At 44.3% G+C, this 143301-nt stretch overlaps 8 protein-coding genes across 24 annotated transcripts in view; 3 read left to right on the top strand and 5 right to left on the bottom strand.

The window, feature by feature from the left end:
* Nucleotides 1-43902, bottom strand: part of tiam1a (TIAM Rac1 associated GEF 1a) — an 81742-nt gene extending 37840 nt beyond the window's left edge. Inside the window, exons 1-5 of one of the 2 annotated variants that reach the window (XM_048235153.1) lie at nucleotides 43841-43902; nucleotides 9627-9710; nucleotides 8060-8993; nucleotides 1065-1572; nucleotides 1-29 (exon numbers count right to left, since the gene is read on the bottom strand). The exon at nucleotides 1-29 is cut by the window's left edge and continues 144 nt beyond it. In XM_048235153.1, the coding sequence (XP_048091110.1) occupies nucleotides 1-29; nucleotides 1065-1572; nucleotides 8060-8983 (1461 nt within the window). In that variant the 5' untranslated portion in view covers nucleotides 8984-8993; nucleotides 9627-9710; nucleotides 43841-43902. Of the gene's footprint in view, nucleotides 30-1064; nucleotides 1573-8059; nucleotides 8994-9626; nucleotides 9711-25960; nucleotides 26334-43840 lie in introns of those variants that run through there. The other variant, XM_048235145.1, reaches the window with a different exon arrangement.
* Nucleotides 43903-48577: 4675 nt separating this feature from the next.
* sod1 (superoxide dismutase 1, soluble) lies at nucleotides 48578-55338 on the bottom strand. Its single transcript, XM_048237744.1, has 5 exons — nucleotides 55179-55338; nucleotides 52972-53068; nucleotides 52696-52765; nucleotides 52378-52495; nucleotides 48578-48992 (listed from the first exon to the last, which is right to left on the bottom strand). Exons 1-5 carry the CDS (start codon nucleotides 55248-55250, stop codon nucleotides 48885-48887), a joined length of 465 nt encoding a protein of 154 aa, XP_048093701.1. The 5' UTR covers nucleotides 55251-55338; the 3' UTR covers nucleotides 48578-48884.
* A 2170-nt stretch (nucleotides 55339-57508) lies between these two features.
* On the bottom strand, nucleotides 57509-73896 carry scaf4a (SR-related CTD-associated factor 4a). Of its 2 annotated transcripts, none has more exons than XM_048237783.1 (20): nucleotides 73728-73896; nucleotides 71991-72074; nucleotides 71799-71843; nucleotides 70613-70774; nucleotides 69913-70054; nucleotides 68895-69061; nucleotides 68390-68566; nucleotides 66819-66907; nucleotides 66026-66176; nucleotides 65565-65759; nucleotides 65234-65325; nucleotides 64009-64193; nucleotides 63747-63847; nucleotides 62044-62157; nucleotides 61786-61942; nucleotides 61169-61275; nucleotides 60770-60935; nucleotides 60346-60426; nucleotides 59836-59916; nucleotides 57509-59688 (listed from the first exon to the last, which is right to left on the bottom strand). In XM_048237783.1, exons 1-20 carry the CDS (start codon nucleotides 73755-73757, stop codon nucleotides 58322-58324), a joined length of 3693 nt encoding a protein of 1230 aa, XP_048093740.1. In that variant the 5' UTR covers nucleotides 73758-73896; the 3' UTR covers nucleotides 57509-58321. The 2 variants fall into 2 exon arrangements, with proteins under 2 accessions (XP_048093740.1, XP_048093741.1); XM_048237784.1 differs by having other exon boundaries at nucleotides 65234-65322.
* A 1274-nt stretch (nucleotides 73897-75170) lies between these two features.
* Nucleotides 75171-85371, top strand: hunk (hormonally up-regulated Neu-associated kinase). Its single transcript, XM_048237979.1, has 9 exons — nucleotides 75171-75844; nucleotides 78174-78466; nucleotides 78943-78998; nucleotides 79446-79581; nucleotides 79709-79836; nucleotides 81359-81485; nucleotides 81728-81896; nucleotides 82144-82297; nucleotides 83118-85371. Exons 1-9 carry the CDS (start codon nucleotides 75629-75631, stop codon nucleotides 83861-83863), a joined length of 2025 nt encoding a protein of 674 aa, XP_048093936.1. The 5' UTR covers nucleotides 75171-75628; the 3' UTR covers nucleotides 83864-85371.
* An 8572-nt stretch (nucleotides 85372-93943) lies between these two features.
* Nucleotides 93944-97926, top strand: eva1c (eva-1 homolog C (C. elegans)). 2 transcript variants are annotated; one of them, XM_048237861.1, is made up of 8 exons: nucleotides 93944-95359; nucleotides 95442-95647; nucleotides 95789-95912; nucleotides 96024-96170; nucleotides 96371-96514; nucleotides 96869-96946; nucleotides 97058-97147; nucleotides 97338-97926. In XM_048237861.1, the coding sequence occupies exons 1-8, from the start codon at nucleotides 95245-95247 to the stop codon at nucleotides 97730-97732; spliced, it is 1299 nt and encodes a 432-aa protein (XP_048093818.1). In that variant the 5' UTR covers nucleotides 93944-95244; the 3' UTR covers nucleotides 97733-97926. The 2 variants fall into 2 exon arrangements, with proteins under 2 accessions (XP_048093818.1, XP_048093817.1); XM_048237860.1 differs by having other exon boundaries at nucleotides 96021-96170.
* Nucleotides 97927-98399: 473 nt separating this feature from the next.
* cfap298 (cilia and flagella associated protein 298) lies at nucleotides 98400-101555 on the bottom strand. Its single transcript, XM_048237862.1, has 8 exons — nucleotides 101473-101555; nucleotides 101014-101189; nucleotides 100753-100920; nucleotides 100589-100656; nucleotides 99710-99868; nucleotides 99030-99161; nucleotides 98849-98944; nucleotides 98400-98731 (listed from the first exon to the last, which is right to left on the bottom strand). The coding sequence occupies exons 2-8, from the start codon at nucleotides 101150-101152 to the stop codon at nucleotides 98621-98623; spliced, it is 873 nt and encodes a 290-aa protein (XP_048093819.1). The 5' UTR covers nucleotides 101153-101189; nucleotides 101473-101555; the 3' UTR covers nucleotides 98400-98620.
* A 550-nt stretch (nucleotides 101556-102105) lies between these two features.
* On the bottom strand, nucleotides 102106-129377 carry synj1 (synaptojanin 1). Of its 14 annotated transcripts, none has more exons than XM_048228828.1 (34): nucleotides 129278-129347; nucleotides 127648-127804; nucleotides 127332-127418; nucleotides 126587-126854; nucleotides 126098-126323; nucleotides 125655-125738; nucleotides 123764-123825; nucleotides 122006-122102; nucleotides 121527-121702; nucleotides 121294-121375; nucleotides 120921-121073; nucleotides 120325-120490; nucleotides 119722-119745; nucleotides 119280-119471; nucleotides 118985-119069; nucleotides 118397-118537; nucleotides 117853-118045; nucleotides 116618-116776; nucleotides 116102-116258; nucleotides 115772-115892; nucleotides 115425-115637; nucleotides 115201-115279; nucleotides 114677-114842; nucleotides 114272-114457; nucleotides 114070-114108; nucleotides 113653-113781; nucleotides 113483-113521; nucleotides 110771-110809; nucleotides 109870-109908; nucleotides 108753-108790; nucleotides 108210-108399; nucleotides 107374-107813; nucleotides 106822-106835; nucleotides 105882-106023 (listed from the first exon to the last, which is right to left on the bottom strand). In XM_048228828.1, the coding sequence occupies exons 2-34, from the start codon at nucleotides 127769-127771 to the stop codon at nucleotides 106011-106013; spliced, it is 4221 nt and encodes a 1406-aa protein (XP_048084785.1). In that variant the 5' UTR covers nucleotides 127772-127804; nucleotides 129278-129347; the 3' UTR covers nucleotides 105882-106010. The 14 variants fall into 14 exon arrangements, with proteins under 14 accessions (XP_048084692.1, XP_048084684.1, XP_048084717.1 ...); XM_048228838.1 differs by having other exon boundaries at nucleotides 105888-106023; nucleotides 106815-106835; XM_048228735.1 differs by lacking the exon at nucleotides 106822-106835 and having other exon boundaries at nucleotides 102106-106023; nucleotides 129294-129377.
* Nucleotides 129378-130492: 1115 nt separating this feature from the next.
* On the top strand, nucleotides 130493-135890 carry LOC125290935 (solute carrier family 46 member 3). The gene is made up of 6 exons (XM_048237384.1): nucleotides 130493-130596; nucleotides 130947-131161; nucleotides 131914-132781; nucleotides 133980-134063; nucleotides 134824-134980; nucleotides 135680-135890. Exons 2-6 carry the CDS (start codon nucleotides 130973-130975, stop codon nucleotides 135774-135776), a joined length of 1395 nt encoding a protein of 464 aa, XP_048093341.1. The 5' UTR covers nucleotides 130493-130596; nucleotides 130947-130972; the 3' UTR covers nucleotides 135777-135890.
* The last annotated feature ends 7411 nt before the right edge of the window (nucleotides 135891-143301 follow it).

Raw genomic sequence — 143301 nt, 5'->3', positions numbered from 1 at the left:
GTCTGTCTCATAGAAGAAGAGAGTGCAACCTGGAAAACAGAAATGGTGGTATTAGGTATCAAGTCAAAAAAAAAAATACTAAGACACCTACTCAATGCTTCCACAGAAAAACAGTCATGCAAATAGCGTTGTGAGTTTGAATATTACATCACACAAGCTTGTCTGACCCCAGGAAGAATAGCTAGGACTTATGCCCCAGCTAATGGGGATCCTATAAACAATAATCAATAAACACCAGACTTCCTTTTGTTTACCAAACATGAGGCAAGAAAACACCCTGATAGGTCGCACAAAATTACAGATAGAGGTGAATTTTTGAAAGCGTGTCAATTCATCTCGGCCCTCCTGTGACAGATGAAATGACCACTCAAGGAGTAGAACAGAGCGGACTGAGTGGTGCCAATGATTTGATTTGAAGCAGAGGGGTCAAGTCAGATTAGCTGAAATAGACAGCACAAGGTCTGCAGATATGCACAGAGAATAATTTGATTATAGATTTGGCATGAAAGCATAAGCAGGAATGCCATAGATGTTGTCCCTTTCTTTGCCCCTCCACGAGTGGTAGTCGTAGTCCATTACAGTTTAAGTAGCTGAGATGTGATTTAATTGGGAGTTGGAGATAAAATTAGATTTCAACCGAACAGAGTTGAGGAAGTGCATGAACCACTAAGGGACGGTGAATCAAAGGCTCTCGAGCTGAGAGGACTGCGGCCATGTTGATGTGATTAGAGTGTGTTAAGGGAGAAGGGAAGTGGACACAGGTGCATGAAGCTTGTGAAGTTTGTTTCTACGTCTGGCAGTGCGGCGTGAACATTTTCATTTTTAGACCACAACTTGACCTTCAGGTCCAGCAAGACAAATCTAATTTGTTCTGAGCTATGTAGTCTTTTTTTGGCAGTTTAAAACAGAAATGATATACACGCTGAGGAAACACAATGAGGGATTGTTTTACAAAGACAAAATACAATAGAAAAAAGTATGAGTATGGTGGAAATATATACATTTCACACACACACACAAACACACACACACACACACACACACACAAACACACACACACACACCTTTCAAGGAGACCCAGTAGCGCTTCCACTTGCGTCGTGCCGCCAGCTCCACCTTCTTGTTCTTCTTGTGCACCAGGAAGTTCTTTACGGAGAGCGCGCCGGCCTTGCGGACCGTGCCCTGGGCAGCGTTGAGGAGCGCAGCGTCCGACTGGTAGATGGAACTGAGCGTGCCGCTGCTCCGCTCGTCGCTCCCCGCCGAGCCGGCCTCCTCCAGGATGTCGCGCGTCTGACGCGAGCTCATGTCCAGCTCCTGGCGGAAGTTCTCGTAGACGCCCAGGAGGGTGTCGGCGCCGTGCGATCGCCCACTCCCGCCGCTGCCCCCTCCGCCTCCGCCACCGCCGCTGCTGCTCCCGCTGTCGCTGCCGGCGAACATGGAGCTGCTGGCCGCTGAGTAGACGGAGAAGGAGGCCGACATGGTCTTGCAGCGGCGCGACTGCAGGTCCACGTCGGCCGCCACGCCATCGATGCCGCTGTCGCCGTACTCGCTCCCGTCCTGTGCAGCGATATTCTGGACGGAGAGAGGAGGAAATGCTTAGAGTGGACACCCTATTCATCCTGACAAGGATGCGACACAAGGCAATAGTGAACACGTGTCAGGTTTCTATTCTTGACCTTTGCTCAAAATTAGAACAGCTTTGGTGTTGTAGTATTTTAGTGGTCCTTCTTTGCTTATCTACCGCCAAACAGGGGAATGTAGAAATAATCATAAAGATAAGTTGGAGAAAGTCAAAAGAGGCAAAAGTTACAATGTGTTGAAAGAGTGCTGGCAACACACACACTCAAACACCACACCAACTCTAGGATATCCCTAAAGTAGAACAAATCTGCCCAGAAAGTTTTTGGAGTGGAGTTAATTTTAGTTTTTGGTCTGTGTTTGACCTAGCTGGCTCTGCTGGGATGAACACAGCAGAAAGTTGTGTGAGACAATGAGCTCAACTCTCCATGGTGCATCTCAGCATTTGGGATCGCACTAGGATACTCCACTCATTTCCACTACAAAGGCAGCACTGCAACAACGGGGGGGAGCACTGATTTCTTTTGCAGACATTAAAAACCCATGAGGGAACAGTGTGACAGGATGCAAGAGAACACAGTACTGGTCAAAGCCTGGGAGAGCAGGTTCTTTTTGTTGTGGTGGGCAATCTGAATGGGTAGCTTTATTTCCCTGGATCAGACTGAAAGGACAGGCAGCCAATTGTCTAGACATCATGAAACAGGTAGTTTTAGTTAGGTTATTTTCTTCCTCTCACAGACAGTGTTCTATTGTGTGGAACTATGTCCATAGTCTACATTAGGGATTTGCACGGACGTCACGTTCTGGCCGGTAACCATGGTAACCCAGCACGCGCGGCCATATTGGTGAGACTCAGTGTATGAAGTACAATGGAGTATTATGCACTTTGGATATCTTACGTGATTGTAGCCGTGTCTAAACAACAGAAAAGCTCATCAAAATGCGTCTAAGATGCAAAGGCATATAGGGCAGGACTTGGACCACAAGAAAATGTGCGATATTTCGAGAAATGACTAATCTACATTAGTTGGGTGAGGGAGACGCAGTACCAAGTTCAACCACAAGCGCCCCCTTCATCTGATAACTTCTGACATTATTCTCCTTTCTCCCTGTTTTTTTAATAACTTTTGGAAGTCAATACCTACACCAGATGTTTTTCTCAGTCGGATAGGTCAGGGCCTTTACCATTAAACACATATACCCCGTTTAAATTGTTTAACTAAATGGCAGGTTACCTTGCTACACAGAACACATTAGGCCTATAGGATGCCATTGCCAATATGACACAATGGCTTGCTACAATTGCTTAGATTATAGCAGCACTATGCAAACTTTGGTCTAACACAGGCGAGCTCGCAAACTAAAAGTCATGCAAAACCTTGCACCCACCACTCAGAGACTTTATTGCACTGCTAGCTAGAAGCCTGAACTCTGAACTCACACTATACTGACTTTGCACACATTCACTCCTCAGCACTCTCAAACATTTCCCAACTCTGAACTCACTCATGACCCCCACACACACACACCCTACATGACTTTTTAGCACTTTTACATCCCTCTCCCTATGCTACAGACCTTTTATTTATTTTCTTATTTCATCACACGTCAAAACACACACACACACACACACACACACATATCTGACTTTCTCCAACTTTTGCACATCTCCATAAAACTTTTTATTTATTATTTTTGATTTCTCCTCCATCTATCTACCCATGTCCTTGATTGCCTAGCCTTCTGCCCACCAGCCTTCTGCCCACCTTCTGACACCAGACATAATTTCACTGCATTTCTTACTTCCAGTAACTATATGCATGTGACAATAAACTTCCTTGTAACTTGTAACTTGTAAGCCTGCTGACATGCTAACTAACTAGTGTCTCTGATGATACTCCTGTTACCCAGAACACAGCTGCATTTTGGATTGAAGGTGAGAATGACACGTGTTTATCTGTCAATTGACCCCTTGCAAGTGACGTCACGTTTTGTTCGCGCCACAGCAAAATAGCCTAGTGGATGGCAAGAACACGAATCAAATCAATGGGTTGTAATGGGACATATCGCACAGCTAGGAGATTATAGTGAGATTTAAGCGTAGTAATGACCTTCCACGACTGTTGGCTTATTGTTTGGAGTACAACAACATCCCATGTTCTTGCATAGATCTATTTTGGTTTGTTTTCTTTGTGTTTCGGGAGTATTTCAACCACAATTGCATGCTTATCTCCTCAGTGTATGAAGCACAGCAGCGGTTGCTATAGCAACCATAGACTCTGAACAGGACGGCAGATAGCACTTAGGCAAAGTCTTTGGCAAGATCTGAATGTAAACAGATAATACCGTTCAAGTTTTTTTATTTCCTATTTCTTTCAATTCTTTAACTTAAGACATGTAGGCCTAAGAAGTAAGTTTATTAAGCTGGGCAACGTACAAACTGACGAGTTACATTAGCCCTAGCACTATGAGCTACGATAAACGTTAGCTAGAATAGCTAGCTTCTAAGTGTGGCAGCTAAGTTATTATTTCATGTTCTGTTATGACATTCTTAACGTTTTGACTATGTTACAACTGATAAAAGCAAGACAAATAAAGTAACCAAATCGCTTTGCAATATTTTAGTCTAGAAATACTAATGGGTGTTCATTTACCACAATGTTATTTACAGTAGCCTAACGTTATGACCTAACGTTATCTCCACTTGCTGTTACCACCAGTTTTAATAACTTTACATTTGCGATCATGACCCATTTCATCTAACAACACCACTGGCATCTTTCCTTGACTATCAGACCCCAAACAGCAATACATTGAACTACAAAGATGTTATAGTAATGGTGTTCAGTTCATCATACTCGTTATGACATAATGTAATTTGCCGTCCGTCTCCTATCTTTTTGCCGTCCAGCATGGAGCCTTCACGTGACTTAAGTCACGTGTCTGCAAGGGGTGAATACAACCCTATACTATACCATAGAAATTAATTAGAACTAAGAATACTAAAACTAGTTAGGGATACTTCAAAAAGCAGCAAAGTGTTGCATACTGTTGCTTTAACATTTAACCAGCTAGCATTTTGCAACATCTGCTTCTGGTCAAGTAATTTAGCATCTCGACTAGCAGCTTAATAGATCTAAATTTTACATGTAGGGCTGGCTTCCCTGTGTGAACAACCTACTCGGGCAAGTGAGTGAATACTGAATGCTGTCGTTATCCCACTGAGTGTGCAAGGAATGGCTCTGAATGCTTCAGAGAAGAAATCGGCAAAATGGTAAGCTGCATAATTTACTAGACACCACAATTAGTTGTCAGTGAGCTATGTGGTCGCCAGTCATAACGAAATAAAGATATAATTTTTCAATTACTCGAGGTGACCCTTTAGGTGAACAAATTCTTTAGAAACTTGTCTTTGACTCACCTGAGAGAATAATAAGTAATATTCACTGACTAGGCTACCTGTTGCCCCACATCTGCTTTCACTGGGAAAAGCTGACATTTAGGCTACATTGCTAAACTACAAAAGTTGACATTGTCCCATCAGATGAGCTAAGAGACGGCTTACCTGATTGTTTATGCAAGCTCAGGGAAGGTAAATTGGACCTGACCCATTCCAAATCACTTTCTTTGGACTAGTCATGCATACTTGCTATTGCTACTGCAATTGGATGTAGGCTTCTCTCTGCAGTCGGCACCATCACACATGTTAGCCTGAGCACATTACTTTCTTTGTAGAACTGGAATGGATCAGGACTTTTCCCTGAACTTGCTAAACAATCAGTGATTAGATAGGCCTATTCATAATTCATTTTAGAGAATTATTTAATTTTATTAAGTAGAGCCAAGAGTAGGCTACAATCTAAAAAACTTCACTTCATATAAAAAGTAAAATAATACCGTAACAATGTATCCTACTGCAGCATTATATTCTCTCCTGCAAGTCAAGCTACCATCCAAGTCCTCTCCATCCCCATCTCCTGTAATTCTTTGTCTGATATGCTCTCTGCTTTGTTATTTAATCAATGTTTAACAATTCAAGACTACAATACATCTTCTGTACTGCTTGAAGTGCTTGAAGTTCAAGTGTATGTTTGTGTGTGTGTGTGTGTGTGTGTGTGTGTTTGCGGCTACACTTGTGTGCACTGATTCTATAAGAGAAATATGCAACAAGAGAGAAAGGATATGGTACTTTTGTGACACCCTAATGTATGTTTCTTTGTATATGTCCAGCTGTGTGTGTGTACTCTGTTTTGGGACCGTCGTCAACCACAAATTGCTGGAGAGAAAAGTGCAGGGGGACACTGGGAAAAAACACCCCTCCAAAATGGCAAAACCTATATCACTGCACTAGCAGCAGTCATAATAATACCACAATGTTAGTGTTAATCAGAAGCGCTTACATTTAGCAATGTTGCACACTATAAACAAAAACAAATTGAGCATAAAAAGTTGGACCTGTCAATGTTTTTTCAGAGCCAAGGTTATTTAAGGGGGCATTATGAAGTCTGTGCTTTTCCTCTACCCAGAAAATCACTTCAAAATGTAACATCCCAAAACATGTGAATGCACTTCAGATCCCATCAACTATTCAGAATGGGCTAAAAATGTGAGTCAGAATTCCAGCTGACTAACATCCCTCTCATATTTGAGTAATGAGCCAAAAAGAGAAGTAGAACTGAAACCTGAACCTGAGGCTGAAGTTGTTGTACTCGCAAAGAGTTCAGACTATAGTTTGCAGAACTAGATGTACCGCAGAGCGGTACAAAATATGACCGCCGCCCAGTCCAGCACATTTTTTCCACAAAAAGAAATCACGCTGAAAGGCCTATATGATTCTAACTGTTTCACTAAATTGCATTATCCACACTCAATTCTCACTGGTATCTGCTAGACAACAAGTACCAAAACATGATTAGTTCATAGATTCCACATGTAAAATTCATTTTATACAACCCCACCTCCATCTTGCCTGTTCATAATTCTGAGAAATTCTTGATTGTTTGTGTTATGTTTATGTTGTGTGTGTGTGTGAGTGTGTGTGTGTGTGTTTGTGCGTGCTTGTGTGTGTGCTTGCGTATGTGCCTGTGCATGCAAGTGTACATATGTCTACTGTGTGAGTATGTGTCATACGTATGTTTACTGTGAATGTATGTGTGTGTGTGTGTGTGTGTGTGTGTGTGTGTGTGTGTGTATCTGTTTGTGCACATGTGTGCACATGAAATGGGTTAACATGACCCCTGGAGGCAAACATACGGAAAAAAATGGTCATCCTAGGCCCTACAATTCTCAAGATATTCACAGAGAACTGTGTCTGCCCTACCCTCCTTTCGGGGGGTCCAGTCCAGCGGGGGGGCTACAGATCAAAATGAAAAATGACGGTTCCATGCTATCCATGTGGGGGTACATGCCCACCAAGTTTTGTGTACCCCGGTCTTTCAGTATCCCGGGAATCCTTGTTGGTGTACGTCACTAAATGTACACATAAATTATTTTATTGTAAGGCCCCCCATGAACGAAAGTACACAAAACTTGGCATGCATTCGGAGGGTGTCATAATTATCCTACACTTTTAATTTCGTGCAGTTTTGACCTTGTCAGCCAGAGATATTGTGATGAAAACACCTAATTTTTGCTTTTCATTTTTTAACTAGGTGGCGCTATACATGAAATAAGTGGTAATGGGATGGGTTGACATGCCCCCTTAAGACCAACATACATAAAAAAGGTGGACCTCCTAGGCCCTACGGTTTTCGAGATATTCACAGAAAACTGTCTCCGGCCACCTACAGGCCAGTTGGTGTATAGTAACATAAATTAATTTATTGTGTGGCCCCCCATGAACGGAATTCCACAAAACTTGGCGTGCATACAGAGGGTGTCATAATGATCCTACACTTCCAATTTCGTGCAGTTTTGACTATGTTAGGTCACAGATGCCTTCAATTACAACACCTCATTTTTACTTTTTTGTGTTTAACTAGGTGGCGCTATACATGAAATGAGTGGTTATGGAATGGGTTGACATGGCCCCTTGAGATCAACATACAAAAAAAAATGGTCCTGCTAAACCCTACGGTTTTCGAGATATTCACAGAAAACTGTGTCTGCCCTACCCTCCTTTTGGGGGGTCCAGTCCAGCGGGGGGGCTACAGATCAAAACGAAAAACGATGGTTCCATGCTATCCATGTGGGGTTACATGCCCACCAAGTTTCGTGTACCCCGGTCTTTCAGTGTCCCGGGAATCATTGACGGAAATTTGGGCATGCGAAAAAGAAAAAACATACAACAGACATATCTGACTTCTGGTCATTACAACACAACAGTCCACTCCATCCAGACTGTGTCAGCTGACAGCAACACCACCATAAAGAAACAAACTAACAGTGGACCTAAGTCTCACTACAAATACAGACCTTGACATCCCATCCCCACCTGTTCTAAGGACAGAGTTTAAGCATAATGAGATTTCTGAAGACTTACGTGTGTAGTCTGTGCCCTTCTCCCCTGCATTCTGGAGCAGATGGTTGCCTGTTGGCTGGGCAGCCCTTCTGATAGGCAGTGTGAGCGTCGGCAGGGCAGCGTGTACGCTCCATACCCATTCCCATCGTCCTCTGTGGGGGACAGCATCTGGTCAGGTGTCTCCATTCCTGGCACTCGTTCGCTGTTCCGCCCGTGCTTGTAGCGGTTGCGCTTGCCCCTCAGTACGGGGGTCTTCTGCGTGCACAGCTCGTCCAGAGAGTTGGCCCTCTCGGCGGCATCTCGCCCTTGCTTCGCGTCAGGGAAGTCCTCCAGCCCATCGATGATCTCCTCAGTGCTGGTCAGGTGCTCCTGGCTGAGGTCGGACAGGGAGAACTCCAGGCTGTCCTCGCGCCACATGTCGGCCGACTTGCTTCTCTTCTTCTTGAAGCTTCCGCCCTCCCGGGGCACGTCGTTCATCCGCTGCAGGTAGGTGGCCTCCCTGGTGTAGAGCCCCCCGTGGCTGTCTTCATCCTCCTCGTCCTCATCCTCCTGCACCACCGTGTCCGCTTCCACGCTGTCCTCGGAGGCGGGCGTGGCCACGGCGTCGCCCAGGTGGTCGTGGAAGGAGACGGGTCTCAGGTTCAGGGCTACGTGGTTGTGGCCCCCGGCCCACGTGGGGTCGGCGAGTTTGCCCAGCGCGTCCTTCTCGTTGAAGGGCTCCAGGTCGTTTTCGGCCATCGACTGCGGGATGCTGGGCGTGCTGCTGGAACGCGTGCTCGCCTCCGAGTTGCGGTGCTCGGCCTTGGCCGAGGACGAGGTGGGCCGCGATCGCCGCGACTGCTTGTTGGGGAGGCGGAGGGAGCGGGACATGTGCTTTCGGGAGAGGTGGCCCTGCTGAGTCCCGTAGTAGGCATGGTCTCCGTTCTGGCTCTCCACGTTTCCCATGATTCAATGTCTGAGAAGGGGGGGGGGCAGAAATACCACTGAGATTTTAACAGCAGCAACTGAATAAAAAACTAAACAAGCAATAGTTTATACTGTCAAGTCAACAGCGGTTTTGAGCTTCCATTAAACCTGAAGCTGTAAGACCAACAAGAGAGAGCTTGGCTCAGCGCAACAAGCCAGATTTCACATGTCGCTGGTGTCACCTCTCTCTCTCTCTCTCTCTCACTGCCACGAGAGAAGCTCTTAGCACCTCTGGGAAAAAAATATCTCAGCGGCAGAAGAAGTGAGGATTCATCATCTCCGCGCACCTCCAGCAAAAAAAAAAGTTTCAGGTTGTGTGAAGAGCTGAGAAATATCTCCCAACTGCAGAGAGAGATGCGAAATGTGTGCACTAATGCCCTTCTTGAGCAGCCAGCACTGTCATGCCATTTAAAGTTAAAGGCACATAAGTAGGAGTTCTTTCATGAAAAATTGATAGCAGAGAGTGGTGGTTGATTGCATGTGTCACATAGTATTGGTATGAATAGTAGTTGTAAATGATTGAGCTTTAAATGATACAAGATGGGTCATCGGTGTTTGATAGTTTGATGTTAAATTTTATCTTAAAGTCTGAGTGTGCATGTTTGTGTGTTAAATCAATTACCTGTTGGAGGATGTTGGAGTCATCGGTATCTCCAAACAGACTTGGGCCTCATGGCTAATCTCAATGGTAAATTGTTAGAGTACTCTGTCAGAGAAGAGAGAGAGAGAGAGATCATTATTTCAATTTCACATGTGAAGATGCAGTACATCAAAGCTCTCTTTCTTTCTCACATGAACATACATCATTAAACACGCACACAGATAACCCCCCCCCAACACACACACACACACACACACACACACACACTTCAGGGAGACCCAGAAGCATACTAATACACTATTTTCAGTCTTTCACACTTTCAACCTTAAAGTTACTTATCACCTATATCACTTTATGAAGAGAATTATGGCTCTCACCTTCTCACTAAAGCAAGACCCAGATAAGCGGATCTCTGAATCACGGTTGCTAAGGAATGATATGGAAGCTCAAGCTCAATTATATTTCTTTCAGTGCCAACCTGACCTAATTTCCTTTAATCCAGGCCTGCACGGCTCATTTCCATATGGCAATGCCGCGTAATGTGTGAATGTGTGAGGAAGGATCATGGAAGGGACACACACAGCGCACCAGGAGGATTAGCCTGGAGAATGACAGAACCGCTGTTCCACTGACCCAGTGAAAAAAGAGAGCGAGGGGATAGAGGAGGATAGGAAAGAAAGAGGGTGAATTAAGTGAGGGGTGCACGAAAGAGGAGGGGTGAGGTGGACAAGGACTCCTGTTGAAAATGATTTGCTTTTGGGATTCAGCAGGTGCTCCCATGTGAGGAGCTGGAGCATATGGTTGATGATTGTGAGGTTCTTTTTACCCCCCCCCATTATGTGGAATCACCTGTGTGCTGTTCACTGGTGAGATGCAAATCTGCACTGGCGAAATGAATATCAGCACAAAGCTGAGCAGAGCAGCCTGAGCCTCCGAAATCGTGTGTGTGTGTGTGTGTGTGTGTGTGTGTGTGTGTCTGTTTGTGTCAGAGAGGAGAGAGACAGAGAAAATGCATTGGCAGCATGATACCGTGCTCAGTAGGTGCACCTAGTAAGAGCCGAGAGAGTGCAGCTGATGCTATCTACTCCATATATGGGGAGCCTTGAGGCCACTATTGTGTGTGTGTGTGTGTGTGTGTGTGTGTGTGTGTGCGGTGTTGTAAACTGCAGTGCAGTAAAAGTAGAATAAAGCAGTACCACTATGATGAGTTATATAAACTACCACTGACCCCATTTTTCCTCTCCTGTCTTATTCAGTGGTCTCCTTCCTGTGCCTATACGCTATCCCACAACATCCTTCCCTCCACTCCTACCCCACCCCATACGCTGTGCACACCATCACTACTCCATTGGCTTGTCACTGTAACAAGCAATAACAAACTGCCCAAATCAGTTTCTCCTTTCAGCATCACCAAAACCACTGCCCAAAATGAAGTGTGCTGTCACAATTAGCAATGTTCCGTGTTAAAACTAGGGAGGGGCGTTAGCCTTGAATGACAGAGGCAATCCTCCAAAGGGTTAAACGACTGAGGGTGGACAGGGTGATGATTGACCTAGGAGAGCACTTACTGTACATTCCACACTGATGTTCCACTGAACTCCGCCACATCTTCCTTTCCTCTCCCGTGCTAATCCCCCATTTGTTCACACTGTAGTGTATGTGGCTTAGGAAGCATCCGCCACATACACAGTGGCCTAGCGAATGACCAACTACACACACTCAACCAACCAGAGTGAAATGATCCTATATCTTCTCTGTATTGTAATTTGAGTAGGGTACATGTATGCTTGACACACAGTGCCTGTACTTCCATTAATTTATGCATTAAGCATGCTAGTTTGTAGGTCGTACAGATAGAATTCATTGGAACCCCCCCCCTCCCTCCTATTCATTCATTCAGTTGGAGTTTAATAAATAGCTGTGTGTGTGTGTGTGGGAGACGTTGCTGTGGGGGTCTCCACTGGAGGAGCAGCCCGAGTCAGCACCCCTCTGTTAATAGCACACGGGAGAAAGCGCACAATGCCCCTTGGGTCATTTCATACATCAGGCTTCCGCTTTTCCTCAGGTTCAGGCTTGGCCGAGAGAGACACAATGTCTGACCTTCACACACAACAGAGCCAAGAGCAAACACACAGGACGACTGCCCGTTCACATGTGTTGTTTACCCAGAGAGCTCCTAGAGAAGCTTTAAACGTGACGTCCTTTCCTCTTTTAAGTGTGTTTTTGTCACTGAAATCCATAAAGCACATGTGCAAACTGTAAAATTGACAAGGAGGATTTACACATTATTTTTAACATCAAGGTGCAACATTGCCCAACCTCCGACGCCTCCCTGTTAGGGAAGTGGGGAGGTGTGATGAAGCTCTCTCTCTCTCTCCCTCCCCCCACCTCTTTCTCGCTCTGAGAAACAAACAGTTCTGGGCAAGGCTCCCGAGTTGTCCCCACAGAATGATCCTTTTTTTTTGGAGCCAAAGAGCAGCTCCTTTTTTTCCCATCTCTGAGTGTTTCTATAAAGACATCTCAGGATCCCTGACGATTGCTCATTTCGCATTTATGAAACCCAAGGTTTGGAGTTGGGCGCACAGAGAGTGGTTCTTCTGCAGAGTTATGGGAGCCAGGAGACGCCCTGAGGTAGAATCGCCCTGGAACCAATAACCAGAGCAGAGAATCTTCAATGCTGAGGCTAGTGGGCCTGTTCCCACCATAGGTGAAATAAATCAACTCATTTCATCCACCTCACAAAGGGCTTGCAACACACACACACCCACACACACACACAAACACACACACACACACACACACACACATACTACAAATATACACCAACTCCAACATGTACAGACTTGCCTGTAGTTTCAATTGTAGCCACCTGACACATGCAAGTACAAAAAGACATCTTTCCTGGATGTGGAGTGATACTGTTTATCTGTTCAAAGATATTCAAAGATGTTCAAAAATCTTCCATAGAAGTTGCCACCCTACTCTTTCTGAATCATGGGATCTGCCAAAGTAAAACCACTGGGCTTTTGAGTCATGCTGCGTGTTACATAATAGAGTAATACACTGCGGCAGGGCAAACGCACAGGCCATGTATTATTCAGAGGCTGAACACTGTGGCGTTTCACAGACTCTAATAAATAGCGGCCTCGTGGAGGTGAAAAGTGTGGGACCTACTAAATGCCAGAACAACAAGCATTTGGAGTGAAACAATATGCCACCCAGAAACTCTGAAACAAGACTTTCAAGACACTCCCACGATACATAGTCTTAAACAACTCTTAAACAGTACAGTTTATCAACGGATTAATAGATGACTACTGAACTCTCGTTTCAGGATGTCTGGGATCCAAATTATACATGCAGTATACACTAAGACTTTAACGATAATGATCATTCAACATGCCCCAAGATAGACACGTCTTAAGGCTTTTTGCCTCTGTCCTGAATGCACTTAGCCTATTACTGTGAGAGGCTCAGCCAAGTGAATACATACAAATGTAAATGGACAAGGAGTCAGGCTCTCTTGTATTTTCCCAAGATGTCCGCTCCCACCTTAATCTTATCCATTATTCTCCCAGATTGAGAACGAGCTCCATCCTGGCGTTCGGGTGCAGGATAATGGAAAGGACTGACTTTAGCGAGGCTAACCCCCTCCCCCCCCGCCAGGTCCCCCCATTGAGAGTGGAAAATTAGCCTGCTGTGAACCTGATCGGGAACACAGAGCTGCCTGCATGGGTGGAGGGGTGTGGTGCTGGTGGTAAGGGTGGGATGGGGGGATGTAATGGAGGGATTTAAGTGTATGTGGGTGGTTGTGTGGGTGGGTGGGGTAGGGGCACCTCGTACCCCCAACCCTCTTGATTCCACTTGGCTTCCCCCCTCTATTTTCCTCTTCACCTCACCATCCCAAAATAAATGTAGTTTTTTACACACTGGTGAAATAGGAGGGGGGTTGGGTGAGCAGGATGGGGAAAGGGTGAGAGGGACACAGGTGCTCAAAAAATACATCACTTTTCTGGAATCGATGTGCAGCACAATATGCTTGAGAAAATCACCTGCATTAATGCCCATTTTGGTGGGAGATTTTCTTTCCAAACACTGCTACTGTTTTCATCTTAAATAAAACGAAACAATCCAAGATAAAGCAAGGAAAACTGCCACTGATGGATGTCTTTCAAATCAGCATAACGTTGGAATAGCACATTGTTAAAGGGGCAGATCCAGATGTACGCTCCACTTGAGGGATACCTGCTGTAGGCAGCTCAGAGCTCAGACTTATTCTGGGCTGTTTCGCAGGTCACCGAGGTGAAGAGCCTGGGGTGCCACAGCTGGCTGGGATGGACTGGTAGCACACACACACACACACACACACACACACACACTTTATTATGGACTCATGAGGACCTGTCTGGAATATCAGTGGTGTGTGTGGGTGTGTGTGTGGTGGGGAGCCGGGGGTGGACTGAGCAGAGCAGACAAAACAAACAGAAAAAGAGAAATAAAAACTGGCCTTCTCGTCTGTGGCGTCTCTGCACCATTAGTGGAGTATTTAGTCTTTTGTCTCGGCCCTGTTTCTTTGAGCCCTGGGGCAAGGAGCCAGGCAGGAGAGCTCCCCAGAAATCCCCCAGAGCCCTTAGGGATGGGGGTGGAGGGGAGGGGGAGATTAAAACACACTCCGAGAGTATGTGTGTGCGTATGTGTGGTGTGAGTGTGTGTGTGAGAGAGAGAGAGAGAGAGAGAGAGAGAAATAGAGGGGAGGGTGATAGACCAGCTCCATTGTTCCATTTGGTTGTGATTCTCAAACCCTTCATGCACCCAGACTGCCGTGATTAGTTTAATTAAGCGAAGGGAGACAAAAGCATGCATAAAATCAGCCTGTATAATCAGCATTAGCCAGTTAAACACAGTAGGACTGGGGAACAGACCACCGAAAATGTTATCTCCCAAAGACAAATGGTGGCTGCTGTTTTTTGTTATGCATTGTCTCTTATTGTCTTTTTTATGTGTGTAGGCCTTGCCAGGGAATTATTCTCCTGTGAAGAAAAGGACCTCACTGCTGGAATGGCTTTTTCTGCAGGTTGATGAGTGAGTGAGAGTCACAGCTGCAGAAGTGAAATCAGATGAAGTCTCTTCCTTTCCTCCTATCTGCCTTTCCTCCTTTCAGTCCGTCTCTATTTCCTCCCTTCTCTGTTTCTCCGTGTCCAGAAACTGTCATTAGGCACATACCTGAGGCTTGACACTGCATTTTTCCATGTCATTAAAACTGCTCAGAAAATGCAAAACCAAATAGCTCTTTGTCCACAAACTATTAGTCAACAATAGGGAACACAAGTGGCCTTAAGCACAGGGTGGGAGGAATGTATTTAAAACCCTCTCATTCGCAGGAGATATTAGCTTCCTGGAAATGCGCCACTTGTCATTATGCATCACGATAACACAGGGGAACCTGACAGCTTTTACAACACCCTAAACGTCCCTGCACATGTTTCTGCGCCTCTCTCGCTCACACACACACACACACACACACACACACATACACACACACATACATACACACACACACATACACACACACAATGATTATTCAAATAATCCTGGATGGCTGCCTCCCTCTTACACACACACACAGAGAGCGAAACACACCCCCACATACACCTCCTTACCGAGTATCAGGTTATGGGTGCTTCCAATGCACGGCCCTGTCTCGCGCTCCTGACAGGTCTTGGCTGTAGCTTTTGTTCCCAAAGCTGTGTGTGTGTGTGTGTGTGGGGGTCCACTTGGAACAGGACCGCAGAAAACACCTTCCCTCACTCCTTCTGACCCCCGCCTCCTCACACTCAGCTGACCTCACTTCCTGTCCCGTGCACTTGTCGCCTTTCATTAACCTAACACACAACTCAAGTATGAATTACAACTGTGACTCGTTGAAAATTCATAATCATAGTCAACTCATAAAAGAAGCTCTTCTATTTGATTAGATTAGAGTAGATTAGATTCAACTTTATTGTCATTGTGCAGAGTACAAGTACAGAGACAACATTGATGCTGTTACTGGCATAATTCGTAATGCAAAACTTGGTGATCAAACCGATCCCAGTGTAAACAAACAAAGAACAGCACCACTTTCCATCTAGATGAATTGCATAAAACACAAAAAATCTGAACAAATCTGGTTCTCATCGCCTGCTGAGGGGGGAGGTGTGGTTTTCACCCATACACCTGGCTTTTTCTGTCTTGGCCTCAAGCTACCTGTGTAACCGCAATCCCATGGCAACTGCCCTGCACAATGGCTGAGACCCCAGACGTTCCGTAACCCACCCAGCCCCTGGGCACTTATCTGCACAACCCCACAGTTTTCTCCTGACATTCCTGTGGATGGCAGGTGGGTGGAGGACGAGCCCCCAGGTCACTGTAGGAGTAACAGTCTCATTCAGGATGAGTAAAAACAAGAGCCTTAAGCTGGTTTATGCTCCCTTTTTGCACGGAAATGGGTATGGTACGTCTGTTTCAAATGTTGCTCCATTTCAACTGGTCCCATAAGCTTTCAGTAAAAGTGGAAAATACAGAAGTGACGGTATCCGTCAGCATCAGTCTGTATCAGCATTTCTTTAGGGGAACGTGTTTGCCATCAAACGAACCTGGAAGGTTTTCCTTGTTTTTGTGTATTTACAACACGACACGCTGCTCTGGTAACTGGAGATGTCAGATAATGCAAGCTCAAAGAAAACAGATGGGATGCAAGATTTGCATGTATAGGGTTGAAGAAGAGAGAAGAGCTGAGCTGCACTCTATCTGCCTAGCAAAGGAACGCTAGTCCACATCAAAACGACTTATCTAGTGCTCCACTCCAGAGCCACCGTGTATGAGAGCTGGATAAAAATCTATGCGGCGAAGTCGGCAGAGATGTAGCATCCCTGTGTGGCGACTAGCCTCTGAGGAGGGGTTAATCTCACTCTGATGACACGACTCTGAAGATGGGAACATAAAACAAGACCCCCTTATTAGTCCCAGCAATATTGGCTCATCCCTATCACCCCTCGCATCTGCACTTGGGGAGGAGGCTCAGCAGAGGTCACGGGGAGCCTGTGAAATTTAGTCTCTCCACCGACAAGCTACGCTAACACTAAAACAGCAGCATGGTGGGATCAGTGTTTCAGTGTTCAGTGCTAGGATGTTATTGATAGCAGCTGCATTTTGTTTTGAAGATTGTTCATGTGATATGCCGATGGTGAATCTAAGGATAACTAGGCTTCGTTTGTAGTTCTAAGAGGTTTTCAAGCTTTGTTTTCCTTTGATTCTGAGGCTTAAGCATCTCGTCTCCACATTGTAAACAAACTCGGTAGCAGTAGGCAACAGCAGCAGCCTGTGAGGGAGCCTGTTTTTGAAACACGGTTTTCCTTGCGGCTTTCCCACAAAAGAACAGACACCATTGAGAGTGGAGGCACTGCAGGCGAGAGAGCCATGTGAATCCCAGCTACGCAAGAGAACAGAACTGAGTTACCTGACCAAGCCTCAAATGCACGGAGGGATCTCTGGAATGCAAGCGAGCAGCGAGACCTACATGTGTCAGGGCTTCACAGCCTCTTCTCTGAAGGCTCCAGGAATTACAGCTCTCCCCAGTTTTGAACTTAAGACTCATCAGTTTGGGTGTCTCTAAAAGCTGGGATTACCATACTTTTTTAAAAAGTAAAAAAAAAAACCCTCCTCTCCCCTCAATCCCTCCTGCCCCTGACTCCTCTTTGAAAACCTGCCTAACTGGTCCTCCCTCCCCAGGCTCTTGACAGCAGCAGCTCTGTCTGCAGAGAGAGGAGCTGGATCAGCGCAAGCTGGGGGAACACGTCCAATGTCCTGAAGGGCTTTCAGTACTCTTCCCTCCACGCCTGGCTTCTGACCTGAAGCTGACTACATCATTCAAGGCCATGTTTCTTTCAGTCTTGTTTTCCTTCAGTCTTTTCTTTGTTTCTGTACTTTCTTCTTCTTTTCTTTCTACCACTTCTTTTCTTTCTACCACTTCTTTTCTTTCTACCACTTCTTTTCTTTCTACCACTGTTCTGCATCTTGTTTTTTCCCCCTAAAGTAGTGTGTGCAGCTTTCTAGAAAGAGCATGAAATATTCATGGAGGCCATGTTCTTGTTGATTACTGAAAGCAGATTTTTCAAGTGAGGAGCATGCAGTACATGGCATTCCAAAGCGTGTAGCATTCCACAATTATCCAGTGAGATGAATGTGGTTTATGGAAGTGTGGATGGACTGGTAGCTCAGAAAAACCCTGAACAGTAAACCTTTAGTGCTAAAAAACAGACTATCATTGCTACAACACTGAATTTATATGGCGCCAGTCTGCAATGTCACTATGTGCACAGGCAAGGGAGGGTTCCAAGGTTCGGCACAATGTTCCTAAAGCCTAATAAACATTCCGTGGTTACCTGGTTACTCTCTGTCAACTGGACAAAATGGTATTGGAAATGGTAGTTGTTGGCTCAATCCATCTGGCTGGCCTTTGTTTTGGGTGGACGGGTGGGGACAGAGAGCGACAGGGAGCTGAAATCTGTGTGGCGCTCAGGTTTGTCACTCGGCCCCAAATCAACTGGCTGAAGAGGCCCTTTGAGAGGGAGGCAAAGAGGAGGAGTGATTTTGTGCTGCAGACAGATGGATGGATGAGTGGAGAGATGGATGGATGAGAGGAGAGATGGATGGATGGATGAGATGAGAGATGGATGGATTCATGGATAGATGGGGCTTTGTTTGGATGTTAAATTGGGTTTTCTGAAGCAAGCAAATGGATGGGGGTGTAGGCTGACAAGTTATTGCGAGGAGAACCTCCCCCTTTATTTCTCTCTCTCCTAAATACAGCGCTTACTTCTTATAAGTGCAGAAGCGTTCACATGAAGTAGGCCTCTGAACTCAATGTGCACATGCTAAAGATAGCATGACAGGGTAAGACACTGTATGCATGAGAGAAAGAGGGCAGGGAATGAGAGAGTGACACAGAGAGAAAAACATGAAACTGCCATCATTTAAGTTGTCGTCTCTGTGTCACAGAGAACTGGAGAGACTCCCACCTTTCTGGTGTCAGGCAGAAACCTCTTTTCACTGTGGTTTGGTCTCTCTAAGCATGCACACAAAAACACAAACACATTCACACACATAGAAAACAAGTGAATGGTGGTGTGTGACACTCAGCAGGCTGAGAGGGAACGTTGGGGTTTGGCTTGGAGCCGCAGGGCCGAGTGACACACTTGGGCAGGACCGGTATCGGTGGCGACAGAGAGAGTGAGAAGGGAGGAAGAGGAAGAGGAAGAGGCTTCCCAGTGATCAGCCATAGCCACACCACACTCAGCTCCTCAGCCCACCTGCTGCTAACAGATAGACACCTCCGGAGAGAGGGAGGACAAGCCCCAGCATGCCTGCAGAGAGCAGGGATATGGGCAGAAAGTTAGAGAGAGGAAAAGCGGGAAAAAGAGAGAGATATATATAACCAAACAGAAGCTGTCTGTCCAGTCAATGACAGAGATAAAAGGGGGGGGGGTAATAAACACGCTAGTAGAGAACTAGTCAGAGGTTGAGAGGTTGGTTCTCTTCCTCTCTACTAGCTGAAGGAGGGACAAGGAGGGTCATATGAGTCCCTGCACCTGGGTCAACAACCCCCAACTTGCAAACAAAGTGCTCCTTGAAGGAGAGGAAAGCAAAGGAGGGAAAAGAGTGTGGAGGGCATGTGTCTTTGTTGCTGGAATGTCACGGACAAACAGAGGGAGGGTGGTGTGGCACATCTGGGTTGTAAAGGTGGACTGTAGACGATAAACACTCCCAGTGCTTCAGCGTGGAACAATATAGACCAGAAATGTCAAAGCCAAAGTTCAAACTTAGTAATAATTCACTACAGGTGTTTTAGAACATCATAACCTCATTATGGAAAGCTGCCTGATCAAGCCAGCATTAGAATTCCTAGCATTCATGTCTCCTAATACCATTCCTGCTGTCCCCAAAAAATCCAACCCTAGTAATTAAGCAACTGAAACAGTGTATTGAGATTTGACAATTGAGATTTCCTTTTTGAGATGACCAATGAGCGGCTGCTGGTTTTGTTCTCCTCAGTAAGGGAGACTTTCCGTCTCATTGTCTGTACAGTGTGCAGAGGTCACACGCCTTTGGTGTTTGGCGGAGGGTGTGAAGGCAGCCTACGGCTAAATCATATAAGATCAATACAGCATTACCACAATGCAAACACACCATTTAGGCTCTAGCGGAGGTGTGAAATGGCATCTTCCTCTCATGTCTAGCACATAGTCAGGCTGCTGCAGAGCGCAGGATGTCACACATGATTCAAGGCACTTACATGGAAAAATAAAGATGATATTGACAAGGAGACATGTTTTTTTTTCAGCTATGATGAGCGCACAGGTATTCTCAAAGAAGAGTGGGATGGAAAAAGCCTCACTGTCATTTCTCAGTCACACACACACACACACTCTCACACACACACACACACACACACACACACACACACACACACACACACACACACACACACACACACACACACACACACTCACACACACACACACTCTCACACACACACACACACACACACACACACTCACACACACACACTCACACACACACACACACACACTCTCACACACACACACACACACACACACACACTCACACACACACACACACTCTCACACACACTCACTCACACTCACACACACACACACTCACACACACACACACACACTCACACACACACACACACACACACTCACACACACACACACACTCTCACACACACATACTCACACACTCACACACACACCTCACACACACACTCACACACACACACACACACACACACACACACACACACACACACACACACTCTCACACACACACACTCACACACACACACACACACTCACTTCAACACTCTCCCACTCAGCACCTACTCTCCTCCACAACAAGCTGTCACGTCCCACAGCAGGTGTTTAGGATGTCAACACTACTCTTGAGAGTACTCTCCCTCTCTCTCTCTCTCTCTCTCTCTCTCTCTCTCTCTCTCTCTCTCTCTCTCCCATATCTTACTTACGTAAGACATTCTCACAATACCTAAGAGTACAAATGAATATACAGTACACCCATAAGCATAAAAATGCACATGCCATTGTCTGTCCATCAAATAAAGAACATTGCTGCGAAACATTGATTTTTGCTTCCATGTTCCATGCCCCTGTGAATGGAGAAAGGTGCCTGACATGGACAGTGTCCTTAATGATTATATAGTGGTACTTTTAATACATTTTGCTCTCATGTTGAGAGGTAATGGTGTGGCTACCACTGGACTGTGTGTTTAGTGATGATTGATATGACCACCAGGTTTCACATGGATTACACACGGAGGTATCGACCGGACCTTTAATGTAGCCCACCTCCCCCACCTCAGCTACTTTGAGTTGGGTTAAACAGAGCTGTGCAGATCCACATCCCGCAACAAAAGAGGAGAGCTCAATGTGAATGCAGGGGGCCTTCAGCTTCAATCAACACAGTCTTTACCCATAGCCCAGGGCCAAGCACACACACGCACACACACACAATGCCAAAGTAGCAAAGCCACACAAGGCCAGTAGAAACAAGCGCAGACAAGCACAAAGCCAAGCACACACACACACATCTATCACATGTGCCCACTAAGTGAGTCCATGTCGTGTGACACACACACATGGCTGTCTCCAGTAGAGAGCAGATTTGTGAAAAAGGGACAGAGGAAACCCAACAGCTGAGATCACCCCCACTACCACCACCTCCCCTTTCCACTTCACAATCACATTACTTCCAGGTCAGGGGGCAGGAGTATCGGAGCGGGCCAATCGCCGGCGCTGACTCAAGGAGTTGCTTTTATGTAATGGCCGGATGGCCTGACTGATGAGCACGGGGCGACACCGGGTGTGTGTGGAGCGATAGGGCCGAGTGGCCTCGTTTCTGAGGATGAACACACACACACACACACACATATAGCCACATAGACTGGAGCAGCCAAGCATAAAGTCACTGCAACAAAGACACACGAGACATCTCTTTTTCTATCTGTCTTTCTTTCTTTCTCTCATCCTTTCTTCTTTTTCTGCCCTTCCATCTCGGTGCTTCCTCTGTCATTGACTGATCTGTAAGTGGCACTAACATGAAGCCACTCACACTCTGGCCTGCAGCTCTGATCTATGGTATGGACAGAGACAGGAGGACATTTTGTGTGACTGTGTGTATGAGTTCATGAGTGAATGTGTGTGTTTGAGAGAAAGAGGGGGTGTCTGTGTTTGATGGAGAAGCCTGGGACATTTGTTATTGGTAGCTGTGTTGTATTGCTAGAAACTCTTTATCTATTGACATAAACCACAGGTATCACTGTTAGAACGTATGCACTTCTGAAAAAGAACAAATGTACACAATGCCCCCTACCCAGCTCAGAGCTTCCCCAAAGCCAACACGCCTTTATGGCACCTTGTTGAACTGAGCCTCAAAGTGTGCATGTGTTTGACTAAGTGTGATTTTGGAGGGCAGGTGTGCAACACCAACCGATCCCTTTACATCTAAAGAGGAGAAAAGCATCCTTTGCCTCGGTGTATGTGTGTGCAGTGTGACTGTCATCTGCTGAAGTGCAAAATGTTCCGCACAGCTCCTCATTACCCTGAACAACCGGATAAGCGACATAACTAAGGTCTAAGGATGACACTTGCACAAACTTACACACGCAGAAAAGAGAGAGAGACCAAAAAGTTTAATCTGTGTTGTGATGTATTAGCACAGTATGTTCTTATGCAAACCACTCAACTGACTTCCATAGCTAATTATACACAACAACCCAGAAATCCCACGATGGAGAAACGCTACGAGCAAGTCCCCAACTGGAAGGAACACAACACGTTAGAGCAGAACTTTAAACAACATTCTTCAAGCTGTAATTTACACACACACACATACATACAGACACACGCACACACACACACCACTGTGTTCTCCACTCCACCATTCTCTGCTCAGTGGGAGGCTCTCCTACACAAGCGCTTTATTAATTGTACATCAGAGGAGAATGATTGACCAAATGTGTGCCCCCAAACCGAGCAGACAATACCACCCCCCTAAAACACACTTCACACAAATCACAAAGACCGACAGACACACACAACACACACACAGACACACACACACACACACACTTCATAGGTCATGCTCCTCCGCACGCATATCACACAAAGGCAGACAGACACACCACACACACACATACTTCATAGACATCCCCCTCCACACACAAAGTCACACATATGCAAATGACAAGACACAGGCACAATCATGGATAAACATTTAAACAGTGCGTTTGGATGGTTTTTTCGCACACCTCCACTCAAACACACATTTGTTTAAAGAGGCGCTTATTTGGACTTGGGAGAGGATGGAGAACTTGGGATGGTAAGACACTGACCACATATGGCTCCACGCACCCATCCCAATGAGAGACTGTAGACATTTCTCAACAGAACTCTGTAAGCACGGTACGATTTATGGCACCCTGATTAGAGGCTTTATATGGGGTTCATTATGGCCGCAAAAATACACTCTGCACTGTGAGATGCTCCTTATGCTTTTAATCAAGATGGGCTGAACAGAAATCTATTCATTGACATTCTAGAGTTAGCTAAATAGCGCAGTTCATGGCCTATCCAGGCTTTATGATAGTGCTCTCTCTCTCTGTGTGTGTGTGTGTGTGTGTGTCCACCTATTATGAGTGGGATGTGGGATGTGAAAGGAGAGATTTCAGTGTGATTAGGGGATATGACATGGTGACGAGCAGTCCATGTAAAATGGGTCACACCACATACACACACACACACTCGCTCATACACATGCATTTACATACATGTACACACACACTCGCTCATACACATGCATGTACATACATGTACACACACACACCCTTGGTCACCCTCAGGCTCTGACTGATTACTCTCCTTCTTAGTGTCTGCTTGAGACATGCTGCAGTGATGCTGTGACCCATTTATTCAATGCACCCCCATACACACACACACACACACACACACACATATACACTTTTTCTACTCCAGTGGAGAGGGGGGCATCAGGGGTTATGTTCCCACACGTGTGTGTGTGCATTGTACATCTACTGTGTGTGCGTGTGTGTGTGTGCATGCAAGCTGTATAAGTATTGTTTGTGAGTATTGTGTGAGTGTGTGTGCACGAGAGAGAGAAAGAAAGAAAGAAAGAAAGAAAGAAAGAAAGAGAGAGAGAACCCTGGGGTTAGGGAGAGCACTCTGCTACTCATCCCATTCACTGCAGGCAACAAATCCACTCAGCCAGTAGAGCAAATCATTCACAAGACCTCATTTAAACCACACACACACACACACACACACACACACATTCCCTTAAACACACAAGACCCCATCGAGCTCTATTAAGCAGACGCGGAACATTCAGATCTGTCACATATTAAACACACAGAGATAATAGCTGCTCTGCGTTATCACAAAAAATGTTTGATTTTAATTATAAAACCCCTTTCCAATTACTCTACCCAATGAAGCACTTCTCGGTCCTCTGTGATAATGGCCACTGTACTTCTGGATGCCCCGCAGTGGAGTGAAATTGTCTTCCAAGTTCGAGCCCCGACCACGCCGATTTGCTATCTGTGCGCAAATGCGCGTTAATTCTCTCTATCTCGCTCGGAGAAAGAGTGCAGATAGCGAGACGCGTGTTGCCCTGCAGCTGCTGCTTCCTTGGAGCCACGGAGAGCCGGAGCGCTGAGTGTGACTCAAAGCCCACGGTACCAGATGAGAGGGATTGCTCTGAGAACGCCGCTGGAGTGGCACACTTCCTTTTTCCAGGAAACAGTGTTTCCTTTTGGACCACTTCCTGAATCCTGTTGTAAGTGTGTGTGCGTGTGTGAGTGAGATACAACATAAACTCACTCAGCACCCTTGCAATCATATACATACAGACCCCCCCCCCCCACACACACACACAGACAGATCGATCAGTGGTCTAATACTAGCCCTCTTCTTTGTCCAGGACGTATATGTGGACACTACACTACCTGCTCAGTTCAGTGAGCTGAATGGTGCAACTGTTTGTACCCGGCTTCATTGTGCTCTTTCACTTCCAGTTCTATTGTTTGAAACAAAACACGGCCGACACTCCCCTTTAAACAATTCAGAGACTCTCCCAATAACGTGCCACAATCTCCACATGGCCACTCATTGACGGGAGAGTGCACTGTCAATGTGGGCAGACTGTGTGTGTGTGTGTATGAGTATAGGCTCAGGAATCTGGTCCCCCCCTGCTCTCGTCTGGAGGACAGTGAGTGACCCTCAGAGCAGCTGGGACCCTAAGACCTGACCCCTGCCCTCACAGTGACCAAAAGAAGAGGCAAGTGAATTTCTGTCCCATCTGCATTCTCTCTCTCATTCTCCCTTTCTCTCACTCTCTCTCTCTGATTCCTATCTTGGTCATGTCAACTTTCTCTCTCTCTTCTCTCTATCTATCTATCTATCTATCAATCTATCTCTCTCTCTCATTCCTGTCTTTGTCATGTCAACTTTTCTAGACGGTGTTTCTGACCGCTTCTGTCCCAGTGTCTCTGTTAGCGTCCTGTCTGGAGTTCGGTCCACTCAGCTGCTTCTCATTTCTCCCCTGTCATTTCCCCCTTACCCATATCTCTCCTTGACAATGGCCAGATTGACTTTGTGTTAGCCATTACAGTGATCTACTGTCCCCACAGCTCATCTTATGCGTTTAGACCACACACACGCTCACCCTCGCACTCACACATAACACACTCGCGTTGTGTGTTAAGTGGCTCTGCCCTCAACATATTTTACAGGTTAACTTTAAACACAAGACAAGGAAGTCATAACAACGCATGTGACTAGGGCTTAGCCAGGCATAGAAACCAGTGAGAGAAACACAGAGGGGAGTAGGAGAGTAGCACCATCAGTTTTAGTCTTTTACATGTGCTATGGGAGCCATTTATTTCAAAGAAAGTCCAAGAGACGCACAACAACACAACAGAGCTGCCCTGAAGTCAACAAGACAGATAGGAGATCTCCATTCACACACACACACACACACACACACACACACACACAGACTAATACCCCTGTCTGGGGAGCCTTTACAACCACAGTGGAATTTGTTTCAGACTTTCCAAACACACAAACACACACTCAATCTGGCAATAAAGACACTTACACACACACAAACACACACACACACACATGTACACACCATGACACAAGCTTTGCAGAGTGTGTCTAACTCTAAGAGCTCAAAAATGTTGCCAGAAATCTCACCTCTCTGTGTCTCTGTCTGTGAGTCTCTCCTAGTCCCACTGCTGCTGTGTCTGTCTCTGTTTGAGTGAACCGCTGGCATCAGAGGCTGGAGCTTTTCTGTGCGCCACTCAGGTTTATATCCACCACGACTGTCACCGCCGCTGCCGCGTTTTTAAGAAAGTCCTCTTAGACACGCCAGTATCTCCCAGTGTGTCTTTGAAGCCAGCGCCACGCACACTCACTTTCTCGCTGCGTTAGGGCTGGTGTGCACGTATCTGTGTGTGTGTGAGAGTCAGCGAGCGTGTGTGTGTGCGTGTGTATGAGTCCTTCCACTCAGACCGGTTTGAGGGGTGTGAGAGCTCCCGCGTGTGTGAGCGTGTGTACATCTGCCTTCTTTTTCTCCCTCCCTCTCAGTCTCTCTCCCCTCTCTCTCTCTCTCTCTCTCTCACTCGTCTGCTCTCGCTCTACCCTCCCCCTTTCCTCCACTCCTCCCCCTCTCTGCCTCTGCCTCTGCCTCTCCAATTTCACCTCCCCCAGATTTGCAATCGACTGCCAGCATAGATGTTGGGGCTCTGCCTTGAAGTCACAAAATGCCCCCTGTATCTTTTTTAATTGCTCGCTCCTGGGTTCACAAAGTTCACACACACACACACACACACACACACACACACACACACACACACACACACACACACACATGCAGGCAGACTCACACACAGACACACACACACACACACACACACACCAGAGAAATACACAAAGAAATCGCCTGTACTAAACAGCTTAATCCCAGTCAAAAGAGTGTTTGGAAATAAAATCTCTGAGCAGCATTAATAAGGCATGACAACATGCACATTCAGCTCTCCCCACCCTCCCCCATCTCACATCCCCCCAGTGTCCTCACCACTCACATCCTTATTTGGATGCTCTCCTATCTGGAAGTGAGGGAGCGTGGGAACCAGATCTCTGAAATCAGAGATTAAAACCACAGCAGGCTCAGGATGGAGAGAGAGGGGAAGAGAGGAAGAGACGTGGGATCACATGGCACTCTGATTCTTTGTTTGTGAGGACTATACTATAAATGCTAGTAAATGAGTAATAAAGTGTGTGTGTGTGTGTCTGTGTCTGTGTGTCTGTGTGTCTAAGGCGTGTCACTAGATTCTAGGGGACCTGTTTGAACACCTTAGTGATATAGCGTGCCTGCATTGATGAATGAGGAAGACAGACAACATGATGGGGGGATAAAGGAGGAGATGTAAGAGAGTCAAAGACAGATGGCCAGAGAGGAAGAGAGAGAGAGAGAGAGAGAAGAAAGTGAGCATCTCAGAGCTCTGGTTTCAGAGCTGAGGCATTTCAGTGTCAGTTTCACTTTGTATGTACATTGAAGTAGAGGCTGTTCCTCAGGCTTGTATGATCATCCAGATGTGTGTGTGTGAGCCTGAGCAAAGTGCATGCTGATTTCTCTCATGTTTATTTGTATGTCTGTGTGCAGATGTGCGCACAACATGAGTGGGTGTGTGTGGGAAATAAGGGTGGATTCCTGTGTCTAGACGCTGTGATTAAGACGGACAGAAGAGGAGCGTTTAAGAAAATGGCTCTGGTGGCTGATTCAGCACTTAGCCTTTGTGTGGAGGGAGCGCTATCACAGTCCCTCCTGCCCTCTATAGTATTTACCTTCTCACAGCTGACATCTCCACTGCAAAATGGAAGTTATATAGACAAAATGAAGCTGTAGGGCCATCAATACTGTAGACTAGTAGAGTATGAACTACCAGTGTGTACACTCAGGGTCTGTATTTTAGCATACTAATGCAGATGATTGGGTGGTAATATGGTAAATAGGTGTGGGAATGAGCTCATCTTACTCCCCCGAAACTAGTCAAGCCCAAACATGCCCCGGACTATGACACTATAGTTGTCCCACAGTGGCTTTAAACCCCTGAAAACGTTTCTTTTTTTTGGGCATGGGAAAGAGATCGTCTCAGCTGATGAACACACCTAACATCCCCAGGGCGTTGGTGACATTCCAGTGGCGTCCTTCCTGGCAAACTTGTACGTCATATTCTGACAAAGGAGGTGAATATCTTTTGAGATAGAGAGAGAAAGATGGGGGGGGGGGGGGGGGGGGTGGTAACTGAAAAACAACCCCCGGCAGTTTCCATGTAAAAGCCATATAAAGTGAATAAAACTGAAAAGATAATTACCATCCATCCTGAATGCACGTACTCTCTATTAGACTACAGCATATGCAAATACCTCACCAGAAAATAATAATTTCCAATTACATGTGCCAAACTGAGTAACTGTTTAATACTGCAGATAGGAAATGTGTTCAGTGGCTGATCAGATCCTTTTATTGTTTCATAAATAATTATGCTCACTTTGTCATGTTTCATTAAGGTAATAGGACAGGCAATCACATTTAATGCAGCCACATTAAAGAACAGTGGGACTGTCAGGTGCTTTCTGCTGCATCTGATGGGCAAGTTGTGCCATGAGGGGAAATGAAGTCATTTGAGAGCCTGACTCCAGCATGGTAATGTTATTGTATCGTACAGTGCCATCTACATGGATTTCACATTTTCTCAATTACTGTGTGTATCTCACCAATCAGGTGCAGTTCAATGATTTTGTGCATCGTGAGGTCGCCATAAGAAACCACTCCGAAGGACGCTAGTGATGTACAGTACAGACTAACGCTCAGAAGTCAGCCATGCATGTTGCAGATTTACAACCTCAGCAGTCTGCTTCTCTGGCTTGGTGAAGGGACAGGAGAGGAATCTTCACTCCTCAGTTAGTGCCATGTGGGGTTATGGCTGGCAAAGATGGCTGTGTCCCTTTGGCAGAAGATCTACATTCCATCAGTGCCTCATAAGAGAGATAAACTGTCCAGTATGTGTGAGCATGGACAAGGTCACTCGACCTGAACACCTCACCTTTACCTGTCCTCATGTCAACCAGTGGGGATTCCGTAATGTCACTTAACCAGAAGAACCGAGCTACGTTAGCAAGAAACTTGACAAGAACACTTCAGTCCGCCTTGCACTAGTCCCATGGAATGTGGAATAATGCGTTTTAGCTGTATCATATTTTCGCTTGGTAAGACAGCAGAGGGAATGAACAGAGCTTCTGGACGTGACAAGGGAGAAGCCTGTCAGAAGAGTCGTGCCGGCAGCCATCAAACCTAAATAAAAGAAAGCCCCCTGACACACACACACACACACGCACACACACACACACACACACACACACACGCGCACACACAGACTGACAGACACACTCATTTCAGTCACGCTAAACACAATGCCGCTGGCAAGGCTGCCATTCCTTATCTCCAAACCCCCGGCAGCTCTGATTGCATATGATCGAAAAAGAAAAGCAGACTACGACGATGGAGCAGATATGGAGAGGAGTGGAAAAGAGTGAAAGAGAGAAAGAAAGAAAGGGGGAGGGAGGGAGGGAGGGAGGGAGCAGGGGTTTGGAGTAAAGGAGTCCCGAAAGGCAATGCAGTCAAAAAAAAAAAAATGCAATGCAAGTCAAAAAAAATCCGATTGAGTTTGGAGATTTGAAGAATTCCCCCGTTCTTTATTTCCCTCTCTTCCTCAGCACCCCACCCTGGCCCTCACCCCCTCCACATCAGCCTGCGCTGCTCTCCCCCATCTCTCCCCCAGCACAGCGCTGGCGTAGCGTAGCATAGCGTAGCGTCTAAGTGCAGAGCAAAGGCAGCCTCCTCTTTGTTGTGCTGATTGACATGGTTTATTCATTTGGGGCTGGATCTCCTCTCCTCTCCCACATCTCCCATCCAGTTTGTGCCAGGCCACTTAGTGCACAGCAGCTGTGCTGCTGCTTAAAGCAGACTCCACACACACACACACACACACACACACACACACACACACACACACACACACACACACACACCACACACACACTCCACACTCTCCTCAAACCCACCAGGGTCCCCAGTTATACAGACTACAAGAAAGACCCATTGCCATAGCATCAGAGACTGCAAAACTCCTGCCTGGTATTTGTTCAGTATTTTCAAAAATCTTTTTATGTATACTCTACATCTTGCAAGACGCCTATAGCGTTTATGGCTGTAGATGTTGTGTGAACGTATGTTCACGTATGTTAAATATTACATAGCATGTGAAATCAGTTGCTCCATAATTTATGCCAACAGTTCTGTGGATGCTGTGGTTGAAGCATGTTTGTTATTTCAGCGTTTAATGTAATTAACTGCTTCACAGTTAAGAGATGGGGTTTTGCGATGCTAAAAATGGCTTGTGTTGTGCAGCACAGACGCACACGGCCCGTGTGAAGCGAGCGCTTAACGTGTGGAGCGAGGCTGCCAGTAAGAGCCATTCATCTCACAAGCGAGTGTGTCTGTCCTGCCACTGTTGCTGAATTACATTGTCATCACCACCCAGCACCCTAACGCTGTGCTCTTAAGAAAACTATTCTAGGATTACTTCTGGTTTGTTTGTGTCAGCATTATGTATTCAGTTTTTTTGTGAAAGCCTGCCTTAGTGTGCTGTTTTGCTCACGTTGTGGATGTGTGTTTAGTTTTGAGTGCCTTGGCACTCTATGCCTAGCGCACTCTGCACGGCACGCACGGTGTGTTTCAAGGCGAATTGCTGGGGCAAAGTTTGTGTACAGAGTCAAACACAATAGAACCCGCAGAGTCTCACACCTGGCCTCTGCCCCTCCTCCATCTGAGACAACCCACCTGCCGATCTTATCAGGCCCTTATCAGTGCTTATCAACGGTCAGATACACATGGAGGATGGGGACAGAGAGATGAAGGGTCACTGCGGCCATGAACAAATGTAGGCCACCGCCATTTTCGCATACACACACACACACACACACACACACACATTACGCGGTCCCATCCCCCACCACACGCACACCCCCACACACACATTCACGTGCGCGTGTTCGCACTTACATACACACACGCACATACACTTCAACTTACGCCTACCCTAATGCTATCAGATGTGATCAAGTCATCATCACCAGCAGAGCAAGCAGAGGTGATAAATAATATAGAGACTGCCAGTCTAACAATAGCACTGGAGGAAGTCACGGTGGCAACGCCAGGGAAAAGATGGAGCTTCTCTATGTCCAGCGGCTGTGTCACAGCTATCCAGGAGGCGCAGCATTTTCTGAAGGGGAAAAATCATTGAATCATGTCACTGTCAGTAGTCATCTGTTAGACGACAAGTGCTGGCAGTTTACTGACATAACCAAGGGACTGACAATAAACATACGTTCAGTATAAGTCATAGTCAATGTGCGTATTGCAATACATTCAAGATCTTTCCATGGAAGAACATTCCTGTTCATGCCAAAAAAAAAGAGGCTTTTGGTAGAGCTGAAAAGATGTGGTTTCGGTCACTGCATCTTATGACAGTAGTGAAGAGCCCACAGCTGGACTTGGAAAGCTGTGAGGCGGTTTTGAATGTGTGTTGTTGACCGTGTAACAATGCGTCCTCCATATGACATGTGCTCTATGAGCCCAACCCTCCATTGGCCCCGTGATCCTTTGTGCTTCGTGAGGAATACTACCCCTATCTTTCGGTCTATTTAATTATTCTCAGTATAATTAAATCTTCCTTTCCTTGGCTTAGCTTCCCATCTCAGAGGAGAGCTGTCATTTTTTGCCCTAACGCAGCGGATAAGAGTCAAAGATTAGGCCTGTTTACTTCTCTGAGGGTTATCGGAGTGCTTCTTTGTTTCCTTATCAACATAGCTGCAGCATCCCACTGTACCACACGGCCACTGTTACTCCAGTGAAGAGACATAAAATGGAGTCAGATTTCTCTCCCATGCTTGTGTAGAAAGGGCTTTCTGGTGAGATGGGTTCCGTGGCTGACAGGCACTGCCTCCATAAAAACAGCCCTTTTTTGGTGGTTTGATGTGAACTCTGCTTTTGCTTTTACCTGAGGTGAGCCATTTAAAAACGGCTCTAGCTTCAGGTTTCATACAGACCTCGGAGTGAGTCGGAGTGCCTTTGAAGAGCTCACAGCAGCAGGAATGGAGCAGCACAACAGCACAGTCTGTCAGACTCACCGCTCCGAGCGGCTCACAGCACAAGCAAGCCCTCCTCCGGCCACTCAAGCTCCAGACATCGTCAGGAGGACAAAAGGTGCTAACAGACTCTTCTGCATTTTGTCTAAAGTCTTTTGCCTTTTCAGACAAGATGACAAACTCCGTGGACGATTCTTGCTTGATAGCCCCTGTGAGAAGACTATAATAGCATTCTAATAGGATGGACTAAATGAAACGTTGCCTGTGTTCTGAGGTCATGTTTGGACCTCTGTGCGTTGACACCTAGCAGCGGGTCACCCAGAGCAGCGTTCGGATCTCATGATCTCACTGCCCCGCTGGACCGCCAGTCTCCTCTGACAACAGCTGCTGCAACTTTTATGGCGTAACTGATTGACCATAACAGGATGTCAGAGATTACACTCAACTGTGTCAGAAGAGAAAAAACAAAGATGGAAAAATAGAAAGAAAGAAGGAAAGAAAGAAAGAAAGAAGGAAAGAAAGAAAGGAAGGAAGTGAACTCAAAAACAAAAAGAATAGCAGAATCACCTTCCTCCAAGGGGATTATGATTAACACATCACACATCTCTCTCTCACTCTCACACAGACACACACACAGACAGACAGACACACACACACACACTCACACACACACACAGACACTGCTTGAATGTGAGTCCTAGCATCAAGGTCAAATTGGAATGCAATAATGAATATTTATATTTATATTAATGCCACATCCTCCAGGTTGTGGGCTGGTGAGGCGGGGGTGGAGGGCACAGCAGGGGTGTCATGCTGTGAATATTTGGGGCAATCGCAGAGGTCCGACCATTCACCCTCCAACCACTCCTGTGGTGTCTGCGGACGGCTCTGTCCACTGTCCAGCCAAAGAGATAACACAGGCAAGATGTGGCTGCGGTCAGGACAAAAGGGATTTCAGTGAATGCTGACAAAGACACGCTTCCACCAGGAAGACCGTTTCTCTTTGTGATGGAGGATGATGTCGTGGGGCGCACAGGATATGATGCAATTGTGTCTGTCTCCTCTATCCTCTGATAAAAATGACATTATCTTCACAGACGTAAGCAGACTTCTAAACAAACACACACACACATAAACCCAGACAGGGGAGACAAAGAGTCTGACAGAAAAGAGAGCGTAAAAGATACTTTTTTTTTTTAAAGTATTATTTTATAGTTATAATTTTATAAATTAATATTGGAGGAATCAGTCTGCATATCACCAGTTATACCAAAGTACTCTCAAATCATTTATATGGAGAGAAAGATAAATGGGGGAGTCCCAGACTGATCAGCAGTATCGTTCATCCCCGACTCCATCTACTCCACATCCGTGCTGATCCACAAGTCATGTGCTGCAGCCTGAGTAAACATGTCCATCTGCTTTGTGCCATCTCCTAACGGCTGGCGGGGTGGGGGAACCTCCGGCTCTAACAGCATTTCAAGTTATGACATCCGTATCACAACCAACCATTCAAAATGCAAATGGACCGAATGAATATGAATAACTGCGCGGAGGTTATTACACCAGCCAAGGCGCGGAGACGAAGGTCAAAGTGCAGACGACACACAAATGAGGTCCCCCCACCACATCGGCATTTGCAGCTTTTCTAATATGCATTACTAGAGGACGTCATGAATTAGACTGTGATGTGGATAAGTCGTGCGGCGGCTTTGGGAGTCCTTTGAGGATATATGTTGACTGAAGTGGCCCGTGCCGGAGGATGCTCCTGCTTGTCTGGCAGCATTAGTGGATGAGGATGTATGACTCTAGTCCAGCTCCTAAGCCCTTCTCAGGCTGATTGACAGGATCCAAGCAGCTAAATGCATGCTAATGAAACGCGTTAGCGGATTATTTCATATGACAGACACACACACACACAGAACCCATAGGATACACAAATACACACACACACACACACTGAGAGCATAGTGCGCACAGACACATACACATGCAGACAGACTCATACACACACGGAGGGCAAAGGACAGATTCTCACACACACACACACACCAACTCCAGCAGCTTGAGTAATCTGTTCAATCAGAAAATCTCATATGATGGAGAAGAATGGCGGCTACACAGTTTCGCGGATGTGAAACCAAAGAGGAGTGTATGAGAATGGAGGAGAGGGAATCTGATTAAAGGGAATCTGTTTAAAATATGAAAAGTAGTTCCCGCTCTCCGAGTGAGGCCATGCCTGTGAGGAAGATTGGGAGAAGCGTGAAACGTGTTCAGCATGAGCCTATTCAGAGAGAAAATGGCAGATAGCAGGTGAGAGAACACAAGAATGAAGGTGAGATGCAAGAAAGATGTAAGGTGGGGGGGGTGAGAACTGGAGAAACTCATAGAGGGAGAGATAATGACATCAGGCAAGGGATAATGAAACAGCGAAACAGAAAGTGGGAAAAATAGGGTGAGAGAAGGAAAGATAGAGGAGGAGAGAAGGAAAGAAAAACAAGGGATGAAAAAAGAAAGAATTGAATGAAGGAATGAAGAAAGAAAGAGAGAAACAAAGAATAAGGGAGGGACAAAGAAAAAGAGAGCGCTGAAGGGCAGATGAAAAGAGCAAGAGAGGGTTTAAGTGGTTCCCTCTAAAGTGCTGAGCAGCGCTGACCGGGGCTCCACAGGGCCTCGTTAGGCTGCGCTCCCGGTCTGTGTGTTCCAGGGCCACAAACCCTCTCCAGCCCACATCAAAGCACTTGGCCTAGGGAGCGCCGCGCCAATCAAGCAAAACGCTCAAACCATGCAGAAAAGGAGAATTGGATGGGGGCTGGGAATGGAAGTCTCTGACCGATTGCAGAAAATTAATTTGAGAATAACACACACACACGCAAACATGCGGCCGGCCCTTGCCCTGCCCGCTACACACGCACATACCACCCACCCTGACCCAAAATTAAAAGCATTCCATCAGAGCCGGATCTTATTTCAGCCCCGAAATTAGGATGCAAATCTATGCAGACAGATAGAGGCTTCGGCGGCTGCATACAAAGAAGGGATGCTGATTGGCTGGGGGGGGGGTTGCGGGGAGTGTCGTCGTCGTTGTCGGCGGCCTCCGTGTGACATTTAGACGACGCGTGTGTGCCTGCCGAGCAAGTGACATGAGTTGCCGCCGCGTCAGACAGCCTGCTGTAGGATGCAGGTTAATGTCATGCAGATGAGGACAGCCACTGGAGCAGTGACGGCTTACTAATGACTGCCAGTCCTAGATGTCTTCATGACGAGTGGGCCGATTACAGGCAGCGGCAGCCTCGTGCAGGTGCTCCAAATGAAACATGAATGTTGTGCTGTGTGTGTGTGTGTGTGTGTGTTGTGTGACAGGTTTATGATTGAGGTGATGGAGTTGATCAACTGTTTGAATAAGCCTGTTATTAGAAGCCTGTTACTCACTGCTTGTACGTGCTGGTGCTGCTTGAATTTGAATAACTTGTCTGAGTGTCAATTACAGTCATATGGAGTGTGTAACCACTAACAAATCAACAGAATAATGAAAGACATACATGAAATTAGCCAGCTCATCATTAATAACACATTTTCTTAATCTGAATGGCTTTTAGATCCAACAAAGGATTCTTTTCTGCCATGCCTTCATTGTTCAGCACATAGGACAGGTTTGAAGACCACTGTTTCAGGGCAGCAATGGCAAAGAGTTACTTCTCTGCACTTTGGGCAATAGACCGACATTCATACACTGACAGGAAGAGTAATGGCACGTGAGATTAGAGCAGTAGACAGCACAGGAGGAGAACGTCCAGGCTGGAACTGGCCTCTCGGAGGCCTCTCTTGCCAGCTCTAGGCAGCAGGACTTGACAATTGGTGTGATGCAGATGATCGGCGTTCCTGTCACACGGCAGAGAAAACATCCAGACCTCACGTGCAAGCAGCCCTCTAAGGCATCATTACAGACCTCTGGAAAACACTCCACTGTTTCTCCCTCTCTCTCTCTCTCTCTCTCTCTCTCTCTCTCTCTCTCTCTCTCTATTTACCCCTCTGTTTCCCTTCGTCCATCCATCATGGTGGAGGACAAGCATCCCTCTTGGGCACCATAGCCAGCCACTGCAGACAGCACACACAGCATCATGAGGCGTGGAGACGTGTTTTTCTGAATCTAGACTATGGGCAGTCCTAATGACCCTGACTCCACAGCCCTGTCATATCATGTCATACAAACAACCTCACCACAAATAACTCCACCATAAATAACTGTGGGTCTCGCAACCCTCGCAGGTGTGAAATAAAGAGCTGCCACACACCTAGACTCAAAATAACAGGACAGTTACAGTGTGTGAGGAAAAGGGCCATTTGCCAGTTAGGGTCAAAAGCGCTGCAATATATGCACATGGATACATGTTTACATGTGAAGTGTGTTAAACAACCTTGCTTCATATTTTACTACATCATGTAAATGCGTAAGAGTATTTAGTGAAAATATAGTGTTTTTAACATGTGTGTGTGTGTGTGTGTGTGTGTGTGTGTGTGTGTGTGTGTTTGATGGGGGTGGGGGGTAGAGTTCTGAGAGGTCATACTGAGTGGTAAAAATAGGGTCTCATCGCTGGAACACAGTCCAAGATAAGAACAGCACATGTGGACATGACAAGAGGCAGCCACTGATAGCCAGTAAACACAGAGGGGGAGAGACAAAGTCTACATTTCATAGCCACAGTAAGGACCAAGGGCCGCGTTTAAGGCGGGGATCACACAGAAAATAACGCAGCGGTAAGCGCGACGCAACACTCAGACCATAATAAGTTCTATCTCGTTCATAAGTAACACAAATGGTTCGCCTAAACTGACAATTGAATACTCTTGCGTTGCACTTTGAAAGTTGAACCAAGTTCAATGCTCAGTTTATTCAACGCTAGTGCTGCCACCGTTCTGCTGCCGAACCATAGAGAACAATAGGAAACCTGCCGCTGGCCAGTGTGATCCCGCCTTAAGCCTGAATTAAGATACATAATCAAAACAAAGATGATGTGCTACTATTGGATACAGGATAAAACAATGCTATGGCATGTATTTTTGACATATGTCCTTAGTCTTCATAATGTATATCAGTACTATGTTCTGAGGCAAAGGATGGTGTGGTGGTTTAATTAAAATTTTAATCAAAACATGAAATATCCATATATTGACACATGCTGTTGATTTCTTTTTATCCTTTGTTGTGTTTGATGCCTCATCCTACACTGAAGCTTCTGTTTGAAGTAGGCCCATTGATTTGGCTTTATTCAGCCTTAAAGCAGCCTTATCCTGCAGAACGGATACCTGGCTGGGCCCTGGGAGACTCCCTCAAGAGCCCATTCATAAGTGAGTCACGGGCCGACGCTGGGTCCAGTCCCTCACTTCTCCCTGGCTGTCTGCTCCGACGGCACGTGATGGGAGCCACTGACAGTGACAAATGTGGGTCAGAGGCACCAGGCTTGACCCTGCATGAGACCCTTCACTTTGCTGAGGGCGGGTTTTTGCTCTCCGCAAGCGACGCCCGAGTCACAACCTGACCTTTCCCTCACATACAGGCAGAGATGGGAGGATGGGGGATGCGGATGAGAAGATAAAAAAAAGGTTTTCTTGCATCACTGCCAGAGATTATGTTTGGAATCATGAGAATAATCCAAATGTTGTAGTAGTTTTGGTGCCGTATTTTGAGGTCAGTGATTCACAGTACTGTAAAACCAACATGGCTGAATGTTTATGCCCTGAATCATTCTGCATGGATGTCAGATGGAATAAGATTTAGCAGGTATTCCCTATAGCTCTCTCTCTCTTGCACACACATACCTCTCTCTCTCTCTCTCTCTCTCTCTCTCTCTCTCTCTCTCACACACATACCTCTCTCTCTCTCTCTCTCTCTCGCACACACATACCTCTCTCTCGCTCTCTCTCTCTCTCTCTTCATCTGGCTTCTTGCGACATAAACCACAAGAGTGCAAAATGAACATGGATGCACAAACACATCTAATGTCCTTTGCCATGAGCTGAAGATAAAAAAAACACGTATCTTTAATGCAGTTTAGTAAAATTCACATTCATAGCATAACATAGTTATACAAATATTAGCAGAACCCACCACCCCTTCCATTTCACCACCACAGCCAACAACAAAAAAAAGAATCCCATTAAAAATGGGTACATGCTTGTGTGCCTAACCATGCAAGAGTGTTCGCCTTCTGTTTGATGAAGCACTAAACTCGTGCCGGTAGTGGTGTGTGTGGGGGGAACCCCTGCTGTGCGGGGCCTCTCCTGTACTGACTGGAGCAGGCGCCCCCGGCCTGTGTGTTTTATCTACCCGGCGCGGAGTGGAGCGCGGCCCTCGCAAACAACAGTGCCACACGGCAGGCAGAGGAAGCAGAGTAGTGCTGGGACCGCTTTTGCACACATCCAGAGGTGAAATATATCCACGGTGAGCAAGTCGGACTCAAGTTAGGTGGTAAAAAGAACACATCAGGTGAATATTATCCGATTCCGAGCACAACATGTCATTTGTGTGACTGGAACGCGGTAACCTTTTGATAGCATGAATAGCCCAAAACTGTGTCTGGTTGGTGTGCGGAAATCAAATTTGCTTTGAGATGCGAAAAAAAAGTGTGAAATGGAGCATGTTTCTCGTCTTTCCAACAGCCATGAGAGGCTTAATGCTCACTGCCAGCAGCTTTTTACACAGAATCATTGTCAAGCCGTCCCATGAAGCTCACAGCTTGCATCACACACAGAAGCTCTCTGGATCAGCTGGCACACACACACACACAGTGGTGTGTGAGGCTCACACAGAGCCTGGTGTGTAGCCTACAGATGAGGGGTAGGAGTTCCACCTTCATAAAGGGTTTTGATATTGACAAATGGGGCCGTCTATACATATAGAGTCATCAGGAGAGTGAAATCAATCTTGGTTCAAAAACTGTATATTAAATAATTTACCCTAAAGGGGTCATTGCAAGATATTTTTTGGTATATATCCAGAAAACGTGCGCTCATTTTACTAAATTGTGTGCACATTTTACTAAATCATGCACACGTTTTACTAAATCGTGTGCTCATTTGACTAAATCAGTGGTCGCCAACCCATCGATCGCGATCGACCAGTAGATCTTTAGGACTTGCCCAGTAGATCCCGAGAATAACAGGACAATTAAAAACAGTCACCAAATTCCCACATGTTCGCCAACGTTTACAGGGCGTACATTTCAGCGTGGGATAGCGCATGATTTATTCAAGATCTAGCCATCATAATGCGAGAAATTCCTGCATACATTTACAGTGCTGCCTGATAACGTTAATCTAATAATGGAGCAGCGTGAATGGGGGACCGGACGAACCAACTTCTGACTTGAACGAACGTAACCCCATGCAGACACACACACGCGCACAGCACCACTTTGCAGGTGCTCTCTCTCTCTCTCTCTCTCTCTCTCGCAACAGGACTTGTCACCGCTGAAGTCAAATTATGCTAGGTGCTTCTACATCAACTGCTAACTGACAGAAAATAAAAAACAAAAGTTTAGCGATCAGGAATTTGTTCTCCATTTGAAGAATGTAATCGATTGCGGACGTGCACAGACACGGAGTGCATTGTAGGCCTAGGCTTAGGTTACTTTCACTTTCTAGAGTACGCATTCATTATGTGAAACATGCTTCATACCAAAACAGCGATCAAACATCAAATTTATCATGACGTATTGTCACAAACACTTACTCCATTTAGAAAATTCATGTAAGTAAAGACTATGTTAAAGTGTTGTTATCTCATTGACGCCTGTATAAGGGGGTGGAGGATGTGATATTTTTGACCTGATACATTTGCCTAAATAAAAGGCCTTAAATTGGAAGTATTTTAGCTTTGATTTTCTATTGACGCTTTAAGGTAGATCTTGCCTTTGTTCAGGGCGAGGTTAGGGATCTTGGGCTCAAAAAGGTTGGTGACACTGGACTAAATTGTGCCCTCATTTTAACTGTTGTAAATTGAGCGCACAATTTAGTAAAACATGTGCACAATATAATAAAACGTGCACACAATTTACTAAATTAGAATTGTTGTTGATTAAAAGATTTCAACTGCTTTGAAAAAATACTATCCTTTTAGCCTGGCTAACGTCAGACCTCATCACATTGAGATAGGATCTGGGAACTACACGTTCATTTTCTCGTATTTGAAACGTGGTTTATGAATGCCCAGAGCCGTTTATTGGGAATGTCTATCAAATGCATCTGTACGTAGCTCATAACCGCTTCGGTGTGTCGTCATCGTCTTGCTGTCCCCCCTCCGTTCTGTGATTGGTTCCTTCATTGAGGTGAAGGAGTGTGAGAGTGAGAGTGAGATTGAGTGAGATTCTTTTGGCAAAGGCTCAACAATTACAATTTTAGCAGAAGGTTCTTAAAAGATGTTTGATGCTGTCTCTCATCAAGCTTGTGGTTTCCCCTCCGCTTGTTACTTATCAAGAATATTACAGTTATTTGCATTTTTCAAATGAGGAGTTCCACCTTCATGAGGAGTCACTGTGTTTGCCTGGAGCACCACACAGAATATTACATGGTATACCTTGGTTTATCTGTCAGACAATCATGAGGAAGATCATTAATTTATGAGCATTCGAGATCAGAGTTTAGATATGAAGCAGAGCATGTCATCACGTAAGGGTGTTTTAATTTAATTGTTATTGATGAGCCACTTACAGTCTGGGGTTTGGGGTGAGTGGGGGAGCTATTCACTAGCACAGACAGACAGACAGGCACTCGCTTACAGTACGACCTCCTCACCCTGTCTCGCCTTCACTGTCCTAACGCACTCCACAGTCACCCAGTGCCACCATCTAAATGGCTCACACACACACACACACACACACACACACACTGCAACGCTTGTGAGTGGGCACCAATGGCACAGAGATATGCAGAGACATGCAAATAAAAGCTGGCGTGCCAGTGTTAGAGAAGAGTCTGCCCTTGGCATATAATCGCTCCCACCCCTCCTCCACCCCATTCCTCCATCCCTCCATCCCCACCCTCCGCCTCAGCGGAGGGAACGACTTCCCTTTTCCAGGTCAAGCAGCAGCAATGCAATCAGACTGCAGCTCCAGCGGTGGAATTTCGCTTGTCGCGTTGGATCAGAGCGGCCTTGTTTATTTGATGCAACACACTCTTAGTCACTCTGCCTGTCTGTAAGCTTCACAGAGAGAGAGACGCGCAGACACGCAAACATGCATAAACATTTTTAGGCAATTTCACTCTCACAATATTATTGCTACGTTCACACACATTTTGAATCATTCAGCCTTTTTGGATCTTTGGAATTGCACATTAAATGACTGTCTCCTGTACACACACAGACACACACGCACACACAGAGAGAGAGAGAGAGAGAGAGAGAGACATACACACACAGCAGAGTGATAGCATTAGCATTAGGGAAAATGCTTAAACATCAGTTTAGACACAAGAAGCCAAGTGTGTGGGGGGTGGGGAGGATTAAGACATCAGAAGGTAAAATTCCCTCTCGGAGGGCTCATCCGAGAGGAGAGGGGAATATAATCCCCCCTGAAACGGAGAGACAGCGCAACTACCACCCACAGAGGCATTTACCACCCCCCCCCACACACACACACACACACACACATACACATGCACATGAGCACACACACAAACATGCGCACACAAACCTTGTCTCAACAACATCAGCAGGTTCACACACCCACCATTCCATGCAACTTCATTTCCAAACTTCTCAAGTCTATTTCTCATCCTCACACACACAAGAATGCCTGTCCAACCACACCATTTACAATACTGATACTGTAGGAGGTTTTGCACAGGCGCAGGACAACTCTGGGGATTTGTGCAGGAACATATGCCACACATTTACCCCTGTAATCATCTGGGCCATGATAAATATTTCAGGCCCCAGAGACCCAGGACAGTGTGCACTCTCACAAACGAGTAGGCTATGGAGGAGGCTGTCTTTTGTCTTCCAACGCCGCATAATTAAATCTACCACAAAAAAGGATACGTTCATTAAAATGCAAAAATGCTGGATTGTTTTTAAAGTAGGCCAACCGATGTAAAAATATCCCTGTATTAAAAGCGCTATTAGAAGTTCAAGTAGAGGTGTATCAATACTGAAGAGCACAACAGTGCTTTCAGAAATTCACAGTATTTACCAGACGAACTCTCGTAGAGACTTCAATGCATAAAGTACGCTAAACTATATATCTACTGTGTCTATGGGACAGTTTTGATTGATGACTGAATTCTGAAAGTAAACGATTTACTGATAAGATGGTTTCAAAGTAAGAAATCTGATAAGACCTTTTGGTGTGATGACTGAGAGCTGAGTCGTCAGATAGGCTTTGACAGAAGTCATTACTAATGTGATGTTAATAAATCTATAGCCTACAGTAAGTGCTGATGTGGCTTGTCTGAGGGCAAATACAAATTACCGACAAACTGTCAGATGGTGCTCCAGCTTGTGTGTACAGCTATGTACAAACACACACACACACACACACATGCGCACACACACACATCCATACACACATGCACGCACACCCTCTCTCTCTGTCACACACACACAGTGAGAAAGAGAGACAAACAACAAAGGAAAAAAAAACAACTCACCCCAATAATGGGAGCTATTTCTAGACTGGACTGGATTTCTAGACTAGACTTTCTGCATTTTTGAGCTCATGAAAAGAAAAGCGTGGGCACAGGGAGCTTCTCTCTCATCCTCTCATCTCCTTTTCAAAGCACAATGATACGGCGCCGTCATCTGCTCTGCACACGTGCGTGTCCTTGGCCATGCCTATACATGCAGAGCCCAATGAAGATCCCACACGGAAAGGTCATTAGTGGCTCACCAAGAGAGCCCAATATGCAGCGCAGCCACCAGGGACTCAATTCACAACTCAAGCACAAGAGTTCCCTTTTTCGGAGCAAGTCAATCATTGAATCTGACAAATTAACACTTTGATATGGTTTCGCCACAAGTCAGAAAAGGCTTCATACTTGTAAACAAAACTTTAAATGAGCTTTAAATGACTGAGAGATACTTCACAAGTCTATCTGCTTTTGAAAACAACAACTATGACTGCCAGAGAGATCTCCCATTTGTGGTCGCCCTGACCATTATGTCCTCTTTACCTGATAATGCACCAAGATAAAAAACAGGATCTGACCACTGAGGAGTTCATGTGAAACACTATGCAAAGGCAAATGTATGACGGTCAAGGGTGTGGTCAATAGACAGGTATATTAAATAACAGGGAAAGGAAGGAAAGGTAGATATGAGAGATAAAGAAAATTCTGTGAATAGCAAATATCCAGAAAATGTATATGCCATGTTGCCTCATGCATTTTTGAGGTGAAATCGCAATTACATGTGGAGTCCCATATGACGTGTGAGATGCACATGGTTGGTTCCGGGACACAGATGGAGGAAGAGCGAGAGAGAGAAATGTGCCACCCTGTGTCTGTTCCCCAAAGAGCACGAGAGCGCTTCACACCTGAGCAGAGGAACTCACACACACTTGACAACTGCTCTCCGCAAAAACACACATACACATACACACACACACAGAGTAGAAGCATTTGCTCACTGGCCACACACAACCAACACCCCCTGATTCCACACACACAAGCTCGCTCTCACACACACAGGGCTCCATGACACAAAAGTCAAAAATTTGACATCAAACAAGCCTGTGGTTTCACATAGTCAACATGACTTTATGAGCTGGAATCAAACTATTTCTGCTTTATTGACAAAACAGATATTGTTTCTCTGTTTGACTAGGCAGCAGTGGCCTATTTTCACTTCCTTAAAAAAAAACCTACCTTGATTCTCGCTTCACTTTGACTCTTATCTTCCGTGGCTCAGTTTAGCGATATGGGAGATCCGGCACACCTGAGGTCTGTGTCAGGATCAGTTGAAGCCACATCTAAAAACCGTTATTTGCATTGAGGAAACCGATTTGAATACTGGATTTAAATAACCGCTGCGCTGTGCTGCTGTCAGGAGAAGTGTTTGTTCACACACCCTTTGACCAGGAAGAACAAAGCAGCTTATTCAGCAGGCCAAAGATAAACTCTGCCAAGAGCCAAGTACACTCTGAACTCATTAGCTCTTTAATGTATCTCCTATAGACCGTAGAGTCCACACCTGTCGTCTAATGTTGTCCACTGTCAAAGTCTCTGAAATGTACATGTCTGGCAGGTGGACATAACTAATGACATTTTCTGCTGCAGTTTGCTGAAGACCATGAGGAGTGGAGTTGTCTTCACACAAACACATGCACACACACACATGCAAACAAGCAAACAAGCACAAAGCTAAGTATATTTATCTGCCACAATAGGTTCAGGTGCACCTTAGCTATCTCTATAAACATCTCCTATCCCCAAGGACAAATTGCCCTTAATATTATCACAGATTTCAAAACAAATCAAATTCATTTTTGAGCTTTGTTGAGGGTTGAAAACACTGGATGAAAATGGCTCTGCCCTACTCTTCCACTGGGACGCTTTTCAATTTTGTTGCATGTGTAAAAGAGGATGGTTTGAAACCTTGGCTGGCTCTGATGCCCCAAAAGCCTAAACTAAACAACTTATCCTTGGCACAGTCTGTGTAATGCGTTGTTGTTGTCATCAAGTCACGTTCCTTCTTACCGACTTTCACATAAGAAAGATGGACACAGTAACATGACAGATGGGTCCAAAAATAGCCGGACTGAAGCATAAGCACTCAGAAGTTGCTCAAGTGAGCAAACCTGGAAATGCCAACAGACGACACACAGAAGCGAGCGGCGCGCTCAGCGAGCGTTATGTAGGTTACTGGAGATATAGGTTAGCGCCGCAGCACGCTAGCCCAGGGAGGGCTCCCCCAGCTGAAGCAGGCTGGAGTCTCCTTATCCATATGGCTGCACCACCAGCATCTGCATCACTCACTCAAACCCACTGCATCAAACAGCCAGCAGAGAGAGAGAGAGAGAGAGAGAGAGGTGGAAAAGTCCTCTGAAGCAGTAAAAAAGGAATAAATAACACTATCACCATGCTGTTTGAACTGGAGCATGCAGGCTGGGCATCTCAGATTGCCCCCATGGAGATCATGCTGAGAATGGGGAGAAGGAGGGCAAATAACAGGCATGCCAAAGGCGAGAGGTCAGGCCAGGGAGGTCCAGCAATTTTTAGGAGCTCACCCCATGACCCCTGGTTCACAGTGAGGAAACGGGGTCAGGCGAGGCATCTATCCTCTGACTTAGACTTTTGACATGAGCACAAAAATATCTCTGCATGTCCAGAGGTCCCTCTGGTCCCATAGAGGAGCAGGCCCACTGCCTCTTCTTCTGTCAGAGGACCCCTCTGCCTGGAATTCTGTTGGGGATTTTTATTTCTCTTCATGGCTTGTTAATTTATGCTCTCCTTAAAGCAACAAAAACAAATGTGTGCATGCATAAACGTACACACGCACGCAACCAAGCAAGCCCACACACATGCACACACAGAAATACAGTACATACACAGAAATATACACAGTCAGAGTAATTACCCATAGGGCCATGTGTAAATTTCCCCTGCTGCAGCCCCACCCCCCCCCCCCAACCCCAAAGCACCAGCAGGACTCTCTTGGCCCATTAACGCCAAATCTAAGCAAGGATTCGCCCGGCCAGTGCACAGTAGGTTCATTTAGCCACACCCCACTTTCTCTGGACACCGAGTCATTATCACTATCTCTGTTAATCTCCTCAACTTACGCGCTAGGGAGGGAAAGGCAGGCTCTCTCCTGAGAGGGCCCTTGGCGCAATGTTGTCATGAGTGCTCTGAAGTGTGTGTGTGTGTGTGTGTGGGGTTGGTATTTTATTTAACCTTAGCCAAAACAACCGCCCGCCTGCTGAGCCTCCTGACTCACCCCTTAAACTCTCTGTGGGACTCGCACACCGTTGCTAAGGAACCGTAACCATTGTTTGGGCACTCCCACAGGTAGAGATCTACCTGACCTGCAGCAGGAGCTTACAGAGGGGGTGAGAGGAGGGCATCACTACATGCCCCTATTCTGCACTTCACAACACCTACACATCAAATCACTAACATGGCTGATTTTTTAAATATATATATACATTCATATATTTTTCTTTTCTAAGTACTAATACACATTTTAAAACAATTCAACACTTGTTAATTAGTGGCTAAATTATATATTTAATTACATTATATGTATAGGTGGGATAGCAAAGGGAAATAAGAGTATTAGAGGTTTGGCAAAGCATAAGGACTAAGATGAAAATTAATTCAAGGTGAAGGGATGGAGGGGGAGGGTGTGTGTGTGTTGGGGGTGATTGAGGTTGACACAGTGTTGAGGTATCATTCATGGGGCTGCAGTGTTATTAAGCTGTAGGCTGGGTGAACCCAACCTGATCTGACGATTTCTTTTTCGCCCTGAAGCTAAGGCTGGAAACCTGTGCATCTTTTTCTGCTGCTTCCGTTACAATTTTGCCTGGACTAATCACAAGCTGGCTTATCCACCTGGCGCGCTATTGGCAGGTTTAAAACCTTTGTGTTTGCATTGCTCTGCAAACATCACCCGGTTCGTTGGTCAGATTGGTGAATGACTATCCAATTGCGTACAGAGTCATTTGAACTATGCCCGTTGATCACGCCTCTTGTGCAGTAGAAAATACATAGTGGACTCCCCAGACCAATGTTCAATCTTAAAAGATTAAGCTTGGTCTGGTAAAAGCCAGACTAATTAAGCAGTCCTCTCAAAGAACCACTGGAAAACAACAGGAAAGCATAAGCCTGGCAGACCATCAGTTAGATCATGACACAGTATTGTGTAAGTAGGGTAAGGCCAAAATTGTAGTGGATGATATTGCCATGTTAACAAGTAAAATGTTATTGTGATTATATACAAAATCATTCATCATGAACATTTTTTAAATTAGTTTTACCAGCGTTGAGCTATAAGCTTGCTTTAGCACCATCAGAGATTCCAAGTTACTTGCACAGCCAGACATGTTTGGTCTATTGTATGACCGCTCTGGCCTACAGAAAGTAAAAACCCATTATTGTTCTGTTCCCAGTACACACATGCATTGTCATATGGTGTGGGGACAACAGTGGTTGATCTTCAGGCAGTGGAGTCCAAGAATGCTGACAGTAAAGCCAACTCCGTAGCCCAAATTTGTTTTCTCTTATTTTGTAACCAGAGACCCTCCTACATACACCTGACATGGAAGTCCCTGGACATCAGGCGTTTGCAGAATTGGTTTAGGGTTTTTGTGATGATGACTACCGGTATATTTTTTTTGTCTTGCTGTGGCAGCTTGTTCTCAGGCTCCACAGGATATCTCCTTCATTATTCATGGCCTCTGTGGCCAAGGCTATTTATACAGGCTTTTTTAATCATCACGCTTCACTGCCCGAGCCTGCCACTGGTCTTTTAGCAGGCCAGGATTCTGACCCTCAGACGAATACACAGCCACCCTGTGAGATCATGTAATACAAAAAAAAATTCATTAGTGGGGCAGTTCCCCCTTATGCAAGAATAACAGTAATCTTGACATTTCTGTCCACCATCAAAAAAGCAAAACTGGTTATATAATTTTTGCACATTACTAGGCCAGGTTGCTCAGTGTTTCTACTTCAACCTAACTGGTGGTAGGTACCACACCTCACTCACCCAGTTCACAAAGACTGGTTGGGAAACACACAGCAAATACAATGGCAGATGGCAAACAGACGTTTTCCATCCTCTATTCAATTTGAGACGTGAAGCTTGCTCTTTTATGTCGACCGTGGTCCCATGCACCCTGATTATCACTTTATGTTTGCCTTTGAATGCTTGGAGGATTCATCTGCACACTTCAGATTCGGGATCTCTGGGGAACAACGCTCACCCCCCACACACCCCTCCACCCCACCATCTCATCTTCTCTGGAGAGGCCTGAATACATGCCAAGTTTCTTCACATGGGAGCTTTCGCTATTAAAAAAAAAAGAAAGGTTTTGGAGCATGTAATTTCAGTAGCAATACACTGGCCATCTGTGTGAATTGGCTTGTGCTGGGCACAGCTGTTTAATATCGGCATCAAGATACAGAAGTCAAATGTCAAGGGTGCCATCACCTACTTCGGATTCGGCTGGAAAAGAAAAATAACTGTCTTCAATTCCAGATGCAAACTAAATGTTATGAATAATGCCATCTCTGACAAACACGTTTTCATACCACAGTGATCATTCAAGCATGTAAGCGCAGTATTTTTTTTGATGGCAGCACTAGAACTACCAGGCTACTACTGAGACCGTTATTAGAACATGGAAAGGCTGCATTACGCAAATTGCATAAACTACGTTTGGAAATGTCTCTTGGAAAATGACTAGGGATGACCAGACACAAAATGAATGTGACAAGATGTGTGATTGTACAGGAGTAAAACATGCCTGGGCTCCCCTAGAACAACAGTGACCTCTATTGGTTATATGATGGCATCACACAGAGTGGGGAGGGACCAATATTATTCCTGTCATAATATTGCAACAGTACTTGCAGCTGTGAAGAACCTGGCAGATATCCATATATCCTCATTTAACATTTATTGAATACATGAGAACAGAGATATTGGTTTTACCAATGCGTACTTGCCATTTAAAGGAGATGGATATATTATTAACATGAACGTCAGAAATAAGACAGAAAGAAAAAAAAAAACTGTCACAAAGAGGGCTGTGCATCTAAAGCTATTCTTAGACCATCCTGATTGTTGCGGAATAAAAAGAACTACATTTGGGTCAAAGAGTTTAGTGCTTGCTGGGGCATCCATAACGGTGACCGCCTCTTCAGAGTGGTTTAAGTGCTGCTGTGGTAGGAGGCTGGCTCTGGGCCTTTACTGGGCGATCCCAATGACCCCACAGGCCAGACGGCCGCCAGCGTTTCCGGTCTTCAGACTCTCCTCATTGCCTCCTTTTCCCAGATCATCAACCTTTTCGTGAATCTAGAGCAAAAATAAATAAATATATATATTCATTTCAGTCAAACTAATTTTATTGACTCATCCGTCATCATTTATGTTCAATCTCCTTCAGAGAGAACCAGTGGTCCAAAATTATAGAACACCCTCTCATTTTACTGTTAAAGGGACACCAGGCAACGCTTTCATGTTAATCAATCATCTTCGTAAGTCTGTATGGTTAAATGACTCATTACAGGGAGAATGAAGAGTCTCTTGCCCGCCCCTACTGCCTGTAGGAAGAATATCCCGCTTGCAAGTTCAGTGCATTCTACCCGCCGACGGAAGCAGGATCAGTTTAAATCTGCATCCACAGCACAGAGGCAGGCTAACAAAACGCTAGCGATTGTTGCAAACGTGTGTATAAATGGCAGAGCCGGAGAAGAAGCACTGAAAACCCCTTGACGGAAGATGCAAAGAAAATGAAAAGAGCTTCAGACCAAGCGAGGGGGAGTTTTGTAAAGAAAAAGCATCAGGCTTGCCTGGTGTCCCTTTAAATCTGGGGCCTGCAAGGACACTTTAAATGAGCTTGAAAACTCCACTTTCATACAGTGATGCGCGGGTCAACCCATAACCACAGAGAGTTGCTGAATTGCAATAGCTTATTTGATGCAGACCATGTTGGACATCGGCCATAGTGGATTGTCCCATGAATTAAGAAAGGGTCCAATTTGTATGTTACATGAATGTCTGTTCTCGTCAAATAAGGAAACATTGATTTGGTTGACACTTAAGAGTTCAAATGAGCGATGTAGGGGTCAGGCCATGTTTGATGCATATTTTGGCAGGTCAGATCGGATCTCCTAACAGTCGTGTAGATGTGGATCATACACCCCACCCCGACCCGCACACCACTACTGGCTTTCACTAGTTTCTAGCTGATGTGATCCATCTTTTAGCTGAATTTAGTTCCATCTGAGTTTATTGGCGTCAGTTCAGTTTGACTAGATAGCACTTTGGTGCATATCATGACACACACACACACACACACACACACACACACACTCTCTCTAACTTTCCATTAGCTATTTTCAAAGGTAGGCAGGGCCAAGGACAATCAGCCAGGTTGGCAAGTATTATTGCATCAACAGTGCCTCCCTGTGGTTTAAGTTATTCACTGAAAATGAATTATTATTCTGGCATACCCTCACAAGACAACTCACATTTGATTTCAGCACTTGGCTTAGCTAGACATGTTCAGGGTTTCCACAGGGTTCAGTCACTCAAATGTAAGACTTTTAAAGACCTTTATGACCATTATGATTTAAATGTATGACCTAAACGAATTAGGTGATGTTAGAGTCTGGCAACATTGTTTGGAAAAGTTTGGCTATATCTTCGTTCCCGTTGTACGAGTGGTGTTTGGTCACGGTATTCAACACCCACAGGACCTCTGCTTTCGAGGTGAAGGTTGATTCGAACCCACTGTGTGTGAAACTGGAGACAACACAGACGGAATCCCACACAGTATCGATCTTCTTGATTGATAGCAATATTGATACCGATACCATACTTTGGAATTTATAAAAACTTTATACAGCTCTGGAAAACATCAAGAGACCACTGCACATTTTTCTGACGTCATCCTACGTTTGCTGATTGACATTCGAATGAGTTGACAGTCATATTTAAATTTGCAGTGGTCTCTTAATTTGAATAATTTGTCATTATTGTCATTACATTGGTGGTGTGTAGGTCTAATTGAGTGCCTGTCACTTTAACACTTTAAATACCGCGCTGTTTTCGGAAGCTTTGGCCCAGAGTGCCAGCAATCTAGATCATTGTTGATGATTTTTGTAGAGCCACAGCGTATTCTGTTATAGCTATCGACACATACTATGGCTCGTTTGAAAGATGAGACTTTAAGCTCACAGTGGGTACAAACCGTTTATTTAAATGTAAATAGTTTATGTTATGTAAATAGTTGCGCTTAGTGCAAGGATATGTGGATGCAAATCAGTGTTTATGTGATTAGGTAAAATAAATGTTCAAAAAACTAACAAGCCAAAGAAGATCTTTCTGGGACCATAGAAGAGATAAGCGTCTTGCAATGTTCATTTCTATGATTTTGGCGAGCATTAGGCCTACACGAATGACGTGACCCATGAGCTAACGGGATAGTTAGGCTACCTAGAAGGAGCCCTCTCCAAATGTAAAGTTTGTCAATAGGCTGCGTAGCCTATTTCTGAAATGTCATTCAACCCAACAGTAGGCCTAAATGAACCAAAACCCATAACCTAGGTAGAGTAGCAACACAAACTTGAGGTGCATTTCAGCAAATCACCTTAACATTAGCTCAGGCTACTATTATTTGTTGCTTTGCGGTCACAGCATCACACATAACAGCTGCAGGTTGAAAGCTATGTGTGCGAGGAGAAAAGACACTGGCTACGGTAAATACTAGAAGCATGCTTTGTGTACACTGACAAGAAATACGTATCTTATTGCAAAACAACACTGTCATTCTTAATGGATATAATCGCTGGAATCTCACAGAAACCCGCTTCAACCCTCTCTGGTGCAACACTTGACCATAGACTGTAAAAGAAAACATTGGCAGTGAAGCCTGGGAGTACGGAGTTTGCACGGGTTTCTGTGAAAGTCCTTCCGACAAGGCTGTTTGCTGCACTGCCGCATGGACCTTGTGGAACACCGTGATTCCTCAGACAGAACTACAACAAGCGGAATGAATGAATGCTGCCACCTGCACATTTCTCGTGGGTAAAAGGCGATGATAGAAACGATGAATGAACGAGTGTATGAATTCAAGACGTGACCAAATGTAATTTATGACCTTGTATGGAAAAACCGGACGTTTTTATGACATTTTTAGGGCTTAAAATTCTTATGATCAAATTTAAGACATTTTATGACCCACAGAAACCCAGATGTTAGTTTTACCACTGCACCAGGCAGGGTTTCTGCAGGTTTCAAAAAGTGAAATGTAAACCTATTCCACACCCATGACAGCAAAAATATGAATGATGAAGGAAAACCAAGAGTCCCTGAATGAATAAAGTCGTCAATAAAAATTGTACTATGAAATTCTATAGAGGCTGCAAATCAGTTATTAGTTCAGTATTATTTATTAGCACCACGCTGATCTGGTTTGTTGTTTTATTTAACTGTGGTTCATTTGTATTAAATGAAAGAAAGAACTACATTTTGCAGCATGACTGAAGCATCGAAATGAGCAATGTAGAAGTAGTAAATGAGCAAAATCATAACTAATATCTAAGCACATTTACTGCTTAGTGTGTGGTGTTTTAAAATACTTTTAAGGCCTACATTCATATTCATTTTAGACTTTGAATGCCCTGTGGAAAGCCTGGACAGGTAAGGGATAGTTTGGCATTTATCTACTCCTTACCACCATGGTTCTTCCAATGATGGAGTTTGGTCCAGTCAGTGTAAGCAGACTGTCTTCAATGTTGATTTTGGCAACATTGTTGTCCCCTGCAGTGACATTGCCAAGGTCACCGACATGCCTAAGACAAAGAAAGACAAAATACCACATCTTGTGTAAACCACCACCACACCAAATAGTCATTAATACCATCTTAAAGAAAAGGTTTATGTGGAGTAAAATAAATAAAAATAAATACAATAAATAACTACACCTATAATGCTACAAGCTCTGATAACAGATACTTCAATTAGTAGCATTCACAGTTGTGACTAAACCTACCTGACATCATCTGTTGGTCCTCCATGAGTCTTGTTGAAAGGGTTGAAATGAGGACCAGCACTTATGCACCCTAAAATAACAAAAACATGCAGGGTCAAATGAAGTCTTCCAATGGGGAACTCACTAACAACTAAGGTCATGCTGGGAAATACATTGGATGCTAAGCCCTTCAATGACATCTGACAGTGTGATGTCAGCTAGCTACACTCTTGTCAGTCATGACTAGACTTGAAACAGCAGAACTCATTTACAACTTAACAGCATCCACACACTCACCGTTTGTGTTGTCTCCAAAGGCATGGACATGGAAGCCATGCTCACCTGGTGTGAGCCCAGTGATCTCGCCCATCAGCTTCACTGGAGCAGTATCACCCTTAATTCATTAATTACATAAATGAATTAATTAACTAACTAAAACAACCACACAACATGACACACCCTAGCTGTATTAAACAACCAAAAAAAACAGCCACTCATTGTGGCATGCTGCAGTCATTAATATAGAGTGAAAGTGCTTAAAGGTGCCATGTGTAATGTCTGCCAAAAAAAATCAATTCATACTCCACATTCCATAAAAGATGGGGCAGTATACCTCCAGAAAGTGAGTTTGTCTACCCTAGAGTAACAACCGAGACGTGTGTATTGCAGTTTGGCTGGCGGTATGTTACCCGCATACTGCCTCCCATGGCCGAAACTGGTATTATGACACTTGTCGGGCTGTGGCTAGTAATTTAGCATGCTAATTCAGGTTGATATCTCTTCAGCACTATACCTTGTCATTTTTTTAATGACATCACCCTTATTTCCTTCCATTCTTTTGATGCGTGTAGCTCATTATTTTTACCTCAATTCTTACACATGGCACCTTTAATGGCTACTTCAGAGGCACACACTGAGACTGCATTCGCCTACATAGCACCACTTATCAGAAGCAAATGCTCAGCTCACTCAATGTGTGCAAGTCAGACAGTCCTGATGCCACTGTGCCTCCAAATCAGATCATATTCAGATTTCCTACAATGCATCATGTGAGCATGAAACAAGCCATAACAAACCAATGGACCTCAGCTACAGAGGCCATAAATCAGATCTGCAGAGCCAGATTTGTGTAGTCACAAGACCATGGCCTCTTGGCTTCCATTGGTTTTATAAGATCAATTTGTCTTGGTTTGTGGTCATTGCTGAAGTTAACTGTTACCAGGGCTAAAGGTCAACTGGCTGACCGGCAGTAGGATTCCTTCAGACTGGATTTAAGCAACAAAAGAAAAAGCACAGAGAACGTCGGAGATGCATAACAAAAGCTACGTAATAACCTGACACATTTGACTCTACCATGTCATGCAACTAACCATCAATTTGAAGCCTTTTGCCACTCAAGTTACATAGCTGCTATATCAATTCTCAAACAGACCTGTTCGCAAACAATTATTTGCGACTGTGCATACTACATCTGGGTGAGATGATAAAAACGATGACAATGTGCTTTTCACCACCAGTTGGCTGACCGAGGAGTTTACTAATTGGTAAATCTAAAACTAAAATCACTGGCATGTGGCTGTGACATTTAAGCTTATTTGAATTTTCATCCGCCAAGGGAAGTAGAGCCAACAATGACTAAGCAAAATATGATAACCAACCAGATTGGAGGATGTGAAGGGCTTGTTATGATATGAAACTGTTCAAGTAACGTTAGGAAATTAATTGTGAGCGGGCGTTGGTTGATTCCCAAATGTATTGCTATTATGATGAGGCGACATTCAAGTTGTATAAACAGTGAATAACGTTAGAACAGCAACAGGTCAGAATCCATGCTAAATAGGTTGTCAACGTTTAACTGCTGCTTCTCAATATTATGGCGTGGTAGGGCAAAGTTCCTTTAACGTTACTAGAAAGTTAGTTTGCGTTAGCAACATTAGCCCCAGCTAGCAGGTAACCTAGACTGAACCGAGATATTTTTGGCTGAACTTTGGAATGCGCAACACATAGCCTACTATTGCTAAACGTGTCCTTGTGCAAGAGTCAATTCATTTGATGAGACACTGGGTTTAGGCTAATGGCGGTAACCAGCAATGCATGCAACTAACGTTACCATTAAACTCGGCTACATTAGCAAATTCCCGAGCAACCTGTCCGCGCTAAATCACCATTTTATTTTGCTGGGTAATGGGTCAGGTTCGCGTCTAACACGTTAGCTAATACGAAACTATGGTAGCAAGTGATAGGCAAGGCACAAATACATTTTTTGAAAGAGAAATCCACAGTACAGCATGCCCAAACATGTTAGTGTCCTAGGCTAACATAATTAGTATGTCTATTGGTCAATTACGGAGCAGAGGTTGTGGCCCATTACTACTTTGGCAGCTCAGTTTTCAAGCTAGCTGACTAGCTAGCTAGGCTCTGTCAGAGTGCTAAGAGACCGGCGACCCTGCTAACGCACTGAAAAGCATTATATTTCAAGATACTCAAATGCAACGACGTTTTACCTGCTGCTCAAAATGCACCGTGCCAGTCACCTCCCCGGAGCCTTTGAGAACACATACAGCCTTGAGAACCATGTTGATAATGTAGCACAGCACCGGAACGAGAAGATGGACGTAAGGCAATGGTACTTTTCTGAAGATTACCCACACTGATATAAGCAAGGCAGCGTGAATGAAGGAGGCGGAGTAACAACTACAATCTGATTGGATGAACGAGGTAGTGACGTAGAGATCAGTTGCAGGAAGTATTTACCCTATGGTTTTTATCATCATATCCCATATCGCATGGTTAAAGGGGTTTTTATAGGGCTGTCACTCGATTAAAAAAATTATCTTTATTACATACTCTGTGATTAATTAATCTAAATTAATCGCATATATAATATTTGCTGTGAAGGTATTTTAAATATTTAAATTCAAATGAATCATTGAATAATCAGCATTAGTGACATTAAAGTTCAAAAACTCTTTTATTATTATTTTAATAATGGCTATAATAATTTATGATATGACCTAATATGCTAAGGAAATAAATTCAAAAGTGCTTCGGGAAGAAGTTTTTTTTCAGTATTTCAGGCCACAGATATAACCTAGGGGACACAATGAAAATAAATTAACACTCCCCTCAATGTCAACACTATTTCTTTGCATTGATGTGTGACTTTAGAGTTGATGAACTCCAGTGATATGCAAATTCCTTGCTGCAGACATTGCAGAGGACTTTATTTTAATCAACACCATCAAGCCGTTTTTTAAAAGTAAATGTTCCCATCAATGATCTAGGCCAGGGGTTCCCAAACTTTTCCTTGACAAGGCCCCCCAAATACCACTAGGTTCTGGCCAAGGACCCCTTGATGTGTTATTAAACCCATCGACAATACTACGGCAAATTTAAAAATACATTAAGCTAATCATAATAATTAATTTAGCCACAAGCACTTTGTGATGGAGCATACAGTGTGTAAAATAACATTTGGGGCTTTCTGCTATATGAGAGCTATCACTCTACTATTATTCCCAGTCATTATCATGGAAAATAATGTTCAGATATGCGACAAATTATTATAATGGCATTGTATAACAACCCTCATAGTAATGGGTATATTTAAACATTTTCAAATGTATTTGTTGCTTTTATTTTTCTTTCCAACTTGCTGAGGCCCCCCTGGCACCCCCTCGTGGCCCCCACTTTGAAAACCACTGATCTAGGCAGCACATTTTCTTCTCTCTCCTTCTTTTTACAGTCTAATGGTTACTGACTACAACGGCTCAGGGTCAAAGGCCATATGGAATCGATTAATCTGCGTTATTTTTTTTCTCAAATTAATTAATCAGTTATTTTAACAGCCCTAGTTTTTTTATGAAGTGTGAAACCACCGACTTGCATGCTCCAGTAGCTCCGTGGGCTAGACTCCGGGCCCTTTACCTGCTTAGCTAGATGCATCAGCTGAGGAGCGTTAAGAGGTTGGAGCTGACACCAACAGAGCATCTATCTCATCTGACCTGACACAAACATCTGCTCTAGCCCTCTCAGGGCTAGACATTGCGTGGAGGTCACTGTGCATTAAACAAACCAATATACTAATATCTATCAAGAAAGACCACACCATCACGACGAAGATGGTGATCTGATGGAATAACAGTAGCCATATGGCCACTTAGAAGAGGCGGAGGCTTCAATTGTCCAGTAGTTATGGACTGGTTATCAATCTCATACAACCAAACCACAAAACACAGGAACCAACAGCTTATTTCCTCTTGCCATCGCCCTCATTAAAAGTTGACAGTAATCGACTCACTAGTACCCACACATCTGTTGTTATCCAAACTATACACCCTGCTTCACATTACTATTGTACAAAGATACTCGTCACATTCTGTGCACAATGGCTGTTTGTACCATCACATCACAGTTTATGTATGTTTGTCTTTTATGCTGTTTATATATTATTGTATACACCTTGAATGTAAATAATATGGACACATTACGTATGTTGTCTATACAGGTAGAGTGACATCATAGGCCGCAAATATTTGGCCAAATAAACCTGGTTCTGATTCAGTGTAAGACCAAACTGGTATTATGACATTCATTCTTAGATTAAATCCAAGTCTATCAGCTGCTGATCCTACAATCAGTCTGAAAAGCCAAAGCTGATGATCAGCACTCAAGGACTTAAAATATTTTAAAGTGCAAATATGCACACATTTGCCAGTGGATTAAAATCATGTGGTTTGTGTGTGTGATTTTTATCCAATTGCTTAGCTTACAATGACCAATGTCAGTGTTAAATCAGAGATCAGTGCCTAATAAGTAAACACATTTGTTTTTATCACTCTAAAATAGAAGATCTCACATGTTTACATGACATGTTTTTTTTTTATACATAGATCTTATTAGTTTTCATGTCATTGGTAAAATTGCCCTGATGTCAAAGGTATAGGCACATGATTCATGACCATGAAATACACAAGTCATATGACAGATGTATCTCTGGGTGAGGGAGAGGGTGATCCAAGTTAAGATTTGTTTGGCTATTACAGTCTACACTGATCTTGTGCACTGTGACTGCACAGTCTACAACCAGTGTATACATGAGGGTGATGGTATAAAACTTTTTTTGTTTAAAATGTATGATTTTAAAATGGCGGGTGAATACAATGTGACATAACATTTTGGTATGAAAATAGTTTATTCAACCAAACGCTATTGCTGAAATTTTGCAGATGTTTTTTCTTGGGTTGATTTCTCCCTCTGAAGCTTAAAAATGATAAAAAGATCTCCTATATGTAAACATTTTAGGTAATAAAACATTACAACAAAAAGGGCATATTTTCATATTTAGAGTCAATGTCTGTATTTAAAATCCAGAGGAAAAGAATTTAAAAAAATTAATCCCTCCAAAAAATCTACACTTAAAAATACAAACATATTTACAGCATAAACATTTTCTTTGCTTTTCTGGTAAGATATTTTTTTTTTTGTTACACGTGGTGGTGTTTAGTTGTGTTAAGCTATCTGACCGACATTCACGCTCCTCAGCAGGATATGGGCATTTCAAAAGGGGGCAATGTTCCACATTGGCCACAAACACATGACAGTCTTGACTGGCTCGCATTGTTGTGCAGAGACATGCCCTAGGGCTCTACGACTCTGCAGCCTCTATGGTTTCACTGGGCGGAGTCTCTGCCGCGGGCTCTGAGGACGGGACCTTGTCGTCTGAGGACGGGACCTTGTCGGTCACCGTCACCTCGGCCGAAGCCCCCGTGGTCACATCTGGTGAGGGCTCGGGCTTGGAGGGGGATGGCTCTTTGGCCGAGTCTTTGACCGGGGCCTCGGCGATGACGCTGCTGGCCTCAGGGGCTTTTTCAGCACTGCTGAGTTCGTTGCTCTTGTCCCCCCGGAGCCAGTCGTCGCGGTCCCAGCGGGAGCTCCGCTCGCGGTCGCGACTCCGTTTGGGCGGCCGACTGGGCTCCTCTGTGGCGGTGCTGCTGTTGCTGCTGTCTCCTCCTCTGTCGCCCCCTCGGTCCCCTCCTCTGTCGCCCCCTCGGTCCCCTCCTCGGTCCCCTCCTCGGTCCCCTCCTCGGTCGCCTCCTCGGTCGCCTCCTCGGTCGCCTCCTCGGTCGCCCTCAGGACTCTGCCGCCAGTCTCTGCGATCCCTCTCCCTTGCCGGCCTGTCTCGTTCTCGGTCCTTCTCCCTTTCTCGGTCTCGATCTCTTTCTCTATCCCGATCTCCATCTCGCACTCTGTCTCTGTCTCTATCTCTGTCCCGCTCTCGCTCTCTGTCTCTATCCCGGGATTCCCGATCCCTCTCCCGGGGTTCCCGATCCCTCTCCCGGGATTCCCGATCCCTCTCCCGGGATTCCCGATCCCTCTCTCGGTCCCGCTCCCAACCTCCTCCTCCTCCACCACCACCACGCTGCTGTTCTTCCTCGTGCCAGTTCCCATATCTCTCTCTACCCTCCAGACGGTCTCCTCCCCGTCCTTCACCGAACGGCCTCCGTCCCCCAAACCATTCTGGCTCTCGGTCTCGTCCAAAACCCGGGTTCCGCTCGTTCCGGAAAGGCCTTCCGTCCCGGCCATCAGGCCTTCCGTCCCTCCCATCGGGCCCTTCCGGTCCCGGGCCCCTAGGCCCAGGTGGCCGCAAGAAAGGTGGTCCAGGAGGTCCGGGGGGGCCAGGAATTCCAGGGGGTCCCGGGGGCCCGGGAAGACCAGGAGGGGGGCCCCCTGGTGGACCGAGTGGAGGTCCCCCCGGTGGTCCTAGAGGGGGGAAGGGGCCTTTCATAGGGTGGGGAGGTGGCATCCCGAAGCCCCCTGGTGGAGGCTCCCTGTGCATCATCTGTGGCGGTCCTCTGGGCATCATCTGAGGGGGCATGGGCGGCATGTTTGGGTGTGGCGGGGGCATTGGGAAGCGCTGCATGTGCGGGGGTGGCATGCCTGGGGGGCGCTGCAGAGGTATCATACCAGGCCTTGCCCCAAGAAGGCCACCTGGAGGGGCACCAACCTGGTTACCTGTAAGGATCAGACAAAAACAAGTCCTTCACATTTGAAGATCTGAAGAATATTTTAATCCACTATCTGAGCATACTGATTACTGAGCATACACCGTTTGCTCATGTGTAAACAAAATTAGATAGTCCAGGGTGATCAAACACCTACCCATTTGTGGAGCTGCGTTGTATCCATCTGCACCATCGCTGTTTCTCGGACCCAGTCCAGCAGGATCGCCTGACGGCTCCTCTGAGGAAAGAGGAAGGAAAAAAAAACACACATCACAATGGAGGACAAATAGAACGGGAAAAAAACCTGACAGCAGTGTGACTACCTTCAGCAAAGTGATTAATAGGGTACATCAAGTAGACTGTCCTCATTCTGCTACGTAACTCAGTTTTGAATGCTAAGCTGTCTCTTGAGCCTGCTGTTGGACCTACTTGGTCTGCTGTACAGATCACCATGTGGGAGGAGTCTACCAGTAGTGTCTGTTTTATACTGATAATATTTATCCCTCACGTCGGCGTCTGACCAGTTAAGCACTCATGTCGGCGTCTGACCAGTGTTCACCTCACAAACACAGTGCCTCATTACAGATGGCCACGGATTATATCATCCATGTGAATTTCAAACAGGTATAATAAACAGGAGTACTGCTGGTCGTTAATAGGTGCTTACCTAGGGGCATACCGGGCCCTGGCATTGGAGGTGGGGGTCCAGAGGCCCCCATTGGAGGCACAGCACCAGGGGGAAGAAATCCTGACAGACAGAAAGTTGATAGCACAAATGTAACAATTAAAATGATAGATTATATTCATAAAAAATATGTCTGACACAGTCCGATTCAGCAATGAGACATTGTTCATTTAAAATAAAGCCGTTAAAAAGGGTGTACAATCCCATTTTCACTGTGCTCTTTCTGAGTAAACTCAGAACATCACAGGTGGGTCTTTAAAATCATGCCCCCAGAGTGTAGCACTGTAACTGCCTGACTCGTTTTGATTACCGACAGTAACGTTACGTGGTGACCATGAGAAACAGAGATCTATGTGGAAAAATTGCCAGACTTTTCCTTTAAGTGTGCCAGAGGCGTGCCGCGTACCTGGTGGCCCTGGGGGCATCTGCATGGGGTTGAAGCCGGGTCTCATGAAGGCTGGAGGGGGAGGGGGCACCCCTGGGGGGAAGTTTGGAGGTGGGATACCCATGTGGCCAGGGAACCCTGGAGGTGGTCCTGATCCCAGCACTCCTATTGGCTGGCCTGAAGGAGTCTGAGTAAAGAGGACACACAGGATAAGTAATCATTACGACAGTTTATGTTCATATATTATCCTATCCTAGGACACTACACTACACTACACTTAACTATGCTATATTAATATACTATACTACTATTCCTTAAACCAAAGTACTGAAATAAACATTGCTAAACACACATAACTAAAATGTTCCTAAAGAAATGTAATTTTTCCATTTACAAGCACTTCCTAAAAAGAGGTCTTACCTGTACAGGTGCAATGGCTGGCTTCTCCTCCGAGGGAGCCGGTTCTGAACGCCCGTTTTGGGACGCCTCGTCCACCTGGTCCTGCTCACTCTGCGCACCTGGCCACTCTGTGAGAACAGCAGGGAGGGTTTTAGAAAAACAGGCTCTGTGAGCTCGGTGACATCTTTGTTGCAAGCAAACTGTAGCTTACAATCACAATTTTGAAATGTGACATCCTTTAGGGTCACAAGATTCGGTGAAAAAAACCCCCAAAACATTCTATCAACAGTACAGTTTTGAGCTAGTTCACAAAAACTAGCAGTTTTGAACTAGTTCACAAAAAAATAACTCCAAAACATGCTTAATGCAGCATCACGACAAGAGACCATCAACTGCCAGTTAAATTCAACAACTTTGCAACGATGGCAGTCAAGGTCAACTAATCATTATTTTAAAGAGACACAACATGAGGCAACTACCAATTAGAGTGAAAGACACCAATGACTTGCAGATTATGGCACATCCAAGATAAACACAAGAAAACACGTTCCGCAGAACACAACCATGATGTATACTTAATATGTTATTATTATAACTATATGTTATTTGAACATGTAGGTGAAATGATGCCACTTTACCTGGTGATAAGGAGTCTGGGTCCAGTATGCCACCTTCTTTAAAGCCTTCCAGATCCTCCACTTTTGTCTTGTTCCAGGGGATGTAGGTGACCCCCTGTTCCACGTCCCAGTGCTGCTTATACTCAGCCTTGATGCCTTTGTTTAGCGCCCATGCAATCTGGAGACAAAAAAAGATAGCAGTTATACTTATTCCAGATAGATGGCAGTTAAACGACTTGCATCAGATTCTAGGTGGCTTAGCGATGCATGGTGACTTACTTTAATGGCTTTTTGGTTGACCTTGAATGTGCCCCTGCCAAGCTTCTGCAGAGCTCTGAACGCATCCTGCCGATGGACCATGACAATGTATGCACAGCCACGTGGAGGAATCATCTATCAGATGCAAGGAGGCCAACTTATTAGATGATACTGCGTCATACACACAGGGGTGGGTAGTAACACGTTACAAGTAACGCACATGAGTAAAAAAGTATGATTTTCAAGGAACGGCAACTTTCCATATTCCTTTTCCAAAACTACTTCTGCTATTAATCAAGTAAATTTTTGAGCCAGTAATCTACTTTTTACTTCGCTACATTTTCAATTGCCTTTCGCTACAAGTACAGTGAATTATTGGAGAAAGTATCTTGAGGGAGAAAAGTGCACCGCTCCATAGGTGTACAACAGCATGGAAGAAAAGAAACAGGGTTTCAGAATGCTTTACTACGTTGCCCCGCAATTCTAAAAGCAATGACTGGCTTATGTAGAATCAGATGATGTTGTAACCTACAACACAGAAGTAGATGTCCTATATCTAACAGCTCAGTTAACGCAATGATGTCCAGCCAGCAGCAGCATCTTCTAGTGAGACTGCCAGAGTAGCAACGAGACGAGAGGTGTGACATGAGACGGAAAATTTAACCTATCACATCATCTAACAATCAAACTGGACAAGGAAAGTAGGCCTACAATTTCATTCACAAGCAAAGCAAATGCACTGGAAATCGAGCCCACAAATTAGAAAAACCTAGCATTTGTTTATGTAGCCTCAAAGTTTTCAGTGCAGGACAAGACAGAGACGGTCAGCTGGGAAAAGAGGATAGCCTACTCTGTCGCTCTGTCCGAGTGGACATGCCTAGGCTATATGTAGCCTAAATATAAGCCTACCCATAATATAGCCATTATTTTTAGGTTACATTGTCTGTATGGTGAAGTTATAATCAGACTAGCAATGCAAAGCAGAAGAATCAGCTGGCAATGGATTGGAAGTGACTGCTTTTCAATCCGTAGCCACTTAATGCTTACTTTGACTATGACAAGATAGCCTAAAGAAATGTGTCAAATAATATTAAAAGTATATTAAAAAATTTAAAGTATATTAAAAAAAATATTCCTGTATATGATTACCCTACCGAGGAGGAGAAAAGCAAACAGGCGTAAAGGATACTTTGTATCCCTTTATAGGGCCATCAAAAATATAAACATGTCAAAAAAGTAACTTGTTACTAGGGGTGTGATGAGATCTCGTGCCAGGAGATCTGGCGATACAAAAATGTCACGATATTTCTCATCAAGGTACACATCTGTCTCGTGGAGAAGTATCCAGCTGTAGTCAGCATGACTGATGAGTCTGACTAAATTAGCATAGAAGATGTCCCACTACTTGTTACTTGAGTAATTTATTAACAAAGTACTTTTTACTTTTACCTGAGAAGATTTCTCAAATAGGAATATTTACTTTTAACTAATTTTTTGAAGGGAGTAATTGTACTTTTACTTGAGTATAGATTTTCAGTACTCTCCCCACCCCTGCATACACATTAGACTATATGCGCATTCCTTGAGAAAACAATTAAACACAGCGGCCATATTTGGCTTAATTTAGTGCAGTGGACGAAAAGCCACTGCTCAAATACATTTGTTTTTTTTATTTGACCAACTACTACAGTGAAAAATTGAAGCCGTTACTGTATAAAACTCACATTGATGGCGTCAATCTGTCCAAACTCTTCCAGCAAAGACGCCACATCCTGCTGCTGGGTCCTTTTGTCCAGCTGGCCCACCCATAAGGTCGTGCTGCACACTGTCACAAACACAAGGACAGACGAGGGTCACTACCTAATTATCCACTGCTGAGTCATTAAATGAGCCGGCCCTGAATGTGAATAGAGCTCATTAGAGAGATCACTGTCTGTCTTTGCAGGTTAAATGAGTTTGAGACATAAATGAATTGTGTGGCCTTACCGCTGAGGGTCTCGTTTTTGAGGGGAGGGAGTCCTTTTTGTCGTCGCTCCCGCTCCCGCTCTCTCTCCTTCCTCTCCTGCGAGCGTGGGGAGTGATGCCGCCTCTCCCGGGACCATGAGCGAGACCGTCGGTGCCGCATCCGTCTGGACCGGGAATTGGATCGGGACCGTCTCCTTTTCGGAGATCTGACCGAAAGAACCCAAACAATTTTTTTGTTTTACAAATCGCTGCCATTGTGTAATGCATAATGCGGTCATTAAATGCTGTTAACCCTTAGAACCCTAAGCTGTTTTTAGGGCATTTTCACTACCTTTATTCATAAGGATTTATTCTGGTCATTGTAAGTGCCACACACACATATTATATATTGTTTTTTTCAGCAGAGTCTAGGCTATCCAGACATACATTTCATGTATTAGTACTAGCATTGATTTTATTTTTGATTTTTTAAAGAATTAAAATATAAAAATCATATTATAAAAAATTTTATATTTTGACCTGTATCTCACCACTGCAAGCTCATAGCTCTACATGCATTTCATGTGTGTGTAGGGCAGACTGTCCTGAAACGGGCAATATAATTGCCATGTTGGAGGGATACTCTGGGGCTGAGCAATTTACAGAAATATGTGGTGTGTGATTTACGGAAATAAATGCCATTTTTTTATTTAGCTTATGAAAAAAATGACCATTCTGGCTCCATATCTGTGACACTAACTGATCTGACCTGACTTGACCCAAGTTTGCCTGTTAGCATGTGTGACTATGGTGTATGCACTCATGATGATTCTCAACTTTTACTGCATTGCCATGAACAAAGTAAAGGCAAAAAAGGTGTTTCTCTGTTGAACAAATTGCCCTGTTTCTCCTCTTTCATCTGATATGCTTGCCATATCTATGCGATCACGGGTTTGCGAGTAATTCAAACGAGAGTAATGGGTGCGCAGGTGAACGCCGAGAAGTATAGACTTTAAATATGATGCAATTTTATTTAATTTCATGATTTTTTTTAATTTTCATACTTGATCGTACAGACAACAAGCGTAGTCTCTTTGAAAGCCCCACTTCTTCTCTGTCATAAAATAAAGGTTTTATCTCGTTGTGATGAACAGTCGCGGAGCAATGTAACAGAGAAGAAAGGGTGTGTTTTTTGACGCACTTTGCGTCAATCGGGTTCTAAGGGTTAATCTTTGGCCTTGGCTGCTGCCGTAGTAGTGTTCCTTACCTGGAGCCTGAACGAGAATGGGACCTCCTGTTATCTGGCCAGTGCTTCCGGTCCTTGAGTGACGGAGAGTCAACGCCCATGGAGACATCCTGCTAAGACACAAAGATCTCATGTACAAGCTGCAAAGATACAGCGATCTAATACAGAAGTCCTGTAAATATCCACATACAGAGAATTCACATTGACATGCAGTTAAGCAGTTAGTAATCACACGCAGAGCTACAATGGTTGTAATTGCATGCAAATGATCACCTTTAAAAATGCACACAAAAAAACAATGGCTCAGTGTGGATCTATATATACCTGGGAATGTAGGTGCTGCAGGACTAACCTGTTGATGCGAATGCATGTGCTGAGGAAATGCGTTATTCTGGGGTAGGAATCCCCCTGGGAAGCCTGGAGGCATCCCAGCTCCCTGCTGGGGCTGGGCCATGGGAGGCTGCCCCATGGGAGGCATCATCCCTGGGAAGGGCTGGGGTGGCATCATGCCAAAGCCCTGGAGCTGCCCATTCGGAGGTAGAGGGATCTAACAGGGCAAAACAGGAGATAATGTTGTAATTGGTTTTCTTTTTTTTTGTGAGAAAGAGAAAACACTTCTTACACAACAACTAGGCATGGGGGTTTTGCAATGCTGAGCTCATATCAATAACACAAGCCATGCAGAATACATTATACCCCATGTCTTCTTCTGCTGTGGATAAACCCAAGACATCAGGTGCAAGCAAAATATACATTGTACAGCATGTAGGATGAGCCTGACATCATCCGATCATAACTGGCATGTGCTGTTACCTGTTGTGTGGCATCATGTGGTTTGGCCATCATGACCTGCTGGAAGTGATCCATGTTGGGGAGTTGAGAGGGGTGTTGGGAGAAGCCGGGGGGAAGCTGCTGCTGCTGAGGCTGGACGTGCTGCGGATGGGACATGCTGTCTATATGACCGCTGTAAAGAAACAACACGGTACACAACCCACTGTTAATAAACATGTCTGAATCACCAGCTTAGAATTAGAGGGCTCCCTTGTTTATGTTACATTAACATGACTAAAAAACTAAATGCCTGATAGGAGGGATCCATTGGACAGATAAATGAGCCATCCATGGTGTCATATATAACCTGAACAACTTCAAGTAAAAACAGAGGTACTGCAAAAAATGCAGTTAACTTATAAACCCGACTACGTTAACTCAGAACACATGGCTTTGATTAGCTAAAAAAATGAAGCCATGTGGCTCTACTATTATGAGCTTCACCACTTACTCCACCACTAATTTCACTATTTAGCCAGGTTTATCAGAAACAACTTTCTTAGAACACCTCCCAGCCGTATAACCGAATATCACGTGAAGCTGCAAGGGACTCATAAAACCACCCTTCATAAACTCCTAAACATCTCTCAACAGAGAGCACCTATCCACACAATGCTCATAACCTTTTGTCCATCTGCACTATTGCTCAACATCCCATCTGTAGCCACAGGCTATTTTTGAGCACTTTGCCCATTAGCTCATCTCTTGTCCAATTATAGGTCGTCATGGTGCCGAGAGGCGGCCGAGGTAGGGGAGTAAACAGGTCAGGACGTACAAGACCGGCTGGGACGAAGGCGTCTCGTCCTTTTTCATATCGTCTGCACCCTCGGGCTCGTCATCATAGTCGAAGCGATCAAGGAGCGTCTGCAAAGGAAAAGTCAGAGGCAATCAGTTTATCCAAAACTGTAAATAATTCAATATAAGTGCAACATTTCAAACCTGCTGCATAACACTAGGAATACAGAGATTTATGACAAAGGAATATGATTTTTTCAAGGTAATAAAAACCTCAAGCTGAGATAAAATTAATGACTTGGTATGACTCTGGTAGTGCAAGCCTGAGAAGAGACTGGGTGCTTTTTTAGTGTTAGGTGTAGTGTTGGGTATCGTTTGGGTTTTATCCGATACCGGTGCTAAATCGATACTTTTAAAACGGTGTCGGTGCCTAAACAGTGCCTGAACCGGTACTTTGTTTTTAAAATGTTTTAAATTAAAATGGTCTAAAGCATGAATTGCTTTTTTTTATTGATAAGACAAATTTGAACATGAAATTGAACTGTTATATTCAATTTACTATCAATATCTCATAGCTCCTACGAATAATACATTGAAATGTTAGAACAGCTTGCCATGCATGCACACACAATGGTAAGCTCTGCTTTCAAGTTTACCCAGTATAGGCGGTTTGCCATAAGGTATGTTAAAACCACTTCCCATAGAACTGCCAGGTCATGGACAAGCAAGCAAGCTAATCTAACAGGGACTCTACTTTCCAGTTAATTCAGTGTGTTCCCAAATGCTTCAAAAAATGTCATGTCTTAACCCATAACACGCAATAGTGTGTTGAAGTGTTTAGATTCCCAGCGCTAGCCTAGTAGGCATTTTAACAGCAACTATGGCTATGCGCTAACACCAGTCAGCTGAGTTTAATTAGCGATAACGTACGGAGATGGCTTCGTACCCACTTTGACAGCTCAGTGACGTATGTAACCTACATATTTATGTTTTTGCCAACTAACTTTTAACATGATCTTCATATTCATTGTGATGCTATATGGGCCTCATGCACATGAACGATTAATATCATGCCATTATGTTGTTCAGAACACCACGTGAAATAAAGTTTTCACCTTAGAACTTTGCTGATAACATTTCAAATAAATGCCAGTTAGTGCATTAGCAAGGATATTGTGTAACATATAGGCTACTGTTGATGTTGTTTCATAGCCTTTTGCTTGTATGTAGTTAGGCCCACTGCTAGATTTTGACAGGAGCTCACGATATCGCCTTAAAGTAAGCTACTTGGGCTCACGCAAGCTGTCAAACATTGTCCACTCGCCTATGTGGTGCACCCCTCTGGTTTATCCAGTGTTTATGTTAGCTAACTGTATCTGGATGTGTTGCTATCAGAGCAAGACGTTAGAGATGGTGCATGACATGCAGTGATGCCTCGTATAAAAAATAAAAATAAAAAAACGCTGCCATATTAGAACCGTGTTTCGTTGCCCAACCCTAGTTAGGTGGGAGGCTGAAGCATCTGCCAACACAGCACGGACCTCTAACCCTCAGAGTACAAGAGGATACTGGATAACGAGGCTGTGTTTCAGGTGGGTCTGTGTGACTCACTGTGTCAAACGTGGCCTTTTCGACAGAATCCTCCAGGTGAGGGGCCATGGAGACGGGCGTGGGTGCCGCTGGGGGAGCAGTGTGCGGCTGCAGGGTCATCTGAGCTGGCAGGCTGTTGGTGAGGGCTGGGGACTGGGGCTTCCCGGGCTGCTGGAAGGTCTGTAGCATTTGCTGGAGCTGGAGTTAAAGAGGGAGAGACCATTTCAAGTTATAAGAGTTGTTCCGTGTCAAATCAGAAAAAGTGCATAGCTGCACCTGTCTCAGATGTTGTTCAAACCTTGTCTTTATTATGAATGGGACCCAAAACCAAGGACTTAAGTTTGTACACCAAGCTAATTTCTTTTCTGTATGGCCTTCTTTTCTGTAAGGCCTTAAAAATGTGCAAAGAGAGTGACACTAAGGGTCATATAAACTTGCTTTTTGTGCACATTTGGTGTCATTACTTTTTCACTTGCTCTAAATTCTAATGCAGTAGTTGAGTGCAGTGACTGCAGTGGCGACTGACCTGCTGCCCTTGGGTAGACTGGAAGAGCTGTGCTACTGCAGCGAAGGCATCAGAGTTCTGAAGTTGAGGCACGGCCGCGGCAATGGAGTTAGCCGTCACAACATGATGTTCCGGAGCTGTGACTGCGTGAGCTTCCGGCATCTTCTTCATCGGGATAGGAGGGGAAGCTGTGAAGGAATGTGATTAACCACATGTTTTGTCATGACAACTCCCTTATAAAGCTTACACTTAGCAAATATTAGCAAACTCCCCAACAAAAAGAACATGAAGGTCCATGAGATATGTAAAAGTAAGACCATGTAGGAAACTTCTAAATGTAAGGCTCTACTGGTGGCAATGCTCTAAGGTCGGTCCAAACACCATAGCTAAAACAATTGGTTTAAAGGGTTCTTATAAAACAGACCATCCACCATTATAATATAGTGGTGATTCTTGCAAATCTGATAACGCATACAACAACACGCGCTAATTTGCAAAAGCATTTCATTTTAATGTGCTACAATGGCATTTTCCAAAAGATCTCTGGTTTGCCATTACTGTTTATGGAAGTTTCAATAAAACAGCCAAAAGCACACAAGCTCCTTTATCAGCTTGGAGTCAGCCGCTTCAAATGATTACAGCAACCCCATGCGGTGACAAATCACTATAGCAACCACATACACAACCTCACCTGACACTGTTATTCTGATCAGAAAGATCTATAAACACTGTGGTATTTCGAGGTGACCATGAATATTACCTTTATTTCTCCGCAACAACAACTAAAAATGGACACTGCTGCTTGATCTGGCCTAACGACCAATGAGAAACCAGAGCATCAACTGCACTTCAACTTCAAGTTGTTTTCAACCCATCAGCCTTGCGTACTACATCTACATGTTTCTTGCTCCACATAAGCTTTCCTATTCCACAATCAAGAGGAGTCCCTCAGCAGTTAAAGACCAACTCTAGGATTTGCAACAGCAGCTCGAACCTTCGGCCACGTTCGGCAGTGCTGAGGCATCAGTGAGTGTCTCACCTCCATTGGGTCCCGCTTGGTCCTCGTCGGCAACCTCAGCCGCGCTGCCGGACCCTGTGGCCATGTCCATCAGAGGCTGGATGATCTCGATTTTGAACACACCATTCTTCTGCCATAGGTTCAACACACGCACAATCTTACTCTGTGGAAAAAAAGACAAAAGAGGATGGAGAAAAAGAAATATTTCATATAGGTGTGCTAGGGTTAAGAGGAATGATTGTGCGCCTTGCTGGATAACTTTATATATGATTACAGGTATGTTTTTAGTTTAGAATGCACATGAGATAGATATCTGATTAAAGAGATATTTCACTATTGGGGGGAATACAGTTTAGCTTATAGCAGAGATGCTAACGGTCTAATCTGATTCAATGAGCTGGAGCTAAAAGTGCTACTGCCAGACTCAGAGAACGGCTGGATGAACTGGGGAAAGGTAAAACTCAATTGTTTAACTCAAGGGGAGGTGGAAAATGAGTGGATTTCCCCAAATGGTGGAACATCCCTTTAACATGAATGTGTGTAAATGCAGACCAAACACAGTAAACACTACACTATGTTCAAGCAGGGAAAAGTAAGGCTCCATGATGGACAATCCAGAGAAACCCCAGTTAATCAAATTGGACTTTCATATCATCCACCAACAATTTTACACCTGTCACAAATTACATTTAGAGTTTAAAAAAGTGCAGGTGACTCCTACCCTGTCCTCCGATGGACACAAGCAGAGGTTCTCGAAGGTGCCTGTTATGTTTTTGGTGAACCTGGGCCCAAACACGTCCTTATCTGCTCCAAACTGATGCCGTGATTGCCTCACGATGGAGTCCACCACGTACAGTCCTGGAACTTTATACTCAGGCTTGCACTACAGGAGACAACATGAAAATCAATTACTGCATTTTTTTTAATCATTTGAATCAAATTATGTGAGGAAATCCATATGCAGTGTTGGGCAAGTTACTGGAAATTAGTCATTAGTTAAAGTTACTAGTTACTTCTTTCAAAAGTAATTGAATTACTTTACCAATTTCTGTATGTCTAAAGTAATTAGTTACTAGAGAAAGTAACTTTTGAGTTACTTTTATGTCTGCTTTTAAAATGTCAATGTGAACAGTACTGAACAGTCACACACAACAAACATAATTTGTAGACCTATTTATTGTAGTCTCAACCCTTCAAATCAAACAGTAGCCTTGTACATGAGTTCTCAAACTTTTACTTTTGAAGAACCAGCTCAATAAGGTGTTCCAGAGAAGTTGTATGTTCCGTTGCAGACAAATGAACCCATAACCCCATGGATGTCAATTCCGATGTAAACATTGCCTAGTGCAAATAGCTCAAGTCGTTATATTGTAGGCTATTTGTGGAGGATTCTTTATTTGGAAAGTGAAATCCACATTTTTCTCTCGTGTTAAACTTGCGTGCGTGTCTGTGCCAAGGCTATGTAGGTATATTAGTGTTGTGTTGATGTTGGAAGAATGTAAAAGGAATATAACAAGGCTTTTGCGCACTAGGCGAAGAAGAGCAGAAAGATTAACAATGTGCCTACTGCACCACTTTACGAGATGGAAACAAAAGGGAAAGGTGTTTAAGATGTCCATTCAAATTGTAGCCTTCATTTTTCACACAAGATAAACAAGAGTATCGCGAGTAACGAACTCATCTAAATTCCAGTCATTGTAACTGAGTTAATTGTTTTTAAAAAATACTTTATTACATGCTCGTTATCGCTAAAAGTAGTGGAATAACGCGTACAGTAACACGTTACTTTGTAATGCGTTACTCCCAAAACTGTCCATACGTAACAAATCAAGTATTATTACTATATCATTATTATATGTATTTTGAGAAAACATATACAAATCAAAGCTTAAATCAATGACACAAACCTTTTTGATAAACTTTTCAACAATCTGGACGACATGCTTATACAACTGCAAAAAAAAAGTAGAAATATTAATTGGGTGCAAGTCAAGACTATGATCACAGTGAGTGGCCTTCAGGATAAGGCTCTTTATGCAAGAATGATCAAGTGAAACTGGGACTGCTTCCTCTATAATCAGCATAGCTCCACTCCATACCTTTATAGCTTTGATGGCAGACTTTGTGATGGAGATCATCTTTGCCCGAGAGATTGGGGGCTTTGAGTCCATCAGAGAGAACAACTGAAAGAAACCCCAAAAACATAGCGTGGGAAAACAGGGAATCAATCAACACAATGTTTGAGATCATGGTTAATAACATGTCCACCAATATGGGGGCATTTAATAATCAAGCTGCTGGTACTATCTGTACAAAACATTAATAATTGCCATCCCATGAGAGTGCCTGGTGTACAGGATTTAATGCACAATAGACAATCCAACAGTGACTCATAAAAGGGCCTATTCTTTGTTGTGACCATCAGCTCAGCTATGGCACTGTTTTTGTTATTTTTCAGTCAGTGTTGTTTGCTGTAACGTTGTGTTTTTATTTTGAAACATGTCACTTTTAATTTGATGCATTTACAATTTATGTTGCAAAATTCCATGCAATGGGGCAAGTTGGATGAGACCAGCAGTGTCATCCATTCAAACGATTACTCTTGATTCAGCTTGAGGATACACTTATGTGAATCTTACTACTCTGCATTAGCATTACTCTAAGCAGCATGTGTGTTTGGCTAACGTTACTGGTTTGCCTGTCTTCAGTTCTGTCCTACACACACTTCCAAATAAGATTAATATTTTTGAAAATATGCCCTGTCCTAAGGTGCTTAAAGTACATAATACAAATTAACAAAACATGTACATGTTTATACCGACATACATGTTTTAGAGGTTTAACGTACATACAATTAGGGTTTAACACAAAACATGGTCATATGATGAACAATTGTCATCTCTCGCGCCCAAACAAACTCCCTCCATAGAATTTTCAGAGAAGTGGTAAACGTTGAGGTCCACTTCAACTACTCTCGGGAAAAGCTAACATGCAGACATAGTTTCTCATGTCATCCTTTATCCATTCCGTATCACAACAGAAACAACTCTCCTTGTATTGTCAACTGGTAACCACTCCTTTGGCCTCCCCTCTCATAAACGGCAGTAGAAGAGCTTTTGATAAGTGCTCCCAACTCTATAATACATGCATAGAGTCGTGCATAAGGCAGGTAACATCCAAATTCCTCGCTGAAGTTACAGCTTGCTCTAGCAAGCTAACGTACATTTTCAACCCAAATCATAACGTTACCATGCTAGGTCACCTGTAAGCTTGCTAACCGATGCTGTCTGAACTAACCCTACCCATCTAATGAAGCAAAAAAGTAACGTTGTGTTTGGTCGCAAAGTAGCTCTTCCAGTGTGGTAATATTGAAAATCGAATAACATTTGCATAGTGGGGTTGCAATTTTCTTTAGGGAGCCAACTCACAGGTCCCATAGCGTGATACTGTTGGCTAGCAAACGTTGGTTGACTGGTTGGCTTCACATAGTTGCTAAACTCTACTGTACTCCGTGAGCCAGTTATCCTAGCTAGCTAGCCACATATCAAGCTAGCCAACGATGCAATGTTTGGCACTTCTGAAAGCACCTTTGATTAAACAACATGTGGCGGTTACTAGCAAGAGTATGATTCCTTTCGTGGAGCAGACGTAATGTACTGTAAAAGAACTACATTTACACAACAGGCCTTGAGCGCCAGTTGCGGCCTTCCACCCCACACAGCCCGAACTAGCTTAGCAAGATGGTCAAAGACAACATAGCTAGCTAGCAAGCTAGCTAACTTCAGTCACTCTAGCAATTCTCATCTTCCCAATGACTGTACCAAGGACAGACTAACCTCATGGTTAAATGCATTGACAGCGTCCATGGTTCCCGGCCTCGGCTACGTATTCCTTTATCGTGCAAGATAAATGTATATTTACACTCCACCAAGAGGCCGGCCAAACATGTCCGCTTGTGTTAGTGGTGGTGGCTCGACAAGCAGATAGTCGGCTGGTATGGTGTGGTAGCGGTGGACGGGCGAAGGGCAGGACGGGATTGAATGGGTTCCACTGTTCACCGGTAGATGGCAGTATATTGTCATGTATTACTGCTTTGATTTACGATTATGATGGGGTAACTAGACAATCATAATTTGGACAACAACGTGTGAAAACGTAAAATCTGATGCATTGAAAATAAATATATTGTAGGCTATATTGGCATGTATTACATTTGTCGTGGCTGTGTTGGATACAATATAAGTGTTAAAACCTAACCTTTATAAAGTCACCCCCACTGTATCTACATATTCTTTTAGACAAAGGATGTGCACTATCGTTTGAGCGCTATGACAAATCTTGCCACAGGGTGACATTGAGCTGTTAGAAGCATCCATCCACATGGTAATGTAAACAAATTGCTATGATGGATGATACACGTGTGCAGATGATGAAACCACCGCCCGTTACTTAAGCTAATTGTTGCAAAATGCAATAATGTCAGAAAAATTCAGTTAGACAAGAAACGTTGCATAATTTCTGAGAATATCAAGTAACGTAACGCACCTTGAAAAAATCTTAGGCTAGGCTATATTCAAATGCACAAACCTATGATCGCCCTACTTGGTCAAGCAGACTACACATTAAGTGAATCAAACCTGATCTTTGTGACTGTCTGACTGACGTTCTAAATTGTGAATGCAGACTAGGCCTACAATATTGTTTTGCAAGACCTTATACAGGTGTAACACCAGAGTAAGGCCTAGCCTAGACCTAGGCTGACAGAGCAACCAATAACGGGTAGGCTACCAATGTTATGCCTGGTTCTCTTGTATTAGAGATTAACTGGGGGAGAAAGCCTACTTTACATCTGTTTACATGTTAGCCTATTATAGCCTAGGCTACTGTACTGGTTGAAGTCATATCTCCGAGGCTTTAGGCAACTTATTATCAGTTTATTCCCTGACTATCCCCACACCACGGAAATAGGCCTATTTGAAGTAGCCATAGGATAAGCAGTTGCCTGACCAGGTATTAGTCAGTGCCGTAACCTTAACATGTCAAAAGTCACGTCCCGACAGTTTTCCCCTCGCAACATGGTCTTTGTTGTGAACCGCATGGGTCTGAGGGCGGAGCTTCATTCACAAGCATGTATAGCACAGGCACAAGTGCCCTTGCCAACGCAGCTGATTGGACAGAATTTCAACCTAGTAACTGGGTGAGGATTTTTCAGAAAAACAAGTCACGCCTACCCCTAGTCCCGGGAAACTTGCTTTAAACAGCCTAGCGCACACAAAGCATTCAACAGTATATCGCAACTGTGGTTAGATGTGGATGTCATCAGCAGCTTCTGATATTTTTGTTGATTGTTCGCTCAACGTTTAGACGTGGGTATATTTCATAGACATTGCTGGAGACTTTATGTCAAGACATTAATTGGTTTGTCTGTCGTTTGTATTTTCTTCAGTAAAGATTAAAAACTGTTGATAGCGCAACTGGGGTTTGACGCTTCCATGGTTCATTCACGTCAGACAAAGCGTCAGATTGGAGAAGTGGTGCGTGTGCCAATTTCGGTTAAGACGTACGCAACAGGCTATTAGGGACAACGACAGAGTAGAAGGGACTGTACTTCAGATGTACGTTGCTGACAGAGCCGATTTCATTTTAGAACACGTAAGGAGACATACGTGGTTGTAGGTAACAACGGCGTGTGAGAGCGCACTGAGCACATTTGGTTCCGATACAAGCTGTCAAGGAGATGGTGGTCGACGGTCAAAGACTTGTCGGAGTGAAAGCTCCGAATTCCAACGGGACAGACAATGCTTTACCTACACTTAATAGTAGTCCACCTGGGGACATCCTTCGCAACTTCTATCACACGAAAAGAGTTGGAAATTATCTAATAGGAAGAAAACTGGGAGAAGGCTCCTTTGCTAAAGTTCGAGAGGGTCTTCACGCTTTGACAGGGGAGAAGGTAAGATGAAGTGATTGTGATGAATTAAAAACTTAGTTCACACACACACACACATATGTATGTATATATATATATATATATATATATATATATATATATATATATATATATATATATATATATATATATATATATATGTGTGTGTGCAGTTGTCACGTTTTTTCTTTCTTTTAAATGTTCATTAAATAATGAACTGGGCTGCTTGTTAGATAATTGTCTTTTGATATTGTGCACATGCTGATACATTCTTGTGAGCACTCTTATTTCTTGAGCCCTCTAGGGTTATATGGGGGTTAGGCTAAGGCCAGTTATAGTAACTTATCTTACCTGGAGTTGTAGTAACACCTTCCTGATATTAGATAACAGTGGCAGTCCAAGATCTTATAAAGGTGTCTGTATTAATCACAGCTTACCCTAGAGAGAGTGATCAACACCAAGCAGTGTGAACCTGGAGAGACTAATTAAATCCCTGACATCAGAATACATTAGGCTACTCTGACACACAGGCTCTTAAGAGGAGATTTACAGCTGGAAGAGAAAGGTGTAAATCTTACATTACCCATTTAAGGGGATTTATTCATGAATGGTGTTCTTGAGGGGTTTTTTTGTTTTATTTTTGATCTAGCATTGGAGTTGCTGTTTTTGTCATCATTTGCTTTGTGTGTTTAAACTTATTTGTGGGTGTGCTGTGCAGTGCACAGGCAGTCAATTAGCATGTGGGGTGAAAAAAACAAGTGTCTCTGTTTTTTGAATGTGTGACCTGGAATTCCTACTTAGCATATGAAGGATTACGCCAACCCCAGTGAGCCCCCTTAGAGCCCCCCTCTTTCCCTGTTCCTGTGGCAAGGAGAGAGACACGCCGCCCGGGCGATGATGCAAACCCTCGAAATCACAAAGCAAAGCACTAGTCCTCCTCGTGCTCTCTCTCTCTCTCCTCCGCTAGAGCTGTTGTATTGCTTGCTCGCTTGCCCATACGCCTGCTCGCACAGGATCGATCTGACATCACCAGGAAAAACAGTGGGGGTGGGGCTGGGTGGGCAAGCAGTGAGAGGATAGCACATGCTCCCAGAGAGTGTGTATGTGTGTGTGTGTGTGTGTGTGTGTGTGTGTGTGTGTCTGTTGTGTGATCATATCTAACCCACTTTCCCCCGCACCCACTCTTTGTCTGAGGGAATGATAAACAATGTGTCGGGCAGGAGCCCGTAGGCGGCGGCAGAGGCGGCAAGCAGCCCCCATACCCCCAACATCAGCCCCCACCTCAGCCCCCCCACACACCCTGACTCCCACCTCCCTTCATCGACAACGTGGGCTTCAGCGAAAAGAGCCAGTCCTTTGTTGTCGCCTGAGCATACAGTGGGGCCGAATTACCATCAGAGGAGATTCTCTAAAGGCTGGGGTGGGGACAGTGTGCCCCCCAAATTCCCTCTGACCTTACACTCGGGATCCCTCTGTTAGGGTAATTGATCTAATTATTTGCTCAATTGGTCATGTATGACTTGTTTTCTCAATGGTCTCTCGTGGCCCGTGATTTGTAAAGGCGAGACAGCCAGGCAGCCTCTTGAACCCTCTTTTTTTGTCCTAGCCTGAGTGGCAGGGATTATGCGTGAGGTGCTTTCATCAGAAGCATAACAAATCACCCCTTTTTTATTGTGCTATAGCTTGGAGCATTTGTGGGGTGAACGAAAGGTCGGTGAACTGTCAGCCCCTACTTGATCTGAATTTCTGTCTACATTCACCTTTGTGTGGCGGGGAGAGGGGGGTCATCATCAAGGAATTGGGTGAGCCCTTCAGACTTGTCTCAGGGTTACTGTGTACATTTGTTGCCACCGGGGCTCGTCGTGTGTTTATCCAGCATTAGCTCTTTGCGACACGCACGTGACAAATGGGGGAAATTAACAAGCCATTTGGGGTCTTGTCTTCCCATGGGAGTGGGAAAGAGAGGGGCCCAGTGGGGCCTGTTTGTTCTTGTATCTGTCCAGTGAACCCCCTTAACCAACACCCCCCAACACACACACACACAAATGTGAGTGCGTGCCCCAGGCAGGGTTAATGGGTGTGACAGCAGCTCTGGTGCTCAGCCTCACCTGTTCAGCCCCAGTGTCACATGGGGTGGAATGATGGCTCTTTTCCACACAAAGCCGGAGAAAAGGCCTGGGGTTTGTGTATAGTGAGCTAATTTAGAGATCATTTAGTGTTCATTAAATGTGAAATCCAGTTGAATAAGCCCTGAAAAATCATGCAAATCAACTATTTTAGTGTAGCATTTCTCCCAGAACATGATTATCTAGTGCTGCTAAGTGACTCATATGTATTAAATGTTCACTTGTAGGTGGCAGTGAAAGTGATCGACAAGAGGAAGGCCAAGAAGGACTCGTACGTGACCAAGAACCTGCGGCGCGAGGGCCAGATCCAGCAGATGATCCGCCACCCCAACATCACGCAGCTGCTGGACATCCTGGAGACGGAGAACAGCTACTACCTGGTGATGGAGCTGTGTCCAGGCGGCAACCTCATGAACCACATCTATGAGAAGAAGCGCCTGGAGGAGCGTGAGGCGCAGAAGTACGTGCGGCAGCTGGTCATGGCCGTTGAGCATCTCCACCGTGCCGGCGTGGTGCACAGGTGAGAACCGCCGAGAGATCCCTCTCTCTCAACTTATTTACTCTATCCCCCTATCTCATACATACACACACACGCACACACACACTCCTTCACTCAATCTCTCACACACTCAGACACATTCACACAATGTAATTCACTCACAACAGCTACAGTAACAGTCACATTCCCACTTTAACTTACATTCACTGACTTTCTTTTTGTATACCAGTAATCACACTCACACAGACACCCCTTCAGAAACTCAGTGTCAGATTGGTTATGAATTGGAATAGTGTGTGAACACAGATGGCCCATGTAGATATGCCGGTGATTGTACTGTATCTATGGGGAGGGGGGCCCATATAGACAAACAGGGTGCCATGGTTTTAAATGGGGGTAAGCCCCTTTGCGAAGGCTTTTGTTGCTCAGTGAGTTGGACCACATTGACAGTTGCTCCATTTAAATTGACAGCTGCATGTTGTTTTGCTTTCTCACAGAGATTTGAAGATTGAAAACCTTCTGTTGGATGAACATGACAACATCAAATTAATCGGTAAGCTTGTGTTTTATGCATTCAAAAATATAATTGTGCTTCTGATCCCATTTTAATCTTTTGCATTTTATAGTCTGTAGATTAGCAATAAATATACAAACAACAGGCAACAAATATGCATAAACAAAAATGCAAAAATGGTTACATTCAGCAATGTATTTATAGATGTATTAATAGAAAGACACTTAAATGATGATCATCTACTGTTTAAAGATACAAAGGAAATGTAACCTTTTCCCATGTGGCGAGTTGAGCCTCATAAATACCCATTAAAGCTAAATGACCTCTCACCATTGTGCAAGGCTTGCTCTGTAGACAGGCCCCTTATACGACGCCTACGTGTGATGGATAGCTCAAGTGTTCACTGCCAGTCCCGTAAAATGCTGTCCCAAAAACAGCATGTGGACCACTGACACCTTCACTCTCTCTCTATCTCTCTCTCTGTAGACTTTGGCCTCAGCAACTGTGCTGGAATCCTGGGCTACACAGATCCCTTCAGCACGCAGTGTGGCAGCCCCGCCTATGCGGCCCCTGAACTGCTGTCCCGCAAGAAGTACGGGCCCAAAGTGGACGTATGGTCGATGTGAGTGACACACTTCATTGCATTTTTCAAAATCTTACCCACCCACCCTCGCCAGCTGAATTTGACATCTTAAATGTGTATATTTGAATTGATTAAACAAGTATTTCTTTGTTTGGTTAATGTGCAGAGGGGTGAACATGTATGCCATGCTGACCGGCACACTGCCCTTCACGGTCGAGCCCTTCAGCCTGCGGGCCCTGCACCAGAAGATGGTGGACAGAGAGATGAACCCCCTGCCAACGAACCTCTCCTCAGGTGAGCATGCCATACTTCACGTCCTCAGATATGAGATAGCAATCCTTTTCCACAGAAGCACACAAGCACTGACTTGTGTAGATGTATAAGATAAGAGAGAGAGAGAGCTCCTGTTGAGATCTGTGAATAATATGAAGAGCTCAGATCTTTCAATGGGAGATTGTCCTTCAATTCACCAATGAGGTACCTTGTGGCAGCAGCTTTATAGTTTTGATCGACCTACTGTCATTGTGTGAATATATACTGTTTAGAACACTTACAGTTTTCCACAATTGTTAAAACACATTTTTTGAAACCTTCCACCCTTTTCTCCATTCTCAAAGTACATTCACAGAATGTCTGACAGCTCTTGCAAAATAAAACACTCGCCTCAAAAGTTTTACTTGTGCTCAGAGCCAAACAGTGTCAGAGTACCGATCCAGTGTATGATTGAAGTGTTCCCTTAATTTTTTTGAGCAGTATATATATCCAGACCAGAGTGACTGGCCGCAGACGTTTGCCGTCTTCAATTGGAGCTTAATGAGCAACACACTCCTGGTGTCTCTCACATGATGTTGTGAAGTGTCCGTTTATATCCACAGCCTTACGCCTCCCTCTACTCCAGACATCTGTGTCTGATGTTCCTTTAATGCAAAAGGGCGGTTGTGGACTCGCTTTCTAGATGCCTTAAAGTTAGTGTTGGAGCCAGGGGGCAAATTGGATTTCGCAGGAACTCTTTTTTTCTTCCGGGAGACTAGTGGTTGTTGGGACAGGGATATATCTCATATAATTGTATGGTTCTTTGAAAATCTCTGGTTGATGTTGTTCTCTGGATAATGTTGCAAGACCGTGTACGATAAACATCTGCTAAATACCAGTGAACCAAGTGTTAAGATTACAAGTGCACATGTGGTATGGCTATAAAAAAGGAAAGGTGTGTGGTTGTTCACTGGAAATCTGCTCAGCACTTCAAGTCACGACAACCTAATTAATGCCTTTCCATCCGACTGACAACTGATTTGAGTGAGTTGGCAGCTGTATATTATTTGCAACTGGACAAACCGGAGTTGCATATCGATGTGCGTGAATCAGGCTTACATAATGTGGCTCTCCACAATGGTAATTCTAGTGCTTACCTAAGAAAGAAATTTGTTATGCCTTGCAAAAGGAATAATCAAGTGGTTTCAAGCCACAAAAGCCTGCATTCTTCCTCCTCCCAACAGTGGGTTGTTGTTTCGTGTAGGAGCACGTAAATAGTTTTTTTTGTTTTATTCACGGAACATTGTAATTAGCATGGACCCAATGAAGGGGCTCTATAATGAGCCCTTTTGTTTCAGTGTGTCTCAGCTGATGTGCAGACGCAGAGTTCATGGTGAGAGAGCATGGGCGATGGCTCTCAGGCGACCACTACCACAAAGCGTACTTGTCACTGGCTGTCACTGAGACCTCCTGCTCTGCTCTGTTTTGTACTGTTGTGGCTCTTCTGAAAAGACATCAGCAGGGTGGCACTGACCCTTTACTGTCTCCCCACACACACACACAGCTGCTGGGAACCTTCTGAAGAGTCTCCTCGAGCCCGACCCCGCCAAGAGACCCAACATCCACCAAGTGATGTCCGACTCCTGGCTTCAGCTGGGCAACCCACACACCCTCGCCCCTTACCTGAACAGGTGCGCTAACTATACACTCACCAACATACTGTATACCAGCTATTCCTACTTGTTATCTTTCCATATATACATATATTCATCTTTCCATCTGTATCCATTCATCTAGATATGATAGATAGATAAGATAGATAGATATAGATTGGTAGATTGATTGATTGATAGATAGACAAACAGACAGACAGACAGAGAAACAAACATAAAGTTATGCCTCTCAACTGCCATTTTCAACCCTCGTTTCCCAGGATCCATATCGAGGAGATTAACCAAATGGTGCTGCTGCACATGACAGAAAACATGGGCTACAAGCATAGCGAGGTCCTGAGCGCGGTTCTCACCAACCGCGCCTGCCACACACTCGCTGTTTACTTCTTGCTCAACAATAAAATGAAGCGGCTTTCCAAAGAATACCGGGTACGTACACGTCATTGACTTGTAATGGTGCACAACCTCATAATCCTTTTGATTCAGTGTGCCTGCGTGTGTGCCAGTTTGTGTCAGTGTGTGACCTTTGTGCAATTCCATGACAATGCAACCTGAGAAGCCAATTAGTAATAATGCAGCAAAATGCAAACAGGGAATGTGTGCTATGTTTAGTCTTCATTGCTCAAATAATAAAAACAAATGTGCAAGTTTTTAACGTAGTGTATCCCTGCTTTAGGAGAAGCAGAATGTGGAGAAGGAAAAGAAGAACGAACTCTTCTTCCAGACCCAGTGGCGAAAGCATATCGAGAAGATCACCATCCCCCCGAAGCAAACTCCTGTCTACCTGGCCGTGAGCAAGGGCCCCACCAAAGAGAAGAAGCACAAGTCAGGTGAGAGGCGTTAAGAGCAGAGACTTTCAAATCTAAACACCAAAGAGTGGCTCATTAACATGACTTCTAATCAGGTTTCACACGTGAGTCTGTATGTATGTCAGCACCTACAGTAAGGGAGACTATGACACTTATAATTATCACACATCTTGCCAAAGATACAGATTAGTGACCATAGTCACCAACTTATCTGGATTTTGGGCATTCATTTCAACTAAGTGGTATACATAAGGAAGGTAAAAACATGTTGGTATATGCCAACCAATATTTAAATACATACTTTCACATCTGGTGCAAATCACACGCCCAGAACATGCAGAACAAGTTCTAGCATGTCTGTCTAGACCGCCTTAAGAGATTTTTTTTATTTCACTTTAAAATATCTCTGCTTGATGTCACTTATCAAGTTACACCACCCAGCCTATCTGCTCGTGGCCTCAAAAAGAATGTTTCTCTAAACTCAATTTTGTCAGAAACAAAGAACCAAATGTCTCTCAAAAGGACTTCCACAGTGGCTCAACTGGAATTACCTTCAACTTATCTTTTGGGCTATTGATAGTTGGATCGTCTTCCTCAGAAATATTAGAGCTTTGTTGTTGTAAATACTTTGTTTGAAATGGAGCGGTTAAATTAAGTGGAATTCTGTGGTGAAAAGGAAGGGCCTCCAGGAAATAAAAAACAACAATAACAAGATATTTATAGATCTCAATGGCAGATAATTGTTGTGTATAATACCATAGCGTGAGATGAACTGAGATAAAGTGCATCGTTATTTATGTTGTTTGTGTACTTAACCCTTTGTTGTCTCTGTCTTTTTCAGGCCTACTGCGTGCTGTGACTGGGGGACTGAAGGACGCATACTCCGGTCAGGGAGGCTGTGTGGCCTCCTCCTCGCTAGAGTACCTGGAGATCCACCCCCTGTTCCCACAGACGCCGCAGTCGCCCAGGCGGCAGGAGCCCCAGGAGGACAAAGACAAGGACAAGAAGGAGAGGGAGAAGGACAAGTCTAAGTCCAAGCCCAAGCGGAAGCCCGTCGACATTCCGGCACGGCCGCCGTCCGCCCTGGCCGCCCACTCCTGGAACTCGGGCCACACCAAGGAGCCTGTGCAGGAGACGCCGCCGTCGCCGTGGTACAAGCTGACCAACGGCGCGCTCTCCCCACCGCGCCACGTCTCTGCCTTCCAGCCCGAGACGTCCTACCTGAAGAAGGCCACCATCCCCACCATCCCCTCGCTGCCGCCCAGCCAGCCCGTGGCCATCGTGGCCCCGCAGCCCAAGAAGAGCCCTTCCTCGGCCTCCGACTGGCCGGACACGGGCGCCAGCCCGCCCAGCAGCGGAGGCAGCAGCTGCAGTGGGGGCAGTGAGGGCCCAGAGAGCCCCCAGCACAGGCGTGGTTGCAGTGCCGGCTCCAAGTTCCCCTCCATGGGCATCGGGCAGATCCTGAAGAAGCGCGTGCCACCATTCAGCTTCCGGCCGGAACAGGCGGTGGAGGTGGAGTCGCCCATGCCCTGCCACATGCAGACTCTTCTCTGCTCCTCCGGGAAGGCGCTCAAGACCCTCTGCTGAATAGCAACAGCAGCTAGTCGCGTAACCCTTAACGAGACCTCTCTCCACAGCTAGCAGCGCACCCTAAAGACCTCTCCACCTCCATCCCGTCTCCCTTTAAACCTCCCCCTCTCAGCTGCGCACCAGCCTGACCAGCATCACCACGTCAACATAACCCTTAAACACTTCAAATGTTCGGTTACTCTCTGTTACTGTACGATGACCTCATATTCATATCACGTTGGAGTGGGAAGCATGGCCACGTGAATGTGGAGAGAAGAGATTTGGACAGAAAACGCCCGCAGGAGGATTGTCCTGGCCTCCTGTACAGACATCTGCTTGGATATGGAAGAAGTAAAAGGAGTGAGGGGGAAACATGGCCTTTGAGTACTTTGCAAGAACTAAACATGCACCTCAGCACTGAACAGTACTTATCACTAGGAATATTGATGATTACGTAATATCACAGGTGGCTAGGCACAGGCACTGAGTCACTGTAGACTTAAGCTTTGAGAATGTGTCGCAGCCATCTGCCACTGCCAGCACAGTAGGGATAGAACGTCTCTTTCTTCCATCCTAGTCCCTCTGCAATCTTACGTAAATATCACCACAAATAGTTTGAATACCTTCCTATGCTACCCATATGCCATATGTCAAGGCATTGTCGAATTTCCAGTACTGCATGTGCATTCGTTTTTTGCCTCTGGGCTCTTCTTAACCAAGCAATATACAAGCAACTACCTTTACTGTGTTTGCGCAAATTGTGTTGTTCTTCCTCACGAGTTTGTAAAGCTGCTAAATGTCTTACGAACAAAAGTTAGTAGCGAACGGCTTTGTTTTTTTAAGCCCGGGGGTGCACACAACTTTGTTATTGTAATTTTTGTAACTTTATATACTTGCCCTGTTTCTCTTTTTGGAGTGACCCAGGGGTTTTGTTGTCAGTGTTGGATTTGTGTGTCAATTGTTATGGCCTTAATTCTCTCATGGAAGTCACTTTAAGGCTGAAATGGAGACTGGAAAAAAAAAAGTCAAGGGATGAATGTGAATGGGTTTCTATGAACTATGAAAAAGAAGTGTAGTGTGTGCAATAGTGTGTATATAGTCTCTGACAGAAGTGCTACGCATTGCCAAGTACATTTTTGTTCTATGAATGAAGATAGGGGTCGAGTAGGACGATCGGCTTGTAAATTATACAACATAAGTGTCTTGACATGTCTTGTGCTTGTATTTTGTCTTCAGCTGTGATTTAATACTGAGAGCACACCACTGTAGATCCTCACCGAACAGTTACAGACTTGACAAAGTTTTTCACGGGTCCAGAAGGCTTTACACTGTTAAAGAGACAAGCTTTTTTTCTTGCATGCAAAGACTTTTGGTACTTGACGTTTTTTGGATAAAACTTTGCAATTTTTTTGGTGAGACGGAAGACAGAAACTGAGGTGTTTTGTAAGCTTTTTTAATGACAGGATTTGCTTATGAGTGAAGAGATTATGATGTACAAAAATAAATATTTATATTTCAAAAATTGATATTTTGCTTCAATGGTATCTTTGTTCTTTCACATAGAAACACTGCACTGTACGTATACCAGTAACTAATTCATATATTATCAGTAGTGACTTTTTACAAATGACATTACATTGACTTTCCCAAGAGAGCACAGACCTTTACTGAATTTAAACATGTCCGTAGGAGTGTCCCACATATCCCACGAGACACCTGTGGCAAGCGTGAAACGAAGAACAGCTGAACCACTACCCTAATGTAATCCTGTCAGCTGCCCCACCATGATCTATGTGACTCTACAGCGCACACATACATGCACACACACATGCACACACACACACACACACACACACACACACACAGTAATATTCTAGACAAAAAGGAGGGGGTACGCAATCAGGAAAAAAACTAAACACCCGAAGATAAGTATTTGCAGTTAAGCCGATGAAAGCTGTGGGGGCAAGAGTGGCTGTAAATTATATTACAGCCAAGCTCTTTGTTTACAGAATATTATACAGTTACCCAAAATCCCACAGCTTCTAAACTGACACAAACATCCTAGGACACAAACATGAGCGGCTATTGCATATTAGGCATGCCAGTCAAAGAAAACATGAGTGGCTACTGCATATTAGACATGCCAGCCAAGGAAAAAACGAGGTGATGGTAAGATTCATAAGTCAGGTTAGAGGTCAGAAAAACATCTTCTTTCTAATGTCTCAACAGATGATTTAAAGATAAAAGATATAAAAGATTAAAAAAAAAAAGATTCTGAATAGACTTGCATCACCACCAAAAAAATGCATAAGGGTATTTATTTTTAAATATTTAATTTCCCTATTTCAGCAACCTTCCTTTTAACTGTCTAGTTACAGAGTATTTAACTAGCAAATACATGATATATTGTAGTATTATTATTAGGTAATTACCACAGGTAACAAGGTCAATACAGAGAAACTATGAAACTACTACTACATGAAATACTAAGAAACCCCTACACATAAAATACTAAGCACGCATGTGTGTCTATGTGTGTGTTTGTATGCGTCTTTGTGTGTGGGCTTACCATGTTTTATAGGTAAATACTTAGTAATTAAGGAACTGTAAAATGAAGGGTTACCATTCTTTCTTCATAGACCATTAAGAGTCTCAAGAGCTTTCAGCTCCTGAGCACCTTTAGGCTAGACTACCACACAAGAACGGCTGACTGGTTATGAATTGATAGTCTGAAAATGGGTGACTATGCAAACATGAGTTGGAGAGAAGTTGAGAAGTGTGATTTGTTTTCTTTGGATGTTAAATGCAGCATTGTGAGGTGATCATGTAACACTATCTGTCTGCATTTGTATTGCACAAGCACATTTCTGCCGTTATGGTAACATATTACACACTGCTTCGTAGTATCTCTAGGTATTTGTCATAGCGCACCAGTGTGTATGCGTGTACGTGTGCGTGAAGTGCTTCACAAAGACAAGTCTGCAACAACAGACAAAGTATACTAAGGCAAAGCAACTCACCAATATTTGTCTGTATCCACATTGCACAAATACACATCTGCTATTTTCCGGCGATCATGTTTCTGCAATACTGTGTGTGCCTACATTTTTACAATATGTGTGTATGTGCATGTGCCTACCATTGTGTATGTGTGTCTGAATGTATAAGTGAGTGTGTGTGTGTGTGCATTTGCAATACATATGTCTGATTAAATACTTGTGTGTGTGTGCATCTGTATGCATGGGTTTGTGGATATGTATGTGCATGTGTGCATGTGTTTAAGATTGTGTGTGTGTTGTAAAAACTCTGCACAGATACACATGTCCACATCCAGAAGTGGTGATCATAGGGGTCCAAGCAGTTGCAGTGTCTCCTATGGACAGAATTGCAAAAAATGTGGCATACATCTAAAGAATGTCGAATTTAGTTAACTTTGAACCTTTACATCACATGACGTCGGCATAAAATTGTTTTGACTCCTGAATTGAGTAAATATGGCGATGGGTAAGCATACCAAAAGATAATGCTGATTGAAAATCCCAATTTTTGTATTTACATCTTTTACTAGGTGGTATACAACTCAAATGAGCAGTTATGGGCTGAGTTGATGTATCTCCTTGAGACCAAAATACCACAAAAATGTCATAATCATGGGCACAAAAGTTGGCGAGTTACTCTGTGAAAACTTTCCTGGCTTTCAGCAGTCGGGGGTGGGGTGGGTGGATGCCTAGTGGGGCTACATGCCCACAACGTATCATCTGCCCCGGTGTCCTTGGAACAGTTGACAAAATATTGGTGAAAAAGAAAACAGAGAAAAAGCAAATCACGAAACCAAAGGCCATGATTGACACAATGGCAGAAAAGGTGGTGCTGAAGAACGCTCGGAATGTTCATTTAGAAAAGGTCTTTGGGTTTGGCAAAGGTGAAAAATAATGACAAATTCTTGACATACAAATGTCAACGCACCTGCCATTCCTGTAAATTATTCTTTACTCCAACAACTGATCACTAAATATCCACACCACTTCTGTTCCCACCGCATGCCAATAACAACAAACATATGACAAACATACTGGAAATCCAACAGAGCTCGCTATCAGAAGATTACGCTTAGATCTCATGCAATGGGTGTTAAAAACACAACGGTTTTTACTCATGTCAACATCATTAGAGTCAAAAGCAGGCAAGGGCCCACTCGCTGCGCCTCAGCATCTCATCCCAGTCAATCTGTTCAGGCTTAGACCCTGATAGAGGCTAATCCTGTTTTCCAGGTCTTTTTCAGCTCAGAAAAATAACATGTCTTTGTGTCTGAAAAACAGACACCATTAATCTCACATCAAGGCTTAGGGTCAGTGACGACACCCACAGATTTACTCTTAACTGATATCAAAAACAATAACAAAAAAAAAAATACAGTGAAGGATAAGGACTTCTTTTTGTCCCCATTTCCTTAGAAGAACATAGATCATTTCCTGTTCACTTTGTTCTGATAGTGATCACAAAACGTAACCAAACTCTCTTGTTTGTGGCGGAGTCTTCAAACAGCAACTGCGAATTTCAGGTGAAAAATACCAGGTGAGTCGTGACACACCTCCACACTGAGATGGGCATGTCTGATGATTTTGTGTCTGCAAAGCACATTCAATGGAGTATAGTGGACCCCTGCTGTTGCTAATTCCGTCTGAACATTAAAAAATCACTTAGAGAAGCATTTGTTGCTTCAGACATTGCCATTCGCTATAAGAAATGCCTCTGGGACCAGCACTGGCTCCCGTCTCTACGAGAGCAACACGTCATGTCTGAAATGCCGAGGTGGTCGAGTTCACCGGCGCTGAGCCAGTGTCCCCAGCGCCACAGTGCCTCGTTGCCACCTGATTGTTTCATCAGGTCAGGGGATCTGAGGATACCTTCGCTCAGACAGACCGTCTGCATTATTTAGCCCTGGTCCCCCCGAGTCCCACGTCGCTTAACACAACACGCACAGGAGGGGGGCAAATGGGGCACAGGAGGGGGGCAAAAACCAGGGGGGGCACCACCAACACCGCTCCGATCATTTCATTGCCCCATGCAGCGAGGGGCATCATCAATGATTCAGTAAAGACGATGTCTGTCCATTAAAGGGTCCGGTGGTGAAAACAACAGCTCGCCACAGACTGGGGACGACTGGCGAGCCACCAGACAAAGGAGGTAGTTGGAACATCTCTGCTTCGTCCACTCCGACCCCTTTGAAGGCTCCCAGCTCCCCAGTACCACTCCCCCAGTACCACCCGCCTTCGAGGGCAGAGAGAGATATGTCACCCCCCCCCGCCCGCCTGACAAGCCATGCTGCTTGTTTTTGTTTTGGTGTGTTTGAGACTGTGTGGATGAGCGTGCGTGCGCACATTTGTCTATGTGTCGGTCGAGGGACGAGAGCTCGAGACAACAAGAGAAGGGCGAGAGAGGGAGAGAGAGACATAGAGAAACAGAGAGAAAGAGAGAAGAGGAGAAGGGATAGGAAGGGCGAGGGGGAGGGGGTAGTAGGGAGGAAGGAAGGAGGAAGGGAAAGAGAAAGAGAGAAAAACACGCTGAAAGGATTAAAAAGGAGGGGGGAGGCTCCACCCAGCCCCTCCTCCTCAAAGCCTCGGCCGCGCGCGGTTCGCACTAACGTCGGATGACAGGCGGGCCGGCAAGCGTGCTGGATGGCTGGCTGCTAGCGGGGGGAGACGCTGACGCGTTGGCAACAGGCTCGCAGCGTGAGCACGTGCGCTTTGTTTCCATCGCAACTGCCCTTGGATACAGCGTGCTGGTTGGTCTGCGCCTCTCGCCTTCAATATTTTAGCTGTTGTTGTTATGCTACACCCTGCCAGTCGAGGCGAGGGGCAAGCCTCTCAGCTACAGGGGCCTGCAAGGACGACTTTTCCCGCCCTCTCCTGAAGTGTTGCTAGGCACATTACCGGGTAAACAAACGTGGTCCAGTCTCCCACCCTCCTAATTTGTCACTGTTTGATGTGTCTGACTGGGATTTAAACATTAGGCTACCATCTGTAAGAGGATTGGATTTGTTTTTTTTGTTTAGAAAGTGAAGCATAACATCATGTGAACATACCAGTAAACAAACAGCTCTATCATATTTGCATCATCTTTGATGCACTGGCAGTTTATTGTTTAGGCATGCAACACATGGCTTTGCATATAGGCTACAAAATTAACTAGAAAATAACCAGTAAATTGACTTATGATCAAGTTTAACAAGAAACCATAAGGGGCATTGTGAAACTCTCATGTTGGATCAGCCTCAATTGGCAGAGGCTTTGTGAGGTTGGGGCAGGTACAGACAGAATGTTGCATAGTTGCCAAATTTGGTACCCTGGTTCATGACAGGTGACGACAGATCTTTCCACATGATACATTTCTCAACCACATTATTGCCCAAAAATATTTGTAGGCCTACTTCCAACATTGTTGGCCAGGTGAAAAATTATCTCTCAGAATTATCTCAATGAGGTTAAATTGGGTTAACCTGGTTAAATAAAAGTTAAAATAATAATACCATAATGACAATTGATTAGATTAGATTAAGATTAGATTACATATACTTTATTGTCTGTTCCAAAAGCTTACAGATTTTTTTTCTTTGACAAGGCTCACTTTTAAAATATTTTCATACAGACAAACAACACAGGGGGTATGGAGTGATCATTTGGTGTTATTGGAAATGGCTATTGCAGAGGGGATGAAGGATTTCTTGTAAACGTAAATGTAGGCCTACGTTGCCTGATGGAAAAAAACTGAAAGGGTTGCTTTCCTGATAACTAAATGACTGTTCAGTTCAGGGGCAATTATTTTTCCAGAGTGTTTCCTTATGCGGGATATTTCCTTATTGTTTTATGACTAACAGGCTTAATCTGTTTTAGCATGCTCACTACTTTGGAGGTCAAAGAGAGGTGAAATCTTCTTTTTAGGTTATTTGTGTCTGAAATTATTTATTCCATTTCATATTATTGGTCAAGAAAATCAGGACTCTTGCTTTAACTAAGAGGAGGCATTTAATTCCTTCTGTTTTTTGAGCATAACATGTGATGTTAAATGCTGAACATTAACAATCAAATATTGAATATTAGAAATCAAACACTCCCTCGTGTCACTGATTTAAAGAAATCGGGGAAAATTAGCAATAATTGTCTGAATTGTTCAACAGGCAATTTACCAAATATACCTCTAATTAATAGGTGTGTGTGTGTGTGGGGGGGGAACACCTATTGTTCCTGAAGCACACCCTGAATGCTGACCATGGACCACTACTCAAATCATAGGCGCCCCCACTGGTAAAGCACTTTCCTAACCATAGTACACTTCACAAAGCTAGACAGCCAGATTTCAGACACCATGACCCAAACCTACAGATGGATTTGTAATTAGAAAACGTCTCTTCATTTTGATTTAAAATTATTCACACATGCATGCCAATGAACATAGAGATCTATGCTGCAGTGAATAATGTAAATCCCTGGCAATATCTAGCAGTAAAAAAAACAAAGATTGTTTAAGGTTTGAGTGAATATATTCAATGAAAAAGACAAAGGTGATATGACTGGGAGAGGAACAAGGCTCAGTGTGAATTAGTATGTTCAGACACGCCTCTCTCAGGTAGACTTCATCAATCACTGCCACAGCGTTCTTTACTTGTTCCAGTGCACCATCTACTGGCCATACCATACACAAGAGGAACCTGCTCAGGGTTTTCTCTCATTTTCTTCAAAGTGGTAATTAGATCAAATTTAATCATTACTAATTCATTTTTGTTGAGGAAACAAATACATATTTATGTCACATATTGTGTCTTATCTTTAAGTCAACATTATCATTTCACAATGTGTCTAAACATCGGAAATTGACTACCTCAAATGAGCCATTTTTACTTCATAACTACACATTACTCATTACAGAGCGGAAAACAAGTTACACAACAGCCTGCATTGGCTGTGCAAATAAAACTGAACTACATGTGATGATAAACTGCTTTGGACAGTCCGCACCACTGTGTGTGGCTCATTGTTTGGTGCATGCATGATAATGACATTTCACTGAAGCTGATGCCTGTTACCCAGGGATGTAGTGGTAAAATAAGAGCTGGGTAAACTATGAATTTTGTGATCTTGGTGAGGTGGACTGCGCCATGCGGTATCAGATTTTAAAAAAGGCATTCAGAACATGTTTGATGATGGTGGAGGTTATTGTCCAATGTTTATAACAATACCAGTGGTATTAATGGTTCCTACAGTGTTGATGAGTGTACATAGTGTGAATGTGGATAATACAGTGTGATTTTGAATGTTAAAAGTTGCAATTTGTGAATAAACTCTTTTGAGAGCTGGATCAACTCTAATAGAGGTGGATAAACTCTATTTCTGACATTTCTGAGGTAGATAAACTGTGTTTACTTGCCTCCACTATACATCCCTGCTGTTACCCTTATATCTCAGCCACATGGCTTCCTCAAACTCACAATAACAATGAAGAAAGAGAACAAAAAATGCTAAAGATGTGTAAATCTATCATCCAGCCCTGTGTTATTCTCCTCCTGTAAAATGATTGTTGTGATTGTGCCAGCTGAGATAGGAACTTACTCCTACTTACTACTTATATACAGCCAGGCCTATCTATATTTATATCTTCATTCATTTTTATTTATTGTATTAGGGATTCATTGGGGAAGAAATCAATTCCATTGACATTAGCCTACTTTAGTGGTACAAGTACAGTTACACAAATAATTAGCGACAACCACTAGCGATATACTTTTCTCTGCTGACTCTGGGTGGGCAATGCAATTAAGTTTCTGCAGATGATGAGAAAGGTTTGATTTTTTTTTTAAAACCATCTTGTATCAAATATGATTATGTTTTCCGTGACCAAGTTTAACAAGAAACCCTAAGGGGCATTGTGAAACTCTCATGTTGGATTAGCCTCAATTGGCAGAGGCATTTCACGTGAGGTTGGGGCAGGTACAGACAGGATGTTGCATAGTTGCCAAATTTGGTACCCTGGTTCATGACAGATGATGACAGATCTTTCCACATGATACATTTGATTTGTCAGTTTGCTGTCTGATAAGATAAGAACTTTTAGACGTACAATCAACCACATTATTGCCCAAAAATATTTGTACTTCTACCATTGTTGGCCAGGTGAAAAATTATCTCTCACAATTATCTCAATAAGGTTAAATTGGGTTAACCTGGTTAAATAAAAGTTAAAATAATAATACCATATATGACCACTGATTAGATTAGATTAAGATTAGATTACATATACTTTATTGTCTGTTCCAAAAGGTTACAGATATTTTTTCTTTGACAAGGCTCACATTTAAAAGATATTCATACAGACAAACAATACAGGGGCTATGGAGTGATCATTTGGTGTTATTGGAAATGGCTATTGCAGAGGGGATGACGGATTTCTTGTAAATGTAAATGTACGTTGCCTGATGGAAAAAAAACTGAAAGGATTGCTTTCCTGATAACTGAGTGACTGTTCAGTTCAGATGGGGGCAGGAGGGGGGATTCTTTTTCCAGAGTGATTCATTATGCGGAAGAGTCTTGTTTTATTAACTAACTAATAGCATGCTCACTACTTTGGTAGTTTAAGGAGAGGTGACATCTTCTTTTTAGGTTATTTGTGTCTAATGTGACATCAGCAAAAGGGCCACCCAGTAAGTGAAAACAGTCAGACAGCTTTCATTATTAATGAGTGGTTACAAAAACGAAATTGTTAGACATGAAATCAAAATTATTTATGAGTATTTGTTGATAATTTTGGGCAGCCAATCTACAATCTGAAATTCTATCATCCAGCCCTGTGTTCGAAATATGATACTTCTAATCAAGCTATCAATGTTCAGCTTGGCTTCATCAAACTCAACAGCAACATTCACATTGAAAAGGGAATGATGTACTTAAATATTAAGGTGTTATAAGATTAAATATGTCCTGGGTCATACTGTAATGACCCTGACATAGGTGTCCATTTTTCTTAGCATGAGGGTTTTGGCCTACATTTGCAATGCCTGGTGAAGTTAGGCACAACTTAGATTGTGACTTCTGACTACCATCTATCTATCTACAACTCAGTCCACACTGACACTTTCAACATGGTCTCATAAAGTGCTTATACTATTTAGATCTATTTCTCTGAAGATAAAAAGCACTCTGTGCTGTGGTGTGTTGAAATACATTTAATTGATCTACTAAACCAACTACTGAACCAACTAATTTATTGTATACTTTAGGCTTGATGAATAACTTTGTCTTGCTTACATGTTGTTCTTATCTGAAATGAAAATGTTTTCCTTTTATTTGACCGACTCAACAGCACCACCAAGAGATATTCTCCATGTCTACATTATTCTCCTCCTGTAAAATAATTGTTGTGATTGTGCCAGCTGAGATAGGAACTTACTCCTACTTACTACTTATATACAGCCAGGCCTATCTATATTTATATCTTCATTCATTTTTATTTATTGTATTAGGGATTCATTGGGGAAGAAATCAATTCCATTGACATTAGCCTACTTTAGTGGTACAAGTACAGTTACACAAATAATTAGCGACAACCACTAGCGATATACTTTTCTCTGCTGACTCTGGGTGGGTAATACGATTCAGTTTCTGCAGATGCAGAGGTTTGATTTTTTTTCAAAACCGTCTTGGACATGCCATCAATGTCTAGACAAGTACACCAACATATGTCAGCAAGACGAGAGGACAAACGAGCCAAATAGAGCAAAAATGTCGTGTGGGTTTTAAGTTCAACGGAATTTTTGCCCGTCAGCTGTCCAAAATTAAAAGATAAGTTCTCGTACAACTGCGCGTGTCTTTTCCTTGTAGTGCCCCTATTCGCCACGCCCCCGTTTGGATCTCCTCCTTGCCTTTCTGTACAAATCACTTAGATTGGACATTAGTTAGTTTTTTCCTTCTTCTGGTGATATGTTCAGTTTCGTTTGCTTAGATGGACATTCATTGCGATCGAGGAGATACTGAAAAGCTGCGTAGGCTATGAGGCCAGCATCAACTTGTTGCGTATGTGTAATTTCCCTCTCATGCGACAGCGGTTGGCTCGCATTACGAGTATGTGACACTAGACGTAGCTTTTAGTTACAGTAGCATATTCGCCTTACTTTTCTACATGGCATGGGACAACTGTATTGATAATTGAATATCTTAAAAGGCTATGCAGTTCAGTAATATAGGCGATGCAAGCTTTAAATCTGGCGTGCAATCTTGTTGGTTATTTGGTGGGATAGAATAAGCAACAGGTGAATGAATATACGACTTCAATAGCCTACTCTGGTATAAGTGTTCGCTTGGTAGTAGACTTTGATGTAAAATTTTCGAACATGAGCTCAGGGAACAGGAATGTCTGCCATGGTCCACGCCAGTTCCTACAGATGTCACTGGTGCCTTCTTAAAATAATGTACGGGCTCCTGCTGTTGTGGGCCGAACACATGGACGCACTGTCAGACTTCTCAAGTAAGTGACACTCGTGATGGACAAGACGACATTGGCATGTTTACTTCACACTATTTCAATCTGCTTTTAAATTCTCTTCAAGAATACTTGACAAAAATCATCTCTAGCCACTCTGCGTATGGCTGCGATGGAGAGGCATTGCGACTTCAGTGCCCACGACACTCAACAGTTTCGGTTCTCTCCGCGCACTATGGACTGACAGACCCACGATTCTGCCCGAGTTCCTTTCAAACTACTTTACTGGGCAAACATAGGAACAGCTCCTGCTCAGCTTCAACTGCCTTACAGGTACCTTTTTATTTATTTAAATAGAAGGATTATTTAAGACTGTTATCACTTGTGGAGTTAGACTATTGTTTGCTAAATCAATGAGGAATTTTATGAATCTGTTAGTTATCTCCTATGGTTTTGTTTTGATTTGGTACCCAGAAGCTACTCTCAGAATGCCAAGGCCATAGAGACTGTCATCTCCTGGTTAATCATCATGTATTTGGGCGTGATCCTTGTCCTGGGAACTCTAAGTATCTTCATGTTACCTACAAGTGCAAACCTAGTGAGTGTTTTGACTGAAACTATATGCTCTTATAGTCTCCTAACTTTATAGATATGTCTATCCTTATTCTCTGACCTGCAACATTAACTGGTATACTTATTGTTTCAGCAGAGCACAAGAGAAAGGTGGGATGTGAGGGAGAGACTATCACGCTCCACTGTAAGCACCCACGGGTGCTGATCATCTATTCAGCGGTCTATGGCAGAGAGAAGGAAGACAAGGATGCGTGCAGCTCACACTACGACCTTCCGCCATTTGGTGAGAATTTACTTTGGAAGCTTTAGTATACATAAGGTATGGACCAACCAGTCTATAGTCTTTGTTTCAATAACCCACAAATGATACAACGGTCAACATTCTCTACATAGGCCTACAAGGAAATGTTCTCATTGTTGCATTGGATATTTTGAATTGAATGCTATTTCTGAACCTGAATAACATTTATTTTCTGGGCTCAGACTGTCTATACTTTGGGGCCGCCCACACAGTGTCAAAGAAATGCTATGGCAAGCAGAGGTGCTCAATCGCTATCAATGACCAAACTTTCAGAGACCCATGTCCCCCAAGGACAACAAAATATCTCACAATACTCTACTCATGCGGTAAGAATGTCCTCTTGAGAAAAATATAGAGCAAAATGAATGACTTTTGTGCCATATCGGACTGGAAAATAATGTAGAAATAAGACATTGTCCATTGTAGTCTGATTTTTTTCAGAGCAACACAACTATTCTCTTTGTGACAGGAAATCACAACAAACCAAATGAAAAAGTTATACATGAGTAAAAATAGGGAGTGAGCTCAGCAACCAGAGAATTGAACCTTCTAGAACTTCCTGTGATTGGCCACAGAGTGTTGGCACTGTTTAATTTGGAGCCACCTACTTAACTATCAACTGTGAATCCGCAATCTAAGATAGCATCCAGTAAAACATCACTCCTCTTGTCTGTTTAAAGTGCCCCAAGTGTTAATGAAGGAGGTGGAACCAAATATTTTCAACCCAACCTTGGTGCCACAGCATACCAATGACAGGGGTAGGTGCCTTACTAAAAATACTGTATATGTGGTTTAATCTTGTGCGAAACAACAGACATGGTGTATAGCATTCTTCTGTCACTCACATCCATTCCATTTGCCCCACTCAGGGGTGATTCCCAATGTCAGGGGCTCTAAGCTGCCAGAAGGCCATGGGATCATAGTGAGCACTTCACTGGTGATATATGGTTACATAAAAGGTAATGAACCATGTTCTTGTCCTTAGAACAGCAAATTAAATTAGTCGATGAATGATTTTAAACGTTAAGCATGGAGCTAGGACACTTATTTGCTATAAATACACTGTATACAGTTGGTAAGATAGCATGTGATTGGGCTTGCCTGCGTTACATTTTACAACTCACTTATTTGATTTCTCCCCTCCAACAGAGCATCAGGACAAGGCGGCCCTGCTCTTCATCTCCAGTGTCTGTGTGGGTCTGCTCGTTCTGCTCCTGGCCGTGTCCCTCAGGCTCTCCTGTCACAGCAAGCACGCCTGGGGGAGGGCACACCTGAACAAGAGACTGCTTAGCAGGACAGAGGAGACGAGTGAGGAAGAGGAGGAAAGTGACGATAATCAGGATTATAGTGATGGTGGGTCAGTGACTTTGATGGACAGTTCTTTGCTGTCGGAAGGCAACAGGAAGCCAGTGGATTGCTGGGAGGAAGTGACATATACCACCGAGGCTTCCGAGCTCATGGAGAGGATTGAGCGTCGGGACCTCGTGATTCAGGAGATCAGGATGAATTCGTACATGAATGGCACCTCATGTGGACACCTCTGATCTGCTCAAGATGACATAAAACACCTGAGCAGGTTAAATTCAATTGCAGAGCTTTGTTTCTAAAACGAATGTACACCAGTCCAACTTATTCAATAGACAACCTATAATGGCATAGGTATCACTATCAAGATCAAAATGAAATGTTTTCATGTCCATTTGTTATGCTAAAATAATAAAATGAAATCTCCTCGTTATTGTAAAGTTAAGCAATTGTCTCATACTCTCAAATTCAAATCTAAATTAATGTACTACCTCTTGGTTCTAAGGTATAGAGAACTATGTGAGAGGCTTTGAGGCTTTCTGGAACCTTGAGTTCCATCATGGTGGAGTTCTTCCCTTGGCGGAAGCCTCTCTGCGTGAACCCTATCATTTCCACTCGAGGCCCTCGAAAGCCTTGCATCAACATCCTGTCTGTAAACAGTGCTGGACTTCAGTGGTGCCAGCACCAGTGGCATGGACAAAGAGAGGAAAGGAGGGATACATCCTTACACTCCGAAGCACTTTGACAATAACCAGGCCCTGTCAGAGATCAGCTTACTCACCAGAGACACCTGGATGCTCGATGAATAAAAGTCCATCAGGATAAACCTTGAGCCAAATACTGACACACACACACACACACACACACACACACACACACACACAAAACGCACAGCTAAATCACACACCCAGTTAATGACTGTTTTATTTACTCGCTAATATAACTTACAGTGTGTACAGTGCAAAAATATGTGGGTCAAAAACAGGAAGAACAAAAAAGATTGCAGATTCCAAACATAAGAGGGCTGAGGAGTACAGCAATCACAGCAAATGTCAGTGGGTAAGGCATTACTAACAGAACACAGAGATCTCCAGAGGCGTGTTCACACCCTCTCTGTGTTCGGCGGATCATCTGGGGCCCCACTTGATGTTACTTAGGCCTTGAAACTGCTTTTTCAGGGCCTGCCTGTCGGACCACTCCGAGTGCAGATGGGTGTCATCATCAGCTTCATCCAGTTTCTAGTAGAGAAGTGAGGAAAAACAAGCTACACTCAAGACGGAGCAAAATGGGACAGTTGAAAAGTTACACAAGGGCAGAACAATCCACCTGCGGAGAGCTACTGTTTCAGGGCTCACCTTAAGCTCCTCTTGTCTTCTGTAGTAGTGCAACATCATCTGTTTCTGCTGCTCCTCATTGACCAGTGGCTCTCTCGCTGGCGCCCCCTGGCCCCTCTGTCAAGAAATGCCGCACATGTTTTAAATTCCCCTGGCACATTGAAATCAACGACAAGCCGGGCCAAGAAGTAATGACAGGTACCTTTTGTAGTTTGACCACAATCTTAGTCTTCTCATTTTTGCCAATGTAGTCCTGGAGCTTCTTGCCGCGCTGCATTTCTTTCTGGGCCCACCAGAGTTGGCCCTCTTCAGCGGGAATCACCTGGAGACATGCCTGCATGGCAGAGAAGACATAACCAATTAAACCCTCTCTCTGTATATATAAGTTAGACATATACAAGCCACAGGTGAGTACCAGGCTACAGTTTTGAATCTTAAAAAATAAAAAGATACCCGCACACAGTTTCTATAAGCTCCCAGAGTGGTTTATTAACAACGTTTCGACCAGAGGTCTTCGTCAGGTATCAAGGAGATGAGTGGGTGGGTGGAGATATATATAGATAAAGTAGTGGGTAATGCCCCATGTCCACCAATCAGTCTGTCCTATCCATTAATGCATCAGAAAATTGTAAGCAAATGGCCTACATATATATATCTCCACCCACCTCCTTGATACCTGACGAAGACCTCTGGTCGAAACGAGCTTATAGAAACAGTGTGCGGGTATCTTTTTATTTTTCAATTGTCGGCTAAGCCTTATACCCAGCACCTGTTTAAATTTTGTAGATGTGCACTCCACTCATTGACTACAGTTTTGAATCTACCACAAATAAACTAGAATGTTTATGCTTGGTTCTTGAGATGATCTTGAGAAATCTTTACCTGCGTGCCAGCTAGATCTTCCTTATCCTCCAGCTCCATTCTGATTGGGTCATGTGGAGGAAGGCCCATAGGGTAAACAATCATAACAGCACCCCGTAGGAGATCCAAAGCCTCCTTCACCATCTCCTTAGTAACACACACATTTGCCTGGGCCTGTTTCTGCAGAGGGCAACAAAAAGGAGAAACTAAATATATACATTAACATACAATATGTACAAATCATATGAGCAAAATCACATTCACAAGTTACATACTACTACTACTACTAATAAATATAATAATAATAAAACAACAATAAGATATTTATAAACCATTCTTCAGAGGTGGTATGTGTAACACTAACACAGCTATGGGGGCAGCCATGGCCTACTGGTTAGCACTTCGGACCTGTAACCGGAGGGTTGCTGGTTCGAACCCCGGCCAGTAGGCACGGCTGAAGTGCCCTTGAGCAAGGCACCTAACCCCTCACTGCTCCCCGAGCGCCGCTGTTGTTGCAGGCAGCTCACTGCGCCGGGATTTGTGTGTGCTTCACCTCACTGTGTGTACACTGTGTGCTGAGTGTGTTTCACTAATTCATGGATTGGGATAAATGCAGAGACCAAATTTCCCTCACGGATCAAAAGAGTATCTATATATATATATATATATATATATATAAAAAGTATATATATACATAAAAATATATATATATATAATATATATATATATATATATATATATATATATATATATATATATAAAAAGAAGTTACTCAATATTGAATAGTTAAAGCCTCCTCCGTCTAAACTTAAAGAACGTTTAACTATTCAACATTTTAGAGGTGCTTATTGGTCCTATGCTTATTTGATGTGGTCATTGCCTGGTCTAAAACAAGCTTACCTTCGAGATTAAAGATTTGGCCTCTTCCACCGTCTTCTTCAAAACATCTTTCATTTTTTCATTTGGAGCTTGTTTAAAGAAACATACGAGTGAAATTGGTGAACATGATTTAAAACACTGGGAATACAGGTGAGTACTTGAATATGAACACAATATCCTCTCACCATGTCCATTTCTTCGCCCAATTTCATCCTTTTTAAATTCAGCACCCCCACTAGGTATGCACTTATCTTCCCATTCATCACGAAGTTTCAGATCTACTATTTGGTCATCAGTGAGCCCTTGCATATTTGGGGGTAGTGTGATGCCATGTTCTGCAAGCTCTGGTACCTCTGTAAAAATACGTTAACAAAAAAACACACAATCAAAACCTGCTAAAACTACCGACATTTTAATAATTGAATGTATAGGAGATAAAGTATGACCTGAACAAATCCTCTCCACTTTCAATCTCCCATTGTAGATTGCTGTGACTTCTTCAATCAGAGTTTCCAGTGCGATGTCGACAGTGGTGTTGAAAAGAAACTGACTCTCTTCTCCTCGTTTCACGTGTAACTGGACCATGTTAACAGCTTCGATTAACTTCAACAGAAGCAATAACCTAAAACAGAGCACAACCAAGTAAATGTCCCGAAGTTGCTTGGGAGATCCAGACCCCAGTCATACATTTGCAAACAAAGTTCTTTGGTTTGGACCTCCTCTTGTTAAGTTACTATGGAAACGTGACTCTTGGAGGTTTCTGGAAATAGCCAACAAGCTAAACTGTTCACCTCAGAAAAAAATCTCATCAACAGCAACTAACTCAAACAAAAATAAGCAATAAAATGTACCCTAACTAAACATGCAAACAAAATCGATAATATAATATAATCTAACAAAATCACCTTTCATATTAGGTTTCCAGCTTATTATGTTATATTTCTGTGGTGGCACAGTGCACTCATGTCACCACAGCAGCACAGCAACTCACAACTTCCGTTGACATACTTCCGCTAACGACGCTTACAGTTTACCGTAATGTCAAGGGTAGATACACCACATTTTCCAGTTGTGAAGCTATTTCCCACCCAGATGATGCTACATGGTGGTAAATATTTCTACAACTGCAACCAATCCTAGATTAATATAATTAAGATACTTTGATGACTATTTTCCTCCCAATCCTTAAGAGAAAATAACTTATTCTCCCCATGGTGAAATATGAATGGTGTCTTACCTTTTGAAACATCTTCACTTTTGGAGGCTACATCCTCAAGGGCCACTGCCTACACTGAAGTGTATGTACTGTAAAGAGGACTGAAGTGCATTCTTTTTTTTTATCCGTTTCCTGAATCCCAATACCACCATGTAGGGAGGGGGCTTCTTTGCTATAAATTAATGTCAATTAAGGGGTTCATTATTACACATTGTGAGTGTCCAAACTTTGGTACATATTTCATATTGAATTAATTTTATCCTGAAAACATGACCAATGGGGGCTGGTTTCTGTACAGCAATTGCACTCTGACACATGATAATCAGTTTGATATATATTTATTATTGCATACATACAACACCAATTGCTTCATACAAGAACTGTGCACTCAGTTTTGCACATGAATCACAGATGTTTAAATACTAATTAATGGTCTGTAGTTCCTGGTTTCTTTGATATACAGAATATGGTCAACAACAGCATTTTTGTCACTACTGGGTTACAGCTACAAGGGAACATTCACCTCACAAAGGGAGTAAACAGACTCCTAGAAAATCTGGCCTTTTAAGTAAAAGCGATCCCCTTATGCCTCTGGCTCTACGTCTCTCAGATTGAACGCTCTCATTCACTGTACACCCCAATCACAATATCAAAGCTTTCCAAGAGTTCCTATCGGAAGTGATCTCACACCAACTAAACGGTCATGAAATCATGTTGCAAAGACATCCCTAATCAGTGAGTGTAAATACAGAAAGTGGCTGTTACTGTTACTGAGCAAATGATGCACTGGATTTAGTAGGCTACTAAGAGGCATTTTTCTTACCCTGCGCTTTCCACCACTGGTAAGGCCTTGCCCCTTTTTAGAAAAGAAGTCAAAACAAGCTACCTGGTGGTGCCATCAAGGCTTCCAGTAGAAAGGAATGGACCACCTCGCTCAAAGGGTAATGTTGCAATCCTCCAAGTGCCATGTGCAATCCTCCACATTTAAGCCATCCACTGATGTTCATTAATGCATGTGCAGTTACATGTAAACCCAACAATACAGAAATAGTAGGTAGTACGATAAAAGGTACAATACTGACGCCACTGCTGCTTCGACAAGACCACATTTAAACACATACATAAAACTTTTGGTGCCATGGTTAGAATCCTTCACACAAGTGTCTGTTTATTTAAGAAGGGGCATGATGAAAAGCAATGACTGATCATGGAAATGTTTCAAATACTGAAAGCTGTGAAATCTGATAAAAATGTCCCATCACACAAAACGTCCCCGCATGGCCACCCACTGCAGCAAAGGACTGCTCAGCTGTGTTGCCTTGTGGGAGTGGTACAGTCGTGAAAAATAATACGGTGGCCTAGAGGTGCCACTGTTTTAAAAACTCATTTTTTAAAATGTAGGAAGGTGGAAACCCAAGAGCAATAGATACTGGCAGTGCTGAAAGCAACTCTTTTCACAAAGTCCTACAAAGAGCAATAAGCGGACAAGCAGCATATTCTCTGATATGCATTGCAAATGTGCATGCCTGCCCTTTCGTACATGATCCAAAAAGCTAGACCGTTTTGTTGAAGGTGTTATTCATGGCAGCCACTTTGATAGGGTCGGCAGCCATTTCTATCCAAGAGCGAGTTTCCTTTTAAAATGCATCTACTGCTATGAGAAAACACAGTGGTCCTGTTACAGCCTGCACATCCACACGCACACAGTATGCATTATGTGACAGGAAGACAGTACTTTTACAGATTGAAACAAAAACACCAGAATTAAAACCAATTAATTAAAACCAAAATTTCAATTTCATCTCTAGAGGTGGACTTCAAAAGAAAAAAGCCAGCACAAGTTCATTGCACTCTCACATACACGCACACTTCACACACTCACAAACACAAACACCGATGTGGACCACGGCTTCCTATCAATAACGTCTGGATATCATATCTTAACAGAACAATTACACCACATTCATTAAAATTCATTAAATATACAGCAGTACTGCTCAATGCTTTGGATCAGAAGACACAGAAGCACTAGATCACACGTAGCCGAAGAGTGAGTGGCACACTGAAGTTAACTATGCCAGTGGAACTGATATGCTCTGCCAGTAAGCCAGACGTAAGCCAGACGCCTCAAACTTTGGCTTCAAAACAAACCTTGAAAGCCCCAAAGACATTGACTTTTCAGTGCATTTTAGATATGACATGTATATACCATAAATATATATATATACACACCAAGTTGCTGGTTTCACAATACATGGAAGGGAAAATGCTTCTGTTAGTATGCATTAAGATACAGTATGGGCACAAGAGACACCACATGTGGACACATGATACTGACTGGCACTGACCAGTGTCTGTCCGTCAAAAGGGGTCCAGTCGCCAGTGCTAAGTAACCTTTGCAGTGGCTTGCAACATGCCATTTGCGCTGACTGCTTGCACACACGAATATGCGTTTGTCGAGACAAGAGGCAAAGCAAACTGAATGTACATTCATGGCAAAGAAAGCACTACTGAAAAATAATATCAATGGTTCAGGCTACTTCTCTTACTGATATGACTGTGGTGACAACTAACAGGCGTAGCCTGGCATGTGAGTCGCTGCAGTTCTTGTGACATCCCATTAAAATCACTCCTGCTCAGGTGCATAAGTAAAATAAAGCAATACAAAGAGTCTCCAGGGGCATAGTATAATGTGTTTTGGGGAGGGGGGTCAGCTGGAAGTCTTAGTGGAAGAGGCCACAGTGACCATGACAAAGAAATCTGTGTGTGCAGGTGGTCCACTACGTATTGTGCAGACTTCGGCTAACTGGTAAAATGGTAGCATATGGCCATACAACAGTATTGCACAGTATTTTACACATATACACACACACACACGCATCTGTGCGCATATATGTATGTATGTATATATATATATATATATATTTGTATATACTTTTCATAAATATAACAGACACAGGCACATTCTCCTGCTTAAATGAAAATAACATCTGATATTCTTGATCCCATCTCGTGCAATGATGCTGCATGGAATATCTCTACGTTTTCTTAAATGACAGACTTTGAGTGCCTGGTTAATGGGGATTGGGAATGAAGAGTTCAAACCTGTCCTATACACCGCACTTTATACAAACCATAATACACATACATGTACGCAATATTTTTCTCTAGATATTCTTTTCCGCGCACGCACTCTTTGAACAACAATCAATCAACACACTCATCTCTCGGTGAACTCGCTCGTTCGTGTGGGTGTGTGTGGGTGGTTTGGGTTAGTCCTGGTGGGGAGGGGGGGCGGCAGGATGGGAAATGACGTGGTGGAGGAGGAGGAAGAGGAGGTGGAGCCCCAGCTGTTCTCGATGCCGAGGCCAGAGGCGGGAGGCTGCATTTGGGCCTGTGTAAACGACGCTGGGCTGGGCGTGGAGAGAGGAAGTAGGGGGGCTGCGGCCGCCGCCGCTGTGGCGGAGGCCTTCCCTCTGAGCAGGAAGTCTGAGTCATCGTCGAACGTGACCCACTGCTGCTTGCGCGTGTCTGGGGCAGGGGCAGGAGGGGCGACAGCAGGGGCAGGGACGGGGATGGGCGTGAGGGGGGTCAGTGGGGTCAGTGGGAAGGCGGGCTGTTTGGGGGCGAAAGCAGACATGGCGGACATGGTCCTCTGGAAGGCCGAGGCGGCCTGAGCCTGCTGCTGTGCGGAGAAGTCTGGCGTGAGCGAGCGGCGCTGCGTGTGGGCCAGAGCCAGGCCGCCCGTGAAGGGGTTGCTGCTGCTGCTGCTGCTGCTGCTGGGGGCGGGGGGCTGCTCGCTCAGGAAGGGGTTGGGGGAGACGCGCGACAGCGTCTCCTGCGAGCGGCTGCGCGACGGCACCGGTGGCGGCGGAGGCAGGAGGGAGGGCGTGCTGCCGGACGACGAGTCCCACGTCGCCGGGGACGCAAAGGCAGAGGAGAAGGAGGAAGAGGAGGATGAGGAGAAGGGCGCCTGCAGGGGGGACGACGAGGGCGAGGAGGAGGACGCGGTGGAGAAGAGGGGCGCCGAGTGCAGCGAGCGGGAGGCAGGGGTCAGCGTGGCCGAGGACGAGGAGCGGGGCTGGGGCGGCGGGAGTGGGCCGGAGCGCAGCGAGCTGCTGCGGGTCAGGGACTGGGTGTTGAGCCAGGAGGAGGGCGCAGGGAAGAGGTCGGAGGACAGCGTGTCGAAGGGGTCTGGTTTCCATTGTGCTTCTCGCTGGAGGCCGTTCAGTCCGTTGACCTGCGTGGAATAAGAAAGGCAGGATCAAAATATGGTGCCATGGTGAGGCTTACGGCGCCACTGCTGACAATGGAGAGGAAATTCTAACTCAAGGCTACAGGCTTTTGCTTTTATAAAACCAATAAGCCATCATCCAGGAATTCTATGTTAAATAAACTAGTAACAGTTGAGATCATTATTATTACTGTAAGACAAAAAACTACACGTTATTTCCACAGGGTCTTAGAGAGAGACCATGGAATGTATAGCCGGTGATGACAACATACATACACAACAACTGTTTGGATTAATACATTAAATAACATGGTCATTAGTGAATAAATAAAATACGTTGATAGGCATTCATTAAGAGTGGGGTGGTACATATACAAAACAGAGTCAAGCACTGGGGTCATAATGGAACTGTAGGTCAGACCAGGTGTATATGCTGGTTTCTATGCTACGTGTCATTTCATTTTTTCATTCACAAGTCCTAAAGAAATTGTGGGGAGTATCAAGAAAACCAACACATCCACTTGTCCCACCCATGAAAACAACTATGGTTTCAAAGAAAAATGGAATGCACAACACAAATATTTGCACAAATACATGACTGACTTAAAGAAAAAAAAAAAAAAAAAACAAGGTTTACAAGGTTCACCACTGGAACGGCCACGAAGAAAAGGAACTTAAAACCAAATGTGAATTCATTCAATGTATGGAACTATGGAGCCGATCATACATTGTTTGTGGGAGGTATGGTTGAGCACTTTGGAGGAAACACTAATGTCTGATCACTGATAAATAAATACCTGTTACCCTGAGGGCTGCTCCTGTGTGTGAGAGAGAGAAACACACATGCAGCGGGGGAGAGAGGGCACCGTTAGTGCAAAGAGTTAAGAGGAGAGGTGCAGTCACTGACGTTTAACAGGGAAAGAGAAGAGAAGAGCAACTGAACTTTGCAAGCGTCTATAAATCTGCAAATTAAAGGTTGGCTGTGTAAGGACAGCGAAGAGAAGGAGCCATTACTCACACAGACTTCAGTCATTGTAAATGTGCCTAGACACTTAAATGCCTCCTTTTCTCTCTGTGCTTACGTTAGTCTACATGGCTACACAGATTTCAATTGTTTTATTTTAAAATTGAGAATCTGAATCTCACTTTAAGTGTGATACTTTAAGTTAAAGTCTTCAGCATCGCAGAAGCGCATACTAACTCCAAAAGAAAGCCTGGACACAATTACAGCCGATTTACTGACCAGGCTGGCTGGACTAATGAGCCCGTATGACCAGTAGAGCGGGTTACTGGGTTGGACAGCAGAAGAGGAATGCCCTGTGCTGTAGGACTGAGAGATGGGGGGGTGGCGCTCACCTGTGAGGCTGGAGCTGGAGCTGGAGCCGGGGCCGGGGCTGGGCCTGGGCCCTGGGCCGACTCCGGGGGGATGGTGTGGGAAGAGCGGCTGCGCGGCGGGGGCTTGGGGGAGGCCAGGCCCGGCTGGGGTGGCGGGGGGCCGACCGGAGAAGATGCCTGGGGGCCGCCGGCGGCCGACTGCGGCTGCATCGGAGAGGGCAGGAGAGGGGTCGGCAGACGCTGCTGCACTGATGCTTGGGGTTGCATGGGAGGCGCCATCTGAGGCTGCATAGGGGTTGCCATCTGAGGCTGCATGGGAGGCGCCATCTGAGGCTGCATGGGGGGCGCCATCTGAGGCTGCATGGGAGGCGCCATCTGCGCCTGCATGGGGGGAGCCATCTGGGGTTGCATGGGAGGCGCCATCTGGGGTCTCATAGGTCCTGGTATTGCAGGAGGTGGACCTAGGGGGAAGGAGACACACAATGTGAATAACCTGGACATAGACCAAAGTCACAGCAATTCCCAACAGATGAAAATACAACATGTTTGTGGTCTCCACCAAAACTTGCTAGAGAGACTGGGGGAGAACCAAAAAGCCAGACGCAGTGGGAGCGGGAACTGGACTGTACTGGTTTTGGTGGCCTGCTCCACTCTACAGTCTCGTGCACCTTGATTACTGTTCTGCACCACTCACCTATTATCCTGTGACACACCCTCACACCACTTGCCCACTATTCCAACCCTAGCCAATAGAACAGCTGGCAAGGGCTAGTAGTAGTCGAGTGGCGCAAGCCACCAACACCAGTACAGTAGTACTGTAGTAGTCTTTGTATACGTCTGCACTTGGCTGAGCTCACCGGCGGGCGGCTGCGCTGGTCTGCTCTGGGCTTCGGGGGCGGGGCGCGGCGCTCCGGGGTGCATGTCGGGGGCCGGCCGTGGGGCTCCGGGGTGCACGTCAGCCGCGGGGCGCGGAGCTCCAGGGTGAGCCGGGGGTGGGGGTCTGGCCACCGGTGGAACACTGATGACCCCTGCACGCGCTGGGATATTCTACAGAGACACATATCGCTTAGTTAATGTTTAATGAGTCACATCTATAACTATGGAGAGGACAACAAGATAAAAATTCGGCATTTCAGTCATGTGCAAAGCTAGACATGTGGGGTTTGTAGATTAGAGTATGCTGAAGTCTCTATTCGTAGCATGATGTTCAAAACAATAACGTTTCCACTTCGTGCCTTTAGTGTTTCTATATTCCCCACTGAATGGAATGGATATGAGTAATGCATCATTGCACAGTAGCTGGACTCTACGCCAAAGTCTGCTCACTAGATATGAGGAAATCAAGACAATGTTTTCTGATTTTTGTCCTTGGAGAGGAAAAGCAGAGTGGGATGACTCACCGGTCGTCCGACTGCTCCTGCAGCAGCCTGGCCGCGCCCTAAAAAACACAACAGCAGGCATTACAAACACATGCAGTCACCGCTGGGCCACGGGCCAGGAGAGCTCCACTGGGGGCAGCGCACAAGTGGACAAGTCTCCTGGCTAGAGAGGCTCCTTGGGTCCAGATCATTTCTCTCAACATACACGTTCATAGGATACGCACAAAGTGGAAGAGCACGTTTACAAAGGGCCAGATTATTAACTCTGTGTATTATTTCACCTGCATTTCCCCTCACACACACACACACACACACACACACACTTTAACTCTTGATTTGGATTGACAAGTAGACAAGTGTCATGACTAGATCCAAATTTAGCTTAAAAGGCGTGTCCAACAGCTGCAGAAGTTTAACTCCATGATGCGCGGGCGCGCACACACACACACGCGCACACACACACACACACACACACACACACACACACACACACAAACACACACACACAAACAGACTTTTCAGCCTTTTCCAGCTCACAGCAGGGGGCCGCCACCTCCCTATGAATCCCCTTGTCCCCTGGCCCTTGGTGGATGTGAGGTGAGGACACTGCTGACTGAGGGACCTGTCCCTCTGTCCTCCCCCAGCCCTGCAGCTCCCTCTCTGGGGCTGCCCTCCCCTCCCCTCGGCTTGGCCTCCCTCGTCCAGCCCTGTTTCCCACGCAACTTAAATGACCGGACCAGCCTGTGGAGAGCAGAGCAAAGCGGGGCAGGCCAGCACACTTCTTTGGGAAAACAGGTTGGGGGTTGGGCAGATGGGGCCCTCTCATCGCACCTGCCAGGTGTGGTGCAGACAAGCCAAGCCCTCGGAGATAAAGCTGCCGTTTTGTAGCGGTGAAAGGCTAGCCCAGGGATTATGCCGCAGGGAGATGTGAGAGCGGTTCACCCCCCACCGACTGTCCTAAATCAGTCAGGACAAATCTGCAGCTTGGCTGAGAGTTAAGAGCACCGGTAACGCCCGTTTGGACGCACGCACAAGAGAGAATAGGGGAGGGGAGGAGGGGAGAATAGGGGAGGGGAGGAGGGGTTCATGCAGGAATTCATGCAGGATTGACATCCGTGCGCCAAAGGTTCAAACTTACCTGCAGGGTCGGCTCGGGATAATGCAGGGCTTTTTTGTCCTTTCATGCAGCATGCGGAAAGGAAAGCCAAGGATTACTTTCACTCAAATACCTTGCACTTGCACTACCCCACAGACATGCAACGTTGGAATAAAAACAAGGCGGAAAACATCAGAATTTCCGCCAGTATCCTCTAACACAGCTTCTGATCATGGGGCCACAACTATCGGTTCCTCTACGCTAAGAATATCACAGAGTCACCACAACCACTTCAGAGTTCTTGTACACGATATCGGGAATGAGGACGAAAAACAATTGAGGCTTCATGGGTCACCTATTAATGCCAGATCAAAACTGGAATGTTTTTAGAAGTTTACACGTTGTTTGGATCACAAAGCCTTAATTGATGATTACCCTTTGACAGGAGTTTGGGAAGAGAGAACTCCACATCTACCTGACATTTCACATTTACCTTCCATGTCCAACATATCAAATGACGAACCCTGAAGATCTCCAAACCCTTCATTGAAGGCTTCAAGCAAGAGTAATAATTGTGTAATTTCCACTTATCCAAAAAATGAATCAAAATAACCATACACTTAGTACAATGCAAAGTCATTCAAGAAAAAAAAACCTATTCACATCACAGGACAATGCAACTCTGCCAAGTCCGTCACAAAACAGCACAGCATGTATGAGTGCGCGCGCACATGATCTGGTATGTGTCCAACAACACAGCTATGCTACAAGCAGAGCATGGTAAACAGCAACACTAGGGTGAACTGCAATGCTGACATACACATGGTCAATTTTCAGGCAGATGGCGCCGTTTTGCAGCAGGTAGCAGAATTCATCTTGCACAGCAATGTCCGCACTAACAATCTACAATAAGCCATGGGGGGCATGAAGACAGATTTATTACCTGCTGAATCCCTTCTACCAGGTATGGGACTTCTACCGCCTTGTAGAAGTGGATGAAGTGAGAGGGAGCAAAAGTTAGTTGAGCGGTTTGGACATGAGCTTATGAGAGGGGTTGAGGTAGATAGTGGGGGGGTTTTACCTATGCAGAAGCTATGCTACAAGCAATGCTGACAAACACATGGTCTTTTTTTTTCAACTACAGGCAGATGGCGTCATTTTGCAGCAGAAATCAGAATTCATCTTGCACTAGAGGTCTGCATGGGACAGATTTTTCAGTCCTGCGCCCATCCGCATCTGTAACATTAGGTCCCGCTCCCGTCCGCTAAATCCCGCACTCCACAGGACATGCAGGAGGGATATTCAGTTTTGCCTTCTGTCTGACAAAGGAGCACTTGATACACACAACTTAAAAAGACTGCCAGATGTCTGAATTGTGAATGTAGGCTTCCTGTCTTTAGAAAGGCACTAACATCTAGTCTAGTAGTCTAGTGGTTTCCTCTTCCTCGGTCATGATTTCGATTTCGAGTTTCGGCAACGGAGCAGCAGGAAAGAATTGAACCCACGTAAACGACAATATCAGTCAGTTAGGCTGCTTAAAACTAGCCTGGCCCCGCCCACCTAGATCTGCTGTCAGGGAGATCTAGTCTGGAACACCATAGTTCATAACCGTTTCCCTCAGACAAGAAAAATGTCAGGCCAATCAGCGACGAGAGGGGAAGACCAAACCAAAACTTGTTGTGATAAACAGAAGCAGCAACACCTGCAAATGTCAAAAAATGCCGTTGGGAAAATGCAGACATTTATTTACAGCAAAGGTAGACCCACATAAATTGTTTCCTGACTGTTGATGCTGTTTTTTGTCAGTTTGTAAAGTTTAGGCGAACTAGAAAGTAAAGTTAGGAATCTCTGATCAATGTGATTGGTAAGGCTGGACCAATGATTTCAAAGTTAGTGCCCGTCGCGATGCAAGTGTTGAAAACGTTTCCCAATCGAGAGTTCCCAGACTGAATGAGTCTGAATATTTCCAGGCTATCCTAAACCCCGTTTTTTAATGCTGCCTGACAGAACATCCAGCTGAACTATAATCATATACACTACTTTAATCATTTCTGTATGTTATTTTACACACATATTTCATTTGCAGGAGTGCAGTGAATCATCTGTTTCTGCCGCACCCGCGAACGCACCTCTCTAATCCCGCCCACTCCTGCATAGTGCTTTCAAAACGTGTCCTGCGCCGCACTCTTTAGCGTCGCGATCGCTGGGTACCACGGGACTCCAGCGGGAGTGCAGACCTCTATCTTGCCCAGCAATGTCCACACTAACAATCTACAGTAAGCCATGAGGGGCCATGAAGACAGATTTATTACCTGCTGAATCCCTTCTACCAGGTATGGGACTTCTACCGTCTTGAACAAGTGGATGAAGTGAGAGGGAGCAAAAGTTAGTTGAGCCGTTTGGACATGAGCTTATGAGAGGGGTTAGGGGAGATATGAGGGTGGAGGTAGCTAGTGGGGGGGGTTTACCTATGCAGAAGCTATGCTACAAGCAATGCTGACAAACACATGGTCATTTTCCCAACTACAGGCAGATTTTGCAGCAGAAAGCAGAATTCATCTTGCACTAGAGGTCTGCATGGGACAGATTTTTCAGTCCTGCGCCCATCCGCATCTGTAACATTAGGTCCCGCTCCCGTCCGCTAAATCCCGCACTCCACAGGACATGCAGGAGGGATATTCAGTTTTGCCTTCTGTCTGACAAAGGGAGCACTTGATACAATCAACTGAAAAAGACTGCCAGATGTCTGCTTTTAAGTTTTCTTTTTTATTTATTCTGAATGTAGGCTACCTTTCTTTAGAAAGGCACTAACATCTAGTCTAGTAGTCTAGTGGTTTCCTCTTCCTCTGTCATGCTTTCGATTTTGAGTTTCGGCAACGGAGCAGCAGGAAAGAATTGAACCCACGTAAACGACAATATCAGTCAGTTAGGCTGCTTAAAACTAGCCTGGCCCCGCCCACCTAGATCTGCTGTCAGGGAGATCTAGTCTGGAACACCATAGTTCATAACCGTTTCCCTCAGACAAGAAAAATGTCAGGCCAATCAGCGACGAGAGGGGAAGACCAAACCAAAACTTGTTGTGATAAACAGAAGCAGCAACACCTGCACATTTTTTAAAAATGCCGTTGGGAAAATGCAGAAATTTATTTACAGCAAAGGTAGACCCACATAAATTGTTTCCTGACTGTTGATGCTGTTTTTTGTCAGTTTGTAAAGTTTAGGCGAAGTAGGAAGTAAAGTTAGGAATCTCTAAGCCATGAGGGGCCATGAAGACAGATTCATTACCTGCCGAATCCCTTCTACCAGGTATGCGACTTCTACCGTCTTGAACAATTGGATGGGAGCGAGAGGGAGCAAAAGTTAGATGAGCCGTTTGGACATGAGAGGGGTTAGGGGAGATATGAGGGTGGAGGTAGATAGTGGGGTTAGGGTCGTGGGGTTTTACCTATGCAGAAGCTATGCTACAAGAAGAGCATGGTAAACAGCAACACTAGGGTGAACTGCAATGCTGACATACACATGGTAATTTTTCCAACTACAGGCAGATGGCGCTGTTTCGCAGCAGGTAGCAGAATTCATCTTGCACAGCAATGTCCACATTAACAATCTACAGTAAGCCATGGAGGGGTGGGGGGCCTGAAGACAGATTCATTACCTGCTGAATCCCTTCTACCAGGTATGGGACTTCTACCGCCTTGTAGAAGTGGATGAAGTGAGAGGGAGCAAAAGTTAGTTGAGCGGTTTGGACATGAGCTTCTGAGAGGGGTTAGATGAGATATGAGGGTGGAGGTAGCTAGTGGGGGGGTTGGGGTCGTGGGGTTTTACCTGAGGGCGGTGGTGGGCGCTGTGGGGGTGCCGGACGAGCCGGAGGCGCGTTGGGCCTCGGGGGAGGGGCCCGCTTGGGTTCCAAACCCTGAGACGACGGTCCGCCCATTGCAGAGTCCACTGGAGAACCTGAGAAAGGGAGAGTGTTAAGGGTCATCAGACATCACATGCTGCTCCCGTGGTGATCACTGGGGCATACACATTTGCCTGCCTCTAAAACTACAGCTCCTCAAAGACTTACACACACACAGGGAAGGTTGGCAAGGGAAGTTGAGGTTAGTAGTCAAGTGGGCACTCCATTTCATTAAGCATGTTTGCTTTGGTTCACACAAGTCACTGCACACGACTGAGCACACTACTACACAAGCGCTACAGGCCAGTCTACAGGCGGCTGAGCGCACGCACTGGACTCTTTACCTGACAGATCTCTCCTGAAAGGCACGGGGCTTAAACTTCCTTTAGGTGCATAAAAACAAAACAAGAACAACACAAAAATCAAAACAAAAATATGACTTAAAACAAATGATAAAAATGAATAAAATAGACAAAATAGAAACAAAACAAAGAAACTGGACCCAAATGAAGTGACCCTTCTGTGAACTAGACGCTGGGCTCTTACCCTGTGCTTGTCCGGTGGAGCGCGGTGGTGCCCGACTGGGGCGGCTAGGGGCGGCCGGCTCCCCGTGGGTGGGCGAGTGGCAGGGGCTGCCGCGGGGGGAGGGCAGTGGGGACGAGCCGGGGCCGACGCCCGCTCCAGGCTGCAGGTGCTGCGGCAGGATCTCCTCCACTTCCTCATCCACGTCACCTGGGGAAGTGAAACCCAGACGGGGTTAACCCAGGCCACAGGCCTTCCACAAAATAGAACACACTGCAACTCTACTTGGAACTAATTATAGTACTAAAGTACACGCGTAGGAGACACAGTACATCTCTACGCTTTAGTACGGCAGTGAATCCCTGATGTCGATTCCAGTAATTCTACCGAGATTCTACTAATCAACGAGATATGATCACAGGCTCGTACCCTCCATGTCGAATTCGTCCTCTCCCACGTAGGAGTCCTCTGCTAGCAGCGTGGAGCTGGCTGAGGTGGGGATGCTGCCAAAGACTCTCTCCACACTCATCTCGTCCTCCAGGCTCTTAATCCAGCCCGGGCTCTTCAGACGCACATCTATGATCTTCCCCAACACCTGAGCGAAGCCAGACACAGACGAGTGATACACTTTTCAGAATTTCAGACAGATACGGAGATAAAAGGTGCGTTCAAATTCAGTGGCGAACGTTTGTGGCGAATATGTCTTTTCTCTGAACAGTTCAATTTGAACGATTTGATATAAACATTCCATTGTAATGGTAAAACACTTTTTCCAGCTTCACTGTATGTTTGTGGAGAACTACCTCCTCAAACACTGTTTGCGAGTGTTTGCAAACGTTCGCCTATGTTTGCGAATTTGAACGCACCTCAATACAGGTGACTGCAACACAAGCTCTGACCGGATACATGTTTATTGCGTCACTAAAAGCAAAAATGAACATGCGTTCCTTTACCTCAGACGCACTGAGTGACAGTGCGGCCAGAGCAGAGTAGCCCTCCAGGAACGTGACCCACATCTTCTCCTCAACAAACCTAATCAGAACCATGAGGAAACAGGAACGATAATTAAAGCTACATTACCAAATCCATGTGAGTTACTGATAATAAATGTGGCACTTTTACCCATATAAATCATGAGCACGGTGAATGAATACATTAACATCTCGTTAGCATTTACCTGATGAGAATGACCTCGCCGAAGGCGGCAAACTTGTCGAGCAGCTCGTCGATCAGCGCGTCGTCAAAGTAGTCGTCTGGTCCAGAGGTGCAGAGCGACACCAGGATGGTGCCGTCGGGGGGACCCTGCAGTGCGATCACGTCCTTGTAGACCTGGTGACGCGCCTCCGGGTCCACCTCCAGCACGTCCACGTCTATGACGGCCATCACGGGTCTGAGGAGGACGCAGAGGCAAACAAAGAGATGAAGAGTGGAGAGCAGAGATGGCAGATATTCAGCAAATACAGTGCAACAATACAGCAGAAACTTGCATATAGATGTGTGTGTGTGTTAAGTGGACTATGGCACCTGTGATCAGAGGTCTTGAGTTCAGCTCTGCCGTAGTACTTGAGTGTTCCTGGGCTCCAGGGTGTCATATCCTCCTCTTCAGATGAAGGAGCGCCCACCACATTCATATTCATCTCCTCAGCTGCACACACACACATATACACACACACATACACATATACACACGCACGCACACACACACACACAATGAATGCCATGAATGACTTTCTATGTGCCAGATGTTGCTCTGAGCTTCATATTCAAAGCTCCATTTCAGAAGCCCCCACATGGATAGCTAATGCAGCCCACTGTGAGGCTCAGTCTTGCTGCGACCGCCATGCCTCTCCTTACCGGTCTTGTCAAAGTTCCACTTCCTGCGTTTCCACAGCACTCGGTCGGTCCAGGCCGGCGTGCGGCACTTCTCACTGGTGTCATAATCCTCAGAGAACAAGTCGTATTTGTAGGTGGGAGCAAAGTCTAACTTCCCCTCAATGAAGCCGCGGAAAACCTGGGATTGGGGGTGTATATTTACATTAGATCATTAATTCTAATCCCACATTCCACTACTACTATTAGGCTTTGCTGCCAAAGTTCTTCTTTAATGCCAGATGGATATGTAACCATTCTGTAAGTCGATTTGGACAAAAGCATCTGCCAAATACTATAATCATGTAACCATAACAATTAATTTGATTTCTTTCCACCAGCAACATTATACGTTAAACAAAACATGGCATGGGAAACACATTAAGAGGTTAATTTGCACATTAAGAGGTTACTTAAAAAAAATATTCCTTCCAAATTTGCTCATTGATACCAGATGAAAAGTATTTATTTGACTAATAAGCCAATTGAGTGATTCTTTACCAGACCAGCGTTCTTCTGGTCCACCAGCTGGTCTCCAGCGATGAGGGAGTCCCAGTTCTGCTGGCGGATCAGCTCCTTGACCTCCTCATTGGGCATGCTGATGCGGTAGTTAAAGTCTCCGCACCAGAACACGTAGTCATGGGAGTACAGCAGACGACCCTGTACAGAGAGGAGGCAGAAACAGAGCATAGGAGAGATTTAGTAAAGATGCAAGTGCTTCAAATTCATATAGCATGTCATTAAAAGGACAGCTTGGGATTTCCCCTTCTATAAACACCATCTGTAATTGCCACGTGGGTAGTGAGTCTGTTTTTTTTTTTTGTTCCGTTCTGTATATTCCTGAACAGAAGTCCAGTTGATGCAAAACACACCATTGGAAACTCTGGATTTCTTTCTACACTATTATATGCCTTCAATGTCTATTTGCCATATATGGATGAACCTTATGCCATATATGGATCAACAAATCTATCTATTTGCCACAGTCTATTTGCCATATATGGATCAACAAATCCTTCTGTATATATATATATATATATATATATATATATATATATATATGTATAGAGAATTGAGCAGAACACTTGTTGACTCACAACACTTACAATCCTAACTGATAGGTGGGTAAAAGGAAAGATTTCTAGACACTGGAGATTGACTTAATCACGATGTCATCTCCCACGTAGAGAGAGGTGAAGGGTAGTGAGGGGCAGTGAAACAGCAACGGTATGATTGGCAGCCTGGTGAGCAGTGCCCTAGTTACTAAGTTATAACTCCAAAGAGCTGCAGGGCGGATGGTACTTAGACTGTCCTTGGCAACAGGAATTAGAGCAATGCCTTTCACACAGTGACATCCACGTGGGCAGCCGTGGCCCACTCTGGACTTGTAACCGGAGGGTTGCCGGTTCGAGCCCCGACCAGTGGGCCGCGGCTGAAGTGCCCTTGAGCAAGGCACCTAACCCCTCACTGCTCCCCGAGCGCCGCCGTTGTAGCATGCAGCTCGGGGAGCAGCTCACTGCACCGGGATTAGTGTGTGCTTCACCTTACTGTGTGTTCACTGTGTGCTGTTTGTGTTTCACTAATTCACCGATTGGGTTAAATGCAGAGACCAAATTTCCCTCACGGGATCAAAAAAGTATATATGCTATACTTATATACATGTTTCACATTTTTGTGGGGGGTGCAAAACACTTTTATTGTTACACCATCACTCTAAATAATAACATGAGTGTTACCATGGGGAAGGTGAGCTTGCGCGTAATCTCATTGTAGTCGTCGTTCCTCTCCTTGACCTGTGATTGGCCGGCGGCAAAATGTGAGCACACAAAGCACATGCTGGTGGTGTGGAACAGCAAGCGAATGGCCACGCCCCCTTTATTGCCTGTAGCTCCGCCCATGCCGGTCTTCACTGTGTCCACAGCAACATCCCTATGCCACAAAACATTGTATTGCATTACAAAGTAATCTTATCCTTAACCCCAACCCCTATAGACCATGGCAGGGAACCTTACACATCACACATCACACAAAACAGGGCAAGGGAAACATGCCCATTCAGGCATTACTAGCAAAAATGCTTACAGGAAATGTGAACTGTTTTTTGCCGTGTCAGAAGAAACAATTACGGGCAAGAGCGCTGACATGTAGCGCTTTTTAAAACAAACCCTTCATCTTATATTCCATACCCTCTACTGGTGACGTCTCCCTAAGACCACAGCATTAACTGGGCGAGTAAAACGACACTGGGGGCATTGTGTTGGGGCTGTCGGTGGCGCATACCGAATGAACGGGGCGTGTTGGGGGCGGATGAACACAAACAGACACACTCCAACGAGCTGCTCGGACGCCAGCAGCACATATTTGCAATCGCGGGAGAGGTTCTTCTGCAGCTCGGCCGCCCACAGCTTCTGATTAGTGGTGCTGGAAGGAGAGGAGAGGAGAGGAGAAAGAGAGAGAGTTGCATTACACTGAAAAATACACTAGGGGATTGAAGATTGGCACGCAAGGACCTCTCCTGGAGAGAAACTCAAGGAGTCAGCTCTTTGGGGACACTGACTGTAATCCTACAAGGTGTCAGTCATTTGCTTCAGCAATGTCTACAAGAGGTATCAGTGATATCTACACTGGGCTGTTCCTGGTAGTGAATAGGAAATAGCAGGAGATAAAATACAAACGATTCTACTAGCATGTCACCAAGTGAATTCTACTTCAACTGGTACAGCCAATGATCCATACCTTCTCAGACTGCAAGTGGCACAAAATAGTCTGGAGAAGAGCTCTGGAGGCAAATAGCTAGGGGCAGAAGCCCTGTGGGTAATCCACTGTTTTGCCCCCACTGTTTTGACAGATGGCAAACTTGGACCTTACCTTGCACTGACTATGTTTCCAGCATTCAGCTCCACCATCTCCTCAAAGCCAATGGCAAAGATGTCTGCAGGCTCAGCTTTGCCATCTGTGGGGCAGAAAGGAGATGTTATATTGGACAAGACTGACCGCCGCAGAACAACATTTACAGTGACGGGAAAGTGCATGTCATGTCTATGCACCAATGTTCCCAAATGGCAAGTTCTTATAGGCATTGTCATGTCTACTCTATTCTGGGCTTAAACCGGAAAGATATTAGGCCATACGAGGGAGGGACGGTGTTGGTCTATCAATTCACCTTGGAATTCTGGGTGGCCTGCCTTCATGGGGGCGTCCAGGAGCCAGTCATTGAGGGTCTGGTTCCGATATGCGATACTGCGGAACTGCTTGCCACCGTTGACGTTCCAGGTGCCCACGCACACCCTGATCTGCTTGGGCTGGGTGTACTTGTGATAGTTCTGGCACATGCCCAGTAAAACTCTTGGTGACGCTTCAGGACAAACCAGAAGAAGAGCAGTGTCAGAACACAGAAAAAAAAGGCATAAACAAGAATAAATAAAACTTTAAGTGGGAAGGAAGGGGGGGAAAATAACTACATGACAAAACAACACAACAACTCCAAAGCATGCCAACAAAGGAGACAAAAAGGGCAAGCAATCGGGAGGAGAAATATTAAATTAAGGATGGAACTTTGACCTCATCTCCATTCATAACTGGGTAGTGCATACAGCATACTGTACCTGATTGTAATACGGGCTCAGAGACTAACATTGTAAGCATTGGAGAGAGAGAGAGAGTGAGAGAGAGAGAGAAAGGGAGAGAGGCAGTGCGGTTAGCCGGTTAAACAGATAACCGCATTAGCACTGGGTTACAGCTCTAATCTTACAGCCAGGACAGCTGCGTGGGCCAGATTAACAAACCTTTCATCCCACCACCACAGCACAAAATCATTCATCATGATGGATTCAAGCTCACACGCCCCGAGCCGAGACACACTCATCTTATGATGGCTTATGGTTATCAGAGAGCAGAAAAAGGCCACACCTTCAGACAAGAAACCTCAAGACACTTTTAACTGAGTAGGCTAAGAGAGACATGCATTTGAGCACGGTGGCTTACGATTATCAGTGAATAAAAAGCACTGCATTGAGCTGCATTCTGTGTATGAAAGGTGCTATACAAATAAAGCTTATTATTATTATTATTATTATTAAAAGGCCACAACTTCATAAAAAGACACTTTTAACTGACACATTCACTTGTGGTCTGTGAAAGGGATACTATGCGAGGTCTTTTATGAAGAGGGTCATCTGTGTTGTGATCCAAGGCGAGCCTGAGCGTACCATAAAGGCTGCTGGTGGTGAGCAGGGCGCGGGCCTTGTCGGCCAGGTCGCTGTTCAGGGTGCTGCCCAGCCGCAGGACGTCAATGGCCTCCTGCTTGGAGCTGTCAAAGAAGTTGTTCTGGATGGTTCTGGTGACCGAGCGGGCGCCGTCTTTCAGCTTTCCCCCCTGAGCGAAAAGGCGCAACGCAACGAATCAAAACAAAAACAAAAAACAGTCCAGTTGTTTATTCATGGAGAATAAAGTCTCTGGATATGGCCTGTTTGAAAGTTCAGACCATGGTATGAGATCAATGAATCAATGAACAGTGGAACAGTGGAACTCAAAACACAACAAGAAGACAGTCAAACAGATAGACGACAGACTGACTGAAAGGACATCACAATGAGTAAGGCAGGCCACAACTGACTGATCCACTTACCAAGCAGCCACAGAGTATTCCAGAGGTGAGCAGAAGAGAATAACACACACGCACACACACAGCGTTAAGAGCCGCCCAGAGAGAGAACAAGCCAGTGTTTCAAGAGGCAACACCTTGAGAGACTTGGCCTTGCGGTGCGTTGTTTGGGAAGAACCCCAGGTGCACTGCTTACTGTACCTTAGCCTTGCCATCCAGGGCTCCTGTACCGGCGTAGATCTTGCTGACCGAGTCTCCGTTGACGGACCACATGGTGCGAAAGACCTCCTGGAAGCGAGCCACCAGCTGGGGCTTCTCCGTCAGCCCCATGTCCTCCAGCTGTTTGGGCAGCATCTGAGGACACGAACATGAACAGGAAGAAATCAGGATGACGTTCAAGAAACAAACCCAGTCAAACCCAAATCAAAAGCCAGTAATGACAGCCAAAAGGCCGAAAACAACAAACTCCCACATGCAACAGTCATCCTAAATGTAAATGGGCCGCTATGTTTTTTTTTTTATCCATTTATTTGGTGATGAGCAAAAAAAAAAAAAAAACACAAGCAGGACAAACCTCTAGTGCAAAAAAGGCCTGGACACTATTGGTTCGGTCCAAGCAGTCCAGACAGTTGACGCGAAGGGTCCCAGTCTGGCATCTAGAGCAGATGACACAGATGAGCTCCATAGTATATGCAGGAGACAGCAACAGGACAAAGAGAGAGAGAGAGAGAGAGAGAGAGAGAAAGAGAGAAAGAAAGAAAGAAAGAAAGAGAGAGAGAGAGAGAGAGAGAAAATGAGGGTCTTTACCTCTGGATGCCTGTTTCTCCAGAGTAGTAAAAGAAGCCGCATTCCTCCAGGAACTTGCTGACCTGGGGCTTGAGCACGCTGTGCAGCTTCTCTGCTTTGCCTCCCTTGACCATCTGATGGTAGTCGAAGTTGATCATCCTCACTGTGGATGCATGTTCAGAAGCTTTCAGATGGCTCTGTCAAAACACATCAAGCAAGAGTACCAGTCAATACCACAACACATTCATCATCAGCAGGCACTATAAATGGCTATGGCTATACCTACCACTGATTCATGACTTTGGCTGCTTGCATACTGCTGGACTACTGACTGCATACGACTTGACACTTTACAGTCAAAATCATTATGGGAGCAGTATGCAGTATGCCATTTTAGAAACAGCCTATGAGTTGATTTGAATGAAAGCGGTAGGTAATATAATAATTTGTGGACTAACACTTTTAATCAGTCATGACACACTGAACCCCCTTTGCCTCACCTGGAAGGCTTTGCTCAGCATGTGCTCTCCCTCCTTCATCCCCAAGAGGTTGAGGATCACTTGCTTTCCATAGAGTCCACGCACTCCAGTGAAATGTCTGCCATGGACAAAACACAGGAAATGCAGGATATAAGTTCTGGAAATATATTTATACCAAACCAATACTCATCTGAAGATATGCCCAATTACATGGCTAAGTCAGGCTATGAACTTCATTTATGGGTGCGCTGTATGTGTATGCTATTAAGCTATGTGGGTGCTGGGCAGGAAAACTGCAATAGCGTAGTTCACACAGACCATAGTCGTATATTTGCAGATTTGCAACATGATACATATTATGAAAGGCTATGGTGTAATGAGGGGTAGGTCCCCAGGAGAACTGGCCATCCATGCTGCTTTAATGAGAAGCGACATATTTTTAAATCTTGATAACACCACAGTTAGAACACATCATTCATCACTACAACATAGTTTTTCTCTGTCCATAGCAAGTATTTAACAGGCTTAAAGCAAGGAACATTGCTGTGCTAGAGGTTATCAGACAATTTCCAAGCCGTAATAATATAATGATCTATTTTCAAATCGTTAACGGCCCAGCCCATGCCTGAATTCCGCGCACAGTGCCTGAAAGTTGTAAGCCCTGATTAAACAATGTGGAAATTACATGTACTACATATTTAATCTCTGTGTACAAAATCACTCTCACCTCTGTGCTCTAGGCAATCCATCATAATGTCAGATATTTAAAATAAAGAAAGAAATTGGACAAGCTCGATATAAGAGGCAACAAGTTTGAGGAAGAGAGGAAAAAGGAGGAACAGAAAAAGGTGATGGTGGTGTGTGTGTGTGTGTGTGGGTGTGGGTGTGGGTGTGGGTGGGTGTGTGTGGGTGTGTGTGTGGGGGGGGGGGGTTAAATGGAAAGAGACAGTGAAATATAGCGTGCGTGTGTGTGTATGTGTGTTCGCATGTGTGTGTATGTGTGTGTGAGAGAGAGTGCGAAACAGAAAGAGTGTGAGAGAGAGAGAGAGAGGCCCAGTCCATGCAGAGTTGGAGAAAGTGAGACAGAGGGCCTTGAAATCTGTTATAGCACAAAACACTGACTCAGCACGCAGTGGGGTTTCAGTGCTGGGTGACTCATGCGGAATCAGAGCTGTCCATCTCTGCTCTGTTCCCTAGCAGGGGGAGGAGGGGAGCTGGAGACTGCATTCAGCACAGCGTGTATGGCCTCTCCTTGGGGTGGCCATGCCAAGAGAGGAGGACCTCCTATCTTTCCATAATTCATCCAGCTCCATGGGGGTGGATGTGAGATGCAGACACGAATGGGGGTGGGGTGGTGGGTGAGGGGTGATCCTCAAGCTGCATTAGTCAACAAGCATGTCCTTCATACGCCCTTCACCTCACTGGAGGCTTTAAATGTATATAGTGAGTGACGGGGCCATCAACCAATGAGATGCAGCAGTTCTGGAATGTGGTATTAAGTGAGCCTCAGGGGTTGGGTACAGTGGACTGGTAGTTGTGGAGGGCATGGATACTCCAGGGCTGCATGTGTATTCTTGTTTAGGGTGGAGTTTACTGGTGTGTGTCTGTGCAAGCACCCTCTACAGTGCGTGCCTGAACAGCGGAGAGGTTTGTGGTGAATCTGAGCACCTCTCTCTATATCTCCCTCTCTCTCTCCCTCCCTCCCTCCCTGGAGTGTTGCCAGCCCAGCTGGAGCGGAGCTGGACCAGCCAGTGGGGAGCAGCATGCTTCTTTAATTACCTCTCGAAAGCTGGTGCGTTCGCCTCAAAGCCTCGAGACAGCTTGACACGGTGAGAGCCAACCTTAGGACAAGGAAACACAAAGACGGTAAAAACACAAACACAACAGAGTGTGGGGGGGTCACTGACATTGTTTGAGCTCCATCCAAGAGGAAACTTGAGGAAAAATGAACACAGAAGACAGGTATCTGGTACGCTCAGAGACTGAACCAAAAGGCGAAGTGAAACTACAGTAGCCCTATGAGAAAAGTTTGTGCAGGAGGAACAATGTAGGCGCATGCAAAGTCAGACTATCGAGAGCACTGTGTCAACAACAAGAGAGGACAATGGTCTTCTTCACTGGAGAGATCAGAGACAAGTCTGTTGGTTTAGTTACATCACAGCCCATTCCCAGCCCTCTCCCTCTCCTATGCAAATATCACACTTAACTACTTGCTACCATATAATATCAGCACTCAGGATTTAAGAATAATAATTCATTATGCAACAAAATAAAGATTATGTGAGATACGCAGAATGGAAAAATACAGCCAGCCACCAAAGACATAGAAATATGCGTGCTCCTCCTACTGCTAAAGTGAAAGCTAGAGCATAGCATAGGCTAGGTAATTTGCTGCTGTGTGAAGAGTGTGTGCCTGTCTGCCTCTTTCCCTCCCTCTCCCTCTTCAAAATGCATCTTGTTAAGGCCGCCCATCTCTTCAGACACGGATCAGTGTAGCTGAGTCACTCTGAGACAGCAGACACCAGTCACGACTCACAGAACAGCAGCATCTCCGCAGCCTGGCACGCGCTACCTTACAGGGGGGGATAACAGGTACTCCCCCATTGCCCCCACCTGCTCTGTCCCTCCCCTCTCCCCCACTACGTGCAGTCCAGTGGTGGAGTCTAACAACAGGAAATGAATTCTGCCCAGGAAGACGTTAAGTAAGAACAGGCGGCAAACATTCCCTGTTTATGGGGCCTTTATAATATGCTTCGCTCGAGCCAACTATTCTTCCCCCTTCAGTGCTGAACAACAGGGCTGTAAATATTTTATGAAATCTCAATACTAGCGTCAATGGCGGCAGCTTAGGTGACAGGGAGGGCCTGTGAAGCGTGCCTCAAAAAGACTGCAGTCTGACCACCACGGTCTGGATGAGTTCATATTTCTTTAACAACCTTTAACAATAGTCATCACATAAAACTTTTATAGCAAGTCGACAACACTAAAAACTGTAAAGTTTTACTGTCCACAAAACAAACCGATAGAGATAATCGTTTGCCCGTCATACATGAGAGAGAAAAAAAGAAGAACATCTAAATGATAGGTTTCCAACTCTTGAAAGGCCACAGAAACAAGTTAAGAGAAAACAGCAAAGCCCTCTACAAACTCAGGTCTGATGACGACTAGCTAGTATTCTGTGCAATGTCAAGGAAGAGACACAAACAGATCGGGACTTGTTAACTGACATTTCAATAAGATTTGGCAATCAGGGTGCCTTTAAGAGAGGAAGTGAAGACATCTGGCTCATTTTCAATTGCTTGCCCCTCCTCCCTGACATTGCACAAAGCCCTTGCAATAGAACAGGCCTTCACCAGTTATAACAAACAGTATCAGCATCCAAATACCAGGTGTGGGTTCACTTCCTCTCCTGCTGCGCCTGATTGGCGATTTTGATTCAGATGAAACAATATCCCCTGAATAGACTTTTTCTGATGACATGAACAGTAACAAGCATAAGTATTGCCGCTATGCTCTAAAGCACAGAACATGCTAGGGTAAGCCTTCAAGAATACTTAAAAGTTTTAGTACACTGAATTGAATTCTTTTTCGATGTATTAGTCAGAAGCAGTATGTAATGTATGCAGAACAATTCAAAGGCCTCCAAAAGCATCAAAGAGCAGCCCCTTACCTGAATGCCAGGCTGTTCCCAGAACAGTGGTATAGAGCCACGGATTTGAATGAATGAGGACACTTTGTCATCAAGGAAAATGACCTGAGGCGGAAAGACAGTGAAATGTCAACAAAATGTGCAAGTTTCTTACATTTCACAAATGACACTTATACATTTCACAAATGACACTTGTGCATGTTTCTGTAATGGGATTTAAGAGGAAGTGAAGGAGTATAAAAAGAGGAAATCACAGAAATGAGATAAGGCCCAGACTGAACCCTGATGTTATCTGTTTGAGTCAATAACACAGAGACATGCAGGGAAACAGGTGCATGACTGCTTATCGTGTTATCGCTCAAAACTCAAATACTGAACCCCTGGCAGCCCACAAGGGAAAAGATAGCAGCTGTGACTCGTGAGCATTTGAACAACACTGGACGCAGTGTCCGTGTGAGTCTCACCTGCTCAGTCTCGACAAAGTTGGCCACCTGGCCGTCGTCGTTGGTCCCGCGGACATTGAAGCGCGTGCCGGCCCGCTCCGAGCTCAGCCTGGAGATGACACAGGCCTTGGCCTGCTTGTGGCCCGCGTAGATGGTGCGGATCTCCACGCCACCGCACATAAGACGCAGGAGCCAATCGTCACAGTTCACCCCGTAGTGTTTCAGGTGGAGGTGGAGGGATTGGTTCCTGTGAGCAAATATGACAATGCAGAGTTAAGCAGAATAAAGGCACCATTTCATACCCCTTGATTTGTAAAAGGCACAAGTGATCTAGTTCCTCTGAGCTCAGCTGAGCAGTACAACTCTTATCAATTCGCTGGGATCCAAAAAATGATATTTCACTCCCATCTGGTACATAAAACATGCATAGGAGTGATGAATAGTGCAGGCGCCTACCAACAATGATGCATTACGAGGCATTTCAGTGCCGTCTGGAGAAACAGAACCCACCAGAAGAAGCGATTATCTGTGGTGTCCTCTTTGATCCTGCGGTGGGCGTTGAGACTCAGGTCCATGCTGACCCCAGTGGACGACCAGGCGAAGTAGAAGTTCCCCGAGCTGAGGATCTTCCGAACGTCTGATATGCGGTCCTCATCGGACGGGTCATTCTTCAGGGACACAAATTCCGTGGCTGTGACCCGGAACACCTCGGAGTCTTGGACTTTCCCCACTGAGCTACAACCGGTCACCACCACAAGACTGTGCAGCATGGAGTCTCCTGCAGGGGTTAAGGGGAGGCGGAGAGGGAGAATTGTTTATAAGGAAGGCAGTTTGTCTTGCACACTCTCAAACACCTAAATACAAACAAGTGCTACTATTTGTAAACACTGACTGAAGTAGGAGGTTCCCGTGATTGTATACGTAGTGGGCAACCAAACACTACTTAGCGTCCCTCTACTGTTTGAATGGAGCTGAACAGGAAGAGATAACACACATTTTTTCTGCTGTGCTGTATATCAGGAAGCCACTCAAGCAAGAAGCATATAACTCCCTACCTGGTCATGTAATGTTACCCTTATCCTTTTAGGGCCCATTCATTGTTTAAGTCTGATTTAAACCCTTTCCTCTCTTTATATCTTACTGTATCATGTGATGTCATTTTAATCTGTTGGTAGTGGCATGGCTTAGCTTTGTGATGGAAACAGGATTCGCCAGACAACAGAGTACAGGAAAGGAGAAGCTTTTACTAACTCACCCAAGTTGAGGCGGAGAACTCCCAAAATGCCATACGCATCCAGCATCTTGGTGTATGTGTTTTTGATGGCCTCTTTCTCTGCAGCAGCTGAGTGGCATGCAAAACAACGACATGCAGTTTATGCAATAGCAGCAGACAGGCATATTTTACCATGCATGCACTGCAGACTATCAAAAAGCCCTGTGGCTTCTTATTACTGGAAATATCTGAATAAAATACCAGGTGCATATTTTGACACATATAGACTACTGGCAGAAATCAATGAGAGGGATGGACATGAAACAGTTCACAATACATTCACAGTAGGACATCTTACACAAAACTGCGACAGCCCCAGACTCAAACATCAAGCACTCATCTCGATTTCGTGTCTCCACGATGACACTGTAGGGGGGTGGATCCAGTTTGTGGTAAATACGGTAACCTTTGCTGAAGGCCATGATTAAACTATGATGAGGGATCCTGTTTTACACCTATGGATCAAAATGGAAAACATAATAGCATTAGCCTACACATAAGCAAATAGACAAATATCCATAAAAGATATGTCTGATTAGGATTAATAGGTTATTTAATTCAAGATCCAACCCTGTGAGGTACTGCAAAGTATGACATACAACAGCTTATGCTGGACACTTTACCACCTTGGTCTTTCCGAGTAGTATTCATTCAGGGCAACAACTGTCAGAGTGAAACAACTACAATTTAGCTAATCTAACTGTCCAGTTAGCCCATTCCGTGCAAGTGGCATGGAATAGCATGCACGCAGCGTATGTTTTTAGGGACCGTTTCAAGCCTCCTACCGCGAGGCAATAACACCAGACTCTGGGGAAAATAGGTATCCGAAGAGGCTACATGACTGTATGATAACCATAATTTGGCTACACGGTATTCGTTTTCCACATACCACAGTATTACTAGTTTGTGACAAATCCATGCACTATTCCAGTAAACATAATAAAATAGCAGACTTCATTTGTTAGTTTCAAAATTGCTAATGGCTCTCTATCATCAGTATCATCAACATGTTCTAAAATGGAATAGATAGCCTAGACGTGAGCCTGAATAGTCAGGCTGTCAAACATGTGTTCAGCTTGTTTCATATTTTACGGATTGAGACACCTGAATTGCATCATTGATATCAATCTTATGCTCCACATTCTCAGCGAAGCCAAACGTTTTAAATCAAATCAATGGCCTGTAAATCTGATGGTATGCTGACCATTTAGCTCACTATGATTAATGTTACAGACATAGGGTTAGCTGAATACTAAATGTTAAATTCTGCAATCAACATCTGCAGTGTTCATGCACAAAAGCATTTGCTGGCAAAAAGGCAACTGCAGCATTAAACAAATAAGGTGGGCAAGTCAGTGCAAACCGTAACGTTTGCTAAGCTTATGATGGGATGGGAGAGAGAAAACGATGGTGCTGCTACCTTGTTGGCTAACATTACCTGGCTAAAACCAGACGTCGCTGGGCTAACAAGGAAGCATGTATTGAATAACGATGTAATTTCTACATAACAATGAAAACAGTGCATGTATGAACATAGCCATCGGGCTATATTTATTAAGAAATGCAAATCAGTGGCAAGATGCTGTGCTTTCCAACAGTGCAGTCATCGCAACATTAACGTTATAGTGCTAACCAGCTAGCAAGCTAACCTGCCAAGGTCTTTCAGCAGGAGGGAATGGTAGCAGATAAACAGCTAGCAGGCTAGCTTGCTAACATCAGATGGATATTTCGCCTGTTCGGTTTCACTAGCTAAGCCATAGCTAACCAGCTAGAGGAATGCCTTGAGCTTACAGTTTCCTCGTCCCCACCGCAGTCGGTCGTGCTGCTGTATAAAGGTTATTTACCACTGCTATTTTAGTTCAGTTTAAAACGGCAGAGCAGTTTGTCCCTTTCAAACCCATGGAGAGAAAACATAATTTGGTACTTAATTCGGTACCAAGGTACCTGTCACCGTTCCCCCCGGCGATTGTCAGTGCCGAGTAGTATCCAGGATGATAACAAATGTAGCCAGCTAACAAAATCCCCACCCACCCACTGCTTAAGATCTGCTACGTAGTTTCCGCATACGGGTGACGAGCGGCACAAATCTCGTTTGAAAGACTACAAATGCGACGCGTTCAAAACAGTCATTTTGTAACCCAATTACCCTACTGAGTGTATCCAAAGAATGTCTGGTGTATCCAAATCTACTCAACTTTGATAACTAATCCCATTTTCCAAATACAAAACAACTCAACACAAATCAGTGATTCTACATGTAAATAACAAATCATAACTTGGAAGTGTTTTTACCTTTTTGGCAGAAATCTGAATTTGAATGTCATTAGCTTTGCTCAGTGGAACATAAAAGTGAACTAGAATTTGTAAGTGGTGTAAGTGTTTATGCATACAAATTTCAGCAGCTAGGACTGAATGCGAAACTAAACCATAGGCTACAAGCCAAGCTATTAGCTTCATTCATATTGTAGACCCACAATATGCCACTTCTTGTGCAGGCCATGGTTCTGTTCAAACTGTTCAATGTCCAATGCATTTGTTAGCAGACCATGCAGCGGCAGTCTGGTCTCTTACAGTAACAGCTCTATCTCGCCCTCTATGGTCCTCTGATCATGAGTGTATAGTGTAATGTATGCACATCTATAAAAAAAATCTGGTGCTGGATACTAGCAAATATAAAAAAGAAAAGATATCCGAACACTCCCAGTTATATAGTAGGTTACAACGTTTCGACCACTCAGGTCTTCATCAGGTATAAACCAGAACAGGTGCGGGTAAGGATATAGCCAGTTAGGGACTGGCTGGAGCCAGTCCAACATCCCATCAGAACGTCATACAAAGAGGTGGTTAAGTAGAATGACAAGTCACACTGAAACATACTCAACCTGGTAAAAGAACATCATAAGTGATCATTATCAATAATACGACTTAACGGGCTTCCGTCAACACTAAGAGGTCACAGTCAAGAGTACATATCACTACCAAATCCACATTCTCCTCTAGGTCTAGGCTACACATCAAGTAGCTTACAACTAATGATGGTCTCAAATAGCAAGTGTGGTGTTGAACAGCCCCACGAGGGGGCGTGCCTTAAATCGAACGGTCCAATCAGATAATGTTAGAACCAATGTTGTTTCATAAGGTAGGCTATAGCCTACTGAAGGATTTCGTAAACAGAGCACTGGAAGCTTCATTACAGCATGGACGTCTGTTGGACAGAGGTGACTTTATTGTAATGAGGAATTAAAAGGTAGGACGATTCAGAGTCTGATAACTTAGGGCTAGTATGATGTCTGCATGAGGTCAAACTGATGCTGCTGTAACGTTAGGTTAGGCTAGGCTATTTTTCACGGTGTGGAAGGGAGGATAATTTCTCAATTGCAACATTAAACATCAACTTTTATGATTCGGAACTGATCTTGTAATTTACCTGATTGGCCTCACGGCTGTTAAATGATAATATGCCTAAGTCAACGAATGTATTTGCCTGTTTACAGTAGCTAGCCCTACTACATTACCTGTTGGTTATAAGAGCTTGGTTTTAAACCTGCACTTTCATTACCTGGGGACAAAATGTTCTCAATCCCTTCTTCTTTGCAGAGAACGGTGAGACAACATTTGGAAGGATGAGGAGGCTGTACTTTGTGGAACCTATTGTTGCCATTTACGCATTCGCCATTTTTTTGGTGTTTCCACTGGTGCAGCAATATGTGTATCGCCGGTTGTGGCAAGAGCTGACAAATAGCTCCTATCCTGTGTCGGACAACTCGCGGTGCACTCCCACCAACGGTAGCAATCACTCGAACCAGCATGCAGTGAGTCCTCCTAACTTAACATCATGTGCTTTCTATGTTCACTGTATACATGCATGTGACTCTTGAAAAGCAGGTTAAGCCCTACATTAGTGATGCATTGTAAAATGTAGACTAGGTTGGTCAGACTGTCGCATGTTAGCATTTCATGCAACTGACATAGGCGTCGCAGAATTTTCACAGTAAGCTTCACGGGTAGCCTATCAGTCCTGTTGTGAATCGCTGACCACATGTCTACCATGACAACAGCAGAATATCAGGTTGAGACTTGTCTGAAATGGAGGAAACAGTCGTAGGCTAAACAACTTGATGATGCTGACTTCGTTGTCAAAAATAAAATACAGGAATTATGATGAAGCATAAGAGTATTGACCATGTGTATTGATTGTAGTTATAGCTGACTTAAAATTAGCTGTCAAAACTGTCAACTTGATCAAAGTGTCTGGTGTAGCCTAAGCCCTTTCATTCCAATCCAGAACCTTTAGTGGTTATGGATTATTTATTTTTTGTGTGGTAGTAGAATGTCAGGAGTTTCACGTTACACAAAATGCCAGGTCACCTACTTCCTCTTTCGATTATACTAGAGCCCTTCTACATTCTCTGATTATACTTAGATTACTTCTCTGTGCACAGGTGTAGAGAGAAAAAAACTCAATCTTCCATTTTGTGTGATGAGTGTGGTTATGTTATTACATTATTGCAACACATTATTAACTGTGATGCTAATTGGTGATTTGAACTGTTTTATGTTCCAGGAGGTTCAGCGAGCAGCATCTCTGTTCTCTCTCTACTCTGATCTGTTCTCCAGTATCCCCAGTCTCACCGTGACTCTGGTCCTGGTATCCTACAGTGACCAGTGCGGGCGCAAAATCACCATCGTGCTGCCTCTGGTGGGCTCCCTGGTGTACATCCTGGCCTTCCTTGCTGTGTCGTTCTTTGAGCTCAACTTGTACTTGCTTATCGTGGCCTCCTTCGTCAGCTCGCTGTTCGGCGGCGTCGGCACCATGCTGGGCGGCTGCTTCGCCTACATCGCCGACATGTGTGAGGACGGCAAGCAGAAGATGATGCGCATGGCCGGAGTGGACATGGTGATCGGGCTGCTCTCTGGCGTGGCCTCCATCTCCACGGGCTACTTCCTACGGGCAGCGGGCTTCAACTGGCCGTTCTTCACCGCTGCCCTATTCCAGCTGGCCAACCTGCTCTACACCATTTTCATCCTAGCAGAGAGCCGGGTAGTGGAGAGCCCAGCAGAAGGAGTGAGCTGTGGCATGGCCATGCAAAAACTTGTGAAGGGGGTCCAACAGATATTTGTGGGAGGCAGTCACAACAGGAACTGCCTACTGGGACTGCTAATCACTATTTTCTCCGTGTACACCTTCGCCGACATGGGTGGTTTGTCTATGATTACTCTATACGAACTCAACGAACCACTCTGCTGGAGTGGGATCCTCATTGGCTATGGGTCGGCCCTGTCCACCACAGTCTTCCTCACCAGCTTCGCTGGAGTGTCTCTGCTGTCCCGCTGTCTGCCCGATGTGGTTATTGTCCTCATTGGCATGCTGTCACTCTGTTCAGGCCTGGTGTTTGTTGCCTTTGCTAAAACCACTCTAATGATGTTCTTGGGTAAGTTCTGCAAAAACATCCAGACCACAAGAAAATCACCAGCGTCACTGGTGGATTGTTATTCCCTCTGGGTTTTGACTGTGTCAGTCTATCACATGATGTTTTGAGTTTTCTTAGTCTGTGGATGCAAGAGTATTTACATTCACATATCCCAGAACCAATCTTATTATGATACTAAGTCTCAATCTGAAATCCACTGTTCATTCCTTTACTTCAGTGGAATCATCAAAGACATGATTTCAGGCATCCTTGCCTGTTACAAACCAAATGAAAATACTTAAAGTGCAGTACGTTTGATCCTAAGTCACAAGATAAGCCAAATTGACAAATTTTCAAATTTGTCGCCCCTGCTTAAGCATATTCAGACTTGACACGTTACCAATGACATACTATGCTGTGTGTACGATATGGCTGAAAGAGATTCTGGCAGAGATGATTAACATGGTTAAATGCAGAGGTGCAGTATCACATGTCCCTCCAGATCTCTATGAAAGAGGGCTCTATGATGGAAAATAGGTTAGATATCCAGTGACTAATGCTTTCCCATACACCCCATTGGCCCTTACATGCTACCTCATGTCCAGATTCATCATCTATTAGATTTAAGATTTCATGTGACTTATAAAAATTATGCAGCATAGTTTATACCAGTTAAAACCCATTCCAAACCAATGGGGAATTTAGTTATCATTTATTACAGTGCATGAAAATGCACTGTACTGTTCTTCCTAGGCTTATTCTTCTTACAGTGCATGAAAAACGTTCGACAATTTCCGCGTTCGATTGATATTCCGCGTTCAGTCATTCCATATTCTATATTAAACCTCATCTACCTAGCAAATAATTTAACCATTTAAACTATCCACCTATTTAGCTGTTCAGTCATTCTAACTATATTAAACCTCATCTACCTAGCAACCAATATAGTTTGTTTTTACTCTGTATGATATTTTACATCATATTTTTTGCATTTTCATGCACTGTATTTCCTTCGGGAAATGCTTTTCTAGTTTCATATGTTATTTGACTATTTTGATGAGTTTGTATGGTAGTATTTGCAGTGATAATTGTTGTATTGACCAAGGTAATTTGGTTTTAATGCTGCATTAATTTACTGATCTTTGGTTGACTCCTTTGAAAGCAACCTTTAGTCCATGTATTTCATAACCAAGTGTCAACAATAATGTTTGTATCTCAGCCAGAATACCCATGATGCTAGCAGTTATGCCCTTCCCTGTCATGCGCTCAATGATGTCAAAGGTCATCTCCAAATCTAACCAAGGTAAGTATACTCCAGCTCACCTAAGTGGATATTTGTGATTTTGTGCTCAGTCAGAGGTTTTGAGTGGCTAACTTTAACTCCAGCTGAACAGGCCTCTCTTCCCCAGTGACTCATAACACTCCTGTTGATAAGAGAAAATACTTTTTTACACAGTAAAAAATGTAATCGTGTGTAATCCTTTACTAGGGTCTGCATGGCACTTTGAAATGTATCTTAGCTTTCACTTACATAATAACATAAACTGAACTTTACACTGATAATGTATGGTTGTAAGGCATATGTCAGTAGGAGCAAAAGTGGTACTGTACTGCTGTTGCCTACTGTCTACTGTCGTGCGGCACTCCTACTGTCCTGCAACACTGTCCAGTGTCACTAGCCTACTGTCCAGCCACACTACCCCATGATATTCGGCTACTATTGATTGATTGATTAATTTAATGACCACACAGCCAGGCTGTTGGAATTTGTTCTCAGTACAGCTCTTTGGTACAGGTTCCAACATTACATTAGACATTAAACATATAGGATACCTACATATACATACAGACAGTTGCTAAAAGATACCCAACTAAAGCCAAAGAAAGATTTAAATCGCCGTGGCCTAACTACCTAACTAATCTTTGCTATGAAAAATTGATTTAATAACGTTTACTCATCTTCCTTCAGAATATTTAAATGTTCTGCATATGATGCCACTGATGGATTGTGTGTCATATTAGCCAAATGCACGTTTCTGAACATGCCTTTGTGTTTCTTCCAGGAGTACTGTTTGCCTGTGTGGCCTTTCTGGAGAGCTTGAGCACTAATATTGGCATAGCGGTGTTCAGCAGTATCTATGCCACTACTGTTGCCTGGTACCCTGGCTTCAATTTCCTCTTGGCTGCCAGTCTCTGCATCATACCCATGATGATGCTGGGGTAAGTTATGATGATTTTTTTGACCATGTTTGCGTCAAAGAATTGTGAATGCCACTGTTCAAATGTTGTGATATTGTTTTGGGAGGAAGTAATTCTTTGACAGGTCATTTGATTTTGAATTTCTTGCTGATAATACCTGCTTGGAACTTGGGGCTTCCCCAGAAAGTGAGGAGATCCCCTCTACTCCATCTACTTATTTTAATTATTTTCTTCTGCAAATTCTGCGTTCTCATGAGTTTCGGCCCACACCAGGTTCCTCATACTTTTAAATACGTAGATGTCGAGGGATCTGGCTTCAGGAAATAAGGGCAGATGCTTTTAATCAGCTAGTGTGATTCAGTTAGACCAAATGCAGTTTGACCAGTCATATGACTCTGCAGACCCAGTCTCTCATCATCAGGTCTGTGTGGGTCTAACTGGTTAACCAGCTGGAAAACTTACAGCAGTCAGGCTTTAAATTACCAAAGCTGGGTGATGCCTAGAATGAAAAAAAATGTGTTCTTCTATAGCATGGGCAGCTACAGTTCTGCACTTATGACGTTGGTGTCCCAGCTCCGTATGATCGGTATTTATAGAACAGAGAATGCATTATGTGTGATGACTCAACATGTCTTCACACACATCCTCACTGGGTGTGAAAAATGCTGAGTCATGATGTGTTTCCTTGGCTGTGTGTGTTTCTTTTCTCTTTCTTTGTAGCTTGGTGAATTTGTTTAGAGAAGACGATTCTGAAGAGACAGAACCTCTTCTCTCAGGTGCTCAGAACATCTCTTCAGATGACCTACCTGTAGCTTGAAGGTCAAAGGGAAATGTGACCTTCAATCTTCTTCTCAGGTTACATCTGTGGACTTTTTTATGGATTGCACTGCAATAAACTTTATGGCATGGATCTAATGCCATAGTGTCCTTATACAATCTGAATTTGAGAACTAATATCAACAAATACTTACAGTTAACTGAAAAGCCAATTATGGGTGAGTGCAATTATTCGACTATATATCAAATGTTGCTTTTGTTTGGATTAATTTGTCAAAGCTTTCTTACCTCTTTTACTAGTGATATTGTTCTAATGAAGCTGTTAGACATTGCTAAAAGCAATATAATTGTTATTTTAGTCTGCATATGAGCAGATGTATTTCAGACATGGGATTTTGTCTGATTCTGTGCCTTATTGTATTCTATGACCTCTTTTTATGTCTGAAAGTAGTTTTCAAATGATACAGAAGTCATGATGGGATGGTCATTCCAGGTCTATGCTCTTGTCACCCCTTTTTACAAGAAGTGCTTCTGATAAAAAATGCACTTGAAATGCATTTATATATGAAATAAGACTAAAAACTATCTTTAAAGACAATTCCAGCACCTACCAGGAGTGAATACCAGGTATTATTTTTTTAACAAGAAATGATCAGCAAAAAATATGAAAAGAAAAATATAATTAAGAATATGAAAGAAAAATACGAAGGATATTCTTTTCACATTCATTGGCAATTCAAACCACTGTTTTAAATGTTGCCACTCATTTTTGTCTTTTACTGCTTTGCTACCTCTTGCATCTTTAAACGCATCTTTATTATGGAATAATGCTCCTATCTGTTACCTTATCAGGTGGTACAGGTACTATGTAATAGGGATATTTGGAGAGTAGATTATTGTTACACAAGGGCATATGACCAATTTTCTCACTCAAAGCCACAGACTTTTACTGGAATTGGACATTATTCCAGAAATATTCAAATAATAAGCAAACAGGTTAAAGCAACACCAAAGAACTTTCCCTCTTTCGCACGCACGCTATTTGTTTATTCACCGGCTTTGCAAATAACAATGTCCACAGACAAGGTAGAATATGTTGCATGATTTATGAAAGTACGATGTATTGCGACATCAAACGCAAGTCAAATTTATAGTTTCTTATGTCTCATTCCATCGAACTACAGATCCGCTACCCGATCTGGCAAACTTACATAGTGCGGTTATAGCCGATAGAGGGCCGCGAAGCGAATGCAGAAGTGCTGTTCACCCTGTTACAAGTTGATGAACCACTGAAACGATTTTGGAAACATTATTTTAAGGTACAAAAAACTCTTTGGTGTTGCTTTAAGATTCCATCTCATTGTAAATGTAATTTTGATAAGATCACTTGATCACAGTATGCACATCATTCTGACTCTAAACAGTATGTGTAAAATGGCACTTAAGTTGGATAAACTAGTGCTTAATGGAAAAACAACAATAAAACCTGAAAAACTTGCGCCAGTGTTTTTTTTTTTTTATGGTAAAATATTGGCTCGTGAAAAAATAAAGATGCAATAAAAATAAAATATTCATTCACCCATTCTTTACAGTAGGGGTTTATATGTACTCTCTCTTACTAGCAGGAAAATCATAAAACACTAGCACTCATAAAACACTAACTGAAGCTAGAAATTAAGACTTATATGGGCTGACAACGTAAAGAAATCACAGTTTAGACACGGACCTAAAAAGCTACAAGTGCTTTGTTGCTCCAGCTCCAGCAATTGACTAAAGCATAATAACTTTTTGAGAAAAGGAATCATTTCCACTAGACTCCTCTCTTCAAGCCATCGCAAAGATGAGTCTGGGTGTCCAGTGGGTGGCAGCATGTGGTAGCATATGGAACCACTTTAGACATTCATGTTTTTTAACCAGTAGAGTGATGTGTCTGACCAAAAGGATGCAGAATATATCCAGAAAACAACTGTGTTTAGATTAGTCTCTTCTGTTTTATGATGTCACTGCCATAGGCATATTATGCATTATTATGCTGCATATGCTATGTGACCTCAGTGAAACAAAATAACACTCACATCATATCTTACTTGTTTTCCTCGCCAGTAATATAACCCAATAGTACTCCTGCTGCTGTACCAGCTGTTTCCTGGGGCTGTCAACTCTGGTGCGTGTGTCCTCGTCATGCCCACTGGGGGGCGCTGTGGAGTTGTTGCAAACAGAGTGGCAAGGTTGGTTTTTAGTCAAAGGTCCACTTGAGCAGATGTGTGATTCAAACAGCTGAAGGGTGATGTTACTGCCTTTTTCCTCTCAACCACTTGTACAGCCTAACAAAGCATTGATTGAAAAAGAAGCACTGTTTTAACAACACACAAGCCAGACAAAACAAGGACTAAGGGAGATTGTTTTTTTTTTTTTACCTAAATAGTTCCTGTCCATAAGTCTCTCACCATAAGCTAACATCTCTTACAGCGTACTTGTTATCGGCATTCAGTAATCAAAGATTAGTAGTAGTAGTTCTGTAGTATAGCGACATTTAAAATAATACACCCCCATATGATATTATTTTGTTTTTTAATATTGTTTATTACAATTATTATAGTGAAATAATTATAATCAACCTATTATCTGAGGAAAAGTACTCAAAAACACCCAACTGTTTCTTTTAACTGTCACAGAGTTTATACTGTCAGATAGTACTCCTCTTCCTTCAGCATGTTATAAATGAAGCAAGTGATACTGATATAATGCTCAAGACTTCAATGGCATATTTTCTATCCTTAGTCTCTAAACAGTATAATATAAAACCTGTAATCCAATTGAAATATCCCGTTTAAAGCATTCTTGACCTTTTCATATAGGTTGTGAAAATATACCAAAAAGATACAAAAAAGAAGAATAACAATACTTTGCTGTTCAGTCAAATATTCAGCAAAGTGTCTGACTCCAACTCATGTCATGTTATCTATTTCCCAGCCCCATATGGAGCCAGTGCCAGTGTTAATCATAGGGATCTGTGGGAACCTCCGTTGAAGCCACGCTTTGCTTTCATACCTCCTGCTATCTTATTTCCCTGTCTGACCGCCTGTCCCGCGGGCATGAGCTGAGGTTTTGGAGCAGTGGTGGTGCTGGGCACTGCTGGTTAGTCTTTCTGTCTGGGGGAGGATACATATCCAGATAAATGGATTGTTCAGGGGGGCAGTGGGGCTCTCTGGTCTCTGCGTAGCTGACTGGACAACTTCTGCTAAAGCATCGCTCAGCGCAGGCTCAACACTACAGTTAGTTACCTGCTTCCAGCAAATGATTGAAACACGTGTACAGGTATGTACACACACACACTCACACCACCTTTGAGTACTGGGCGCCATCCTGTGTCAAACAAACACCCATGCGTTTGAACACCAGACGGACACATCTGTGGCTGGTTGGGCCCAGCTGTTGGCTGGGCCCACACCACCCCCACACATCACACACAGAACCTGAGCCAAACATGGAGGCGTGCTGCCGTGCCACAGATATTAGGCTCCAGAAACTCCTGTGTCTCCCTGTGGTGTCTTGTGAACCACAGTAGCTGTCTGTAGATTGATCAGCAAGTACTCTGTGTACTAGGTGCCACACCCCAGACTTGGCACCTCTCTGCCTCTGGGATGGACTGGGCACCGAGACCAGCCTTGTGGTGTGCCCAGCCTGCCTTCTCATTCAAAACATGAAAATATTCTATGCTGACCAAACTGATATGCAAGGAATGCACCGGGTGTGCCTTGCTTTGGTCGTCTGAGAAATAACCACTTGGAACCATATCAGTTCTATACTTTCAGTTTGCACAACACTGACACAATGGGAGGATGTGTATGAGATTAGGAAAAGAGTTTCTCCCCAGATCAAACAAAATGCACCCAATAGTGACTATTATAGTGGGCACTATAACTGAGCCACACCAAACCTGGTTCTGTGAAGCAACGCATCAGACACAATGACACAGGTCCTTGAATACCTCTTCTAAACAATTTATGATCAGACAATAATATAGTGTGAACAATGAAAATCATTGTGGTTGTTGAGTTGGTTGGTTGATGGTGCTCAGACAGATGTCTCCATTAATGATGTTGAAGACCTGCCACCCTGCAGAAACGCACCCCCCACCCCAACCCCCCGTTCCCACACCTTGTCTTTACCGCCTGGAAAGGTCACACCGTTCCGAATTCCCCCTCTGAAGCCAGTCGACCATATTTCCCTTCCCTCCACATATAATTTCTCGCAGGCTTGTTTGTATTTAACCAATGCTTTGTACCAGAGAGTGAGCATTTTTATCCCTCCACCATAATTATAGCTGCTCAGTGTTCTGGGGTGATTCTCAGCTGGAGGGTGGAAATCACTCTCTGCCAGGCCACTGGGAAACGGATGGAGGTGGAACGAGTGAATCCAGAGGTACGGCAGAAAGTCACCCCTTTGCATTAATTCTTAGAAAACATACATGAGGAGAAGCCGACACTCTATGCTCATTTTGAAGCCCAAGGCACTGGGTGTGTGTAATGATGCTTCTGATGAAATAGCTATGCATTATGCATGCGTCTGTGCTCACTTATACCTAAAACGCTAATGTCAGTCAGTGCCAAAGGTCAGTGGAGAGACGTGCTCAGATTTCTCCTATTCAGATCTTTCTCCCCCTAACAAAAACTGGATGACCTTTTCAAAATGTGTCCCGCTGTCAGACACAGTGGAGTGCAAGCTTCATTGCTTTGCCAAAAATAAATAAACCTCACAGTGAAGCTCATCTCTGTGAATTCTCTTTAAAACAAAATGTTCTCAACAGGGTATTAATTCATGATGGATCATGAAATTACAGTTATTTAACTCCAAAACTCCATGTATTTAACTCCAAAACTCCATGTATTTAACTCCAAAACTCTACGAAAGCTATATGCTTTGTCCCCTGACTCCTCAGGTTGAAGACAAGTGGCAGACCTCACCCCAATGACTTTGTGTCAGGACAAATCTGCTTTTCTTTTCTCATTTACATTGTAAATCTCTATGGAGATTTCTGCCTTGTGTTGTATTGATTTGAATGATTTCAGGAACATTTTGTCTAAAGACAATAATAGACAAGTAAGGTTGTAAACACAAATCAGACATCTGTTTAGGATAGAAAACGCTATAGCTCATTTGTTTCATTTCACGTGTCACATGTCTGACAAAAGTACAGTGTGTCCAGACTCATCAGATCATCATGCTTTTTAAAGATCAAATTTGTTGAAGTCTTTGAATAAGATGCTTTTAAGGAGCATACTGTACACCAAGAACACCATATAACTGCAGTGGAGGTCCATGTCTATCTTGCCCCCCCCCCCCCACATAAGACAAGCTGCCTTTTGTGCATATCTCTTTTTTTCCAGTGGGCATATTGTTCCAATTTATACTTGTATGATTCTTTGTGCTTTATCTCATGAGGTTTCCCCATGTGTGTCACGCAGGCCATTTAAGACGTCAGAGTGTCTCTGCACTGTAATTATGTCGCACATCAGAATAGGTGGAGGAGGGGTCTTTTGGCTCTCTCCATCTATCTTTCTTTCTATCTCTCTGCTCTCATTCCTTCATGTTTCTTCTTCTCTTTCCATCTCTCGCTCTCCCTTCCTGACTCACCTTAATTCCCAATAGTCAACCAAACCACTCTAGTAAATTGACAGGCTACTTATTTTCAATTTCAAATATAGATCAGTAAGCGCTCCTTAAACCACATCTTTACAACAGTCCACCCCACCCCCCCCTTTACCCCACCCCCTCCCCGCCTTGTTCCTTGTCTCCCCTCTCGTCTTGTGCCTCTCTCATCTGGAGTTCAGCTCTCTCTCTCTCTGTCCAGGAGTTTGATTTCTTCTGACAAGGCGCTATCATGTTGCCTGTCATGCTGGAAACTGTTCTTTTTATAGTACAGTAAGTCTGGCAACAATGAAGGGTTGCGGACACCACACTGTGGACTTCACCAGCACAATGTTCCATATTCAAACAGGTGAATTTAGCTGTTTGTTGATGTCGCACATGACCTATGATGAAGGTCTTAATGGAATAAAATGAAGGGAGCATCAGGAAATACAAATTATAAAAGGCTTGATACTTACAATAAAACATAACACCTGTCAAGATGCTGTACACACAATGACAAGTTCTAGAAGGAAAATGCCAGAAATCTGTACATGAAAACGGTCACCAAAGGTCATTGTTAATCAATAAATCCTTCTGTATGTCACTATTTGGTCATTCAATTACAGGTTCATGAGTTCATGAGGTCCATGAGTTCATGAGTACACAATAATGCAGTACTCAGCTATTGAACCCAAGATGTTTTTTTGCAAGAGTTTTTTGTATATTGAAAGAATGCTTGGTCCTTTTTACTAAATTGTGTGTTCATTTTATTAAATCATGAGCTTGTTTTACTTAATTGTACCCTCATTGTACTAGATTGTGCGTTCATTTTAGTCAATTGTGCACTCATTTGACTAGTGTGCTCGTTTTACTAAATCATTCACTCATTTTACTAAATTGCGTGTTCGTTTTACTGAATCGTTTTACTCAATTAAAACGAGAGCACAATTGAGGGAATTGTTACTACTACTTCTCCTTATCCTATTACCTTTTAATAGAGTAATGAGAGAAAAGTAACTTGTTACTCTCTCTGAGTAAGTTGGTCAACACTGACCACCACACATAATTCCTGCTAAATGAAATACCATTTCATTGTGTATTGATTTTCTGCTGCAAATAGGTTGAAGCATTTCTCTAATCTCTGGGGCATACAGAAATACAGGGCAGCCCTAATTACGAGCCTGGCAGGGCTGTTCTCTGTTGATTCAACTCTACTCATAATAGCCTACTGGCTACAAAAAAGCAAGCGACAAGTCGACTGACAGGAGACACGTGGACCCACTGTCCGTTGGGACACTATTGTCTACTGTGGCCTTTGTACCTTTGAACTAATACAGACTGTTTATTTAGAAACGTTTCTGCACCACTGCCCCGGTGCTGTGCTCCACTTACCAGCTCCATGGGGTTTGACACATAGAGAAAGAGCAACAATCATCTTTGTTACTCATTCTGCTGTCAACCTTGATTTCTCAAAGCAGGTCTGTACGAATAAACAAACCGGAATTAAAGGAAACTTTGGTCTGGTGCAGCCTCACAAATAGGTCTCAATTTTTCCATTTGATCAGGAGATCTAAACTGATGTCATCAGTAGTGAAAATTAAAAGGTGGGGTGCAGCGATGATGTTTGCGTAGTCAAGAGTTGGCAATGGCAGAACTTGGCCGACAGCACTGCATCAGAGGGCCTCAAGGCATGACGAGAAACCTCAGTGCGAGTGCTGTGTTTATCAGGACTACTGGTAGCCCAACCCGCGCTTTGAACTGCCAACCACCAGCTTTCACAGCCTGCTCATGTTAAAAGTTATGGCGAAGAGTTGGGTCTCGCTGTGCTAAAAGTAGCAGGGTTCATTAGAAAATGCACCTCAGAGAGACTGCATTTATTTGGTTATTTGTGAAGTCATGTAGTTTAAAGAAAGTAATGTTTATGGAGGTAA

This window comes from Alosa alosa, chromosome 2, assembly GCF_017589495.1.
Source record: "Alosa alosa isolate M-15738 ecotype Scorff River chromosome 2, AALO_Geno_1.1, whole genome shotgun sequence".
NCBI lineage: Eukaryota > Metazoa > Chordata > Actinopteri > Clupeiformes > Clupeidae > Alosa > Alosa alosa.
Note: the sequence above shows the minus strand (reverse complement) of the source record. Positions and strands in the feature narration are given on the sequence as shown.

Excerpts from the sequence above, each read along its gene's own strand:
- sod1 (XM_048237744.1), bottom strand. The coding sequence starts at position 55,250 with ATGGTTCTCAAGGCTGTATGTGTTCTCAAAGGCTCCGGGGAGGTGACT. Across the intron at positions 53,069-55,178 it reads CGGTGCATTTTGAGCAGCAG|GGTGATACTGCTCCAGTGAA; the intron begins GTAAAACGTCGT and ends TAATGAATTAAG. Across the intron at positions 48,993-52,377 it reads TCATTGGAAGAACCATGGTG|ATTCACGAAAAGGTTGATGA; the intron begins GTAAGGAGTAGA and ends TTTTTGCTCTAG.
- scaf4a (XM_048237783.1), bottom strand. The coding sequence starts at position 73,757 with ATGGACGCTGTCAATGCATTTAACCATGAG. Across the intron at positions 71,844-71,990 it reads CTGCCATCAAAGCTATAAAG|TTGTATAAGCATGTCGTCCA; the intron begins GTATGGAGTGGA and ends TTTTTTTTGCAG. Across the intron at positions 66,908-68,389 it reads AAAAGGCCACGTTTGACACA|ACGCTCCTTGATCGCTTCGA; the intron begins GTGAGTCACACA and ends TTTCCTTTGCAG.
- hunk (XM_048237979.1), top strand. The coding sequence starts at position 75,629 with ATGGTGGTCGACGGTCAAAGACTTGTCGGAGTGAAAGCTCCGAATTCC. Across the intron at positions 81,486-81,727 it reads CTCGCCCCTTACCTGAACAG|GATCCATATCGAGGAGATTA; the intron begins GTGCGCTAACTA and ends CTCGTTTCCCAG. Across the intron at positions 82,298-83,117 it reads AGAGAAGAAGCACAAGTCAG|GCCTACTGCGTGCTGTGACT; the intron begins GTGAGAGGCGTT and ends TGTCTTTTTCAG.
- eva1c (XM_048237860.1), top strand. The coding sequence starts at position 95,245 with ATGTCTGCCATGGTCCACGCCAGTTCCTACAGATGTCACTGGTGCCTT. Across the intron at positions 96,515-96,868 it reads CACAATACTCTACTCATGCG|TGCCCCAAGTGTTAATGAAG; the intron begins GTAAGAATGTCC and ends GTCTGTTTAAAG. Across the intron at positions 97,148-97,337 it reads GATATATGGTTACATAAAAG|AGCATCAGGACAAGGCGGCC; the intron begins GTAATGAACCAT and ends CCCCTCCAACAG.
- cfap298 (XM_048237862.1), bottom strand. The coding sequence starts at position 101,152 with ATGGTCCAGTTACACGTGAAACGAGGAGAAGAGAGTCAGTTTCTTTTC. Across the intron at positions 100,657-100,752 it reads TGGGCGAAGAAATGGACATG|CTCCAAATGAAAAAATGAAA; the intron begins GTGAGAGGATAT and ends TCTTTAAACAAG. Across the intron at positions 99,869-100,588 it reads CCAAATCTTTAATCTCGAAG|AAACAGGCCCAGGCAAATGT; the intron begins GTAAGCTTGTTT and ends TGCCCTCTGCAG.
- synj1 (XM_048228735.1), bottom strand. The coding sequence starts at position 127,771 with ATGGCCTTCAGCAAAGGTTACCGTATTTACCACAAACTGGATCCACCC. Across the intron at positions 115,280-115,424 it reads GGCGAGGTCATTCTCATCAG|GTTTGTTGAGGAGAAGATGT; the intron begins GTAAATGCTAAC and ends GGTTCTGATTAG. Across the intron at positions 110,810-113,482 it reads TGGTAGAAGGGATTCAGCAG|GCGGTAGAAGTCCCATACCT; the intron begins GTAATGAATCTG and ends CACTTCTACAAG.
- LOC125290935 (XM_048237384.1), top strand. The coding sequence starts at position 130,973 with ATGAGGAGGCTGTACTTTGTGGAACCTATTGTTGCCATTTACGCATTC. Across the intron at positions 134,064-134,823 it reads CATCTCCAAATCTAACCAAG|GAGTACTGTTTGCCTGTGTG; the intron begins GTAAGTATACTC and ends TGTTTCTTCCAG. Across the intron at positions 134,981-135,679 it reads ATACCCATGATGATGCTGGG|CTTGGTGAATTTGTTTAGAG; the intron begins GTAAGTTATGAT and ends CTTTCTTTGTAG.